Below are 144,179 nucleotides of genomic sequence, written 5' to 3'. Positions count from 1 at the left end.
GAGTCTTCAGAGAAGGCCGGCTTCCTCTTACTATCAGGATGCACCTAGCTACTCTTGGAGAGGAAAAGCAAGAAGGAGAGCATGAAAGAAAATCTACCTAATCTAATCTAAAGAGGTGATGCACCAAAATAGAGTGTTCAGATCAATCTCTACCCATATATGCACTATTGAACCATAATGAAACTAAGGATAGACACATTCAGACTTGCTTTTAATCTAATAACTACATGCAGATTAGAAAATCTAGGATGAATGACACAAGGAAAGGGATATTCAATTATATTTTCATTCATAGATCCAAGGAGATACAGTTATGTAGATCATAGATCTCTACAAAATATCAGTGAGAGGCAAAGAGTTCTTGCACTTTCACACCAATGGCTGAAGGAGATAAGGTAGAATATCATCTAGTTCAAAGGCAAAGGGAATTTTTTACACTGAAATTGTAGAGCAACAGTGGAGAAAAGTTAGAGAAGGATCAACCTTAACAAAATCTAAAAAATTTGCCTTTATAGTTTAGGCATAACTAAGATTTTCCCTCCAAAACTATCCTTCAACCACCACCATCAAGTCCTACAGGGAACAATCATGAAAAAACCTAATATGGATGTGGATCTAGATGCAATGATTTTTTATCTTGGTTGGAATAGGGGCTTGACAAGATAGAACTATGCCATTAAGCCACTTTGACCAAGTAGATAGATTGGATTGGGGTGGTAGAGTGTTCTCTTAGGTTTAACATTCATTTCCTTGTGGTTGGAGACGATCATGAAGATCAGATTTGTGTAAAATCTTGGCTTTCCCCTATTCCTGGCTTGTGAATCAGCATGATTAGTAGGTCAACATAACCTTGGCATCGGGATGAGCCACGTGGACCAATCAATTTACCTCATTTTTCCACCTTGTAGGTCTCCCCACGGTTGACCATGCCTTTCCTCACTAATCGCGTTGGCTCCTCAAACTCTAAATGCAATGTTATACTTACTGCTAGCCTTAACCATGCTGCCTCTATGTTAATAACCTGGTCGGGCCCACTGAGACACATGGCCCCCACCTACTTTCCCATATTTTTTAACTTCCTTGCATCTCCATAATGTGGGAAAGCCTCAACCCTTGATCTGGGGAGATCTGATGGTGCTCATAACATGTAAATTATGAACCCCTGCAACCATTTGTCATGACATCACCTAGGACACGCGTCACCAAGGTTTTATGTCACTATGGGAAAATAGTGTGCAACTTTCCATAATGACATAATGCCAACCATTGATATTCCTAAAATTTGAAGATCGTGAAGACTTGTCATATTAATACACTTTTCCCTTAAAACTTCTTGGCCCACGAACCACTTGGCATCTGACTCAGCAACCATACCAAACTAGACAACACCTAGCAACAAACTAGTGACCCATAGAGAAACTGGTCCTACAAAGACACGTGGTAGCAAAGCGTATTCCTACATTATTTAAAGTCTTTGCATCTTGATAATGCAAGGAAGCCTCCGCCATGGATCAGATCACATTAGATGGTGAGGGCTCATCAAGTACCTAGCTATGAGGAGGGTAGGCAAATCACATCATCTGGAAAACATGCCCTCCACCTGCCTTCCTACATTATTTAAAGATCGTGCATTTGGAAAATGTGAGGAAGCAAGGAACAATAGATTAGCCTACATCAGATGGTGCTCAGAGATCTGTAGAACTATATATCTGGTAAGCTAGATGGACCAATGAGATGCCTTCATCATACTCTAACTCATCTAACAACTTCCATGGAAGACCAGCTATCGATACCTTTTGAGAAAGTGGGCCCATTACGTCAACTGAGATAGGTATCGTCAAACTGCTTCCCCGCATTTTTTAATTTCCTTGCATCTTGATAATTCACGAAAGTGCTAGCCCTTGATCTAGGGAGATTTGACATTTCTCGTAACATGTACTTTCTAGACCTACATGACTACACTCTATGACATCACCTAGACATGTGTCAACAACCTACTTTTTCGCATTATCAGAAGGTCTAACAAAGCTTAGAATGTGGGGAAGTAGGCACCAACCAATTTGCCAGCTCAGCCACCACCTATTCAACCTTTGGCCCATAAAAGGAAACACAGACCCACCTACCACGCATCATAAAAATGCTTCATCACATTCTTTAAAGATCGTGCATTTGGATAATGCAGGGAAGTAGGGAATCATAGATCATGGAAGATCTAATGGCGTGGAAAGCAGTAGGCTAGCGGAAGGAAAAAGTGAAATACACTAAGGTTTAAAATTTAATTTTAATATTTTTGGGCCATTAAAATAATATAAAAGTTGGGAACTAGCCATTGGCGAGTAGGTATTCAAAATTCAAATATTTGTCAGGGAGGCACAAAATGCAACAATACTCATCATCATAAAAATATGAATCCACATTATGCATGTCATCACACTACTAATTAATATCCTCTAATTCGTAATATTGAGACTCCTCATATTCAATATCACTTTCAAAGGAATCATTGCATTCACTATCATTTTCAGCATATTCACTTCTAGTATCATTAAATTCATTAGCACTCAAAGTGCTTTCAATTTCTATGATAAAATCTTGGAATTCAATAATCTTTTCTGACCTTGATTTGGCTAACCAATAAACTGAATGTGGCATAAAAACTTCTAAGAGTACCATTGGCCATGAAGACTTCTCAGGTCTAAAGGACTCATCATGATTCATAACTACTGATTTAAACTTCATGTAAGTTTGAAATAATATTACCAATTGTATTTCTTATGCCAATGATAGTCTTATTATGAATTTCTCTTTTTAGCCAAGCAATATTTGCATGAACACTTTCAAGAGTTGGCACATCATTTTTAGGCCTAGATTCTAAATCCATCTCTTGAAATTTTTAAAAACTCCTACCTCTATTTTCTTAGTGCTGAAACATTGATGGAGACAACTATTTTTACCATTCAACTTTCATGAATGACAAAGACATGAAAATTGAAAATACATTTACGTGTTGTTGTCTAAAACCTTAGATTTCCTGATTGGCATAGATGAAAATATGAAATCCTTCATACCATAGATAGAATCCTTTGTAGAGCCACCACCTCCTTGAAGAGGAAAATGAAATCACAGCAGTGATTCACCCTTTGAAAAAAATTACTTCAGCAAATACAAACAACCACATAAACCATTAATCAAGAAACCTATACTTCCTCTTTCCCAACAAACTAGATCTTCCCACAAATACTAAAAATCTTTGATATTTAAAATAAAACATCCATTGGTACAAAGATTTAAATTAGATCACCACTCACACTTAGTGAGAAAAGATTTGAAACAATTCACCACTTGTACATTCTAAACTAGACTTTCAATATGGAAAAACTTGTAGATCACTACCACCTTAGAAAGAAGATACACTTCATTTTTAGATTATTGACTCTAATTTTTTACAACAACAACCCACAAAAATTGAACTGATTGAAGGTATACTCTTTTCTTAGCACAAATTACATCCAATTCAAGAACTACTACTATAAGAGAATAAAGCATACTAGGGAACATGAAAATATAGTAAGGACATTGATTGAACACATCAACTTACTACTATATAAAAGATTTTTCCACTTTGTTCCTTCTATTGTGTTGAATCCCTTTAAATTCTCAAGGTTTGTCTATCATGAATCTCAACACAACTCCCCTATAGAGTCACCATTTTGTTGGTGTTTTAAAATGTTGGAGGTCTAGCTAAATCCCATTTTCAACATGTCATTTCAGGCACTGGGCCAACTATAAGGCATAAATCCTTCTTCACTTTGGGCTTTGTGAAACCTAGGAAAGTTAACCTTTAGGTTATGATGTATGGTACAATCCAATTGAAACATAAATCTAAACCTATTTACTACAGATGAAAACCCCTTTTATCTTCTAATACTTATGTGATGACATAGCAATGAAATAGCTATAGATTGTAACCTATGAACCCATAAGCTAAGTGAGGGTTAATTCTTTTCAGCCCACTACAAAACATGAAGAATTGAATTTATTTGATTAAAATTATTTGTGCAAATAACATTCATATCATCTTGCATCTGATTTAGTGATCAGTGCCTTATCCATTGAAACATAGAGTCATTACCATTAGGATGACCTAACTTGATTACATTATAATCAAGTTTATCAATTGAAATCCCCAAATCTTGTTCTTATGAAATATCCCCTTTATACACCTAGAAACCCTATCAGAATATTGAAGCATTTACTCAACTCCTTGAAACAAAAGAAACAACAAATTTGATACACAACTAATCCAAGATGTCTTAAACCAAATGAACCTTATTCATTTAATCTCAAAGTCAATAGCATATGAAGAATTAGGAGACATAATAAGAAAACCCATATAATTCATTGTAAATCCCCTTTTATATTCTTCCTTGGAAAGACTAAATACATAAACTTGTAATACTAAATGTAACTCAAGATACTTCACATAATCTAGCATCAATTTTCGATGTCTCGGAATAACAACTCATGAAAATGAAAATGAAAATCTGCACAAATTCAGGTGTGTGGCCTTCACTGCTAGAGCTCAACTCAATAGACAGGAAGTAAAACTATTAAAAATCATGGTCTCATAGTAGAATACTAGAACCCTACTAGTATCAAAGAGAAAACTACCCTCAACTACAAAATAGAAGACGAAAGAATAAATAGAAAGGGACCGATTCCCAGATTGATTATGCAACTGATATGTCTCCACTTGAAATTACCTCCTAGTAATGAAAAGACTCTCTTTAATCTCTCTCCCCTTTGATCTAATTTTTGTTTTCATCACTTTCCTATAATTGACTTGAAATATCTCCTACTAAATGATGAAAAATTTTCTGTCACAAAAAATCTGAAAGCCTACTGAAATGCTAGTAAAATTTTGAGTTTTAACTAATTAAATATGATCAAAATCAGCCCCAACTACATTTTTACCATAGTTTATTGATCTTGTAACTGCATTTTCAATTTTAGTTTATTCCACTAAGAAGGCCCCAAATTTCATATTTCTCACTATAACTTGAACCACTGAATTCTTGTGCAAAAATGAACTCCATAATCAAAAAGTTCATCTTCTCCTGATTTTGATGATATATAATATCGCTATATTAGCCTATAGGAAACCTCCATAATCTTGATTTCAAAAATACCACTTGTTACAACTATCTAGTTTGCACTTCTTATTTTTTCAAAAATTTAAAATATCTAAAGTTTAAACTTTAAAACAAATGCCCTTTTGATTTTAAAATTATTTCTTGCATGTACATTTTGAAGAAATAATAAAAAATAATATTTTTTATCATTTTCCAAATTTCTTGTTACCCCTTTTGAAAAAACATTTTAAAATGACAATTTTAAAATTATTTTATTTTTCCCTTATGTCTCCACCTGGGTCAATAGGCTTTGACTAACTACCACATGTTGCTTCATTGTTGGTTGACCCCTACCACTAGGTACCATGTGTCACTTTTTTGCATTCCCACATTCCTCAACTTTTGAGCACTTGCATCATGTAGGGATGTGCTAACCATTGATCTATCCATGTGTCAACATCTAGTGCCTCTATCTTGATTTTCTCTTATGGTGCTACCTCACTACTAGCCGAGACCCATTGCCACTTGTCATCTTCCTGCATACCCACATTCCTTAACGGTCAAGCACTTCTATTTTGTGGGCATGCACTAGCCCTTTGATGTAGACATGTGTCATGATCTAAGAATTTGGTCTTTGATCTACCACATCAGCATTCTTGTTGGTTCATTTAAAATTGTACATTTATTTCCTTCAGCTAGCATCCACCTGATGCACAGGACCCACCTTATAACATGCAGCCTTGCCTTTCAAAAAGGCCCTATCTTTGAGACACTATACTCTATGCATGGAGTTGTATTTAAAAAGAAAAATTTCTCCTACACAAGCTATGTGGGACTAAAGCTTTAGAAGTATTCATCTCTGCTATGTGTGCCCTGCTCTTGCTATGGTGTTTGGAGCATAGCCAGAAGAATATACCCCACCCATTCTAGCACCCAAAAGTGAACTCCAAGCATATCCAACATCTCTGTCATTGTCTAATCAATATAAGACCTCTTTAGTTATAGGATTGGACATCCCTTACTACCAAAGTACTATGCTGATCTTCATTAAATGTCAATCTAGGAGTGTGAACTTGAGATGATGTCTGCAAAGAAATGCTCTAGTTTTCACTAAAAGTCACTACTACATTGAATACAATAACCATTAACGAAATCTAGTTTATCCAAAGAAAATATAACTATCAAATACTTGGAAGGGAATTTTAATTATTTAACCATACATCTATGCACCTACTACTACAGGAACAATGACTAGTTCTATTTCCAGTAGCTGCAGGAACAAAATTTCTAATCTTAACTTAGAAAATTGAGTCTAACTCCTACTTACTAAAGTAAAATCCACCTTTCATGTGGGCCCCCACAAAAGAATGAAGGAAAAGATCAACTCAGAAAAAAGTATAGAAACTTAGCAAAGTCATGTATTCATTCAAATATGCAGTATTACAATAACTTGGGAAAATAACAAGATGTCTATCAACTCTATCTGTTTGCTCACTACTTAACCTCATAGATACAGACGATGTCTTATTAAAAGGAAGGAAAATAAAAAACTCCTATAATTACAACTTACTTATGAAGAAAAGTTAGTTACAACTTCATATGGCAAGCATGCAATTGTGAAGACATTAATTATCCCTTGAATTTTCCACAAATATAGATCATAGAAAATGCCCGATTTTCTCTTTTATCTGACTTTAAATAGCTGCTAGGAATCCAGGTATTGTGCTTTGCATGTAACCAATCACTTTGATGCTTTCTTCCTTGCTCAACCTCTTTATCAGGTCCCTCTTTGTTATTCATTAAAATAGGTCCCTTATGACTTTGTCGCCAAGTCTCTAGCTGCAATGGTGTCATAATGCTTCTCATTAATACGATCAATGCCTTAGCACTATTCCTTTGCAGTTTTTTTTTATTAACTCCAGCTCAGCTTGTATTCTTGTGATCAACATTTAATGCACACAAAACTTCCTGCAAACATTTATTTGCATTTATTAGTTTACAAAGAAAAGACATTAATTATTCAACTAATAGTTTTTGCAATCTCTTCGACTGCTGGAAGATCTACCCATATCAAACATTCATGAAGAAAGATTTTTACAAAATGAACCCCTTTTTAGATATAATTTTGATTATCATTTTATGCCCTATGTCCATACTTTATACATCAAAAGTTCAAAACACTTATACTAAAAGATGAAAAAGTTCAATATGTTATAGACAAATGTTCACAAAAAGGGCCAAAAAAACTTCTATTTCTTCATGTCATCATTTTTCCCCCCAATCATCCTGAGGATGGTCCCTTTAGTATCTATAGGTTTTTGATCCTCATCTGCAACCTGAGATCATTGGCAATTTTCTACCCTAATTCATGAGCTCTGTAATTAAAATATCCATGATTTTGTTTCAACGTTTCCCATTTCTGTTCTTCAAAAATCATGTTATATTTAGCAAATGAATCATACTTACCAAGAATAAGATGCAAGAGTATTGGCAGTTGGAAATGAAGAGGTACCCAATAATTTTTGTGACTTCTACCTAACATCATATACCTAGGCATCCTGCTGATGGCCAACTCTAGATTTTGAGGAGAGTGCAACTCCCTTGTTTTCAAATTCTTTGGTAATTGGATCCATCTTTGAAGGGAGACTTGTATAGCATGAAGGGAATTTGTAGAACAAAGCTGCTCCCAATCCAAAAATGCCTGTTCACAGACAGGGTTAATTTTGGTAGCAACACTTTGATTATTGCTAACAGAAAGCCAATCAAAGAATACTCTTTGAGTGTGTTGCACCTCTAGCCAAATGTACAATGGTTCAAACATTTCTTTTTCCCTATAAGGAGTAGCCTAGTTCTCTCGACTAATCTCATTCTACATCCATGACATAACTGCCCTAAACTGTACATCTCCCACATATAACAATGAATTCCAATCTTTATCATTTGGAACAACAAGATTATGAACATATAACTCACAGAGGAGATTTTCCAGAGCCATTAGAACTGATTTGAATAATGCATAGAATTCTTGGGGAGTGTTCAAGGAAGGGTTCAACCCCTGAGTAATTTGCAATTGAAAATTAATCATTTTCTCCTTTAGGAATAGTGTGTAAACTAGAGATGGTGACTTGCAATTTATGAGCTCTCGAATGAGCTTTGTAATCTTTGTGACATTTTATTGTCGGACTATAATTTCACTATCCTTCTTTTCAATTTGTTGTGCTTGTTCCCTGATAGTTCTGAGAAATTGCTTCCTTTCTAGTTCCCAATTTTTTTTTCCCATTGAAACTATTGGTATAAACTAAAGCTAGCTATTAATGGAGTAGAAATGTTTGGTGGTGTATGACAAAAAAACACATGTCTATAATCTTCAAGGTGGTGCTCAGGATGATGGTGGTTAGTAGTGTTGTTGTCTTGAGAATGTTGACATTCAACAAAGCTACTATTTTGACTAGCAATAGTGTTATCAACTTTTTTTGAAGGTGCAATGACTCTAGGATAGGGTGCAATAGGCATTTTAACTCAAAATGTTTCAACGATTTCCTAAACCATTTCTTGTGCAATAGATGGATATTCCTCTAGTGGTAGATTATCAGTTTCCTCCATTGGTTGTTCAAACCTAGACACTATTTTCTTTGAGGACTTCATGTCACTATCAATATTAATAGGTCTATTTGGCTTTGTGGAAATTTCCTCAAGATCATTTTCATGTTTAGGAGTAGGAGTTGTGTGCTTTGGTTACTATGTAGGTGTAGGTACTAGAGTTTCAACATTAATAGGTGGAATAGGAGGCTCAATAGGTGGCACAAGAGGTTCAGATCTCAAATTTACTCTAGACATTCTGGTGACTCTTCATGGAGTAGAAATTGGTTTCTTGCCCTTATCGACAGATTTCCCTTTATTAAGGTTGAGTGTAAGTTCTTGTGATACTAGGGATACTTCTTCTAAACCTTCCTCTGTAGAAATTGTGTGTGATTTTCTCTTTCTAGGAGTTGAGAGGCTTCTACAGGCAAATTTTTCCTTTTCACAGTTTTAGGTATAGATGAAAAAGCCAAAGCTTCTTGAGCCATTCTATATATTACTTTCTTGACTCCTACAATGATTTTCTCTCTTGTCACCATTCCTTTCTCTTTAGGTCCTTGTGTCTTGAGTTTGACAAAATCCTCCCATGTTCGCAAGTGTTGCCTAGTCAACTCCCTTTCAATTATAGCCCTAATCAAGCAATGGTGGGATACCAACTTGGTTTTTCCTTACTATACATAGGTATATTTTCTTTTGATAATATTATAAAGGAAACTTGGGAGATTTACAAGACAATCACCATGCCACAAACCACTCAAAATTTTGAAATGAATAGTATGCAAATAGGAATACCTTCCTTCACAAGTAAAATACCTTATGATAAATTCAGTAGGGTGGATGAATTGCAGAGGGAGAGATAATCGTAATGTACCTTGCTTTTTGTTTTCCTCCAGTTGAGGATCTCTAGGTACTGAGAATTTCTCTTTTTCTTGTCATGCATCCATGTCCTTTATCCATCATTCTCCATTTGTGGGCAAACCAAAAAATTCTGCCACCACCTCCTCTGTAAACCCTATCTAAATGCTCTTAACAGTTGCATATCCATCCCTTAATGTATTATGAAATTGGAGCACAATTTTCCCATCAAATTGCTTCAAATTGAGATAGTAAGCCAGCCAACCTTGTTGTTGAAACAAACTACATGTTGTTGGGTCTGCCAGTAAGACTTTGTGGTCTGCAGGTTCATGCCGCTGAGGTTCTCCACCGATATTTTTTAGAAAAAAAAATTCTATTACTAGCAAATTCACTGCAAGTGATTTGAAAGTATGGATGGAGAAGGCTACAAGGGTTTCAACAAAGGGAAATTTTTTATAGAAAAGAAATACTTCAATATTTTTTAAACATCACATCTTTCAATACTTCATGATGGCATTTTAATCACCAAACCATAATGAGGATAAAGATCATGCTCATAACATATGCCATATTAATGAGGGGTTATCTGAAATCATGATTTAATGGTTAGCCTTCTTTATATTATGTCACACATTTTAAAAGTACAAAGGAGTTCCAACTCATTACTAAAATGACCCTTCCCCATACATCCTACATGCCAACTTAAGATTTCCTTGATTTGCATTCATGATTTCAATTTCCCCTCCCCCCAACCTAGTAGAGACTAGGTCCCACTAGACCATAAAGATTGGAAATTCTAAAAATTGAAATAACATGCTTTTCTAAATAAATAATAAATTAAATAAATGCAAAGAGGTCAAGTGTGACTAACCTAAGGTGTGATAGGAAGGGTGGTTTGAGTAGTACCGTATGGGAGAAAGAAAGTGAGATGGCATGATGATGGAAAGACAAGAAGGTGGGATGGAATGAGGTGGAAAAGAAATGAATTTTGCATGAATGCAAAATTTTTATTATGGAGGCCTTGAAAATAAATTCAAGGGGTTGTAGCTATCTGAGTGGGAGACTCAGATGAAATGGTTGCAGGAAGAGATGTTTCTGCTATATTGAAATGTTGAAGAAATTCTTCCGAGGTTGCTGGTTTATGATATAACTTCAGGCAATGCCCATTAACTAGGAGTTTGAATTTGACCAGATCAATTATTGATAGCTGAATTTCTCCATTGTTAAAAATTTCAATGATTTCATAGGGACCAAGCCATCAAGTCTAAAATTTTCCTTGGTGATGCTAATATCGTGAATCATACAGGAGCCCCCAATCACCAGTAGAGAATTCTCTATCTTTAATGAATTTGTCATGCCATTGCTTTCTTTGACTCTGAATTAATTTTGTGTAATGAAGAGCTGACTTCTTCCATTCATCCAACTCATTGAGATGCAAAATGCAATCCTATTGTGCTGCAAGAAGGGTAATATCATGTTCCAAAGCTGTTTGCAGAGTTTTATGTTCAAATTCAATGGGCATAACAACTGTCTTCCCATATAGGAGCTAAAAAGGTGTAAACCTAGGAGTGGATTTCCATGCTATTCTATATGACCATAAGGCTTCAAGAAGTCTAGCTGCCTAATCTTTCCAATGCAAAGAAACTATTTTAGTGAGTATATGTTCCAACTCTCTATTTGTCACTTCTACCTGTCCATTGGCCTATGGATGATACAGAGAAGATTTGCCATGCTAAATTTTATACTCTTCCATGAGTGCATCTATCAGATTAGATGTAAACTGAGGCCCTTGATCTAATTTTAATTGTCTTGGAACACCAAATCTAGTAAAGATACATTCGTACAAAAACTTTGCAACATTATTGTCACAAGGATGCTTCATGGGTTTTGCTTCTACCCACTTAGTAACATAATTAGTGCAAACCAATATGTAAATTTTCCCTTCTGATGGTGGTTCAATAGGGCCAACAAAATCAATTCCCCATTTATCAAATGGTTCTACTACTATCTATTATTGCAGGGGCCATTCTTTGACATTTACCACATTTTTTTGTATATTAGGTTGCATCCTTGTGAAGTGTGGGCCAATAATAACTTGTATTTAAATTTTTTAATGCATTCCTTTTGTTAGCAAAGTGGCCACCACAGGGTTCATTATGAAAAGTGTGAAGGACATCATAGGTTTCATCCTCTCTAAGACATCTTTGTGTTACCTAATCTAGTCCAATATAAAACATGAACCCAGAGATCCATGAAAAGTTAAAACTCTTCTCTGCCAGCAATCATTTTTCTTTTGCAGAGAAATGTGGGGGAGTTTTTCCAGTAGTTAGGTAGTTAGTAATGACAGCATACCAAGGGTTTTGTGCTAACAAAAGAAAGAGATGTTCATTGGGAAACCTATCTTCTATGGCTGCAGGATTATCAGGTGTTTGAAGATGAGACAAGAAATCAGCTACAATATTTTCTTTACCTAGCTTGTCAATAATGGTGATGTCAAATTCTTGCATTAGTAACAACCATCGAGCCAATCGTCCAGAGATTGTTGGTTTGTTCATCAGATATTTGATAGTAGAGTGATCTATATGTACAAATATTTGGTATCCTATAATGTAATGTCTAAATTTATTTAGAGCATAAATTATAGCAAGCAGTTCTTTCTCTATCACAATGTAGTTATACTCGGCTCCTTGAAGATTTTTGTTGATATAGTAAATTGCATGTTCTACTAAATCTATCTTTTGGCCAAGTACTGCTCCAATGGCATGATTTGAAGCATCTGTGTATATGTGAAAAGGTAAATCCCAATTTGGTCCTCGAAGCACTAGTGCTATTGAGAGGACTTTCTTAAGCTGCAAGAAAGCTTTACAATTTGAATGCCATACAAACTCCGCATCTTTTCAAAGCAATTTATATAAAGGGGTTGTAATTTGACTAAAATCTTTGATAAAATGCTGATAATACCTTGCATGTCTTAAATTTTTTTTGACTTATTTCAATTTAGCTAGTACAACTAATGTGCATATGACTTCTATTTTAGTTGGATCTACTTCAATTCTTTTAGGGGAAATAAAGTGTCCCAACACCACTCCTTCTTGCATCATCATAAAACACATTTCACTGTTTAAAGACAAATTGTAGTCTTTGCATCTTTGTAAAACTTTTTCCAAATTCTCCTTGGCTTCTTCAAATGTTTGTCCATATGTGGTGAAGTCATCCATTTACACTTCCAAACAATGTGCAGATATGTTAGAAAAAATGCTAATAATAGCTCTTTGGGAAGTTGCAAGTGCATTGCACAAATGAAATGGTAGGACAACACAAGAAAATGTTCCCCATGGACACGTGAATATGGTCTTGTACTAATCCTCTTGTGCTATCTAGATTTGATTCTAGCCACTAAACACATCCAAGAATGAAAAGTATTTTTTTCTTGCAAGATTGTCAAGAACTTGATTGACAAAAGGCAATGGAAAATGATCCTTCTTGGTAGTTGAGTTAAGTTCTCTATAATCTATGTAGACTCACCACTTTCCCCCTTTTTTGGGAATAATAACCAATGGTAACACCCATTGGCTATGTGAAATAGGATATATGAAGCCAGCATTGAGTAGTTTTTGCAATTCATTTTTGACAATATCCCTTAATGTTGGGTTTATCCTACGCTGAGGTTGTGTCATAGGTTTGCAATCTAGACTAATATAAATCCTATGGGTATAGAGTGTAGGATCCAAACCTTTCATATCTGTATACTCCCAAGCAAAAGAATCCTAGTGCTTTTGTAATAGTTGCAGGGTATTATGATGTTGTGCCTAAGATAAGGACTTACTTATATTTAATTCTCTCCCTAGAGCAATTGTTGTTTTGACTACTTTTTTAGCCATTGAAATTTGCACAATTGTTTGTGAATCTATCTCATGTGGCAATAGTGAATGCATAAGCTATGCAGACTCAGAATAATGAAGTTAAATAGGTAAAGGTAGAATGCCTTCTAAGACACACTTTTCTTTAGAAGATGTCTCAGGTTGTGTTCCATACTCATTCAATATGATAGAAGAAATGACATCATCTTCTTCTTTAATGTTTACAAATGAGTCCCATGAGATCATCATCAATTCTTGAATAGAGTCTATGTCCATATCAAAGTCACCCATAGTTGGCTAGAGAACTTGATCATCCTATAGCAAAGGTAGAGTAGGAGAATACAAGGTTAAATTTTTAGTGTTCGTTCTATCTAAAATAGTCATTTTCCCTAATCAACGTGCAATATAAGAATCTATTGTTGCTAACCATGGTCATCCTAGAATTATAGGATATCCCCTAGTACTTTTTTTTGGAGAGAGTACTACAAAATCAATTGGATATTGCCATGAATGTAATGTGATAGTGGCATCTTCTAGCATACATCAAGAATGATGTTAGAACTATCTGCTAGCTACAAGATTGTTGGTGTTTACCTAAGACCAATGATGCTTAATTTGAACACTACTTCCTTGGTTATTACATTAATGGATGCTCCTAGGTCTATTAAGACATTCTGCACTTGCACTCCTTGAATGGTGAGGGTCACTACTGGGCTTCTAGGGTCTGCATACTTAGGCATTTTGTAGTTATCAAGCATAAGATCAGAAAGTTGCCCAAGGACATGGATAGTCTTTGGGTCTTTCTTTTTCCTTCCTACATTTTTCACATATGCTTCTTTGATTGCTTTTGAATATATAGGTACTTCCTTTATTGTATCAAGCAAGGGAGTTTTTATGGTCATTTGCTTGAGTTTCTCAAGAAAATCTAGTACAACTTGATTTTCAATTGGCAGAACTTTCTCTATTAACCTACTAGGAAATGGTGATTTATTGGTTGTAGGAGAGATAGTGGTGGTAGGTTTTTGAACTGACTTAGCATTTGTATCATCTATTTCTGTTATAATGGGTTGCTGAGGTGAGGCAAGCGTTGTTCCAGATCATAGATGGATATCATTTAGGGCGATGGAATAAATTTGTTGCTGGGACGAAGGTTTTGCATTATTAGGATTAGGCATAGGTTGTGTAGGTAACTATGGCTATTTTGGAGGGGTTGTATTGGCTGCAGGAGGCATTAAAGCTTGCTATTGAGGAGGTTGAGTCAAGGCTGGTTGATGCTATTGCTGCTGCCAGTTCTAGGTTTTCTGCCAACCCTACTAAGGTTGTTTCCAATCCTACTAAGGTTGGTGCCACCCTTGGTTAGGCTGCTTCCAAACTTGGTTAGGCTACTTCCATCCTTGGTTAGGGTACTACCAACCTTCGTTAGGTTGTTTCCAACCTTGGTTAGGCTACTGAAAATTATTATAATTACCATGCTATTGTTGCCATTGGCTATTACCACTATAATTATGGAGTGGGTCTTGAGGAATACCTAATCTTGGAGCCCATCTCCTTCATTGAGAAACATAGAGAACTTCCCCATCTTCATCAATTGCCTTGAACTCAGTAGGCACATGATGTGATTCCAAGCTAGCAATATGCTTGCATCGGTAGTTGTGTTTCTTTCCTCTACAATGGGGGCAATATTTCACAAACATAATATTAGCATCTTCCTTCTTCCTTCATGCTTGCATGGTGTCCAATTGTGTAGCAACATCAATAATGATGTCTTTCTTGAAATCTAACAAGAGGTTTGATAATTCTGTCTTAGATACTCCTGCCCCAAGAGTTTTTTAGAGCAAGTCCCTCAAACCTCATCATTTTTTTATTGTTGTTCTAGAATAGTTCAAACAAATATTATGGATTTTAGACCATATTTTCTATGTAATGTCACCTCCAACCATTAATTCTAAAGCTTCCATACTCTTGTCATGCACTCCTTTCAGAAAGAGATGCTTTTGGGACTCCTCATTCAGCTGATGTTGCGTGTTACACTGTAAGTTAAAAATGAACCAGAAAACATAGTCCTCCAAAGTCTTATCCTCCTTTTGTGACATTTTAAAAAGTAATCTCCTTTCAAATCATGGCCTCTACAATATTTGTTATATTTATTAAGGAACAAGCTACTCATAGTTGGCCAATCTGTCATAGCATTGGTACCTAGACTCATGAACCATCTTAAAGAGACTTCTTTGAGAGTTGATGGAAACAATTTCAGCTTATGGGCATCAGTTGTGTAGTCATAACTTTGACAAAGGATGTTGAACTCAAAGAGAAAAGTTTTTGGATCTTCAGTAATAAGGCCATAGAATTTAGGCACGGAAACTGAGGGTATATTTTTCAAATTTTGGTTACCCTACTGAGGAGGAATTGGAAAGGTAAAGGTAGGCTAAGCTGCTGCCATTTGTGGATGTCCTAGTGGTGGCTGATAAATGACTAAAGCTAATGGATTATCTTGATATTCTGGCTTAGCAAAAAGATTATTCAAATGGAAGGATTCTTTAGATGTGGTTGGTGATTGTACTTGTTCCAGTACTTCTACAAATACATTCTCAAATGGTTCTTGTTCTTCTTCTATTTCTTCTCTCTCTTCTCTTTCTTTAGGGTCAGGGTAAAAATGATCTTCTTGATTGAAGTTGGGAAGAAATCTTCCAAGGTGGTCTCTTCTCCTATGCATGCAAAAATGTTAAAAATGAAACTAAATGACTCAATAGTGAATACTAGACTGACACCATCCCCGGCAAAGGCACAAAAAATTTCTAATCAATATAACACCTTTTAAGTTATAGGATTGGACATCCCTTACTACCAAAGTACTATGTTGATCATCATTAAATGTCAATTTGAGAGCATGAAATTGAGATGATGTCTGCAAAGTATATGCTCTAGTTTTCACTAAAAATCACTACTACCTTGAATGCAATAACCATTAAAGAAATCTAGTTTATCCAAAGGAAAGACAACTATCAAACACTTGGAAGGGAATTATAATTATTTAACCATAAATATATGCACCTACTATTGTAGGAACAGTGACTGGTTCTATTTCCAGTAGCTGCAGGAATAGTAGTTCTAATCTTAACTTAGAAAATTGAGTCTAACTCCTACTTACTAAAGTAAACTTGACCTTTTGCTTGGGCCCCCATGGAATAATGAAGGAAAATATTTACTTAGAAAAAAGTATAGAAACTCAGCAAAGCCATGTATTCATTCAAATATGCAGTATTACAATAACTTGGGAAAATAACAAGATGTCTATCAACTCTATTTGTCTGCTCACTACTTAACCTCATAGATATAGATGAGGTCTTATTAAAAGGAAGGAAAAAAACAAATTCCTATAATTATTACTTCCTCATGAAGGAAAGTTAGTTACAACTTAAGACTGCAAGCATGCAATTGTAAAGACATTAATTATCCCTTAAATTCCCCACAAATATAGATCATAGAAAATGCTAGATCTTCTCTTTTATCTAACTATAAATAGCTTCTAGAAATCTAGGTATCATGCTTTGCATGTTTAATCAATCACTTTGATGCTTTATTCCTTGCTTAGCAACTTTATCAGGTCCCTCTTTGTTATTCATTAAAATAGGTCCCTTCTGACTTTGTTGCCAAGTCTCCAGCTGCAATGGTGTCATAATGCTTCTCATTAATACGATAAATGCCTTAGTGCTATTCCTTCACAGTTTGTTTTTGATTAACTCTAGCTCAGCTTGTATTCATGTGATCAACATTTAATGCACACAAAACTTCCCACAAACATTTATTTGCATTTATTAGTTTACAAAGAAAAGGCATTAATTATTCAACTAATAGTTTTTGCAATCTCTTTGGCTGCAGGAAGATCTACCCATATCAATAATTCATGAAGAAAGATGTTTACAAAATGAACCCCTTTTTAGATATAATTTTGATTATCATTTTTATGCCCTATGTTCATACTTTATACATCAAAAGTTCAAGAAACTTATACTAAGAGATGATAAAGTTCAGTATGTTATAGACAAATGTTCACAAAAAGGGCCAAAAAGACTTCTATTTCTTCATGTCATTAATCATAACCATAAGAACTGCTTGACTGAACACTATAGCTTTCTTCAAGTGTTCGACCAAGCCTCACTGATTGACCATATGCAATTCTAGCATAGAGAGAAGCACCCCCAACATCATAATCCAATCAAACTCTTAAATGCCTCAAACTAGGTTTTGCATACCTTGGAACATCATCCATAGAAGAATATGGACATTTTAATCCAGATATTTCCCCATAACGCCGATTGGCCTCATATCTGTTCTTCTAGACCCTTTTAAATCTATTGTTGCTCCCTTAAAAACTCTATCAATTTTCTTTTAAAACATGCTTCATTTCTGATCTTTATGCAAAGCTCCCTTCTTTCATCAAGATTCTACTTTGTTATCAATTTGGAGCTTTTTCTTTTAAATGTTGCATGCTCCTTGCCTAGTCTGCATGGATTGCCTCTCCATGGTTCTATGTGTTTGATGGTGTTCTACCCTATTCTCACACAGGCCTCTTCTTTCCATCGTGCGAGTCCCTCTATAATCCTGTAGATTTTCTTTAAAGAGCTAGAGCTCCTCTACTATCACATAGATTGTTCCTTGCATGTGGGCCTTCTTTTATTATGTAATGCTCCCCTTTTGCATTGCTCTTCTACCTTGGATGTGGGTGGCTTTTTGTTTTACTTTGGCATCTTTCATCATAGATCTTCCTTGTAGCTTGGGTGTCCTATTCATGCTTCCACATGGGGCTTCTTTTTTATATTGCCACTTGCCTCTTGGAGCTCCCTTTGCTGCTTCTTGCTGTAGGCAATCTTGTTGTGTGAGCAACTTCCCTTCAAACATCTGAACTTCCTTTTAATTGCATGGGTTGCCTTTGTGCAATTATGTTCTATTTGGAGAAGCTCTGCAGGTGGAACAACATGGCTTACTAAACCCCATTCTTCTGCAAATTGGGCATTTAAAGGCATAGTAGTGAGGGAAACTTCCTTGACATGGCTAACTCCAATGAGATTGAATAGGGAAGGACAACTTTGGAATGTAATGCTCCATTCCTACAATATCATGCTTAACTCCTCCCCAATAACCAGTAATTGCATGCCAAACATAAACACACTTCAAATTGTGATTCTCATTTTCTTTTGAAATAATGTGTTGAAGGCCTAAAGTAGGATCTTCTTGTCTTTCATTTATTGTGCCTCATCAATAATGATATATTTCTAGTCCACCCTTGAAATATTTTCTCAATCTCTCATAATAAACTCATACATTGTGACAAGCACATTAAACTTCATTGCACAAACCTCCTCTGAATAGAGTTCCACTCATTGATCTTTGCTGCCCACATAATAAATATAGGACAATGTAGGAAGCCAATTGTGTAGTTCACTCTTCTAGTTGAACATGACTACATTGGGAAGAATTATGAGATGCAGATCATAATTCCCTTTGTACTCCATAAGATAAGCTATTTGTATCTTTGTCTTCTTCAAAATGGGCCATTGCTCTTCCTACAAGATCTTTAGGAACCTTGGGAGAATCAAAGACATTGAAGAAACTTGAACATTCCTCAATTTTGGTCACTAGTTTTGCATTCTTGGCCCCATTCATAGACTGCTACTTCATTACCTTTTAGGTCAAATTCTTACCATGTAACCCCTCAATTTATGTTCCTATTGCACATTCTAGAATATACTCATTTTCATCTTCCATGTAGTATATCATTGTTAGCACACTATTCTTAAAATATGGGTTCTCATTAAAAATAATTCTAACTTGAAACCCTTCTCATCCTTGGCACTATCCAGGCAATAACATTGTATGTCTTTCAAAAACTTCAAGGCACCTTCATCAAATTTTGTTCTGCATTGTCACAACATCATTATTCTTCATGGAAGTTAGGAAAAATTTAGGGATTCCCTTTTTGTAACTTATCCCCTTTTAAAAACCTTTAAGAATCACTATTCCATACATATTTACATTAATATGATAAAATCAATTGGGGCCCAAATGGGTCCAACTAAAAAAAATTATTTCCAAACACCTGAAGTGCTAATTGATCCATTAATCATCTGGAATTAATTGACATCAAATTTGACCAATGGATCAACATTTGAAACTCATTTTATCATTGATCTACAACTTGTAATTTTTGTGTCAAGAGGTCCTTTGACTGGCCTTAAAAATTGACCCAAACAATTGATTGGGATTTGAAATCTGAGACATTGATTATCTGTCTACACACTTGTACCATGTTGAATCTCATCTCATGATGAATTTGGGGTCAAAAGATATTGACCATCAAAGTTGACATCTTGGAATTGCCTACAAGAAAACATGTCAAAAATCAATAAACTGTATTAGGATTTGACTTTGAAAATTAGGCAAATTGACATTTGGGAAAACAAAAACAAGGGTGTTGGTTCACTGTCATGAGTAGAATATGGATCTATGATTTGGGCTCATCATGAATAAATAGGCATAAATGGAAAATTGTCAAATTGAGCTACTCAGAATTTGCAGATTGAAAATAATAGTAGAAAAGCAATTTTTGCAAATGGAATTGACCTGGGAAAGTGTGCAAATGGATTTTTGAAGATGTAAAAATTGGCACACTTAAAATATTTTCAAATTATAACATAGTGGTATAATCCATTCGATCTCACCCATCATAGATTTTAGGTTATAACATCTCGAACAGGGGTACTAACAAATCTGCAGTTGCTAACACGAGTAAAAAGTTAAAAAATTGCATTTGGAATCACATTTGAAAATTGATCAAATGGATTCATCATAAGCTCAAAAATGAAACATAACATATATATGACCTCTTAAATGCAATACAATAATAATTTCATCATTTTGGTCAATTAGTCCTATTGGCTCCTGATTTAACTGTGTTTTAATAACCACGTATACAGGGTAAGATTGTATCTATGGGCAGCTATCTCAAATAATGGACACAATTCAACAAGAACCTCAGCCAACTATAAGGCTACACTCCTTCTTCACTTAAGGCTCTACAAAACCTACATGGGTGAACCTCTTAAGATCTGACTATATGACCAGTGCAATAAGCATAATCAGGATCTAGAATAGCAGATGAAACCCCTAAATCTTCTATTCTTAATCGAGAAATCACAAGCATGAAACAACTAATAACATGACTCATGAAACTGGCAAGTTAAGTGTGGGTTAAACTTTGAATAAAGATGATGTAATATGTTGATATCAGCAAGATCCACATATGAGAAAAAAAACCTAATGATCCTTTCTCTTATCAACACCTTATCTATTGGAAAATTGAATGAATTACAACTGTACATCTCATTTAAATCTTTGACATAATTCCTACATCAAGATTCTTGATCTATCTTTCACCTTGTGAATAGATATCTACTTTAAATTTTAATCTCATACAAAAATTATCCCATCATGACATTTGCAAACCCTATGATAAACACCATGAAATTATATGGCTCTTTGTTCCACCAGCAAGACATTTTAACCACATACTTTCCAAAACAAAATGTAACCTAATTCATACTCTTGGTTCAAAAATTAGAAAAGATTACATATCCATGAATAGGAGACAAGATTCAAACTAAATTTGAAACCCTTTGCTACACTTTATTTGTTTTCCTTGAAACCAAATACATGAAAGATGTGCAGAAACAATTCAATAATCACCTAACAAATCAAAACTATCTGCATAAAACTCAAATTTCTATTCAATACAAGAGAGAACTACTGGGTGTGTGGCTTTCACAACCTGAGCAGAGGTCTTAGAACTGGAAAATAATGAAAACCAACTGACAACCTTTTTTAGAGAAGAAGAAAGAATATGTATGAAGAGGGTAATTCAAGGATTGAATTTACAATTGACATGTGTCCTAGGAGAATTCTCCCTCAAGAAGCTAAAGAGAATCTCTCTACCTTCTCTCCTCAACTACCAAAATTAAATCCCTACATTTTACCTCTCAAAGGCATCAAAAACCTCAGAAACTTGATGATGAAAGAATGTGACTGATTTTGGTGTTAAAATGAATTCATAGTAAAAGTGAAAAACTAGTTACAATATGACCTCCAGAATGTAAGAAAATAGTTCAAAGATTATTTTCTCCATATTTAGATCTTTACAAGCCTTTAAATCTGCCCTCTAACCAACTATGATGCTCAATAATGAAAAATACCCATTCTACTCAGAATGCCCTGGAATTTACAAATTGGCATAAAGCATGAACTGGTGAGCACTTGTGCAAAAATTGACCTAAGTAATGAAAAATCTAGGTCGTTCCAATTCTGGTGGTATATTGCAATGCCCATTTTTTATTAAAATTGCCCCAATTATGGCCTTTTAAAAATCAGGTCTTTGTTCATAGCTTTCATAGCATTAATGTGCAAAAATTTAAACTTTTCCAAACTTTTAGCTATATGAATAGTTCAAACTTTATTTAAATGAGCTACATGTTCAGAAAATAATAAAATGTTAAAATTTATGTTTTCTCAAAATTTTCCACCATTCTCCATCTAGGTCAAACTTAGTTTGACCATCTCGCTACATGTCATCACATGATTGGCTCAGGCTTGTATAGCTATTGAACCCTCCAACTAGGTGCCATGTGTCAGCATGAGATTTTTCCACCTTACAAGCATGTTAGTGCCACATGTCATCTTTCTATTGTGATTGACTATGTCACCATGTTATCTTCCCTACAAATTTCATTTAGCAATATAGTGAGAACCCTCAGATCTACCATGTGGTACGATCTGGCACATCACAAAATCTGCTCACCATGTCATCTTGCCTCAAAATCTATGCCACATGGCACCTTGTGATTGGTCTGGAATTCCACTTCATCATCTCATCACTGCCTTCACTATCCAGTTGCCACTTGTCACTCCTTGGTTCATTGCTCTGTATCTAAACAAGATCCACATTGCTTATTTGACCTTGGTTGGATTTTAGAGGTTTTTTGGTGACTCGTTATGTCACTAGCCATAAAACCTTATATTTTTTGACTAGCGAGGTAGCGAGTTGCCAAATTTTCTAACTTTTTCAGTCTCTTTATTATTGCTTTATTTATGTTGACGTTGTTTTGCATTCCACATTAAAATTTAGTGTCTGTTGCCAGCTAGCCAGCCAAGGAGTGGGGTCCACCACATCCTTCAAGCCTTTCAAAAGCTCATGCCTTAAAGATACCATGCTTATTGCATGCTTCTATATTTAAACACATAAAATGTCCCCTGTGCAACCAATGTGGGATTATAGTGAACTCATTAATCCTTGCACCTTTCCTCAAAAACTATGACTCCTTCACTTTTTTTTTGCCATGGAGTCTTTCCTTGCTTTGGCATTGGCAGCTCCCTTTTGTGTATGGATGTCTTCTTTATCTCTTTGTGGCTTTTTTGTTTTTTATGTGTGTTCCTTAGCCCCATATGTGGTTCTCCCTACTTTATGCATGGATTTTTCTTCCTTTAGATTTGCATGGGCTTGGCCCCTATTTGGTTGGCATGTTCCTTTGCTTTGGCTCATGCAAGCTTTCTTTTGTTCAACTAGTGGCTTTTACCTATAGATGATGTTGATTTTTTATATATGTGTATGCTCTACCTTTTCTCTACTAACCGGCTTTATCTCACTTGCTTGGTGTTTTCTTTGTACGCATGAGTGTCTTTTTAGATTGTGGATTTCCCCTCTTTTCACATGCATCTACTCCTATGCAAATAGTGTGAGCTCCCTTTCTTCAAGCATGGAGACATTGAGCCATAACTACTCCTCTCACTTGTTATTTTTCCTAGAACATTTAATTATATTTTAGGACCAAATCATTCAACATGGAAATTGTTTTACAATCAAACAATTTCAATGGTCACATCTATATATCAATTTGCACAAAAAATATATCTCCCTGTAACTATTTAGCAAAAGCAACTCCTCTAATTTCCTGTAAACATCACCTTTTAGAATTATCTAAGTAACCAATAGAACTTTTTAGGACAATCGATACAACTTTTTGGCCACCACCATTTTCCCACACACTACCACCCAATGAATTTTTACTATTCTCACTTGGAGAAAAATCCACTAAATTAACTCTTTGTGACTTTGATGTCTTTTTTTTTGTTTTTCTTTTCCTCCACAATTAGGTTCCTTAATTTTTTCATCTGGCCTTTCTAACCCATAGACAACACAAAGCATACAATGTTGACTATTCAATAGAGTGCATACATTGCATGTCCACCTTTCACCAATGGATGAATTCAACTTATCAAATATAGGAGGTGGTCTTTGATGTTGATCAGCTTGTTTATCAGAGGTAGAGCCACTAGCACCAGATACTCTAATCGAAGCATTATTTTCCCATGGCTTAGACTTTCCTTTTGTAGTTTGGTAGCCATCCTTGGATAGTACCTCTAATTGATCAGATGTGTTTCCCACTCAACTTTTACCTTCACAATGTTTCTATCAATCTAAGGGAATCAGTCGGACCCCAAGTGGGTCCAACTAAAAAAAAATTTATTTTCAAACAACTGAGTCCTAGAATTGATCCACTAAGATCTTCAAACTATGTAGCATAAAACTTGATCACAAATTGATCATTTAAAATTCTTTTTATCAGTTTCTGCTAACTATCAAATTTGTGCCAGGAGGTCCATTGACTGGCCTTAAAAACTAACCAAAACACTTGATTGAGCTCTAAAAATTGGCACACTAAATCTTTGTTCTTCATTCTTGCACCTTGTCAGATCTTGTCTCATAAAAAATTTGGGGTCAAAAGATATTCGTTGTCAAAAGTCACCTCTCAAAATTACCTGCAAGTAAACAAGTCAGAGAACAATAAATTGGGTTTGGATTTGGCTTTGAAAATTGGGTAGATAGATACTTGGGGGAAAAAAAATTGGAGCATTGTCTCATTGTCATGAGGAGAGTATGAATTTGGGATTTGGGTTCATGATGAATAATAGGACAAAAATAGAAAGCAATCAAAGTGGGCTATTCAAAATTGCAGATTGGAAACAATGTTAGAAAAACATTTTTTGCAAATCAAATTGACCTAGAAAAGTGCACAAATGGATTCCTCAAGACTTGAAAATTGGCACACTTAAAGTATTTTTGGAGGAAAACACAATGATACAATCTATTTGATCTCACCTATCATAGATTTGAAGTTATAACATCCCAAATAGGGGTACCAAACAATCTACATTTCTTGACACCAGTAAAAGTTAGAAATTTTATTTGGAATTGCGTTTGAAAATTGATCAAACAGACTCATCATGAGCTCAAATTTGAAACATAATAAGTGTCTAATCCATGGAACATAATGGAAAAATAATTTCTTCATTTGGTTCAACTAGGTCAAAGCTATTACATGTCAAACAAGGCTTCCCAAAATTATGTGCAATGTGCTAAAGCATAAAAATAGTAACTGACCAACTTTGATGGATTCAAAACCTAGTCAAATAGATTTGAAATGACTTGAAATTTGAAACATAGGCTCTTAGGTATCGACACTAAACATTTCAAAGAAGTGAGTCACAAAACATTTCTGGGTGCAATATATTCAGTTGCAAACACAACCTCCTGTCACTGTTAGACACTTAACAAAAAATGCAAATTTGGAATTTACTCAAAACGGGACTTCAAAAACTAGCTAAGAATGGCAATTTGACTTCATGAAACACATAGACACACTAAATGAAAGGTTTTAGAAACATTAAACACCTCATGGGGCTCAAAAGTATAGCCAGGTACTTGTGCGCTTGAAAGCATTTATAGGGCTCAATTTCTTCTATGGTGCTCAATATTTGGGCTATAATTTTGAGCACCAACAATGGCTTTGTCTGGGGATACATGTCACTTGTAGGCATGGCAAGGATTCAAATCTCTAGAAGAAGTAGACCACTCACAAACTTCTCTCGAAGAACTTTATTGAAAGAAAGAACAACTATAACTACTATGGACACACGATGACCCTGGGCCATCGAACTTCAACAAAATCTTTTACCTTTTTCATATACCTAATTTTCACTTCAATTTTCATGAGGTAAACTAGAAAAAATACTTCTATCAATTTCACCAATCAAATCAACATTCTGAATCAACTCACTTGGCAAAACAAAATCTACATCCTTACTTCCATAAGACATATAAAAACTTGCTTCATTTTCTGCAACTTGCTCATTATGAAAGTTCTACTCAACATGCTTAAATATATCAGACTAAAACTGAAAATCCTCTTCATTTAATGACTCATGCATGCTATCAACTTTGAATATGAAGGCTTCATACTCATCTTGAGGAAAAGGATCATACATACCTTCAAATTGTATATCCTTTTGCATAACTAGATGGTACTCAGAGGAGCAATTTGACTTATACTCACACATGTCATTAATGTTTGAATCTAATCCAAAATCTTCAAATGGTTCTTCACAATCAGTAAACAGATTAGCCTTCACATTAGAGAGTTCATCATAAAAATATTTACAAGGTGCATGCTGATTTTCAATAATATCTTCATCAAACACCTTATTATCTATCTCACAAGGTGCAACATCATAATCATTTTCATTGTCATACTTGAAAAAAGAACCATTCGATGTCTTACACCAGTAAGACAAGATATCATCATTAAGATCATTCTCAACCAATTCTAAACCATCCATGTGCTCTTCAAAAAGAGGATTGATAACTCCATATGGTGATCCCTTTTGAACATGACAAAAAGGGGCTGACCATCATCAATATCATCATCATATAAAGCATTAGTATACACTTTAAAACAATTACCCATTTCATCTTCATTGAGACTTTTAGCACATGAAGAAAAATCATAACCATATGAAGACTCAACATCTATTTTGTCAATGAAGCATGTAGAATATAAATCAAAGTTACTTTCATTGTCTTCATGAAGGTGATTCATATGTCTTGTAGACCTATCATTATTTATCTTACTAATAGGTGTTGATGCATTGATCTAAGGATCACTTATATGCTGATTATCACTACTTGCATCCTCAAGACATTCTTCTAAACAATTAGGAAATCCATTCTTATAAACAACCTCTTTATCCTCGTATTGTGTATACTACCTTTCTTCACAATTTTCAAACTCAAGCTGACTTGTACAATTCTGAAACAAAATTTCACTTTTAGATTTAGAGAAAGAACTTATACCTTTACTTTTATGAGAAAATATGCTCTCATCATTGCTCTCTTCTTCCCATCTTACATCTGATTCACATGAAGATGCAAATATGCTATCATTATCTTCTTCTTGACTCGAGCAAAAAATTCTCATCATTAGCTTCATATGACACTTCTTGATTATACATCAGATTAGCAACTTCAACTTTGTCACTTGACACATTAGTTTCAGCTTCTTTGTCCTAATACTGAGATGTATATCTTTCCTCTTCATGATCAGTTATGTTTTCAACATAAAGCAATTCAACATTAGGAGAAGAGACCACTAAATTTATATTTTGCATGTATAACTTGTCAAATGAATCAATTCTATCTTTAGATGATGTAATACTGGAAACATGTGCATTCAATTCAACAAGAATGGAATCATCTTTTCTTTGCAACAAAGAAACCTCCTCTATACATGTTTCTAATTCTGAAGATTCAACAAGATTTTCTACAACAGTAGGGGTACTTATTTGCTGATCTGAATTTGAACATTCTACACGACATTGATTTCTTCTTTGAACCTCATCTTGCTAGCAAACATTCTAAGAAAAGTGACTCTTAGTTAAACCATATTTTATATTGTTTTCAATCTCCATTACTGTCATGAATGCCTGATGCAAAGTCTTTGGTTCTTTATCTCTCAATAGATAGCTCATCTTCTTATCAAATGCACCGAGATAAACCACTAAACACTTTTGATCATCCAACTTATAACTTTCAAGAATTTCGTTCAAAACTCTTGCAAATTTGATATTAAATTTAGGAACTAACTCACCATTCTTGATCTGAATATTCAAAAACTTATCAAAATAATCAAATATGCTTATTCTTTTCCTGAACTACTTCATGAAGGCTGAAATTAACTCATCCCAAGATAAAATTGAACACTTTGGTAAAAATGAAAACCAATCCCTAGCATCATCTTCTAAAGTCTAAACAAACAACTTCATCTGAATGTCTTCATGAGCAATTTCAAAATCACCATCTAGGTCATTGAATAATTGAACATGATGGTTAGCTAACTTTTCATAGTTCCCACTAAACTTAGGTAGATACTTTCTAAGATTATAAAGCATAGTATTTGGGAAACCATGAATGCCATCAAAACATAATGGCATATATCTCTTGGTATAAATAGATCTACAATTCTCACTAATTGGCTGCATACTTGATGAAAATAAACTTGACATTCTTCAAATTTAAAACTCATTCATCATTAATACTTAGATTCAGAACTTGCAGTAGATCTAAAAATACCTTCTATCAATTTCAACTTCAACATACTTCAAAATATGACAATAATTCTGTTGAAATGTACCAAACCAATCTCCTATTTAGTGCTAGAATTACCACTTGATGGAGAAACTTTGTAAAACTTACTTTCATGGAAAAAAATCACGTGAAAATGTAAAATACCTTTAGTTTTGCTAAATGAAACCTTTGATCTATTGATTTGGCACTGACACTAATCTCAATTCCTCACACCACTAATCAAATCCTTATAGAGTTGCCATCTCCTTGAGGAGAACTAAATGAAAACATTGTTGTGATTCACTTTAACAATTCAAATTTCTTATGATAGAAAATCAATCAACACTTTAAAACTTATTGGTCAGAAATTCATATATCTCTCTTCTTGTCTAAAACTTAACTTTCAAATCTGCATTACCAAGCTAAAAACTCTTTGAAAACATTTATATATAACCGATCTACACTGCTACAAAGATCCTTTAAAGAGTCGCTACTCACAATTGTGAGAAATATTTTTAAAATATGACTTAGAACATGATAGATCTGAACTGGATTTTTACTTTGTAGAATTTACAAAATTTCAAGAACTTAGAAGAGAGAAACTAGTTTAAAACAATCATGATTCTAAATTTACAGCAATATTTTGAAAGTCGAATTGATTGAAGTGATTGAATCATAAAACTTAGTAGCAACACAATCTATATTCAATCCTTCAAATATACTATTGTCCTAAACAAAGCATCATTGGGGTGCATGAGATTTAAGTAAGAAAACTGGAAAAAAAATCAAAAAACTTACTCCTACAACCTTTTCACGTGCTTCTCTTGCTATATTGAATCTCCTTTTAAATCCTCAAGGTTTTTCTATCACTCAAATTAAATACAGTCCCCAGCGGAGTCACCATTTTGTTGGCTCCTGATTTATAAATGTTTTAATAACCAAGCATATAAGGTAAGATTGCATCTATGGGTAGCTATCTCCAATAATGGACACAATTCACCAAGAACCCGGGAAAACTATAAGGCTACATTGCTTCTTCGCTTCAAGCTTTGCAAAACCTAGGTGAGTGAACCTCTTAAGATCTGACTATGTGACTAGTACAATAAGCATAATCAGGATCTAAACTAGTAAATGAAACCCCTAAATCTTATATTCTTAACTGAGAAATCACAAGCATGAAACAACTAATAACATGACTTAGGAAATTGGAAAGTTAAGTGTGGGTTAAACTTTGAATAACTTTCAACATAAAAGGGAAAAGATGATTTAATATGTTGATATCAACAAGATCCATGTATGAGCAACAAAACCTAATGATCCTATCTTTGATCAGTGCTTTATCTATTGGGAAATTAAATGAATTACAACCATACATCTCATTGACATCTTTGACATAATTCCTACATCAAGATTCTTGATCTATCTTTCACCTTGTGAATAGACATCTACTTCAGATTTGAATCTCATACTCAAATTATCCCATCATGAAATTCGCAAACCCTGTGATAAACACAAAGTAGTTACATGGCTCCTTGTTCCACTAGCAAGACATTTTAACCACATACATTACAAAATGAAATGCAACCTAATTTATGCTCTTGGTTCACAAATTAGAAAAGATTACATATCCATGAGTAGGAGACAAGATTTAGATTGAATTTGAAACCCTTTGCTGCACTTTATTTTTTTCCTTGAAACCAAATACATGAAAGACGTGTAGAAACAATTCAATAATCACCTAACAAATCAAAACTATCTACATAAAACTAAAATTGTTTTTCAATACAAGAGAGAACTGCTGGGTGTGTGGTTTTCATAGCCTAAGCAAAGCTCCTAGAATTGGAAAGTAATGAAAACCAACCAACAACCTTTTTTAGAGAAGAAGAAAAAATATGTATGAAGAGGGCAATTCCTAGATTGAATTTTCAATTGACATGTGTCCCTTTATAATTCTCTGTCAAGAAGCTGAAAAGAATCTCTCTACCTTCTCTCCTTAACTGCCAAAATCAAATCCCTGCATTTTACCTCTCAAAGTCATCAAAAATCTTAGAAACTTGATGTTGAAGGAAGGAGACTAATTTTGGTGTTAAAATGAATTCACAGTTAAAGTGAAAAACTAGTTGCAATATGACCTCTAGAATGTAAGAAAATAGTTCAAAGATGATTTTCTCCACATTTAGATCCTAACAAGCCTTTAAATCTACCCTCTAACCAACTCTGATGCTCAATGATAAAAAATACCCATTCTGCTGAGATTGCCCCAAAATTTACTAATTGGCCCATAGCATGAACTAGTGAACACTTGTGCTAAAATTGACCTCAGAAATGAAAAATTCATCTTGTTCCAGTTCTAGTGGTATATTGGAACACCCATTTTTGATAAAAATTGCCCCAGTTATGGCCTTTTGAAAATTAGGTCTTTGTTCATAGCTTTCATAGCATTATTGTGCAAAAATTTAAACTTTTCCAAAGTTTTAACTATATGAATAGTTCAGACTTTATTTAAATGACCTACAGATTTAGAAAATAATACAATATTAAAATTTATGTTTTCTCAAAATTTTCCACCATTCTCCATCTGGGTCAAACTTAGTTTGACCATCCCATCATGTGTCATCATGTGATTGGCTTAGGCCTATATAGTTGTCAAACCCCTCACCAGCATGTTAGTGCCATCTGTGATCTTCCTATTGTGATTTTCTATGTTGCCATGTTATCTTCCCTACAACTTTCCTTTAGCGATATACTGAGAACCCTCAAATCTACCACATGGCATGATCTGGTGCATCACAAGATCTGCTCACCACATCATCTTGCCTTGAAATTTGTGCCACATGGCACCCTATGATTGGTCTATAATTCCACTTCATCATCTCATCATTGCCTTCTCTGTCTGGTTGCCACTTGTCACTCCTTCATTTGCTACTTCATATCTAGGCAAGACCCACATTGCTTATTTTACCTTGGCTAGATTTTGGAGGTTTTCTGGTGATTCATTATGTCGCTAGCCAAAAAACCTTGGATTTTCTAGCTAGTGAGGTAGTGAGCTGTTGGATTTTCTAACTTTTTGGTCTCTTTATTTATGCTTTATTTATTTTAATGTTGTTTTGCATTCCATGTTAAAATTTAATGCCTATCGCCAGTTGGCCAACCAAGGACTGGGGTGCACCACATCCTTCATGCCTTTCAAAAGGCTGTGCCTTAAAGACACCAAGCTTATTGCATGCTTCTATATTTAAACACATAAAATGTCCCTGTGCAACCAATGTGTGATTATAGTGAACTCATTAATCCCTACACCTTTCCTAAAAAAGTGTAACTCATTCATATTTTTGTTGCCATGGACTCTTTCCTTGCTTTGGCACTGGCGGCTCCCTTTTGTTCGTGGACGTCTTCTTTATCTCTTAGCAACTTTTTTGTTTTTTTATGTGAGTTCCTTAGCCCCACGTGTGGTTCTCCCTACTTTATGTGTGTATTTTGCTTCATTTGGATTTGCATGGGCTTAGCCCTTGTTTGGTTGGCATGTTCCTTTGCTCTGGCTCATGCAAGCTTTCTTTTGTTCAACTAGTGACTTTTACCTGCAAAAGGCATTGACTATTTTTATATGTGTATGCTCTGCCTTTTCTCTACTAACCAGCTTTATCTCACTTGCTTGGTGTTTTCTTTGTAGGCGTGAGTGTCTTTTTAGCCTGTAGATTGCCCCTCTTTTCACATGTGTTTGTTCCTATGCAAATAGAATCAGCTCCCTTTCTTCAGGTGTGGAGACTTTGAGCTACAACTGCTCCTCTCACTTGTTATTTTTCCTAGAATGTTTAATTATATTTTAGGACCCAATCATTTAACATGGCAATTTCTTTACAATCAAAAAATTGCAATGGTCACATCTACATATCAATTTGCACAAAAATTATATCTCCTCATAACTATTTAGCAAAAGCAACTCCTCCAATTTCCTGTAAACATCACCTTTTAGAATTATCTGAGTAACCAACCGAACTTTTTAGGACTACCACCTAATGAATTTTTACTATTCCCACTTGGAGAAAAATCCACTAAATTAACTCTGTGACTTCGATGTCTTTTTTTTTTGTTTTTCTTTTCGTCCATGATTAGGTTCCTTAATTTTGTCATTTGGCATTTCTAACCCATAGAAAACACAAAGCATACTATGTTGATTATTCAATAGAGTGCATACATTGCACGTTCACCTTTCACCAATGGATGAATTCAGCTTGTCAGGTACAGCAGGTGGTCTTTGATGCTGATCAGCTTGTTGATCAGAGGTAAAGCCACTAGCACCAGGCACTCTAATGGAAGCATATTTTCCCATGGCTTAGACTTTCCTTTTGTAGTCCAATAACCATCCTTAGATAGTACCTCTAATTTATTAGATGTGTTTCCCACTCAACTTTTACCTTCACAGTGTTTCTATCAATCTGAGGGAATTAGTCGGGCCCCAAGTGGGTTTGACTAAAAACTTTTCATTTTCAAACAACTAATTCTTGGAATTGATCCATTGAGATCTTCAAACTATCTAGAATGAAACTTGATCACAAATTGATCATTTAAAATTCATTTTCACTTTCTACCAACTATCAAATTTGCACCATGAGGTCTGTTGACTAGCCTTAAAAATTGACCAAAACACCTGATCAAGCTCTGAAAATTGGTAGACTGACTCTTTGTTTTGTATTCTTGCACCCTGTCAGATCTCATCAATTGAAAAATTTAGGGTCAAAAGATATTCATTGTCAAAGTTGACCTCTAAGAATTACCTGCAAGTAAACAAGTCAGAAAATAATAAATTGGGTTCGAATTTGGCTTTGAAAATTGCATAGATAGATACTTGGGGGCATGAAAATGGGAGCGTTGGTTCATTTTCATGAGGAGAGTATGAATCTAGGCTTTTGGCTCATGATGAATAATAAGACACAAATGGAAAGCAGTCAAATTGGGCTACTTAGAATTGTAGACTAGAAACAATGTCAGAAAAGCATTTTTTGCAAATGGAATTGACTTGGAAAAGTGCACAAATGGATTCATCAAGACTTGAAAATTGGCACACTTAAAGTATTTTTGGAGGTAATCAAAATGTTACAATCCATTTGATCTCACCTATCATGGATTTCAAGTTATAACAACCCAAACAAGGGTACCAAACAATATGCATTTCTTGACACCAGTAAAAGTTAGAAATTTCATTTGGAATCGCATTTGAAAATTGATCAAATGGATTCATCATGAGCTCAAATTTGAAACACAACAAGTATCTGACCCTTGGAACATAATGCAAAAAGAATTTCTTCATTTGGGTCAACTGGGTCAAAGTTATTATAGGTCAAATAGGGTTTCCTAGAATTATGTGCAATGTGCAGAAGCATGAAAACAGTAACTGACCAAAATTGAGGGATTCAAAACCTAGTCAAATGGATTTGAAATAACTCAAAATATGAAACATAGGCTGTAAAATATTGATGCTAAACATTCTAAAGTGGCAAGTCACAAAATATTTCTGGGTGCAAGATATTCAGTTGCAAACACAACCTTCTGTCACTATTAGACACTCAAGCAAAAATGGAGATTTTGAATTTACTCAAAACAGGACTTCATGAACTAGCTTAGAATGGAAATTTGACTTCATGAAACAAATAAACACACTACACGAAAGGTGTTGGAAACATTAAACACCTCATTAGGCTTGAAAGTACAACTGAGTACTTGTTTGCTTGAAAGCATTTATATGGCTCAATTTCTTCTATGGTGCTCAAAATTCGGGCTATAATTTTGAGTGCCAATAGGTCCAAAGTTATAACTCATCAAATAGGGCTTCCTAAAATTTTGAACATTTTTAGTAGCATGACAACATTAAAAGACCAACTTCGAGGGATTCAAAACCTAGTTAAACATACTCAAGACAACTCAAAATCTGAAACATAGGCTGTTAGGTGGACACTAGATACTCCCAAAGTGGTGAGTCATGAAACATTTTTGGGTACAAGATATTAACATGAAAACAAGGCCTCATATCATTATTTGAAACTTAGGTCAAAATGCAGATTTGACAAATGCTCAAAATGAAACTTCATGAAACATCTCAAAATGATGATTTAACTTGATGGAACAAGTATACAAAGTGAATGAAAGGTGTTAGAAACATTAAAGAACTCTTAGGCTTGAAAAGTATAGCTAGGTACATATGCATTAAAATGCATTCATGGGACTTGATTTCTAAATGGTACTCAAAATTCAGGCTACAATTTTGAGCACCAACACTTTCATTTTCAAATCTTAGGCTCATGATTTCCTCATTTTCATTGGAGAGCTGATCAATAAGGTTTTCTTCCTGAAGGGATTGGTTCTGGATTTCATATTTCCTTCCATCCATCTCTTCTTTTATCTTGTTTCTCTATTTCAAGACTTCACATAACCTTACTGACTAAATTTCTTGTTCTCTTTTTAGCTTTCTTACTTCTTCTTATAGGGAACCATTCTTCTCTTGGAGTTATTTGATTGCATCAATTGCATCATCTGAGCTGCTTAAAAAGTTAAAGTCATCAATTTTTTCTTCAATGTAAAGATGATTATTCATTTGATTTGCAAGTTCCTTTCTTCTTTCCAAGGATTGGAAAAGTTGCTTCTTAGATTTCTTGTGTTGCGACATGGCCATTTCTAGATCCAACTTTTAATTGTCAATAGCTTTGTTAAGTATGAATATCTCCATATCCTTGATCTTTGCTCAAGCTAATAAACTTTCTCCTAAGAACTAAAAATCTCTAATACTAATTGTTGGAAATATTCAAGACTATGGTAAGTTACTGAGAGGGGAGGGGTGAATTAGTAACTTCTAAAACTTTAACAATTTCAATTCTTAATCCAATGAATCAATTAGCACTTAATTCATTACACATGATCTAATTGCATGCATGAGAAATTGAAAACATTAAAACATCCATAACACTTGAACACAAAGATTTGGTGACCTAGAAACCTTCCAAATAGAAAGTAAAATTGGAGTGGGGATGATACCCATAAACTTTAGTAATATAACATAAAGTTGGCTTGTTAAGGCTTACATTAATCAATATTGATGATCTACCCTATTAGGAGCAATTAGGACTACTAGGTCCACCTTGTGAAGGGATTTACAAACATACAATGAAGTATGCACTCAGTAAAGAGATTTATTAAAAACTATTAGGTCTACCTTGTTAAAAGATTTTGACTAGTTCACCTATTAGGATGAAGTAGTAGTTCTTTGATTTGCAACTGAGTTTGTTGATAGAGATTCCTTAGTATACTAGTCACCTTTCTATGATAGATATGTCTCTGCTACTCCTTATACTATTATGGCCTTTGAAATTCACTCTTTATCTACTACATTCATAACTTTATTTTTTTGTATCCATATTCACATTACAATACATACACTCACACAATGATATGGTACAATATATTACATATATATACCAATCCAAATTACATAATATCAAAGTTGTCCATGATACAGGTTAACACAAATATTACAAACTTGGCTCACATGAAGATACTTGGGGTTTGAAGACTAACTCAGTGAGGTTCTAATACTCAGCAGCCACTGTCAATACTTGACATCATCATGCACTTGGTAGACATAGAAGTTTGATCCATACTGATCACCTTCAACTAGTCTTGGACTTATTCTACACTAGTGACTTGGTAGATATTGTCACCCTCGACAAATATGAAATCACTTTGTTAGCATAAAGTAGATCAGTTAACACTAGCTTCGCATAACATGAACTACAAACTCAATAGACACTACAATGCTTAGAAACCACTGATAAACTCAATGGATAGTAAAATGTATAGTTTGAACTACTAGACTTCACACTGACTGAATCTACTCGATAACCACTAGGATTAGTCCAAAAGACTTGGTAACTACTGTAGAACTTGGTGGGTACTAAATTGCATGGAAAACACTGTAAACTATTCAATGAGCTTGGTAGCTATATTAAATCTCAATAAGTGTGTGTCACTAACAAAAAACTTGATTGATATGTCAACATTAATTAGATTCAATTGAATAATCTTTGCTCATACAACTTCAAAATGACTAGGTAAATAAAAATGGATACAAATTTTAGCAAGAATAGATATGGGGACAATTCGTTTTTGTATTAATTTCCTTTGAAAATTGTATACAATTAAAATGAAAACTTAGAATGAATCAAGATAAAATATCAAAATCCTACCAGATTAATGTATTCTCAGATACTTGCAAAGAAAAACATCCTAACATTTATACCAAGAAATTGGATTGTACAAACTTAGTAAAGACTAAAATTATACAACATTTTGGACCCTTCCTCTAGCCCTAGAATCTCACTTATATAGTGTGAGATGCAACAAGCTTTAGTCATAGATAACTAAGAGTTGACCTTTAGATAGAAGATATTTACAATTGTTACCATCGTAAAAGAAAAAAATTTGTGCAACAAAAAAACTTTATATCATAATATTCTTTGTGGTGGGCCAATATTCTATTACACTTTCAAATTCTACAAATTTTATGATTGGCTCTTTCACTACTATGAATCTTCATAGTATGTAGCCATCAGGTTTTCCAATGATATATCTAGCTCTGATCTCTACAAGGTCACTTCAACTTGAGGCTTTGTAGTTTCATCATCAAAAACTATTAAAAAAATAGTTATTTCTGAATCCTTAGTTTCTAGATCAATAGTTAAGACCAATGTGCTTTCCATTTCGGTAAGTTGTTCTTCCTTATCTTCTTGTGCATGCATTGATGTGTCATCTATTTGGTCTTCATTAGGGTCCATATCTCCTCCTTCTATTTCCATTTGTTTTGAATGGATAAAATCATCCGTCCATCTAATGAAGATTGTATCATCAGGCCAATCAATGTTCAAGATTTCTCATTTCTTTTTAACCACCCAATCCCCTAATTTATTTATTTCAAAAAATTCCTTCCTAAGGGAATTGTAAAAAATTTCCACTTTAACAAATTAGTCATTTGTCGTCACCCATAGTACTTATCCTTCTTCATTTCTGACTTCATTTATTCTTTTGCACAATAAATCATTTAATTTTTTTCCCCACTCCTCTTTCTCTTTTATTATGTCAATCTCTTTTAGTGCCTATGGAAAGAGATCAAATTTCTCACCTAAATATTTTGAGAAAAAAATTATTATTCCTTTTTGTACTACCTCCTTATTTTCAAATTGAATAGATTACTAGTTATGTCAAAAGTCTTTTTCATCCTATTCATAGGATAAGTTAATAACTGAAATGCATAAATAGGTGATATCCTTATCTCTTCCATCCCATTTAATTACTATAGGTTTCAAAACCTCCTCAACATCTTTAATTTCTCTCCACATATCCAATATACTCACCAATTGTTCATAAAATGTTGGCCAATCAATCTTATCCACCAGATATAAGATTGCTTTTCTAAGTTTCTCTCTATATTGATAAGTCAATTCATCTTGCAAGGCCCTTAGCCTATCTTTTTCCTCCTCCAACTCCTTGGTAGTATAAAATTCTAGCCTTTGTGGAGTATTAGGGATCTCAATGAAGGGAGTATATTTAGAAGATTCTATTGATGGGTGAGGATAAGTGATTTGTGTCCCAGTGGGTTGTCCTATCACTTTATTCTCAAGTTTAATTCTTCTTTGAAATTCTTTAATGTATGCAGATATCCATCCTACAGTTCTAACTTTTATTTTTGGTCTCTTTTAGTAGTGGCTAAAGTAAAATGGGTTGTTCCAACACCCACATGTGTAGCTTCTACATTTCTAGTTTCTTCTACTCTCTTCACAATCAGGTTGCCTACTAATCCAGTATCATCAAGCTATGAAAGGCCAACCCTAGATCCTTTCCTCAATGACCAAATAACTAATGTGGCCTAGTCCTCATTGAATTTGTTACCTTTTATTTCTTTCTTCCCTTGATCCTCTAAACTCATCTTGTCTACAAAAAAATTAAAAACTAAAGCATCTACTATATCCTAATTGGATAGCAATAAAACACCAAATGCTTTAACCACTTGTCTCCCCTCTTCAAGGATCATGCTTTGAAATTGTCTCATCATTTCTTCCTTTACTTGATTTTGTACATTTGCATCCTCTATTCCAAGATGCTCTACTTTCTTCTTATTACATCTTTCTTCAAATTTTCCAATGTTTTCTCTCTAGGTAAACTAGAAGAAGGCTCTAGTCTTAACAAAATTGTCATCAGATATGAACTCATAACTAGCCTGTTCAATTAAAAGATCTAGCTCCTTTCCTCTATAATCTACCACTATCAACTCTAAGCTTGGAAATTAAGGCTACTATAGATTTCCTTCTTCTATTTTAGCCTATGTAATGAATATTCCCCCTTGGTAAGTTGTTCATCTCCTATCTATAATGGGGACTATGTGGGTGAATATTCCTCAATGGGAGGTGTCTATTCCCTTATTATTTTTTACCCCTTGGTAGAGGGCTCATTAGGTCTTTCTTCTAGGACAATGTTGGTTGACCCTACTATCTATTTTCCTTTATCCATAATGGCCCTTTCATTTTAAATCACATGATAGCTAGGTCTCTTCTCGACAACCAACTACCCTATTCCTACTATAGGAGTAAATGTCAATCTCCTCATGGAATCTCTAGATTTTTCAAGAAAATAATTAATAAAAAAATGTTTCTTTTCATTCGTGGTCTCCATGATTTTAGGAAAATTAATCATGAGTTTATTTATTCTACTTGCCTCTATTTTTGCATCATCTAGAGGCTTGTAATCTTTATCAAAACAATGAATAAATTCTAGAATTCTAGAAAAAACTCTCCATTTTTCTTTCTTAATATCTTGCTCTTGCAAAGAGAACTCATTCCTTATTATATCCTCAAGAAAATAAGGTTCATGTTTTTTGTGACCAACTTTAGCCCTTAATTTGAATATATTAAAAAATCCCCTAGAATCACAAAAATGGGGATGAGACATAGCCATCTTGTACTGATGCAAAAATTTATACACAAACAACCATCCACCTTTCGTGATTATGAAATGGTGGGCTAAAGTACAAGTGGGGTAGATTGAGCCTCTATTTCTTGTAACTAGATTTGTTTCCTCCAATCCTCCTAGCTACCACAATATCTCAGCTATTCCTACTTTCAGAGGCACATGGTAGGGTAGTACATGGGGAGTCCCTTGGAAACCATAAACCTTAAAAACCATTGAAATAGGATATGGTTTGATATTAGCCCAATTATGTGCTAGCTTTAAATTAGATGGATTATACATTGGTCCGATAAAATTCATTAATGCCCTAGGGATTCTAGGATTGTCCCTTAATAAGAGACTTCTCAATTTAGAGGCAAAATGTCAATCAAACCTAATAAAACTAGCCTTTTCTGCATCCCCAGTGATATCTAAACTCTATAACTGGACTACCAAAGCCTCTCCTTCATGTTTTCTATTCAAAATTATCTCCTTTCAAAAATATGTGAAACCTTTAAACAATAACATATGCATCAACAATGAATAATTGCCAAAAGTATTTTCTACCTTACCTTTGGCAATTCCAATTAGCCCTATATGGATTTCTTTTACTATATAAGATGAAAAATCAAAAATAATATCCACACCAAAAGAAGAAATCTAAGCCATCATATACGTAAATGTAACTGGCATAAAATTCTACTCATCTTCACCAAAAACTCTATGTAAAGTCATATACATTTGTAGGGCTCTACAATTAAAAAATTCCTTCTTAAAAGGCTCCTTTGTAGATGATGGGGACACAACCCAAGAACAAAATGGACACAACAGAAAGGGAAAATTATATTAACTGAGAAAATAAGCTATTACAAATAGTATAGAGAAAATAAACTTCAGAACATGCCCTAAGGGCTTACAATAGCATAAATCTGGAGATAATTTCTCCTTTCAGTACCTCCTCTCAAACTCCACTCCGAATTGCCTTTTACAATGCCAGAAATCTCCTTAAATAGACCCCGGAGGGTTAAGGACTAGGAGTACATTCTAGAAAGTGCTAGTAGGCACCCACCAACAAAATTGAAGGTTCCAGAAGCCGCGTTAGAAGTTGGTGCAAATCTAGAAGAATCCAGAAATGGTAACCAAACTTTCGGGAGGCATAACTTTTGAACCGTAGCTTCGATTGACAAACTGTTTACATTTTTGGAAAGCTCTCGAAGCACTCTATAGCCCTATGGACAAGCTTTTCTTGTCCCCCATTTTTCAACCCTTTTCGAGGTCATTTAATGCCCCAAACCTGACTTTGAAGCATTCTTAGGAGGTCTCCAAAACCCAAAAAACTATAATAACTTTCAAACCATGGGGCCTATTGACCTGATTCTTTTTTTGGAATGCTCTAAATCATGATTACATTCATTTGGCCAATTCACACCTTCTAGTTTACCAAAATGATGGCCCAAATACATGCTCCTATTTTTTTTGAGATTTTCAAACGCACTGATAGTGGAACTGTGAGAGTTGGAACCTTTATTTGACCCAAATGGGTGTCCAAAAATGAAAACACATCAAACAGAAACTAAGTCTAAGTACATTTTTTTTTTGGGTGACACAAGATTGCCCTTATACCTCTGGATGCTCCTGCATCAGTAGATATTGTGACCAATGGAAAATTTCCAATTGAGGCCAAATGTACCCTCACTGCACCTTGCCTAACCTTATCCTTCTTTGATGAGTATCCCTTTTCTAATCCTGACAATTCATTGTGTATATGGTAATCTGAAAAGGGTTCCAAACCTTTGACCTTTTGAATTTCTTCAACACTTATACTCATTAGGCATTCCCTATCCAATCTTCTTACTACTCTAGCTATAGGGTCATAATTTTGGGTGATGGCCATGACTAGGTCAACATCCATGAATAAAACAGGGACCACTAGCTTTGTTAAATCAAAATTCCAAATGTTTCCATGGGGAGAAAAAAAAATTCTCTCCAAAAACCACTTCCTAAAAAGAAAAATCCCTGACTTGGTAGTAGTAGCATCCCTAATCCAATTTTCTCTATCATATAAATCATCTATAATCTTTAGTATAGGGTTTACAAAAATTAACTTCTTCATCTCAAAAGACTCATTTGTAGACTCAGACAATAATTCAATCAGGTTTTCATGTATGTTTCTACTAGCATAATCTACTTGTCCCTAGAATACATTCTTTAAATTCGTAATGGATAAATTTGTAGAAAACTAGAAAAATTTGATTTATATGGTGAATTAAGAAACTTACTTGGATCTTTGCTACTTTTTCTCTGCATTCTATGACACACTATGAATACTAGAAATTCTTTTGCACTATAATTAGATAAGACACAATTCTTCAATGACTATGAGCTCTCTAAAAGCTCCCTAAAAGTCTGAAATTTGTTTGTGTAGAAAAGAAATGGTGAAATCTTTGCAATATACTCTATTTCTAGTTTGCATGGGGAGCCTTCAATCTTCATAAATTAATAGTGAGGAAAAAATAGTGTGGCATCACCTTCTATTTTTAAATCACACCGTTGATTCCAAAAAATTCTATAATTTGGGAACAAAATTGTGAATTACTCATTTTCCACTTGTCAAGTTGGTAGTCAATCCAATAAAGTCTTTTTGTTTCAGCCTTTCCCTTCACTATTATAAACTTGATCTAGACCCATTGGCACCTATGAACACATGTCACACTCTCACTATGTTGCTATGCATAAACATTGAACTACTTTTGCATGCAACATAGTGACCATTGTTGATTTTTCCCTGATATGATGATGTGTATTTCACAAGTGCTTTAATGCAACTATGGTTGGTCCTTTTTTTCCCCTTTGGTCACCATGTTGCTACCACTAAACCTTGAGTAATTTCTTATAGTGACTTGGCATCCACCATTAATGTATCTTTGATCTGACAACTCCAACTAATCATGTGTCTTTCCTTTGACTGCGAATCTACATAGCATGTGACACAAATCACTTTGACAAGCTAGCAAGACATCATAAACTTTTGGCACTACTTTTTAAACTTAGGTTCTATTGTGTTCTATTTTCATAGGAAGGCACTATGTCATTACTAACATGAATCAAGTGTTTTCCAATTGTAACATAGCAATCACCATATTCTTTGAAGGAATCCAACCATATGAAATGTACACTTTTCTTTGTTTGTACTATATTCAATGCTCCTAACATTTCACAATGATTATGTGGCTCATTGCTGATAAACAATTTTATATCATCTATCTTATGTGCTAATTACATTGTCTTGTCATTTTATGAGAAGGCACCTTGTCGTTACTAGCCAAAATGATGGATTTCCTAGTTGTGACATAGAAACCATCATGATTCTATAGAAAAATGTGTCCATGAAAATGAAAACAACATGTTCTTATGTTGGTCCCTTCTTTACTACAACTGACACATTTGACATCCCATCACACTAGTAGAGCTCATTTATGATAGGAAAGATTCCAACATCGTAACCACTTTTGGGCCTGTTGTGTTTTTCTTTTATGAGAGGTTTCCATGTTGCTACTGGCGAAACCCTCCCATTTTCTAGTCATGAATTAGTGACCATCCTTAATTTTAGAGGATCCAATAGCTCAGGTGAAACATATTAAAATCATATTAAAAACTAGTTGAGTCCCAAGTGTAATGATATATTTGGTCACTATGTCACATTAGATAAAGTGACCAAGATTCTTCATTGCGATATAGCAACCACCGTATATCTTAAAAAGATCTAAGGGTGTAGGATTTTTTGGGGAATTATGGAGTCAAAAGAAAAATACTTAAAAGGTTCTAGCAAATATAACATTTTCTAATGATTTTCTCCTACTCAATTAAGAGGTGTAAAATTTTGACCTAAAGGGTTCATTTAGGGCACAAATTTTACTTACAATAGGGTTTTTCCTTAGGGTTAACCAATATTTGATAAGACCAAACCCTAATTTGCAAAAAAAATAGCAACTCATGGTAGGATATGCTCATGAAGGCATAGGGCAAAAACATGACCAATTTTGGCTTTGTCTAGAGACAATGAATATGCAAAATTCATATCATGGCTCATAGTCCCTAGGAGAAGTAGACCACAAACTTATCCCAAAAACTTACTTGAAAACTACTAAGAGAGTGGCAACACAAGAGAAGTGATATACAATAACTATGCAAAGGCCACAAAGGATATACAAAATCTATAGAAACCCTAAAATAGATGTTCATGGAAGAAACAAGTATTTTAGCAAAAATACCTCTTTAAGAACTGTCCATGAACTAGCAGTTCAAGAGTGTTACCTAATAGATCTTCTATAATATAAGATTCCTCTCCCCATGTAGCTTCAATTAAATAGGGGCCTAACAATGTAGAATCAAATTTACCATGTTTTTCTTTATCCTCAATCCTGGCATTCCACATGAGGACCAAATCTTCAATTTCAAATTTCTTATTTACAATTTTTCTATCATAGAGTGCTTTGAATTGTAATTGCAACTTCTAATTTTTTGAGTAATGCTTCTTTCCTAGTCTTAGTTAGCCCTACCAACTCATCCAACCTTTCTTGCATACTCTTAATGATGTCTTCACACATTTGAATGTAATTATACAAACCCACTAGATTGTTCTGAGGCATCCTTCCCTAGATCCCATATACAATCTCAAAAGGTGCTACACCTATTTCTTTTTTCATAGTTACCCTATCAGCCCATATTGCTAACTAAAATCTAGAACCCCAGGCCTTCTTATTATAATCCAAGGTTCTTTTTATTACTTTCAACAAGCTTTTATTTGTGGATTCATTTTGTTCATTCCCTTGTGGATGATATAAAGAAGATGTTGATATTGTTATCCTATACGTATTCCACTTTGTGAAGTAATTAGTAGAAACCAAGATCCATGAAATACTAGAGCTAGACTTAGGAGAAATTTCACCTATAAAATCCATCCCCAATTGTTGGAATGATACTTGAACTTGCACTAGTTTTAATGGAGTGTTACCTAAATATTTTAATTTACCTATAAATCTTTCACATTCATCACACTTTCTAATCATTACCTTAGCATCATTGAAAAGGGAAGGCCACCAAAATCTAGCTCTCATTACTTTGTGTGTAGTGGTCTTGGCCATATAATGTCATCCACAAAATCCATCATGCATCCCCTTTAATATCTCCTTTGATTTCTCTTGATCAACACATTTTAGTAGCACTCCTTCAAAGTTTCTCCGCTAAATTTTTTTCTCAATAATGATATATCTAATGGCTTGTAACTTTGTACTTCTTTTCTCATTTTTAGTCAAATGGGAAGGAACTTCCATATGTTGTAAATAGTGTATAATATTAGCATATCATTCATAGTATTTCATATCACACAAATCTAATCTTAGGTCATCTATTACCAAATTTATTTGATTAGCATCCAAGTTGGACTGAGCCATAAGCTTAGCTATCCCTTCACCTCTAACCAATTTTGTGATGTGGATTTCAATGTTAAATTCTTGGATCCTATTGATCCATCTACATCATCTACCTAATACCTCTTGCTGATAAAATATGTCCTTAACAACTGGACTAGGTACAATTGCAATGACAATGGCACCTACCAAATAACATCTAAAAGCCTTAATAACTTTCACCAAGGCATAAGTGTGTTTCTCATTTATTTTGTATTTTAGTTCAGTAGGCTACAAGGATTTTTTAAAAAATGCAATTGGTTGCTCATACCCTTCCTTATTCTTTTGTAATAAGACTGCAACTACAATATGGAACGATGCAAAAGAAAATATGTGCATGTGCTTTGTGTAGTCTAGATTCCTAAGGACTAGAGAATTCTTTATTGTAGTCTTAATATCTTGGAAGGCCTATGAAGTTTCACCATCCCAATTTATAGTGGCTCCCTTCTTAAGCATTTGAGAAATAGGTCTACTAATTTCAGTAAAATTCATACCAAATCTCCTTAGAAAATTAACTTGTCCAAAAAAGGATTCTATTCCCTTCACATTCTTCGGTTTAGGCACCTTTTCAATAGCTACCATTCTCTCAAGCTCTATATTTATTCCATCCTTTGATACTATATGTCATAGTAATCTACCTTTGGTTACCCAAAATGTACACTTCTTTAGGTTTAAGGATACTCCATATACCAAGGTTATAATAAAATCTTTTCTAGGTGTCTACAATGGTCTTCAACCTTCTTGGAATAATTTGTAAGGCCATCTTGGTATACTATGATAAACTTATTGATGTAATCATTAAAAGCTACATCCATAGCCCTTTGAAAAGATGCACCAGCATTAATCAACCTAAATGACAATTCTAACATACACATACGTACCCCATGGAGTTTTAAAAGCTATTTCAAATTGTTCATTATCTTTCATAAGAACTTGATTGTATCCTAATAATCCATCCATCATAGACATCAAATCAGAACTAGTCACCTATTGCAACATAGCCTCCATGTTTGGCAACCCATAATTATCTTTTAGGGAAGTAATATTCAAGTTCCTAAAGTCTACACAAAGTCTTATATCTACATTCTTTTTTTGAATAGGAACTAAGTTTGAAACCTAAGAATAATACTTGATTGGTATGATTATCCCTCCATCCCTTAGCTTTATCAATTATTCTTGCATTTTAGGGGCTAAAGTGGGATTTATAGGTCTTTCCTTTTGTCTAAAATATTTAAAATTATCTTTGAGTGGAATAACATGTTGGAACATGTCTTCTCTATAGGCCTTAAGATCATCATGAGACCATGCAAAGATGTGTCTATATTTTCTCAACAAGTCAATCAAAGGTTTTCTAGTTTTAGCTAGCAAGATTTGACCAATATATACTTTCTTTGGAGCCATAGCAGTACCTAGGTTTATCTCTTCCAATTCTTGAGGTTTGTGATCTCTAATTCCAAGCTTCATCCTATGTTGGTTGTCAAACATATTTTCTAGAACAACCAACCCTTTAGGCACTTCATTAGTTTTTAACTTTATAATCTCTTGATAAAAAATTGTTTCCTTACCATCTATTATTTCAATTAGATCACTACAGTCTAACTCTTAACCATGATACTTGTCTTCACTTAACATGAAATTCAAAATATCTTTATCATCCTCAAAGACTTGCCAATGTTCAATATTATCTTATATTGAAGGCCTATTCTAAACCTCAATTTTTGAAATTCCTACAAATGACATATCCTTAGACTTGATTACTACATTTTCCAATAGGTTAGCCATTTTATTTTAGCTATATTCCACCAAGAGATACCAAATGCATCAAAAGTTTCAATCTGATCCCAAAGACCATTTCTATACCATTTCAACCTTTTGTTTTTTGAGGCATAAGTTTCCTTTATTTGTGAAATAACCAATTAAGAATCACCTATGACATGCAACTTTCAATTCTAATAAAAGAGCTTCATATTCTGCAATATTGTTGGTACAAGGAAAATTCAAGGTGAATAAATATTTAAAAATATTCTTTTCAAGGGAAATAAAAACTACTCCTACCCCTGAACCTTCTTTAGAGGTGGCCCCATAAAAATACATGGTCCACAAAATTGGTGAATCCATACAACATTCAACTTCATGCTAAATTACAACAGGTAATTTCTCAACATCTTGAATAATCAACTTTTCCCTAAATGCATTCACACCAACGTCTAAGAAACAAGTAGAATATTTGTCAATTTCTTCCCCAAAAATGTGATTGACCCTTGGCTCTCTATCTACTTTAACAGTCTTATCTCCTATGTGAAAAGTTGTATAAGCCATATCACATTGTAGTCTACCTCCCATAGCAACACTTCATTTTCTAGAGAGGAACATTCCATAATGTGGAGGAATATCAACTACAAGGACTGACAGTCAATTCTACCTTAGGGTATGTAGCTAGCTTAAATGGTAATGCATTGATAGTACCTATGACTGGCACTTCCCTAATATCCATACCTTTACCCCTACCTTTCTTTGTATCTACTTTCAAACCTAAAGCTTCCATTACTTTGAAGGGCATGATGATATTAGAGGCTCCCAAGTCTATCAGGCAATTTTTCAATGTTTTCCCTTTTATATTAGGCTCAGAAAGAAAGGGTCAATATCTTCTATATAGGCTACTGATGAATCATCTAAAAACATTTGAGCAATTTGAGATATAATACCAATATCTGCTACTATGACCAGTGTTTGTTGAATGACATTTTTCTCAATAATATTTCCATTATTTGCTATCCCACCCACCATGAGAAGGCTTTACTCTTATGCTCATCAATTCTAAATAATTCAAAAAATGGTACTTTAACAGTTATCTGTGACAACATAGAAAAAATATCAATAGGCTTAGACAGAATGGGCTTTACAAGAATACCTATAATAGAAGTCTTTTGGATAGCAAGGACTATCACTCGCTTGATAGTATCAAATCCTAATGTCTTCTCTTGCACAATTTCTTTTATTGTCTCATTTGTTTCGAATTGAACTTTCTTCTTAGGTTCCCACTTCTTGGTCTTTTTGTCTTTAACCTTAGTTGTCTCTACATTAGTCTTCTTATTGTCATCCTTAATTTTGTGTGCAATGTCCTTTATGAATATACCAAAAGGTTTCCCAACATCTTTATTAACTATTATATTTTTCAAATTGTAATTGCTATGAACTTGAGAAATCATCTCTGCAGTGATTCTATCAATCTCCTCTTTAGAAGACATTCTTAAATTTACATGGCCAAATTCAAATGATGTAACACATACATGGTCTTCATTTTAACCTTCATCATCTGAGAACACTTGCTAATGATGCAACTAGTATGTAATTCTCTAATTTACAATATCATTTTCAGGTTCTTCCAAATTAGAATCTACATAGTTGTCACACATGCTCACCATATTACAATGTACAAAATTATGGCTTTTTTCTTCTTCTTTCTTCTCATCTTGTGTATTTTGATATAAAGAAAATGATCGAGAAATTGCATAATAGTCTAAAGAATTAGGTGATTGACATATGATGGACTATCATATATCATCATTCATATTAATAGAACTCCTTTGCAAAGGATCTGGTGTACCCTTATCCTTTACATTTTGGTTCTAGTTAGGAAGTGGCTTACCATCTTTTCATTGAGTAGTATATGAGTAATTCTACATCTTGGGTTGCCTATTGAAATGGTTGTTATTCACTAGGGTCTTCTCACCAACATTAGGTTTATATGTATTGAAAGTTGTTGGGTTCATCTTTTTTAATAAGTCCAACACTTAACCTATTTTGGGTTCTTCAGGCTTCTTACCTATAGAAACTCTATCAACTTCCTTTTTATTGTTCTTTGGATTTAAAAGCATTGGGTCATCTCTACTCTTAAGCTTACTATGCCTTTCTAATATTTTCAATATGTACTACAATCTTGTAAGCATCCCTCAAAGTCTTAGGATCTTTATCCCTCAACTGATAGGCCATCTTTCTATCAAAAGCATTAAAATATGTTGTAAGGAAAACATCCTCATTCAATCTCATAACCTAGAATAATTTGTAATTCCCTTTTGGAACCTTACATTGAAATCAAATGTAGATTTATTTGGGTTCTTTTTTATGTTATTGAAATCATTCAACATAAATCCAACATTATTATTGTCTCCATATTGTTGTTTAAACAATTTTTCTAAATCCCTCCATGAACTAATGTTGTCATCAAGCAATCTTCTAAACCAATCCCTTGCATCCTTAGTTAATGAATGAATGAACAATTTCATTTCTAAATCCTCATGTTCATGAATGAACAATTTCATTACTAAATCCTCATGTTCAACTTCAAAATCATTTAGCATATCTATAAAAATTCTCAAGTGCTCTTCACCAATGACATCATTATTTCTAGAAAACTTAACAAATTTATCTCTTAGGTCAAATGATATAGGGTGTGGAGAACTAGGATTACCTAAGAATGAAATTTATCTATATTTCTCCATGTAGATGGGTTTCTTCTAAAATCCAACAACATTTGAGGTGTTTTCTATATTAGCCTAATTATGAACAACACTTTGAGACTGTTAAGCTTGAACACTAGGGATTTGAGGGTTAATAGTAGAGGATGAAGTAGGGGTAGATTGAGACACAACTTGACTTGAATTTACTGGTCCACAAGTAGGTGTAGAAGTTGTAGGTTGGGTGGAAAAATTAGGGTATGTAGCTAAGGTAGAATTGGACTTGATGAATTGAATTTTTCTTCTAGTTTATGCTGCTTGAGCTTCATTTTTAACCTTTTCAATCTCCTTGGCAAGATCCTCCTTCTCTTTCCTAGCCTTTTCTAAATCTAAATCCAACTTAGACATGGGAATATTTGAGGGCTTTTTTGGTATAGCTTGAGGTTCATTAATATGGATTCATACTATCTTACCTTTTCCTTTATCTATCTACTTAATAGTAGGTCCTACATGATCTATTCAGACAAGTTTGTAGGGTTGGATTTGAGATATTATAGGTTCTTGCCTTTGGCTTAGCATTTTTCCTTGTTCTTGAACCTTGGATCTCAAGCTATCTATGTATCCAAAGACATTAGTATGAAGGATATAAGTCCTCTCTTCTAACTTCTTATTTTTCTCATTTAAGGTAGCCATCCTTCCAAGAAACTTATCTCTCTCAACAATGGCATTTAGGGTGGCTTGCTCTCTTTCCTTTTCTAAATGAGGAAATTTAGTTTCCTCTTCTATAACCTATTTCTTTAAAACATTTTTTTTAAGTATACTTCTTTTGGATCTATATAAGTGGCCTCTAAATCAATAGGATCATCAAGATCTATAAGGTTTGTTTCCTCATATGGAATTGCTCTTGGATTAAAAAGATTCTCTATTGGACTATTATATCTTAACCTATGATTCATTTCATCTATCACATCTAGTCTATGGAATGAATCTTCCATTGGAGACATATTCCTATCCTAATAAGCCCTTTCTTCTTGCAATGGGGTATTGAATATTCCTCCTCATAATCTAGTGGTTTCCAATTCAAAGCTCAATGAAGAAAACTCTCTCCCTACCACTGGTTGATATTGAGAGTTTACTGAGGTACTGCCCCTTGGTTTCCAAGTGGGTTTCACATCTATTTTCTTTTTGTTCCAGTTCTTTCTACCACCTTAGGGTAGATTAGCACACAATGGTATATCAGGATTAGCTCTTGCATAGGCTCTTGTATTTTTCCTTTTATCTACCATTTTTGCTACTCATCAAATAAGCACTACCTTCAAAACCTTAACTAAGTTGCCACCCTATTCTAGGGACATATAAAAATAAAATAGTTTTTGACTTCATGAAAAGGACACAAGATAATATGAAAATATCTGACACATAGAAGAACCAATCACAAAGAACATAAGACTGTAACTCTTGCTTGACATATAAGATAGTTTATAGGGGCTATATACATTAGTGCACACTTGTGGTACGAGGGTTTTTCTTCTTTCTTTTTTAAATTCTCAAAGTTTGTCACTAAACAAGTCCACTATAACGACAAGTAGTATTGAAAAGATATGACAAAAATGTATAAACCAAGACCAAAGAAACTATAGTACTTCTTACACATAAGCATGCATAAAGAAACTCCCCAGCAGAGTCACCATTTTGTTGGTTTTTTTCAACTATTAAGCAAGAAAATACTTAATATCAAGATAATAAAGAATACAATAACCTAAGGGTCAGCTACCTAACATATATAGTTGCTCTTCAAATATGAACCCAACTTCAATAAAATCATAAAAGATTTTCTACTCTTTAGGCTCTACAAGGGATGAAAGATTTTAAAACTGATATTACATACATATTTGATTCATTCCATGACATTTCACAACTATATACATCCCTTATAGCAGGTTTCATCATAGTTCTTCTTAGATTTACAAATAATTCTAAGAAATAATAGTTAACTAAAACATAGGGATTACATATAAATAGTGTTGACCAGCATTGACATTCTTCAAATAGTAAAGAAAAATTGATTTTGAATCTAAGCTTGACACTTGTCCATGATCTTTCATCTGCAAACTAAATCAATAGATTAGTGCCTCATCCATTAGAATTTAGAGTGTATTCAATTTAAAGATCTGATTGGTTGTATTATGATCAATGTTATCAGCACTTCTCACTGAAAATCATTTTTACAGACATCCTTCCTATTACCATGGAAACCCTATCAACCTTCACTAAAGCATTTACTTAATTCATTGAATTAAAAGAAATAGTGAATTGACATAAAACTTGATTTAATTGCACTCAATTGAACATGCTTTGCTTATACAACTTCAAAGTGACCATGTAAATAAAGATGAAGACAAATTTCAGGAAGAATAGATATTGCGATAGTTCATTTTTGTATTAATTTCCTTTGAAAATTGTATACAATTGAAATGAAAATTCAAAATAACTCAAGATAAAACATCGAAATTCTACCAAATTAATGTATTCTCAAATACTTGCATAGAAAAAAATCCTAAATTTTACACAAAGAAATTGGACTGAACAAACTTCATAAAGACTAAAATTATACAACAATTCAGACCCTTCCTCTAGCCCTAGAATCTCACTTATATAGTGTGAGATGCAACAAGCTTCAAGCATAAAGAACTGATAGCTATCCTTCAAACAAGAGATATTTACAATTTTTACTATCATAAAAGAAAAAAAATTGTGCAACAAAAAAACTTTATTTCATAATATACTTTGTGGTGGGCCTATATTCTATTACACTTTCAAATGCTACAACTTCCATGATTGACTCTTTTGCTACTCTAAATCCTTAGAGTATGTAGACATCAAGTTTTCCAATGATGTATCTAGATTTGATTTCTACAAGGCCACTTCAACTCAAGGATCTACACTTTCATCATCATGAACTATCAAAACAATAGTTATTTCTAAATCCTCGGTTACCAGATCAGTAGTTGGGACCACTGTGCTTTCCACTTGGGCTAGTTGTTCTTCCTTGTCTTCTTGTGCATGCACTAATGTGTTATCTATTTGGTCTTCATTAGGGTCCACATCCCCTCCTTCTATCTCCATTTTTTTTGAATGGATAAAATCATCCATTCATCTATTAAGGACTGTATCATCAGGCCAATCAAAGTTCAAGATTTCTCATTTCTTTTTAACCACCCAATCCTTTAATTCATTTATTTCAACAAATTCCTTTATGAGAGAATTTTAAAATAGGTACACTTTAACAAATTCTTCATTTTTCCTCACCCATAGCACATGCCCTTCTTTATTACTGACTCATTTATTCTTTTCTACAATAAATTATTTAATTCTTTCCCCCACTCCTTTTTCTCTTTTATTATGTCAATCTTTTTTATTGTGTCAAGAAAGATATCAAATTTCTCACCTAAATATTTTGAGAAACAAATTATTATTCTTTTCTGTAATGCCTCCTCCTTATTTTTGAAATCAAATAGATTACTAGTTATGTCAAAAGTCCTTTTTATGTATTCATAGGATAAGTTAATAATTGAAATGCATAAATGGGTGATATCCTTATCTCTTCCATCCTATTTACTTATTATAGGTTTCAAAACCTCCTCAACATATTTGATTTCTCTCTACATATCCAATATACTCACTAGTTGTTCATAAAATGCTGGCTAATTAATCTTATCCACTAGATATAAGATAGCTTTTCTAAGTTTCTCTCTATACTGATAAGTCAATTCATCTTGCAAGGCCCTTAGCCTATCATTTTCTTCCTCCAACTATCAACAATATAAAATTCTAGCATTTGTGGAGTATCAAGGATCTCAAAGGAGTAGATCTAGAAAATTCCAGTAATGGGCGAGAATAAGTGATTTGTGGCCTAGTGGATTGTCCTATAAATTTATTCTCAAGTTCAATTCTTCTTTGAACTTCTTTATTGTATGTAGATAAAATATTCTCACATCTATCCTACAATTCTAACTTTTATTTTTGGTCTCTTTTAGTAGTGGCTAAAGTAAAATGGGTTGTTCCAACACCTAGATGTGTAGCTTCTACATATGCAGTTTCTTCTACAAAATTAGGTTACCTATTAATTCAATGTCATTAGGTTGTAAAGGGCTAGCCCTAGATCCTTTCCTTAATGAACAAATAACTAATGTGACCTAGTCCTCACTTATTTTGCCACCTTTTATTTCTTTCTTCCCTTGATCCTCTAAATTCATCTTGTCTGTAGTAGAATTAAAAACTAAAGCATCTGCTATATCCCAATTGGATAGAAATAAAACACTGGATGCTTTTACCATTTGTCTCCCCTATTTAGAGGTCATGCTTTGGAATTATATCATCATTTATTCCTTTAACTAATGTTGTACATTTCCATCCTCCATTCTTGTATGCTCTTCTTTCAACTTATTACATCTTTCTTAAAAAAATTTAATTTTTGCTCTCCAGGAAAATTGGTAGAAGGCTCTAGTCTTAAAAAAAATGTCATCACATATGAACATTGTTGGAAATATAGATGGAGCAACTAAGAGGGGGAGTGAATCAATTACCACAAAAAAAAATCCATAGATCCCTTAGATGTCTTATAAACTTAGTTGCTACTATAACTCCGTAGCCACACAGAAAAATGCTATAACTTGGTAGATGTTAACTTATTACTGATTCTTTAAGTATTCACAAAGATTTTAACATGCATGCATAAAAAAAAAAACATTAACACAATAGACACTAGATTTAACGTGGAAACCCGATATGGAAGAAACCACCAAGTAACTAGCTACAAATTTTCACTTTTCTAAAGTAAGCCATGTTACGAGCCAACCCTATTAAAGGTTACCAAACACACTATAAGGCGTGACCCTGTTAGAGGATTTAATTGCCCTACTAGGAGTAGCCTTGCTATAGGACTTAAGAAAAATTCAATAGAACTATCCACTTTGTCAAAGGATTTACAAAAACGGCTATTAAACCAACTTTATTAATAGATTTAGGAATTACTACTACAATGGTGAGAAAGTAACAATAAGTGACCTGAATGAGATGCATTTGAACTTTGATGTTATAGATCTTTGTTCTGCTTCACTAGATCCTCACTAATTAAATACATCTTTGCTATTCCTCAAGTATATTAGATCCTTCTTCAAACTTTTCTCACACCTTCCTCTTCACAATTAACTCACTTGCATGCTTGTTCATTACAATTTAGATTTCACAACTAGACCTTTTATATATACCTTACAAATTATCCAGTCAGCTCATTTACAATTTACAATTACCAATAACCATTACATCATTTGGGTAGAAACTTTACATGAAACAATTAAACTTTATTTCCCAAAATAATGAAATCCTTCATTGGCTGACCCTGCTCAGTAAACACTACTCCATAAGTGATTTCTAGTCTATTAACCAAGTGAAGCTTGGTAAACACTATGAACTCTGCAAAATCCTTTGGAGACTAAGTGAACCTGATAGACACTAACTTTCCTTCACTGACCTTGTGAGCTTGGTAGAAATTAAAAAATTTCACAGAAACCTTCAATGCTCGAGTGAGCTCGATAGAAACTATTTCCACGGTATAACTACAAGAAACACTTCGTAGACTTTGTAAATTGCTTTGCTGACCATCTGAGCTTGGTAGATTTTGTATTTTGATTTTCTGACCAACTAAGCTTGGTAGACTCTATCTGATAATTGATATGACATTTATATAACATCAAAGACAACACATAATTGAACAATTGTATCCAACAGTCTCCCTCTTTGGTGTTGATGGCAACACAACATGTCATAGCAGAATAAAATTTGAGAACAAGTCTTATTTTAATAGAATATTTCTCCCTCTTAGATATTATGACACAAACTTCTCAAATACAGTAATCTTCCTCTATGAAGGAATTACATAACTTCACAAACAAATTCAAATTTCAAAAGGATATGATAGTATACTCTCCCTCTTTGACAATAGATGCCAAAGACAACAAAAGCCAAATGAGTAACAATGTACCTTGAGTACTGATTTATATGCAATGTTCCCATGACTGTACTACATCAACTAATACATCTTCAACTTAGTACCTATTTATGCATCACTTAAACTTCATTTTAGTGTGCCTCAGATAGGGAAATGACCCCTAACTTACATCTTAGATACAAGAATACATCCCTAGGTAATGGTTTGGTGAATATGTCAATAATTTTTTCTTTTTATGGACATATTCCAATTTGCTCTCCTTATCCTTTACCAATTCTTTGACAAAATGATATTTTATTGCAATGTGCTTGGTCTTTGAATGCATCACTGGATTCTTAGATATGTTGATTGCACTTGTATTGTCACAAAATATAACATTAGGTTCTTTGATTTCCACCTTCATGCCTTCCAATAACTATTTTAACCAAACAATATTAGAATAGTTTTCTACTATTGTAACATACTCTACTTCTATTGTAGATTGAGATGTACAATTTTTCTTTTTACTTTTCCAAGAGACCAACCTCTTTCCAAGACAGAAAGCTCCTCCACTTGTACTCTTTCTATCATCAATGTTTCCTGCCCAATTTGCATCAGTAAAAGCTTTCAAATCTAGATTACCTCCAAATTTGTATCATAATCCATAATCTTTAGTGCCTTTCAAGTGATTCTCTCTTGATTCTCTCTTGGATTTGCTAAAAATCTTGCTACAATAGCAACTGCAAGAGCAATATTTGGCCTTATATGAACTACATACTATGATTTTCCAATCATTGATCTATATAATGTCTGATCTACCTCCTTTGATTCATCATCCTTGGTAAGCTTTAGTCTAGTACACATAGGAGTTCCAACTGGTTTGCAATCTTTCGTCTCAAAATTTTTGAGTATCTCCTTAATGTATTTAGATTGAGTGATGTAGATACCATTCTTACTCTGCTAATTCGAAGACCAACAAAGAATTTAATTTCACCAAACATTGACATCTCAAATTTCTTGTTCATTTTCTCTAAAAATTCTTTGCATAGATCATCATTTCCTATAAAAAAAGTATCATCCACAAATATTTATGCCAAAACAATCTTATTATCTAGTCCTTCCTTGATATACAAGCTACTGTTACCATTAGTTCTCTAAAAACCAATCTAAATAAGATAGTTATTGAATCATTCATACCATGCTCTAGGGGCTTGTTTACAACCATACAATGCTTTGTGTAATTTGTAGACCATGTCCTTCTTATCTGGGTCAACAAAACCTTTAGGCTGCTCAATGTAGACTTCTTCATCCGATATACCATTGAGAAAAGAAGATTTGACATCCATCTAATAAACCTTAAATCCTTTGTATGCAGCATATGCAAGTAGGGTCCCAACACCTTCCAATCTTGCAACAAGAGAAAAAGTCTCTCCATAATCCATTCCTTCTTCTTGAGAGTATCCTTTACATACCATTCTAGAATTGTTCCTTGATACTTTACCATTTTCATTCAACTTATTTTTGAATACCCACTTAGTTCCAATAACATTCCTATCTTTAGGCCTAGGTACAAGAGTCCATGTTTTGTTCTTCTCTATTTTCTCTATCTCTTCATTCATAGCCTCAATCCAACTTTCATTTTCTAATGCATCTTTGACGCTTCTAGGTTCAAAATTAGTAAGTAAACGTGTATGTTTAAGCTTACTTCTTGTCATAGTACCTTCAATTTATCTCCAATGATCTGATCTGGTGCATGATTTCTCCTAACATACTTGGCTAATAGAGGTTCTTTGCCTTTTGAACAAATTGCATTGTCGTCCTCTTGCACTTCAACTTTAGGTTCTAGATGTTGTAGCTAATTTGATTGTTGCTTAGGTCCTCCAAAATCAGTAGGCATTGGCTCAGTAGCATTCAAATGTGACATGGGTTCAGTTTGAACGTCTTGCAACTTGGTTACTAAAGACTTGGGAGTAGAAGATTCCTAATTGATAGATATATCTAGCACCATATTTGGCTCAATGAAAACAAATCTCCTGTAATCTTCTAGTTCATTTTTTCTTTCTTCTTTAGTCCTTTCTACAAACTCATCAAATTTCACATGTGCACTTTCTATGACTTTGTGAGTAGATAAATTCAAAAATCTATATGCTTTACTCTTGCAAGAATATCCCAAAAATATTCCTTCATCACCCTTCACATCAAATTTACCCTTTTCTAGATTCTTTTAGAATATAACATTTACTTCCAAATACTTTTAGGTAACTTACATTAGGTTTATAACCATACCATAACTCATAGGGGGTTTTGAATGAATCCTTCTTCAACTATACTTGGTTCAAGGTATGAACTGCAGTGTTGATAGCTTCCTTCTAGTATTTGATAGCAATGTTCTTTTGAATCATTAAAGTTCTTACACAGTCCATGATAGATTTGTTCCTTCTTTCTGCTATTCCATTTTTCTCTAGAGTTCTAGGTGTTGATACCTATCTTTTGATTCCCCTTTCAATGAAAAATTTGTTGAACTCATGGGAGATGAATTCACCACCTCTATCTAACCTCAAGCATTTCAGTATTTTCCCTATTTCCTTCTCTACTCTAGATAAATATCATTTGAACTTCTCAAATGCTTCTGATTTCTCTCTCAAATACATGAAAATCATCATTCTAGAGCAATCATCAACAAAAATAATGAAGAAATTTTCTCTAGTATAGCTTTCAATTGAAATAGGTCCACACAAATCATTATGCACAATTTCCAAAACTTTTTTAGACTAATAGTTCTTACTTTTAAAGCTAGTCTTTCCCATCTCACCAATCTGACAATTCTTGCATAAATCAACATCAGGTTTCTTTATACTAGGAATGCCTCTAACTTTCTCGAGTTTTCTTATTTTCACTAGATTATCAAAATTCAAATAAAATAATCTTTTATGCCATAACAAACTTTCTCCAACTTAAGCAATAAAGCATGAACATTCACCAAGTTCATGATAGAACAAGTTACCTTTTGTTTGTATGCCTGATCCATTTAGCTTTCCTTTGTCATCTAGCAGTCTTGCTTTTGCATACATGAATTCCACTTTGAATCCAATATTGATTAGCTATGCCACACTTAACAAATTGTGTTTTAGTCCTTCAACCCAATAGGCATTATCACATACGAGTTCTTTTCTTAGTGAGATTCTTCCTCTTCCTTTTATACAACAAGGTTCATTATTATTGAATCTCACACTACCACCATCATAGTCTTCAAATTTTTCAAGCTTAGTTTTGTCACCAATCATATGATGAGAGTAACCATTGTCTATGATCCATGTATCATTTTTCTCACATGATAGATAAGTGCCATTTTATCTTCCTCATCATTATCAGATTCATCTTTCATAGTAATGTAAATAATTTCATCTTCTTCATCATCCGAATCATTAGAATCCTTAGCCATGAAACATGTTTTCTTACCTTTGTCCTTGAATGATTTGAAGTCTTTCTTGCCATTGCACCTATGACCTTTCTTCTCATCCTTGTTTTCCTTGTTTGGGCACCTAGCAACAATATGTCCAATTTCCTCATGTGAAAAATAGATCAAAGTAACCTTACCTTTGTATTTCCCTCTACCTCTAGAATATTTCCTTGCTAGTAGAGATTCAACCACCTCAAGATCATTGTTAGAATTATGATTTGATTCTTCTTCACTTTTTGATTGGGATTCTTTAATCTTCTTGCCCTTCTCTTTGAGTGAAATCTTGGATTCAAATGCTGATTTAATGTTTTCTGGAAGCTGGAACATAATTTTCATGGTTATCTAACTCAGATGCAGTCAATCTTCCTACTATTGCTTCTAAACTTATCTTATGATTTGCTTCACATCTTCTTTCTTGAATTGCAAAAACTCTAATTGCATAAATAGGAAGTAATGTTCTAAGAACTTTACTTACAATTGTTTCCTCCTCAATGTCTCCTCTAGAAGCCTTGATTGCACTGATAACTACTTTGACTCTTTCAACATATTTGGCAATGTTTTCATCCTCTCTCATCCTCATTTGATCAAATTTTCCTCTTAGACTTTCTTCTTTGGCTCTCCTCACATTATCATCACCTCCATAGATATCTTTTAGCTTGTTCCACATCTCAAAGGTAGTTTTGTAGTTGTTGACTTCATCAAATTCTTCATAACTTAGGGCAGATGCAATGTTTATCATCATGGTGTTATGAGTCTTCTTCTCAACAATGTCATTAGCAGATAATGTGCCAGAAGAAGTTACATATTCCTGATCAAGATATTTCTATTCTATATCTTCAATGGAAGCCAGATGGATTCTCATGAGACCTTGCGATGCTGAAGAGTTATCCCTGTTAAGCCTTGGAATTTCCCTCTTGTAAGACATCTTGATCTTTAGCTTAGATCCTTGAAATCCTTCTTGCAAGCACCAAAAGCTCTGATACCAATTGTTTGAAATAAGATGGAGTAACTAATGGGGGTTGAATTAGTTACTACAAAAACAAATCCATAGATCACTTAGATGTCTTATAAACTTAGTTATTGCTATCACTTGGTAGCCATGTAGAAAAATGTTGTAACTTGGTAGATGTTAACTTATTACTGATTCTTTAAGCATTCAAAAATATTTTAACATGCATGCATAAAAGAAATAACATCAACACAAGAGACACCAGATTTAACGTCGAAATCCAATATGGGAAAACCCACCAAGTAACTAGCTACCAATTTTAACTTTTCTAAAGTGAGCCCTATTAGAACTTCAAATTTTTCTCACACCTTCCTCTTCATAATTAACTCACTTGTATGCTCATTAATTACAATTTAGATTTCACAACTAGACCTTTTATTTATACCTTACAAATTGTTTAATCGACTCATCTACAAGTTATAATTACCAATAATCATTACATTAGTTACCTAGAAACTTTACATGAAACAATTATACTTTATTTCCCAAAAGAATGAAATCTTTCATTGGACAACTCTATTTGATGAACACTACTCTAGAAATGATTTCCAACATTAACCAAGTGAAGCTTGGTAAACATTGCGAACTCTACAAATTTCTTTGGAGACAGAGTGAACTTGGTAGACACTAACTTTCCTTCACTGACCTTGTGAGCTCGGTAGAAATTGACTTCTATTACAAAAACCTTCAATGCTCGAATGAGCCCAATAGAAACTGTTTCCATAGTGTAACTACTAGAAATGCTCGATAGACTCTATAAATCACTTTGCTGACAATCTAAGCTTGGTAGAATCTATCTTTTTCTTTGCTAACCAATTGAGCTCAGTAGACTCTATATGATAACTAATACGACATTTGTGTAACATCAAAGACAACACATAATTGAACAATTGTATCCAATAGAACACATCACTAGCCTATTCAATTATAGGATCAAACTCATTTCCTCTATAATCTACCACTATTAACTCTAAGCTTGGCATTGGAGGCTCCTATAGATTTCCTTCTTCTAATCCAGCCTTTGTAATGAATATTCCCCCTTGGAACCCTAATTGATATATCTACTACTTAGTGAGTTGTTCATCTCCTATTTATAATAGGGACTATGTGGGTGAATATTTCTCAATGGGAGGTGTCTTTTCCCTTATTATTTTCTACCTCTTGGATGAGGGATCATTAGTTCTTTCTTCTAGGACAACACTGATTGTCCCTTCTATCTATTTTCCTTTATCCATAGTGGCCCTTTTATTTTGAAACACATTATAACTAGGTCCCTTCTAGACAACCAAGTACCTTGTTCTTACTCTAGGAGTAAATGCCAATCTCCTCATGACCTCTCTAGATTTTTTAGGAAAAAAATTAATTAAAAAAATTGTTTCTTTTCACTCATTTTCTACATGATTTTAGGAAAAGTAATCATGAGTTTATTTATTCTATCTACCTCTTTTTTTGCATCATCTAGAGGCTTTTAATCTTTACCAAAATAATGAATTAATTCCAAAACTCTAGAAAAAAAACTCTCCATTTTTCTTTCTTAATATCCTATCCTTGCAAAGAGAGCTCATTCCTTATTATATCCTTAGGGAAATAATTTTCATGTTTTTTGTGACCAACTTTAGTCCTTAATTTGAATATATTAAAATATCCCTCAGAATCACAAAAATGGGGATGAGAGACAACCATATTGTACTAATATGAAAATTTATACAAAAACAACCATCCACCTTGTTTGATTATGAAATGGTGGGCTCCAGTACAAGTGGGGAAGATTGAGCCTCTATTTATTCCAATCAAAATGTTTCCTCCAATCCTCCTAGCTACCACAATATATCAACTATCACTACTTTCAGAGGCACGTGGTAGGGTAGTACATGGGGAGTCCCTTAGAAATCATAAATCCTAAAAATTGTTGAAACTGGGTATGGTATGATATTAGCCCAATTATGTGAAACCTTTAAATTAGATGGATTATCCATTGGTCTAATAAAATTCATTAATTCCTTAGGGATTTTGGGATTGTCCCTTAATAAGAGGTTTCTCAATTTAGAGGCAAAATGTCAATTAAACCTAACAAAACTAGCCTTTTCTGCATCCCTAGTCATATATGCACTCCATAACTAGATTGACAAAGCCTCTCCTTCATGTTCTTTTTTCAAAACCATCTCCATCCCAAAATATTTCACTCCTTTAAAGAAGAACATATGCATCAACAATGAAAATGGCCAAAAGTCTTTTCTACCTTGCTTTGGAAATTCCAATTAGCCCTATATGGATTTCTTCTTCTATATAAGTTTCAAAATGAAAAATAATATCCACACCAAAAGAAAAAATATGAGCCATGATATACATAAATTTAACTAGCATAAAATTCTACTTATCTTTGCCAAAAACTCTACATAAAGTCATAAATATGTCTAGGGCTCTAGAAGTGAAGAATTCCTTCTTAAAAGGTTCTTTTGTAGATGTTGTGACCAATGTCAAATTCCCAATTGAGGCCAAATGTGCCTCAATGCACCTTGCTTGACCTTATCCTTTTTTGATGAGTATTCCTTTTTTAGTCCTGGCAAGTCAATGGGTATATGGTAATCTTAAAAGGGTTTCGAACCAAAGACCTTTCAAATTTCTTTAGCACTAATACTCATTAGGCATTCCTCATCCAATCTTGTTACTACTCTGGCTATTGGGTCCTAATTTGGGGCAATGGCCATGAGTAGTTTAATATCCTCAAATACACCAAGGACCACTAGCTTTCCTAAATCAAAATTTCAAATGTTTCCATGGGGAGAAAATAAATTTCTCTCTAAAACCCACTTCCTAAAAAGAAAAGGCCCTGACTTGGTAGTAGCAACATCCCTAATCCAATTTCCTCTATCATATAAACCATCTACAATCTTAAGCCTAGGGTTTAAAAAAATTAACTTCTTCATCTAGGCAGACTCATTTGTAGACTTAGGCAATAATTCAATCAGATCATCATGTATGTTTTTGGTAGTATAATCTACTTGTCCTAAGAATACTTTCTTTGGAGGCATGATGGATAAATTTGTAGAAAACTATAAAACTTTGATATATATGGTAAATCGAGAAACTTACTTGGCTCTTTGCTACTCTTTCTCTACAATTCTATGACACAATATGCATACTAGAAATTCTTTTGTGCTCTAATTAGATAAGGCACAACTTTTCAATGGCTATGAGCTCTTTAAAAGTCTAAAATTTGTCTTTCTAGAGAATAAATGGTGAAATCTTTATAATATACTCTATTTCTAGTTTGCACGGGGAGCTTTCAATCTTCATAAATGAATCATAAGTTAAAAATAGGGTGGCATCACCTTCTATTTTTAAAGCACACTATTGATTCCAAAAAAATTGATGATCTAGGAACAAAATTATGGATGACTCATTTTTCTCTTGCTAGGTTATCATTCAATCCAATAAAGACTTTCCATGTCAGCATTTCCATTCACTACTAGCAACTTTATCTGGACCCACTAGCACTCACAAACACATGTCACACTCTTGCTATGTCACTATGCATAAACATTAAGCAACTTTTGCATTTGACATAGTGACCATCGTTGATTTTTCACTAATCTAATGATGCGTACTTCACAAGTGCTTTAATTCAACTATGATGGGTCCTCTTGTTTTCCCTTTGATTGCCACATCACTACCACTAAAGCTTGAGCAACTCCTTATAGCAACTTGGTGCCCACCATCAAAGTATCTTTGATCTGATGGCTCCAACTAATCATGTGTCTTTCCTTTGAGTGAAAATCCACATAGCATGTGACACATAATCACTTTGACATTTTGGCAAGACATCTTAAACTTTTGATGCTACTTTCTAAACTTAGGTTCCACCATGTTTTGTTTTCATAGGAAGGCACTATGTCATTACCAGGATGAACCAAGTGGGTTTTGGTCATGACATAGCGAACACCATATTCTTTGAATGAATCTGGCCATATGAACTGTGCATGGTTATTTTATTAGTACTATATTTAATGCTCTTGACATTCCACAATGATTATGTGGCTCATTGCTAATAAACAATTTTATGGTGCCCCTCTTATTTGTTAACTGCACCATCTTTTCGTTTTATAGGAAGGCACTATGTCATTACTAGCCAAAATGATGAATTTCCTAGTTACAACATAGTGACCACCATGATTCCATAGAAAATCATCGCCATGTAAATGAAAACAATATGTTCTTATTTGGGTCACTTCTTTACTACACCTAACACATTTGACAACCCATTACACCATCAAAGCTCAGTTATAACAGGTAAGATCCCAACACCATATCCACTTTTGGGCTCGCCATGTTTCACTTTTATAGGAGGTCACCATATCATTACTAGAAAAACCCTCCCATTTTTTGTTTGTGACATAGTGACCACCATTGATTTCAGAGGATCCAATAGCTTGGGTTAAACATATTACAAAATCATATTGAACACTAGCTGGGTCCTTGGTTTAACACCATATTTAGTTGCTATGTCACATTTGATAAAGTGACTAAAATTTTTCATTGCAATATAGAAACCACCATAGATCTTAAAAAGATCTAATGGTGTAGGATTTTTTGGGGAATTATGGAATCAAAAGTGTAAGAATTTGGCTTAGGCCAAAATTCACCCAAGAACTAAAGAACTCAACACAAGCACACAATAGACCAAAATAGATAGAGTATGATCAAAATGATGATATTCATTCAATATAATAGCTTAGCTAACTTCAGAGTACACTAGGAGTGCCTATATATAAAGGCCTCTCAGGAAGCACCTAGAATGTCTCTAGAAACAACTAGGAGATAAGACAACTAAGCACCTTATCCAACATTCTAGATGAATGAATAAGAATGACAAAGTGTCATATGTGTGTAGAAGATTCCTGTGTTGTAGAAAATGTGCTTAAAGGTGTAGACCCCTATGATGTCATCATGACAACTCACAAGAGTGCACATACTCCTAGGTGACTAATAAATAAATATTAATATAATGCATTAACCTAAGTAAACTTAAGTAAGTGTAAAAAGTAAATACTTATTTACACCAACACACCCCCTTAAGTGCAACTTAGGAGAATGCCTTTAAGCTTACAAAATCTAGGATGCAATGCAAAATGGGTCCCGGCTACCAGGCCATGCTAGGTACCCATGTACATAATGCAAAAGAAAATCTCTCATAAAGTGGGGAAAGAGGGAAAACCTAATTGGAAAAACCCTCCCCCAAAAAGAGAGATGAATAAGGATGCATGGACGGATGGAGTAATCAAGATCCCCCCATTACGACATACATCTAGTATATACATAAGAGAATTATGTGAAGAGGAAGAGAGATAGGATAGACCCCCCCCCCACCCCAAAAGAAGAATGGTAAATAGTGATTGCTCTAATGAAGAAGTTTATCCAAGACTGCAGAATGGTGTTCCTCCCCTTAGGAAAAAACAATGCCAAGGGTATAAATGAGATGCTTTCACTGTGTGTGGAAAGAATCCAGTGGATAAGTGATGTCTCTAAAACCTTCTCAACTGGCTAAAGAACCTATCCCAAAGAGATATTTGTCTCTGCAACTGATGTAGAACCTTGCTACAACTGCTAATCATAAGTATCCACAATCACTTCAACCTGTGAGGATTGATCATGTAGAGAATGAACAAGAGAGTCAGATGGAAACCTTGTGATAACTAAAGAAGGTAATTATGCATCAAGAAGAAGAGGCAGATTATCAATATTGTCCCCCAAAACTATCAATGAACCTGTGTCTGGAAGATTGGATGTATCCTACTATTCTGGACCTATCACTCTAGCAATGTATGCATGTGGAATGAATTGATGAAGTGACCTCTCATTAAAATTGTCAATAGAACCCCATGTGTCAAAATCTATTGAAGCATTATTGCTGAAATCACTATCAGTTTCCATACTATATGATGTGCAGAGAGGAGTAGAGGACAAGCTTGGTGAACTTTCCTCAAAGTAAACATCCTTCTCCACAAATATCTGATGTGTCTTAGGATCTAGAAGTCTATATGCCTTCACACTATCTTCATAACCAATTAAGATACTATTGTCACTTAGGTTTGCACCCTTTTTCAAAGCCTATGCATGAGGACAACCTAGTGAAACATGGAAACAACCTCCAAGCTATGGGACTTGAACTATGAGGTTGAGTCTCCAGAGAAGGCTAGCTTCCTCGTAGTATCAGGATGCACCTAACTACTCTTGGAGAGGAAAAGGGAGGAGAGCATGAAATAAAATCTACCTAATCTAATCTAAAGAGGTGATGCACCAAAATAGAGTGTTCAAACCAATCTCTGCCCATAAATACACTATTGAACCAGAATGAAACTAAGGATATACACATTCAGCCTTGCTTTAATCTAATAATCACATGCAGATCAGAAGACCAAGAGAGATGACACAAGGAAAGAGAGATTCACTTATATTATAATTCATAGGCCTGGGAGATACAGTCATGCAGATCATATATTTTTGCAAAACACTAGTAAGAGGCAAAGAATTCTTGCACTTCACACCGATGCCTAAAAGAGATAAGGCAAAAATCATGCAGTTCAGAGGCAAGGGGAATTTTACACTAGAATTACAGAGAAATAGAAGAGAAAAATAGAGAAAGGTTGACTCTTACAAATTTCATAAAACTTTGCCTTTATAGTTTAGGCATAACTGAGATGTCCTCCAACTGTAATTACTTTGCAACAACCTACCATTAAGTCTTGCAGAGAACAATCATGCAGATCCAGAAGAAAATCTAATCTAAGTATAGCTTTTGGTACCATGAGATCTGACTATTAACTAAAATAGGGCTTTGAGAAGATAGAGGTGGCACCATTGATTGTCCTGATCAGGTAGATGGATTGGATCGAAGGTGGAGTGTTCTTCCTTGTCTCACATATATTCTAGGTTGGTTGGGATTGATCATTAATATCAAATCATGTAGGAAACCCGATCTCTTATCATTCTTTGGTGCATGAATCAGTAGAGTCAGTGAGTCAGCTGAATCTCACAATGAAAATGCACCACGTGGACAAAAAACCTTTTTTATCTTGCCATCTCGCAGGATACCTACATAGTTGACCATCTCTTGCAACCTTGACCATGACAGTCACATTAACTACCAGCACATCTTAACTGTTAATTCCTTAACTGGACCCATTGGGACATGTGGAAAAAGGGTGCTATGTCGCTATGCATAAAATCCTCACATTTTTTCATAGTGAGATAGTGCCTGCTATGGATTTTCTTTAGATCTATGGTGATCAACAAAATGTACAACTATGCATCGAGCTGGCTGAATGGACCAATGAAAAACCACCATTGTACTGTGACCCACCTAACAACATGCCATCAAGGAGGAGCCATAATATCACTTGGAGAAGGATGGGCCCATTACTTCATCTATGCCATGCATCTCCAAGGTGCTATGTTTCTATGGATAACATCCTCACAGATTCCCATAGTGAGATAGTGCCTACCATTGATTTAGGCTGATCTGACAGTGAGCAAGATGGATCTGACCTATTAGTGTACCAACAAATGAGAAATAGGCACATGCTAACCTGTCTAACAAGTCCTCATAGGGCCCACATTCCACACAGTCATGCCTTTGCCAATGAAAAGATTGATCAACTGTCGACGTGTCTAACAAATTCATCACTGGTATCCAATGGAGCATACTTGGGACCCACAATCTTCTTGATGTTGTCGTAATATTATTTTCCATCTGGGCACTATGTCACTAACGGCAAGGAGCACAGACTTTTTGATAGTGCCATAGTGCCCACCGGATGGAACAAAACTTGGTGTCAGAGAAGTAATGAGGAAAAGGGAGGGCCCACCTAACACATAGCTGAAAGGTGCTATGTTGTTGTGAGAAAGGATCATGCAACTTCCCATAGTGAGATAGTGCCAATCGTTGATATCTTTCGATTTGACGATGGGGGACTTGCGAACTTGCATAAATATACTAAGGAACATCATAAGGTTCAATCATTTAATTTTTTTGATATTCCTGGTGGTGTTTAAAATAATATTAAACTGGGAAGTGACTGTTGGGCAAGTAGTATTTAAAATTCAAATATTTGGTGGGGGCACAAAATGCAATAGGTACAAGGTCAAGATGACTATGCTTTGCATCCCTTGGAAGATTTCTTTCCCCATGTAGGAAAATTGAAGACTCTAAGTGTGTCATAATAGGTTTTCTACCACACCATGCCTCAAAAGGAGTTTTTCCATCTAAGGCTGGATGAGGAGAATGATTAAGATTTTGAGTGGCACTAGAGATTGCTTCGACTTCTAATGATGGATCTAGAGACTTAGCATGAATCATGCAACTTTCCATATACTTAAGAGTTTAGATCCTCAAAGTTGCAACATCTATCTTATGTGGACTGAATGCTGGCTGAGTCTAAAGATAAATACCCTCATGTTTGCAAAAGTCCATAAGTCTTCTATTCACATACATGCTACTATTGTCCATTTGGAGCACTTTGATGGCTTTCCTAGATTTCCATTCTACATGAGTCTTGAAGTCTAGAAACTTGTCCAACACTTCATTCTTGTTATGCAAAAAGTGTTGTTTAGTGTGGAGCCTAATCAGTCTCCAAGTGGGAGATTGTTAGATTGTGGTGACTGATCAGGAAAGTACTATACATACTTCATAATTAGTGGGGTTCAGGGAACCGCCAATCATTTTGGTACTATTCACCATTCGTAGATTCGCCACTAAAGTTATGGCTAATTATGGTCGACATGTTATAACCCTAAAGCAGTTTAATACTTGTATAAAAGGGTTTAGGGTTGGGTATTTTTCATTATGGTGTGATGCAAAATTGGTTCTTGCGACGGTATTGAGCTGTAAGGGATTATAGATTGTAATCAGGTTGTAATCATTGGATTGTAATAAGATCAGACTTGCTATTTGGTGGATGTAGCCTAGGGATTGGGTGAACCATGTTAAATCTTGGTGCCTTGTGTTAATTTTTGTATGATCTATTATTTTTTGTTATTGGTTATATTTGCATGTAGTTTTTAGTTCTGTCCGTGGTTTATCCTAACAAGTGGTATCAGAGCGAGGTTGTCTTTTAGTTATCCTCTATAGGAAAGTCTCACGGTTAAGTGGGAGTCTCACAGTTGAGTGGGAGCAATGGTAGATGACGTTAGCTGAGGGTTGATAGTTTTAATGGGAAGAACTTCAAGTTATGGAAGATGCAAATGGAAGACTATCTATATTAGAAGGATTTATGGAAGTCGTTAGAAGGCAAAGCCAAGAATCAAGGAACTATGTCAGAGGCTGAATGGGATCTTTTGGATAGAAAGGCACTCAAAAGCATTCGGTTATGCTTGGCACCATCGATGGCATTTAATATTACAAAAGCAAAGATGAAAGAAGATTTGATGAAAACCCTAGTGACATTGTATGAAAAGCCCTCTGCTTCAAACAAGGTATTTCTCATGAAGCACTTATTTAATATGAAAATGGAAGAAGGTGGATCTGTTGCAGATCATTTAAATGAGTTTAATACTATTACTAGTCAGTTAGCTTCTATGGGTATCAATTTTGATGAAGAAATTAGGGCTCTCTTGATTTTGTGTTCTTTTCCTGAAAGTTGGAATGGCTTGGTAATGGTGGTGAGTAATTCTATTCTTAGATCTAGTACCCTAAAATATGATGATGTGATCGGTGTTGTTTTGAGTGAGGAAACTCATAGGAAATCCTTAGGTGGATCTACATCAAGAAGTGCTTTGAATGCACAAAGCAAGGGCAGAATGACTGAAAGAGGAAGTAACTCTGGAAATCATGGGAAATCAAGAGGAAAGTCAAAGGGGAGGAGGTCTCAATTGAGAGGACCAAATGATTTTTGGTACTATGGAAAACCAGGGCACAATAAGAAAGACTGTTGGAATTGAAAGAAAATTGAAGGAGATAAATCAGATGGAGACAAGGAGGCAAATGTGGTAAGTAACAAATTTGAAGAGGATTCTTTGCTTCTATCTTTAGAGAGTGTTGATGATTCATGGGTTTTAGATTCTGGTGCTTCATTTCATGCTACACCTCATAGAGGTTATTTCATTGATTATGTCCAAGGGGATTTTGGGCTTGTTTATTTGGGGGATAATGAACCCTGTCAAATTGTTGGAAAGGGAAAAATTAAGAGTAAGTTGAAAAATGGGAATCATTGGCTACTACATGAGGTAAGACATGTTCCAAGGCTGAGTAGAAATTTAATTTCAGCTGGGCAACTCGGTGATGAGGGTTGTGTAGTTACTTTTAATGATAAAAAATGGAAGGTTTCAACAGGTTCCCTTGTAGTAGAAAAATTTGTGAAAGTAGGCACCTTATATCTTTGTACAGGTCATATTGTTCCTACTACCTTGATTGTTTCAGAGAAAAATGAATGTTCAGGAACAATTACTGCAATTGAGCAGGGAGAATAAATAGTTATTGTAGATTTTGATACAGCACTGTGGCACAACAGACTTGGGCACATGAGTGAGAAAGGTATGAAAGTACTTCATTCAAAGAAAGTTTTACCAAGTCTGAAATGTGTTAATATGGATTTCTATGAAAGTTGTGTGTATGGAAAACAAAAGAGAGTGAGTTTTGTAAAGACTGGGAAGGAAAACAAAAATGAGAAATTAGAGCTTGTGCATACAGATGTATGAGGACCAGCTCAGGTATCTTCCCTTGGTGGCTCTCATTATTATGTTACATTTATTGATGATGCAACTAGAAAAGTATGGGTTTATTTCCTTAGACAAAAATCTGATGTATTTTAAAATTTTAAGAAATGGAAATGCTTGGTTAAAAATGAGACTAGTAAGATATTAAAATGTCTCAGATCTGATAATGGTGGTGAGTATTGTAGTCATGAATTTGAAGATTATTGCTCCACTAATGGTATTTGTAGACATAAAACTATTCCAAAGACACCACAGGAAAATGGAGTGGCTAAACACATGAATAGGACTATAATGGAGCGCGCAAGGAGCATGAGGTTGCATGTTGGGTTGCCCTTACACATGTGGGAAGAGGCTATCAATATTGTAGTATATTTGATTAATAGAATTCCCTCTACTCCTTTGGGCTATGGTATTCTAGAGGAAGCATGGGCTGGTAAGAAGGTGAGTTATTCTTTTCTCAAGACCTTTGGTTGTGAAGGTTTTTCTCATATAGACTCTGAAAATAGAACCAAGCTAGAAGCTAAATCAAAGAAATGTGTCTTTGTTGGATATGGCATTAATGAATTTGGTTATAGGGTTTGGGATTTTGGTACTATTCACCAATTTTTTTGGTACTATTTTCCATTCGTAGATTCGTCACTAAAGTTATGGCTAATTATGGCTGACATGTTATAACCCTAAAGTGGTTTAATACTTGTATAAAAGGGTTTAGAGTTGGGTATTTTTCATTATGTTGTGATGCAAAATTGGTTCTTGCGGCAATATTGAGCTATAAGGGATTACGAATTGTAATCAGGTTGTAATCACTGGATTGTAATAAGAATATCAAACTTGTTGTTTGGTGGACGTAGCCCAAGGATTGGGTGAACCACATTAAATCTTGGTGCCTTGTGTTCATTTATGTGTGATCTATTATTTTTTGTTATTGGTTATATTTTCATGTAGTTTTTATTTCTATCTGTAGTTTATCCTAATAGAAAGTAGACCCAAGTGAACCTTGAAAAGTCATAAAAAAATGTAAGTATGTAGCAACCCTGGCTGAATGCAAAAGGACCTACTAATACCATGTGAACCATCTATAGAACACCTACTACTCTAGAAGACTTCCCTCTCTATAACTTCCCCTCTAGATGCATATCCATTGAGTCTATTGAACATTCACCCTTAGAAAAGTTGATTTGAGGTAGACCTTTGACCATTTTATATGTGAAAAGTTGTTGAAGATAGCAACAGTCAAGATGACCATACCACTCATGCCATAATTGCATGTTTGAATTTTATTGTAATAACAAGGCCTTCAAAGGAGTCTTGGGCACAAAATGAGAGAAAGAGTACAACCTTTTGTTATGATTCATCTTTAAGATTCTGCACTTTTACTAAGTCTGGAAGGAACTCAACTCTATCTCCATCTCCAAGGTGAGTGATTTGGTAGATTGAGAGAAGATTTGAACTTAGGTTTGGAACATATAGAACCTCTTGAAACTCTCCATTTTCCATCTCCAAGTTTCCTTTCCCTTCAACTGCCATTTTTCTATCATTCCCCATGAAGATGTGTGGTACCTTGGACTGTTTCATTAGATAAAAAAATTCCTTTAAAGAACCCATGTGATATGAGGCACCTGAGTCAAATATCCATTCCATTTGAAGAGTTTGAATTAGCTATGAGTGCTTGTCCTTTTCCCTTGGAATTAGAATAAGACCCTTTATCCTTGTAAGCATTAGGAAATGGAACATTATGTCTCTTCATGATGTTGGTCAACTCATCAATCTTTTTAAGATAACACTCATGCTCTTCATGACCTAATTTCTTGCAATAAGTGCTCTTCTTCTTCTCCTTATTGTTGTCCCCCTTCTTGTTGGAATTCAAGGACTTTCCTTGTTGATTAGATTGTGGTGTTATCTTTTCTACATCCTTAGATTTTCTCTTCCATTTCTTCCTACCCTTTCCTTTATTTGAAGACTGTCCAACTAAATTTTGAGAACCCTCATTGTTGACCACCAATGATTTGGTCTAAGATGATTTGAAAATCCCCATTGATTTCAACTTCTTTTCTTCATCATCTAACAGTTTAGCACATTCATCAAAAGTTCCTTTCTTGTAGGAAGACCCCTAAGGTAGTCTTTGAGGTGTTAAAAGAAGATACAAATGTGGAATACTCTAATGACATCTTGTTATGGATGAGATAGATCAGTTTATCATCTTTGATAGAACTCCCACAATTAGTAAGCTTTGTCCTTAGTTCATTCACCTTGATAATGAAATTCTGTATAGAGTCATATGACTTAGAATCTAAGGAGAAAAGCTCATCTTCAATTTTGAACACATCCTCTAATGACACTTTACCATAAAGGCTTTCGAGGGTATCCCAAGCTTCCTTGGATGTAGCACACTTCTTGATTTGATACATGATCTTATCATCTACCCCCAAACATATATCACCTAAGGCTTTCCTATCCATGGCTACCCAATCTAAAATATCACTTGTTGATAGATTATCACCTGCTAGTTTAGGAAGAGTACCATCTACATATTGTGAAACTCCATTATGCATTAAGTGATACCACATTTTGATTGACCATGAAGCATAGTTATGAGGAGCTAATTTAGGAAACTTAAAGTTACCCATGATACAAAAAATGAAAGAAAAGTGCAGAAAAGAGAGAACACAACACCAAGAACACCCCCCCCCCCCCCCCCCCCAAAAAAAAAAAAATAGATGGTTTGGGAACTTTGTCAGTAGTGCAATTACAATGGGCCACTTGCCAATTTTGGCCTTCATGGACTCCTAATTTTTCTTGTTACAACCTCTTAATGGATTACAAATTTGAAACTTTACAATGTACTACAATTCTGAAACATCACAAAGCAAAGAAAGGCTCTATTGCTGAATGTGACACTTTTTTCCACACAACACTACAATCTGATACCAAATCTAGAAAGTAAACAAAAAATAATGCACTTTCAAAAAAATAGAACCTATTTTTGACTCTAGATGTGCTTGCACAAAGCATTTGAATTAGAAAAATGCAAGATTATCCAAGTACAGTCACCCAAAAATGCAATTTTTGAACAATCTATGCACAAAAACTAGAAAAGAGCTACACCACTAAAAAAATTAAGAAATTCTACCCAATTTCAAAAAATATTGCACCTGATTTGGAGTCTGAATGTCCAAGTTATGGCCTCTCGAAGTCAGACTGTAAAAGCCAAAATCAATTTGGAGAGGGGTTGCATCAGCAAATGATGGGGTTAGATTTGATGATTATATGGCTTTCATAGCAATTGTAATTTTCCTAGAAATGATGTTCAAATGGGCATCAAATTTAGACCAGTGATCAGATGACGTCAGCAAAAAATTTTGCCCACTGCTGATGTGGTAGATGATGTGTCTTGTCATATTATACAAAATTGTATGGAAGTCTACAATATGGCAATCCATGTGGGTGTAAAAATTATTGATTGGGCATAAGAGTAGGCTATTATGGAGCCTGCATGTCAATGTAGCTAGCTACTAATTGGGTGATAGCTCAACGCTGATTAAGATTGATGTGGCTTATGCTAGTTAATCATAAATCACCATGTCAAGGCACTGTGGATAGCAAATGAACCACTAATTTTTTTTTGGGTGTCACAGTGTGAATAAAAAAAAATCGACGTTGGGTTCTTATACTTTTTGTTAGAATTTACAATGCCTTGTCAGAATATAAGCAGTGATTACTGGATGTAGAAAATCAGTGCTAGAGATTGTAGTTTTCTGAGCTGGGGTCTACAACAATGATCCCACATTCATGGGTGAATCATGCATGTTGCTAAATTTAAATGTAACACTCCATGCCACTTAAACAAAAGTGCTTCCCGTCAAAGCTTGCGATGTCCTTCCTACCAGGCACAATGTTCTTGCTATTTATATGGAGTCCACTGGATTTGCAATATTAGCCAAACCAATTTAATTGTAAATGACCAAAAATATTGATATAATATCCTATAATTATAAGAACAAAATATTGAATATTGTAGAGCTAGGGGCTAATAGCCTGGGTCTGCAAAAAAAATTCTCTAACAGGGAAAATTTTTTAAAAATAATTCTGAAAAATACCCTAAACTAGAAAATAAATGCAAAGATGAAAGTAAATATTTAGATCTGAAGAAATAATAATCAGATCAATAAAATGACCAATCAGGGCCTCTAGGTTCTGATTTGCAAAAAAAATTTGCCTCATGATCAAGTTTCACCCAATATAAGAAAATTTATAGTCAATCTTCATCAAATCGATGCTTTGGACACAACGGTGAGGTCAAATCTAGCTCAAATAGATGCTCTCAATTTCAGTGAATCCTCTAGATTTGTGTTGTGGTGCTAAAGCATGAACAGTCTCAAATGAGTATGTGCTGAGATTCTCCTCCAGCTCTAATACCATGTAGGAATTTGGCTTATGCTAGAATTCACCCAAGAACTAAAGAACTCAACACAAGCACACAATAGACCAAAATAGATAGAGTATGATCAAAATGATGATATTCATTCAATATAATAGCTTAGCCAACTTCAAAGTGCACTAGGAGTGCCTGCATATAAAGGCCTCTCAAGAAGCACCTAGAATGTCTCTAGAAACAACTAGGAGATAAGACAACTAAGTACCTTATCCAACATTCTAGATGAATGGATAAGAATGAAAAAGTGTCATATGTGTGTAGAAGATTCTTGTGTTGTAGACAACATGTGCTTAAAAGAGGTGCAAACCCCTGTGATGTCATCATGACAACTCACAATAGTGCACATACTCCTAGGTGACTAATAAATAAATATAAATATAATGTATTAACCTAAGTAAACTTATGTAAGCATAATAAGTAAATACTTATTTAGACCAACAAAAAGAAAAAAAACTTAAATGGTTCCCACAAATTATAACCTTTTCAAATGATTTTCTCCCACTCAATTAAGAGGTGTAAAATTTGGATCTAAAGGGCTCGTTTAGGGTACAAATTTTACTTAGAATATGGTTCTTCCTTAGGATTAACCAATATTTAATAAGACCAATCCTTAATTTACAAAAGAAATCAGTAACTCATGGAAGGATATGTTCATGAAGGCATAGGGAAAAGGAATGAACAAAAAGATGTATGGTGAATTTTTTATGGTTAAAGTTTTATAGTGTAGATTCACCCCCCCTCTTAGAGTTTACTTTCCCATTGTTATTTCCAACAACAATTAGCAAGGAAAAATATAACAAAACAAAAGATTGAGTATTATGTATTAATGAATTATTTTGGTAAAACAAATTACTTAAATATGATGGGATGGAATCCTATATGTTAACCTTGTGTTAGAAGATTCTAATGTTATAATTATCCAAGTTTGTGAAAGCATCAAGGACAATAGGATAGAGTTTTGCTAAAATAAAAAGGTATAAGTAAAGATAAAGTTATGTGTTGGTTGTGGATGATATGAAAACTGATGATTGTATTTTTCATATGTGAACCTTGTATGATGCAAAGTCTAATGTATGATCAAAGGAGCTATGAAATAAAACATTGAGATAGTACCGTGTGCATCTCTATTTTTGTAAATAAGCTTAATTTTATATTGCATATTCAGGTAGTGGGTTCATCCTCCATACATTGTATTTGTATCACCAACCCCTAATAGGGTTGAAGCAACTCCTAATAGGGTCGAGGTTTCTAATAGGGCCTAGTCCTCTAACAAGGATTGAGACGCTACATTTACTTAATAGACTCCTAACATGGTCAATATCCTAAACTAGATATTTTTTTTTTAGTGGACCATTTTGTGGGTACCATCACCACCATGGTTTTCCCTTGGCTAGCATTTCTCTAGTTAACAAAATATAGTGTTATGAGTTCTCATTGTGTATGTTTATCTTTACTATTTATGATTATTGATTTACTTTCTTATGCATGGTTTAAAGTAAGTAACAATATTCCATTGTGGGAATTTTTTTTAGAATACCAATTCACCCCCCTTTTAGTATTCTCTATTTCTAACAAAGTAATTTTCAACATTCATCTGAATCTCTAGTTCTTGAATTCCTATATTTTTTGTGGTCTTCTTCAATGATAAAACCCTTCAAAGAGACTCATAGGGAAGGTATCTCAACCTTAAGTGGTAGAACAACCTTAGTCCCATATACCAGTGTAAAAGGTGTCACACTAATAGTTGTGCAAATTCTAGTCCTATAATCCCATAATGCAAGATTTATCTATAAGTGTCAGTACCATCTTGATTTGTGAATAGTCATATGCAAGATTTTAAGGAGTATTTATTTTAGATGCTCCATCTTGGTCATTCCCTTAAAGATAGTAGATTGAGGACCAATGTTTCGTAATCTTATACTTCTTGCATAATTGCCTAAGATATTTGTTATTAAACTATCCTCCATTATCAGTGAGTATAGATAATGAGATGCAATAGGGGAAGATTATGTGATTTAGTATAAAGAGGGATACATGTTTTCCTATAGAAGTAGAAAGAGGGAAAATTTTAAAACACTTCATAAAGTACTTAGTTTTTGTGGTAATGAATTTATGTCTATGAGAAGAGTTAGGATTGATGTTTTCTAATATGTCAAAAATCCCATTATTGGAAAAGCCAATGTCTTATGGAAGATACAAACTCATGTCCAGGTGCATGAATCAAGTTACCATGGAGCTGAAATTTCTTATAGGACTTACCATATCACACAACATCAATTTTCATGATAGACCACTAGTAACCAATCCTAAGTAGTTTTTGAGCTAGTGCAAGGCCATTAGAGAAAAACCACATACTCTATTAAGGACTTCAACTAACACTTTCTTAGACTTATCCTTCTCTAATAAATAGGTCCCTAGAGATGAGGCTATAATGAGAGGTGTTGCAAACAAGTTTGCATTTCTTATTGTGCATTAAGCTTTTAGGAATTATTTGGTCACATAAAAAGAAGTAGATAGTAGTATAGTAGGAAGATTCATGACCAACAATGACATAGATAAATTGGTTATTAGGTGACTCATAGATAGGGTGATGTATCTCTTCCACTAGGATTTGAAATCTAGATTCATTTTCTTGTAGTTGTAGAATAGATGCCAAGGTAGCCATAAAATTCATCTCTAGAAATATGTTAGAATATCACAAAAGTGAAGTAATTCCTCAAGGAATCAATTAGTTTCTTTTAAGGGATCAAATTGTCATCTTTGAGTTGGTAGTTATTGATTTTATTGATGACAAGATGGTAATTCCAAATATGTGCAATTCTTTTATCCTCCTTTCAATGGTTGGCTTATTCACATTTGCAAGAGCCTCATATTCAAGTATGTTTTAGGTTCAAGGAAATAAAAACTTGTAAGATTTGGGAATATTTTATCTATGAGGGGTAACAAACAAGATACCAAAACCAACACCATTCTAAGTATGAGATCCATCAACAAAAATTTTCCAAATCCTCTTAGTTACATACATACTATACTAGATAGGAAAATTAATCTACATAGGAGCATAATCCTATAGTGGAAAAGTAGCTAGTTGTTCAGCAATAGCCTATCCTTTGATAGCCTTATGATCAACATACTAACTGAAAAAATCTAAAAGAATCATCATCCATTTAGCTAGTTGACCAAAAATAATTATTACATAGTTATTGATGTCAAACATATTGGTGAGATAGTTTTATATCTAACCTATGTGTCATATATATTTGATTGATGAAGGGGATTTGAAAAGATACTCATAAAAAAAACACCTAGGGGAAAGGTTGAGTTATGAAAAGGAAACTTCAAAGAGACACTTGATTAGCTGGACTTTGATAAGATGCATTGATTTTGTAAATCATATTGTCAAAAGAGAAGATAGTAATGTATGAGACTTGAAAGCATGAATAAAGATAGGTCAAATGTATATTCTTGACCAAGTAATAGAGTATAAGACTAAAGATTTTTTTTCACATGTTGAGTGATGCTAGTATCAATTAAGTCATAGTAAGTGATGAGAAAAGATAGTGTTGACTGAGTGTTAGGGTTGACCAAGTGATAGTATATGTGTTGAGAAAGTAATTTAACAATAATTGAGTATTTTAATGATGATCAAGTATTAGGATATAGTGTTGGTCAAGGAACATCATTTTAACTAACTAAGTTGATTTATTTAAATATGGACAGAATAATGAAGATAAGGATTTATGAGTTGGATGATTTAAATCAAGGAGAGGATTAGGTAAGTGACCTAAGAGATGGATTCCAAGAGAAATTTCTAGTAAAGAAGAGATAAACATAATGGTGATAAGATTCATTTTATTTGATGGATCAAATCATAAAACCTAACATCTATGGTGTTTTTTAAGTTTAAAAAGATCATAATTACCTATTTAAAGATGTACATAGGACAACTTTCTATAGAGTACATAAGGTTCAAAGAGGCTATGTATGAGTGAAAAAGTTCTAGAGAGTTGGAGTTGTTATTGATGTAATTGACTGGTGAATCCAAGAAAAAGGCTTAATTGAGTTAAAAAGAAATGAAAGGTGATTGCTTGAAGATTTTCCAAGTGAATCAAAGATTGAAATGACAAAGGAGGTGAGATAGTGAATCACTACATGAGAGCTAAATATATATCTCTATATATAAAGTGAGATGTACTTAACAAATCAAACCCTACTATTACTTTCTAACCACTATGAATAATATTTGAAATCCTATAATCAAGGTTGACATAATAGTCATAAGGACCTAACAGTCTATGCAAATCCTTTAACCAGGTGACATTCTAAGGTAATATTCTAAAGTACTCTGAGAAGGACACTCCTAAAATGGTGATTAAATCCTTTAACAAGGCCACATTTAATAGTAAGTATTGTAACCTTCAACAACATTAGCTCCTAATAAAGCACACAATAGAAGAGTGAAAATTAGTGGCATGTTGCTGGTGGTTTTTCCCAAATTAAGTTTCCATGTTATATCCTAGTGTCAAACTTGTTTGAATGTTATTATGATGTTTCACTAATTAATATTTACATTTGGAAACTCTGTTATTCTAGAATAGTGAACAACTAGCTAATATTACTAAAATTTTATAGTAGAAGTTGAGCCATGAAATGGTAAGATCTAAAACTATTTTAGTGACATAGTAAAAGGTAGGAGAATCCCTAGAGGAGATGTCCTAGTTCCTATATTTATAAAATAATTATTTACATGCAATGTGTGGGACTATAAGGACTTATGGGTTATGGCTAAATACAATAGAAATTACACAACAATTTTGTAAGATCTCTTAAGATCCAACCCAAAATCCTTAGCTAGTCCAAAACCTCACTCTGGTATAAACCTTCAAGGAAGATCTAAACTTGTTCTTGCAAGCCCACCAAGCAATCTCCTTGTTCCCAAGCCAAACTACTATCTTCTTCAAACTTTTCTCCTCTATCACATCCTCTTCTCCAAACTAGATGATGTATGACTTAAGAATCCAAAAGACCCCCCTACTTATACCCAACTAAGCTATATGTTAGCCTAGTAAGTTGAAAATTAAATAAGATCTTTCATTAAATTCACATTTAAGCCATTAGATAGATCATAATAGAAATTAAATACATACAACCAAATTAAATACCAAGGTCAAATTAAACTAGAAATTGATCAAAGACAACTCACTTAAAATAAGACCAAGACATGAATGAGAATCAAAAGAACCACTTTCAAGTATCAAAATATCCCCCAAGCTTAATTGATCTCACATAAGCATAGTTGAGCCCTAGTATGTGCTGATTCCACCAAAAATTGAGCCCCTTCATTAATTAAGCTACTCAATTAACACAACCAAGCATCACCAAGCTCCTAGTATATGCCAAGTTCCCATAAGCATCTCTAAGTACCTTCAACGATTGAGATCTTTCAAATCCAAATTGAAAATCTCTCCAACATGTAGGATTGTTAACAACCCTAGGCTACTCCTACATTAGACACCCTAGGTGTGAAAATATATTCTCATTAGTTGGAAGAAAATCTTTTGGGTTTCAACATATAAATCCCAAATTGGTTCTTCATATACATATCCTCCAAGTATTCAACTTTATACTCTTTCCTTTGTTCTACTTTTTATTCTTTGAATCTTTCTTTGATATGTCATTAGTTTTGTTTTCATGCCAATCTTTAACCCTCACAAAATCCTTCAACTCAACTTGGCTACCAATACTCAAGTTCCTTCTACCAAGTTTTTCATTCTACAAAGGGATCAAAGAATGCTTCCTACCACCTTTCTCAATAGTAATAACATTTTTAGCACAATCATGCATAGCCTTGTAATCATACCACCAAGGTCTACTAGGTAATATGTGACAACTACTCATGTCTATAGTATCTCACAACATTTGATGACTTATCCTACCCAATCTAAAAATCAAAAAGACATTGCAACCTCACTTCCAAAGCATGTTCATCTTATAACTGACCAATCCTATAAGGAAAAGGATGTCTTACTCTCTTAAATCCAAGTTTCTAAATCATATCCTTAGCAAATAGGCTATCAATACTACCACCATCCATAATCACATTATAGATTTTATCTCCAGATCTATAATGAGTCTTGAACAAATTCCTCCTTTGATAAGGTTCCAATTTCCTCTTACCAAGAAACACTCTTTGTATCTACAAGTTATCCCCATCCTACTCAAATTTATTTTCCAAGTCTTTAACATCTTGCACCACAATGCTTCTTCTATCACCAACTTTCTATGAATATTCATAAGCTATGTTATCTTCTTCAACATATTTGTACCAAGTACCCTTAAATGCTCCTTTGTGTATCCTCTCCCTCTATTCAATAGGTTTTGATTCATCTTTAGCAATCTTGGTTTTATTCTCCAAGTGATCCCTCTTCTCCTTCCCTCAAGGATTACCTTGATGTATCCTCTTTAGCTTCTCTTCTTCTCTCAAATAATATTGATAAGTATCCTCAATCAAAGCAATATTCAACATACAAAACTAATATTGAATATTGAATCTCAAAACCTTAATATATCTAGCCACCTTCTCCTTAGATAGTTCTATGTGCCTAGATTGAATAGTCAACTTGTAAATCTCCCCTTATAATTTTTTAAAGTTATATATCTCTACTTAATATTTTTCAAATTCCTAAAAAATCAAGTTCATAATCACTAGGAATGAACTTATCCTGCAATTTAGTCACCATCTATTTACATCTAGTGATCATCATTTAACCTTCCTCTTCTCCACCTCCCTATAATTATTTCCACCATAAAACAACATGTCCCTTGTGTTTAGTTTGTGCCAAAATCATGCTAAGTGGATCTCCAATATTTTTTGACTAAAAGTAGTCTTCCAATTCAAAAATACAATCAATCTTCTAGATTCAAAGTACCTAAGAAATTAGAGACCTACATCTTATGCTTCAACTTCAATAAAGATCTAGATCTATCAAAATGACCAGCCTTATTTCCCATAGGTCTCTCTACATGATTAGTTCTACCCTCACCACTCAATCCAAAAATCTCAAATTCTTTAATAAATTCCTCATAACCATCTTTAGTACCCACATGTTGAGGTACACCACTTATAGAACTTATGATTTCAATGATCATATCAATTTTCATCAACTCCATCTCAAATCTAAATTCTTCTTTACTCTTCTCTAAGATTCTTTCTTCCACAACATCAAAGAGATATTAATTTCCCTTGGGTCTAATTATCTTGGAAGCATCTTCCAAGATCTTTACAAACCCTCTAGAAAAGAAATCAACTAGATCCAACCTTTGATTAGATAATCTTTACCCTAGGTCTTGGTATAAACTACCTCAATTTTGATAATCTATCTATATTCTCAAGAACAAAAATGATCTGATACCACCTGACATAGTACAAGGTAGGAGAGTCCCTAGAGGAGATATCCTAGTTCCCAATAAATAACCATGCAATGAAAATACAATAGAAATGCAAAATATTATACCAATTCACAACACTTTATTCATAAAATAACTATTTACATGCAATATGCCCAGTTGTAAGGCCTTTTGGGTTACAACCAAATACAATAGAAATTACAATAAGAGTTCTACAAGATCCATCAAGATCCAACCCCAAACCCCTTAGCTTGTCAAAAACAAAACTCTGGTAGAAACCTTTAAGGAAGATCTAAACTTGTGCTTGCAAGCCCACTACAGAATCTCCTTGTTCTTAAGCCACAACTACTAGCTTCTTCAAATTTTACTCCTTTGTCACATCCTCTTCCCAAAAATAGATAATGTATGACTTAAGACTCCACAAGACCCCTGTACTATACCCAATGAAGCCACAAGTTGGCCTAGTAAGTTACAAATTAAATAAATTCTTGCATGAAATGCACATTTAAGACATAAATCAGCTCACAACATTTATTAAATACATAAAACCAAATTAAACATGAAGGTTAGATCAAACTAGAAATTGATCACATACAATTTAGTTAAATTTAGGACCAAGACATGACCAAGCATCAGAAGAACTAGTTCTAAGTATCAACAAACCTGCCAAGAATAACTAAGCTAACACAAGCATAGCTAAGCCCCAATATGTATCAAGTCCACCATCAACCAAGCCCCTTCATTGAATAAGCTACTCAGTCAACACTATGACCAAGAATCATTGAGCTCCTAGTGTATGCTGATTTCCCATAAGAATCAACCAATACCTTTAGTGACTAAGATCCTTCAACTCCAATCCAAGATACCTCTAACATTCATGATTTATAACAACCATAGGATGCTTTTGCATCATTAACTATTTAATTATTCAGTTTTTACATCTAGAACTTGGATAACTTAATCAACCCCCTCTCTATTATTCTAAATATTCTAACAATTGGTATTAGAGCATTGGTGCTTGTAGAGAGAAGTTTAAAGGAACTCAAAGATAAAGATCATGGCATAAAAAAGAGAGGTACCAAATTTGAACAAGGAAATTTTTCTTGCATGGTAAATTTTTATTAGGCTACACATGGCTAGTATTAATGAAGGTGCATTAGATTTCCTAGATGGTGTATTGGATTATGTGGACATAACTAAAGTTCCTCTAATAGCTCAATAACTACAAGAAAAAAAAAGAATATATTTAGTCAATGTTGGATATTGAATAATCCCTAACCCATGCTGAGTTTCATTACCTAAAAGAGTGTAAAAGTTCAAAGGAAATGTAGGATAAATTGAAGACCATCTATGGATGAGATGATAATGTCTTAAGAGCCAAATTAGAAAGCTTGAGAGGAAAGTTTGATGAAATAAGAATGAAATAATGTGAGAACATAGTATACTATTTCACATGAATCAAAGAAGTTTTCAATTATATTATAGGAGCTAAAAGAAAAATTGAAGATGAAACAATAATCAACAAGGTATTGAGAACTATGCTTCCTATTGATGTAGTCTAGGTAATGACTTAACTCTAGAAGGTGTAACTGGTAGGAAAACTACTTTTGAGATGTCTAATTTTGATAATTACACTCCTACTACTATTGAATCTACTTTTAAATTACTACTAATTCTTAGCAAGAAAGGAAAAAGACAAGCATGTGAAAAGTAGCAGTGATACTTTTGATGATGAACTTGATAAATTTTAAGCACTAATTTCTAGGAGATTTAGAAGAGGAAAACGAAAAGGAAAATAAAAAGGTAAACTTCGCATAATCTATTTTTACATGCATCAAGGTTGGTCTTATTGCTGCAAGATGTCCTCACAGAGAAGACAACGATGAAAGGAAGGAAAGCAAGTACAAAGTAAGAAGAGATGACCAAGACTTCAAGAAGAATGAAGAATACAAGGAGAAAGGTAAGAAATTTTGTTATATTGTTGAAGAAGAAATTGATATTGAATCTAAAAGTAATGATGAAGAGGTAGTCTATGTTACTATGAAAAAACTTTTTGGCGGAGATGAGAAAACTACTTTAATCTCCTATGTGAACAAAAGTGATAGATACATAATTGATAGTAGTTGTTACAATCACATGATTAGTGAAAGAATTAAATTTAAGGATATTGGGTCATACAAGGGTAGCTTTGTTAAATTTGGTAATGATGTTCTATTTCTTATGAAAGGTAAAGGGTCAATTCAACTAATTGATAAGATCAAATGTTCCAATATTTATTAGGTTGATGGACTTAACTATAATCTATTGAGTGTTTTACAGCTAAAGAAATTAGGGTACAATGTTGAATTACATCACAAAAAAGCCCAAAATATTTGATGTTGATGATAAATTTATTGGACATGGTGATCACACAAGAGGTAACTTACTTTATCTAGATTGATATGATGAGACATGTCTATTTGCACAATGTCAAGATATTTGGTTATGACACAAAAGGTTATATCATGTAAATTTGACAATTTGTTTATCATTAGAGAAATTAAAAGAGTAGAAGGTTTTGCAAAATTGAAGAAACTTGACAATGTTATGTGTAAACAATGTCAATAAAATAAAATGAGAAAGTCTATTTTAAAGAAAAAATTATATTCATTTGATGATATTTTGGAATTGGTTCATTATGACTTATATGGACCCATTGGTGTTCAAAGATCATATGGAGACAAATATTTCACCTTTTTTATTGATGACTATACTAGAATGGTGAATGTGATATTTCTTAAAGAAAAATATGATTATTTTCAGCTATTTAAGTGGTATTTGGCTAGAGTTGAAAATGAGATAGGGGAGAGTTTGAAGTGTTTGAGATCTTGTAGAGGTGGTGAATTCATTTCCAATGAATTCAACATAATTTGCAATGATAGAGGAGTCAAAAGATAGATGTCTACACCTAGAAACCCTCCTTAGAATGGTATAGCTAAAAGAAGGAATAGATGAATTACAGATTGTGCGAGAAAATTGATGATGGAGAAGAATGTGTCACATAAATATTGGAGAGAAGTTATAAGTATAGGATTTTATACTCTAAATAGAGTATAAGTTAAGAAAGGTACAAATGCTACACCTTTTGAATTGTAGTATGGATATGCACCTAATGTAAAATATTTCAAAGTTTTGGAAGAAAATGTTACATGCTTAAATAAAATTGGAATGGAAAACTTGATACTAAAATTGATGAAGGTATATTTCTAGGATATTCCACTAAGAGAAAAACTTATAAGTTCTTGAACTCTAATACTAACAAAGTTGTGGAAAGTGCATATGTGAAAGTTGATGAATATATAGAGAAAAATGAAGTTTAATGTAAGACAAAACTTGAAGAATAAAATTTATTCATATATATGAATGATATTTCTCCATGAACTCCACTTGAATAAGAAACCAAAGCCATAGATCCTTAATAGACTAAGAATGCTAAGTTACAATAGCCAGCTATCGAGAAATAGACTCTAGATGTTGAGCAATAGTTAAATGATGTTGAGTCATAGACACATGAACATATTGGTGAGATAGTTTTATATATAATATAATTATCATATCTATATGATTGATGAAGAGGATTTGAGAATATGCTCATAAAAAAGTCACCAAGAAGAAAGGTTGATTTATGAAAAGGAAACTACAAATGGACACTTGATTAGCTAGACTTTGACAAGATGCGTTCATTTTTAAAATAATGTTGTAAGAGGAGAAGATAGTAATGTATGAGACTTGAAAGTGTGAACAAAGATAGATCAAGTCTACATGCTTGAGTGAATAATAGAGTAGAAGATTAAATTATTGTGTTCCACATGCTAAGTGATGCTAGTATCAACTAAGTCATAGTAAGTGCCAAGAAAAGATAGTATTGACTAAGAATTATTATTAATCAAGTGATGGTATATGTGCCTAGAAAGAAGTTCAACAATGACCAAGTATTTCAGTGATGATTGAGTGTCAGGGCACAATGTTGGCCAAGGAACAACATTTTAACTATTTGTGAGGAATTATAATTTCCAACTAACTAAGTTGATTTCATGGAATATGAGAAGCATGTTGAATATAAGGATTGATGAGTTGGATCCTTTAATTTGAGGAGAGGATTAGGTAAATAACCTAAGAGATGGATTCCAAGAGAGTTTCTAGTAAAGAAGAGATAAATAGAAAGGTAACCAAATTCATTGTATTTGATGGATTTAATCATACACCCTAAGATCCATGGTGTTTTTTAAGTGGTAAAAGATTAGAATTACCTATTTAACGAGGTACAGAGGAAAATTTTCTATAGAGTGTGTAAACTGAAAATAGGCTATGCACGAGTGAAGAAGTTCTAGATAGTTGGATTTGTTACTGATGTTGTTTATTGGTGAATCTAAGAAGAAGTCTTAAATAAGTCGTAAAGAAGTGAAGAGTAATTACTTGAAGAGTTTCCAAGTGAATCCTAGATTGAAATGAAAAAGAAGGCTAGATAGTGAATCAATACATGAGAGATGAATAGATATGTGTACATGCAAAGCGAGTTATACTTAACAAACCAAACCCTACTATTACTTTCTAACCATTGTGAAATATTTGAAATCCTTTGATCAAGGTTGACCTAACAGTCATAAGGATCTAACAGTCTATGTAAATCCTTTAACTAGGTGATATTCTAATGGAATGATCTAAATTCCTCTAATAAGACCAATCCTAATAGGGTGATTAAATCCTTTAACAAGGTGACATTTAACAATTTGTATTGTAACCTTTAATAGGATTGATGCCTAATAGGGCTCACTTCATAAGGGTGAAAATTGGCGACATGTTGCTGGTGGTTTTTCCCAAACTAAGTTTCCACATTAAATCTTAGCATCAAACTTGTGTGGATGTTATTATGATATTTTTCTAATTAATGTTTAAATTTTACAAGTCTGTTACTTTAAAATAGTGGACAACTAGCTAATGTTACTTAAAAGTTTATAGTAGAAGTTGAGCCATGAAATGATAAGATATGGAATTGTTTAAGTGTTTGATTGTTCAATTAGTAAATTTGGATCTTGGATAATTTATTCACCCTCCTCTCTCAATTATTCTAAATGTTATAACACTTTACCTAAGAGGTACTTGAGAGGTTAAATAATATCAACTAATTGAGTAGTATGCACAAGCATGTAGTGTCAATGTTTTTGATATGGAAACACAACAACAAGGAAAGCCTTCTCAATGTGATTATAGTTAACCTCATAAGCTACTAGTGTTATACTAGTGTAATAGATAGCTCTTTCTTTTCCATTTTTATCTATTGTGCCACTAATGCCTCCAAGAAAGTAGTTATCGCTGAGATGCATAAAGTCAAAAGTTTTACTAGGATAGGAGGCATTAGAATAAGAGGTTTAGCCGAGAATTCTATGATTTGATTGAATTTTTCCTCACATTCTGCATTCCATATACATGTGGATACCTTGTGCAAGTTCTTATTAAAAGGATGTGACCTTTCAACTAGCTGAGATATAATTCTCCTTATTGACTGAAGGTATCCCTGAAGACTCCTTGGTTGACTAATTTTGTGAGGAGGTGGCATTTCCATGATGTCTTGGATCTTCTTGGGGTCAACCTCAATTACTTTAGAAGATATTATGTATCTCAATAGTTCACCCAAAGTACCACAAAAGAATATTTCTTAAGATAGTGTCTACGATGAAACTTTTTCATGCAACCCAAAATTAATGTCAAGTCTTCTAGATGAGTGCTACTTTTCCTTAGATTTTTTCCTGAGTGTCACCCACATAGTCTTTCATATTCTTGTGAATCATGTCATGGAAAATAGTGGTCATAGCTCTTTGATAGGTAGCACTAGTGTTATTCAATCCAAATAGCATGATGTTCCAATAGAAAATATCCCATGCACATGTGAGAGTAGTTTTCTCTTGGTCTCATAGAGCTATCTTAATCTAGATCTAACCCAAGAACCCATCCATTAAAGATCATGCATCTCATAGTGTACAATCATATCCACTATCATGTCAATGTTAGGAAGTGAGAATCACCCTATAGGAAAGCTTTATTTAGGTCTAAAAAATATGTGCATACTTGAATGGATTTAGCATGCTTGGAAATAGGTACAATATTGAAAATCCATTGAATATACTCTATATCTTGTATGAATTTTTCAGTTACAATCTTTTCTAGTTCAAATTTTACCAAAAGGGTGACACATGGGTACATTTTTCTCAATTTTTGTTTGACTGTCTTAACACTAGGAGCTATAGATAAATGATATATAATGAGTTTAATGTCAAGTCATAGCATATCTGTATAGGGCTAAGAAAAGTTGATTTTTTCCTTGTAGAAGAATTTAGTAAACTACTCTTTCTCTTTAGTTGACAAAGACTATGCTAGATGTATGATCTTAGGATCCTCTTCTATTCCAAGTTTTATAGGTTATATAGAATAAATAAATATTAAAAATCTCTCATGAAAGTGAATGGGAAAACTACCAAGTAATTCATCCTTAGGAAATTTTGGCATGAAATTTGATGATATTACATTAGAGGAGTATCCTAACCATTGGATAATATTGATATGTTCTGCATTCTTGACTTTATTTGTCATTGATGTCAACATAATAGTAATTTTGTAAAGACTAAAATAATAGTAGTTAGAGATCTTATGATGCGTAGAAGCTAAGGAAGGTTTAGATGATGCATAGTGAAGGACATGTTCTTGAGGATTTCTTAATGATGTGGACAAGAGGACTAGGTTTGAGTCGACTGTGTATAGAAGTTACACTTGATTTACTAGAAGAAATATAGAAATAGAGTACTAGAAAATAATGTTTTGATGATCTATAACTATCTTTCATCTAAGATGTAATGAAGAGATGTGTAGACATACAGTGATAGAGGACACTCATGTGGTGACATTAGCATGTGCCTAAGACTTGGTATCATACATGTAAAGTTTTGTATAGACTGTGAGCAGATAGTGTTCTTGTAATTGTAATTAATCTTATACCTTATTTTAATTAATTAGGAAAGCCTTAAGGCTAAATCAAGGAATTATTATGAAGATAAGATATAAAGGAAAGTTTTTATCCTTATTTGTAATGTATTTGGGACAAGAAGATGTGCAATGCGAGAAGGAGCAGAATGCTTACTGAATGCATATAAGCTATCCAAGGGAACATAGGATGTGCAATATGAGAACTGGTTACAAGATCTAAAGGATTAGAAGTCTAGTTGATAGGAAAAAGATAGAGGAAGGAAGTACATTTCAATTCTATTATTCTACAAGGAATAATATAGAGATCATTTGGATAGTGGGTTCATTGATCTTAACCTTGAATCTATTTGGGCAGTAGGTCCAACTATCTTCCATAAGTCCTAAAAAGGTTGGAATAACACCTAATAGGGTTGGAATCTCCTAACAAACATTCAAAGTCTTTTAATAGGGACTCATATGTACTAAATATTGTAACAAACTCCTACTAGGGTCTATCCTCTAAAAAGGAATATTTATATTAGTATCATCTTGTGGGTACCATTACCACTAGGAGTTTCCCTCTAATCAAGGGTTTTCCTAGTTAACATATCTAGTGTTGATTTCACATGAGTATCTTTTTGGGATTTTAGTTTATATTACTCACACAGTTAATTTTATTTAAAGTTAATGATTATGATAATAATTGGATAATCGATTCTGTTGAAATATTTAAAATGGGAAGAGTACTTCTAAGAGGGGAGGTGAATCAGAAGTACTACATAATCATAAGTACTACACTTTTGACTTTTTAAACTCCTTTAAAGAAAATAACTGAAAGTAAATTGCATGCATCTAAACATATTAAATAAACATAAAGTAAACACATGCATCAACACACATAACACTAGATTTGGTAACCCTAAAACCCTTCAGGAATAAGAAGGTAAAACTCGGGTGGGGATGATACACACAAGAATCACTGTAACAATAATTGTTTGACCACTTTTGATGGTCTACCTTGTGAAAGGCCTACCCTATTAAAGGCTTTACATTGTGTCAATAGTGACCTAGTTAAAGGATTTACAAACACTTTACATGAAGTGTCACCATGTTAAATGATTTAGTAACCTCTTAAAAAGGATCTACAAAATAGTTATTAAGCTAACCTATCATCATAGGGTCTTCACTATCTAATACAATGACTAAAGAGTATTAGAAACCTTTTGACCTAATTGCTTACAATCTTCAATTTCTTATTTCACGCACTTGACTACTCAATCTGATGTGATCCTTGCTTGGTCTAATATATGTTTGTAGCCCTTGTTCTATTATGATCAACTAGATGTGTAATTAGTGCTTAAGTCACTAATTCTATGATCCCCCTATTGTTTTCCCTATTTTGCAATTTTTCTTATCTACTTAACAACTTCCTTTTTACTTCTCTTCAGCAACATAAAATAGTGGGTTCTAAGCCTTCTTATAAAGACTTCATAGGCTTAGGGTTAGGTATGGATCTACGATCCATACTGAATCTTGAATTCCTACTCATTCCTTGCATTTTTTTCATTGGTTGCATGCCTTCTCCATTTTTACGATTGGTTGCATGTTGATTGTATAGGAAATATAAAAGATTCATTCTTATCCTTATCATCCTTCAAAATTCTTTTATGTTAGCTCCAAAAATGGTTTACATCTAAGTTTGTGAGGTCACACACTCATATCCTGATTCTGTGTTACTCATCACATACTGGACTACTGGTGCTCAACACATATACTATCCTTCTTTGATCGGGACCTATTACATTCTATCTTGTTTGACACATGTATGACTCTGGTTCACTTGGCATATGAAGCATTTTGACTTGCTCAGCATCAAATGTGACTAAACATCTATATATCACTTGGCACCTACATAATGCTCGACACCTAAAGTCACTTGGAACCTATTAGAATCCTAACTTGGCACATATTGTAGCTTGGCATACATAGTGTACTTGGCTTCAATATAAAAAGTGGTTAAGTGTATGGAAACTCAAATGTCAAAAACATTCTAAGACGAACAATCTCCCCCTTTGACATGAGTGTCAAAAAAAATTAACTAAACATTATTCATCTATACTTATGAGTACCTTGCCCAAAAAATTTCAAAATTTGTTCAAAATACCTTATAACTCCCCCCTGAGCTAATTGTGCTTGAAGCTCCTTGACTTTACCCTGTACCTATGTGTTGAGTTATTTTTTCTACTCTATCTGTACTGGTTGATTTTGTTCATATCTCCCCCAAAACATTATATCTCCCCCCATACACATTATAACTTGTCTTCCCCTTTTTTTCTATCTATAATTAATTCTTTTATTGTCCAAAAGAATAAATAAAATGTAATAAAAAGTTAGTGTTCTATAACTCCCCCTATCTCCTTTTATTATTTCTCCCCCTTTTTGACACTTATGTCAAATGGTTCTAAGGAGTAATACCATATTTCACCAAAAATGTTTTGTTTACCTCCATTATCATTTTTAGAGCTGCATCCCAATTCTCCAAAGCAATGTCTAGTGACTTGTGCTAGATGGTAGTCTCTGCAGCAAGATGTACAAGTCCATCTAATGTAGAAAGATTTGGATCTTTCTTTATGACAAGTTCAGCATAGACTTTCTCTTTGTGGAGGACCTCCAAATATGGGTTTATGGAGGATTTTATTTGCATTAGTTTGGCCTTTATATTTGCCTCTTCACTAGCTAATGCAGCGAACTATCTTTGAGTGTGAAGTGATTGGGAAAAATGCTTCTCACTTTGAGCTGGATCTCTTGGTAGTTGCATGCTAGAAATCTTCAAATTTCTCTCCAGGCTCAATATCCTTTGACTTATTTCTTGTGTGAAGTTGGAAAAATTGCACAACCTTTTTGTACAATGAAAAAATATTCTCAAGTATAGGTTTGACCTTGTCAATTTTCTTGGCCAACTCTACATGTTCGAGTGCTATACCACTTGATATTTTCTCATTCACCTTCCCTTGAAATTTCCTTTCAAACCATGCCATAAGTTTAACATTTGTTTCCTGGTCTTCACTAGTTGCCTAGACAACTATATTAGATACTTATTCTATTATGGGCTTTTCTTCATCTAGCAACTACAAGCTGAAGGCATCCATAAAGATGCCCTTAATTTCATGTAGTGCTTGCTTGTGTTTATACTCTTTTTTGAGTATTTCCTATCTCTTCCTTCTATTTAAAGCATCTTGCATTTCAATGATTTTCTCCATTGTCATAGTTTTGGATTCATAAGAAGGTATTACAATGTATTCATTTAGCTTAGGGTCTCCATAGTGAAGTACCCTAGCCACTCTAGTTGAGCTTGAGCCTAGTTAGGAGATCTACAAAGGAATGGCTTTAGTGCTCATCTTCTAAAGGGTTTTTGTAGGAGTGCTTGTCTTTGGTAGTTCTACCAATGTTTGAATAGTGGCTTGCTCCTTTTCTTTGGATGGATCCTCCTTCTCATCAGATTTTATTTCTTTTGTACTTGGCTTCTATGAAGTATCACTTGCTACTGTAGGTGGTGGAAGCATCAAAATTTTAGTGCTAGTAGCTATATAGGTCAAAGGTGGTTCCTTTGGTTTCACCTTTTCCCTTTGTGGTGCAGCTACTAACTTTGTAGCCCATCTACACTCACCAATACAAGATTTGTGCATAATTATGCCTGTAAAGTGGATTGGTGAAGGATCTCGGAGAGATCCTCTGTAGTTAGGGGTTTGATGTTCTGAGCTGAATTGTCAGGAAAATCCTTGATAGTTATTGTGTCTATAGTTGTAATGGTTACATGAGGAGGGGTAGGAGGTGGCATTTGTGTGTCTTGCACACTTTATTCCTCTTCTTGTTACTATTTAGCTATTTCCATATCTTTTTCCTTTTGTTTTTCTTCATCCTCATCTTTTTCTTTGTCCTCCTTAACTTTCTTATCTTCCTCCTCTTTCTTATTTTCTTCATCTTCTTTTGTTGTTGCTTCCTCTTGCTTCTCTTACTCTCCTTTCTTCTCTTCTATTTTCTTTTCCTCTATCTTCTCCTTGGTACTAGCCTATGCCTTATTTTCTTCCTCTTCCTTGTCATCAATTATCTTATAAATTGTTTTCCACAATTGTGTAGATTTATTTACTACATCCTCAATCTTATTTTGTAGGATGTTGAAAGCTCTATACTTAGGTGCAAATTTTTCACCATATTTCGTATTGGCCTTTTTTATTTGACCTCTTGTCAAGTTAGGCTTTACTTGAGCTAAGGTAGATTCTCTAATCTCCTTTTCCATTTACAAACAATAATTTCATTTATTCTCAATTATCTCATATAGCTCTCTAGGCATGGTATTGCTAGCTCTAGAGGTGTATTCTTAAATTCACCCATCATGGCATTTACTGATTCCTCTATTCTATTTTTCTCTTCTCTATTTAGCTTATTGAAATCAATGTTTTTCAAGTCATTCAAATCTGCATTCCTAACACTTTCACAAATTTTTTCTATAGAAAATTTGGGAGGATGACTTACCACTCTGAATTGGCTGATATCCTCTGATTCTATTCTTTTCTCATCATCTATATCTGGTTGCACCACATACTTTCTTCTCTTCTTTGGTACTTCATTAGGCTATTCAGTGGCCTTCTTTTTCTCTTCTTTTTCCTCTTTTTCCTTTTGTGTGGATGCCCTTGTGTTAGCTCTTGTTGCTAGTGCTAGCTTGGCTTATGCAGGCTTAGTCACCTTCTTGGGTTTGGGCTGAGCTGGAGGCTAAATTTTAGCTTTTCTTTTCTTTTTCTTGGCTAGTGTAGGTTCCTCCTTGGCTTCTTCTTCCTTGGCACCTTCCTCCTTGTCTTCTCCTAAGCCTTAGGTCAACTCTATTGGGCCTTGCCTTTTCTCTTCTTCTTCTTCACCTTGTCCTTCTACTACTTCTTCTTCACCACCTACTTCTCCTTCAATATTTGCTTCAAATTTCTTCTTTATTTTCTTTACTAATTTATCTTTCCTCTTAATAATAGAGGATATCTTCAATTTAGTTTCAACCTTTAATTTGAAAACATCATATGTACCAAAGTGAGGAGCTATCTTATCTATTTCTTTTGTAAGAAATATTGTGATTGTTGTTGAGGCTTTACCTATATCAAGTACATATCCTAATGGCCTTAGCCATCTTACTCTTGGAATAGTTTCCTAGACGTAGGTATAATCAATGTCAACCAAAAAATATATGTCCTTGATGTGTTTTTCCACTAGAGAGACTAGTATTATCACCCTTTGCTTCATGGATTTCTTAAAATCCTCAAAAAAGCTTATCATTTGGGCCTCAAAGTTGTCACTCATCTAATCAATGAACTCATTGATTTGTGTAATTACTATTTTTTTGAGGTTCTAATTCACCTTTCCAATACAAGAAAATTCTTCCATAACATAAAAGAATATACTCATAATAACTGAACCAAATTTTCATCGAGCACCTTTTGATCTCCTTATTGCTCCTAGGTTTTCATTTCTTTGCTGGAACACTAGTTCTGACAGATCATATGTGTGATCTTCCTTTACCAATTTATAAGCTATGTCAATAGCTATACATGGCACACTATTCAATTTGCTAGATTGATAGAATTTATGAGAAATCACTCTCATAGCAAAATCTAGAAGAGGATTAGTTATAGTGTCAATAGTCATACCCCTCTTATTCCATTTAGCTCCCGTATTCCTTTAAGTGATCTCTTTGGAGGCTGTTCTAGAGTTGGGAAACCTATAACCATATGCACTATCCTTCTAGTCATCTTTACTGGTCCTATTTCCAATCAAAAACATCCATTGTGAATTTTTCTTAAAACAATCTATATCCATTTAGTTTTGAAACTTGTAGGGTAAACTAGGGCATTAGTCAAACCCTTTTTCTCGAATATTTGGAATTCATCCTTTAGAATTTTATTTTCACATAGCTTTTTATAGGCTTGGAATATTTCAACATCACCTACTACACCTATCTTTTAGTTATAACACTTCCTCACATCTTGTACCATGACAACTTTTGGTGGGATAATGGATAATGCACCAACTAGATCATTTCTACAGGTGACTTCAGGGATTGGCCTAAATTCAAGCTATTTTAGCTCATTACTACCTAACTAGACCTCAAGACCTTCCTTTCCTTTGGGGTTTCTTGAACTAGAAGCCATTATACTAAACTAGGGTTTCAAATATATTAAAATCTTCAACACTGCATAGCTAGACACTTGTTAAATACCTTAGATTGTCAAAATGTATGTTGAATCATTATCAAGATCGATGCAAATGGATTCAAATTTTTTGTATGAGTGCTCCTGCTCTTTTGTCATCTTTTCTCTACTTTTGAATGGAATGAAAATGATTAAAATTTGACCTTATACCTGTCAAATCCTAGCATTAAATGCTTAGTGCATACAATTGTAAACTTGGCACTTAGGTATCACCATGACTCAGCTCCCATTGTATTTTTTTTACTCGAATTCAACTATCAACTCGGTTGCTATTAGAAACTTGGCATCCACTTAAGCTGCACTTGGCATCTAAGGATAGTTTGGCAAAAACTTCAATATTTGACTTGGCATCTTTTCTCATGCTAATTTTTCTTTTATAGTACTTCTTTCTCTTGGAACTGATGTATGATATAACTTTGTATATTAGTCCCATACACCTATTCTTGCTTAGTTGGATGAGATGTGATCACTTGACCTCTTGGGTGAGGTGATCCCTCCACTTGATGTGATGCACTCATCTTTCTTCTTCCAAGTCTTGTTCATTTTCCCTCTTATTTGTTCAACATCAACCTTCTCTTTTCTTTTGTTGACTTTTGTCTTGGGTTCTTTTGACTTTATTTGGCAATTCTTGCTAATATGACCAGTCTTCAAGCAACTAAAACATGTAGTTTGACTTAACCATCTATTGTAATTCTGCCTAAAATGCATCCTTATGCAATTTTTAGGAATGTTTCCATACTCTTGACAATAGTGATAGCTATACCTAGTGTTGTAATCCTAGTTGTAGTGATGACCATGTTTGTTTCCCTTTGTAGCCTGATTGGGTGCCTACATAGGCTTTGATCTACATTCAAATGCTCTATGTCCATGCTTTTTGTAGTTGTAGTAGTGTCCTTAAAATCTTGGTGTCCTTAGGGTCTTGGTTCTACATTCATGTGCCTAATGTCCTTGATTTTTGTACTTGTGACAAAAGCTTGCATTTGTGGGCTTAACATGCTAATGAATATTCTTGATCCTATATACATTAGAGGTATGTCCCTTTTTACCAAAAAAAATGACAAGTAGGTTTAGTGTTTTTATCTTTGTTACTCCTTTCTTCTATATTCTTGGATGATTCTCCTTTCTCAATGTTGGTGTAACCAATTGCTGAAGTATCATTGCTAGCCCTTGGTGATTTTAGTAATTTCTAAAGTACTTTATAGCCTTATTAGGTTTTTTGAAGCTTTCTACTATCTCCTTCTCTCTTTTCAATTCATTCTACAATTGCTCATTTTGCATTCTCAAGGTGGAAATCTCAATGTCTTTCATATTCAACTCATGATGTGCATTCATCATTTGACTTAAAGTATCCAACTGCATGTTTGAGATTCTTTCAAACTCAACTTCTTGTCCATTCTATTGGTAAGATTTCTCTTATTATCTTCTATTATGACCTTGTCTTCAATCGCTTTCTTCTTTTGTTTAGTTACTTCACAAAGAATTATGGCTTGTGACTCTTATTCAAGCTTGAGTAATTTGATTTCTTCAGCTTGTGCTCTATTTTTCTCTATCAATTCAGCTATTGCTACATAAAATTATTTGGAATCTTCATTGGAAAACACTTGTGTGGTATCAACCTCCTTGTAATGTATGTCATTTTCAGCTATGGCTATATCCTTCCTTCTTTTTAAAGACTTTCTCAATTCCTCTCTTGCTTCCTCCAATTTGCATAGAGCGAAGTGCACATCAATCATTTGATTGTCTATGATCTTCCCATGTTTGAAAACTTCCATCTTCAAATATTTTCTCTAAGTTGTTAGGCTTCTCCTTGTGAGAACCTTGTGCTCTCATACCAATTTTTGAAATATTCAAAATGGGAAGAGTACTTCTAAGAGTGGGCCTAAATTAGAAGTACTACACTTTTGAACTTTTAACTCCTTTAAAAAAAAACTAAAAATAAACTACATGCATGTAAACATATTAAACAAACATAAAGTAAACACATGCATGAACACACATAACATCATATTTGGTAACCTAGAAACCCTCCAGGAAAGAGAAGGTAAAACTAGAGTGGAGATGACACCCACAAGAATCACTGTAGTAATAATTGTTTGACCACTTCTGATGGTCTACCCTATGAAAGGCCTACCTTGTTAAAGGCTTTACACTATGTCAATAGTGACTTAGTTAAAGGATTTACAAACACTTTACATGAAGTATCACCCTATTAAAGGATTTAGTCACCTCTTCAAAGGATCTACAAAATAGTTCTTAAACTAATCTATCATCATAGGGTTTTCACTATCTAATACAATGACAAAAGAGTATTAGAAACCTTTTGACCTAATTGCTTACAATCTTTAATTGCTGATTTAAGGCACTTGACTACTCATTCTGATGTGATCCTTGCTTGATCTAATAGTTTTTCATAGCCCTTGTTCTCTTCTGATCAACTAGATGTGTAATTGCTGCTCAATTCACTAAGTCTATGATTCCCCTATTGTTTTTCCTATTCTAGAATTTTACTTATCTACTTAACAACTTCCTTTCTACTTCTCTTCAGCAACATAAAATCATGGTATCTAAGCCTTCTTATAAAGACTTCGTAGACTTAGGGTTAGGTATGGATCTATGATCAATATTGAATATTGAATTCCTTCTCATTCCTTGCATTTTTTTTCATTGGTTGCATGCCTTCTCCATTTTTCTAATTGGTTACATGTTGATTGCATTGGAAATATAAAAGATTCATTCTTATCCTTATCTCCCTTCAAAATTTTTTTATGTCAGCTCCAAAAATGGTTTACATCTAAGTTTATGAGGGCACAAACTCATATGTTGATTCTATTTTACTCAGCACATACTGGACTACTGGTGATATTCACATATACTATCCTACTTTTCTTGACACCTATTGCATTCTATCTTGCTCGACACATATATGACTTTGGTTCACTTGACATATGAAGCTTTCTGAATTGCTTGGCATCAACTATGAATCAACACCTATATATCACTTGGAACTTATATAATTCTTGGCACCTAAAGTCACTCAACAACTATTGGAATCCTTACTCAGCACATACTATAGCTCGGCATACATAGCATTGTTGGCCTCAATATAAAAAATGGTTAATTGTATTGACACTCAAATGTCAAAACCATTCTAAGATCAACATATTCACCCCACCTCTTAGTTATATCAGTGGACTATATATTATAACAATTGGTATTAGAGCATCAAGTCCTTCGAGATAAGGCTTAATAACTTTGGGAGATTGACAGTGAATATGTTCAAGAAGGATAGTCCAAGATTCAATGGGGTCAACTATGGTAGTTGGAAGGAAAAGATCAAGATTCATTTTCTATCCACGAGTCTAGGATATTGGCTTTTGATGAAAGCTAAGAAGAAGATTGTTGAAGAATCAAAGCTATAGGAATGTAGTAAGGGAGAAAGAGATATATTCATGAGTAACATGAGAGCCAAAGAAGTCCTATTGTCAACTCTTCTAGAGAATGAATACAATTAGGTAAATACATTTCAAACTTCTCATGAAATTTGGAAAGCATTAGAAGTTACTTTTTAAGGTGATGATCATGCAAAAAGAATGAGATTGCAAAATTAGATTTGTGCATTTCAAGATGCTAAGATGATGGAAGATGAATCTATAAGAAGTTATTTTGCTAGAATATCAAGAATTGTTGTACATATTTAATTTCTTGGTGGAACTAAATAAGATGATAAGGTTATATGGAAGATCTTGAAAAGTTTGACACCACCATTCAAGAAAAAAATTAGATGATTCAGTTGGTAATGTCTTGCACCAAAAATTTCACAAAAGATTTTTTTTTTGGAAGGTTAGAGTCTATAGAAGTATAATTGAAATAGTCTAGAGAACTAGCTAGAGTTGAGACAACTTTTAATGCTCACAACATTCAAGCTAATTTTTCAAGAAGTGCAAGTGCATGAGGAGACTTTTCCAGTAGTAGCTGATTTGAAGAAGATAAGAAGATTGAAGAAGGAATAGCTCTTCTAGTAAGAAGAGAGAACCATGGTAAGAAAATATTTAAGTGTTGGACTTGTGATGAATATGGTCATTATGCATTTAAATATCCTAAAAGAGAGAGAAAAATTAAAGAAAAATTTAAGCCTAGAAGAGATAAGGATAGAATTCTTTTATATGCTAATGAGGATGAAGAATTTAATGAAAGAAATTAGAGTGAAAGTGATGATGAATTAGGATTTGTGGCTATTAAGGAAGATGACCTTGATAAAGAAATTAGGGAAGAAAGAGCTCTAGTTACCCAAGTTGAGAAGAAATCAGATTGGATAATTGATAGTGGATGTTCACACCACATGACTAGTGATATGAAAAAGTTTGCTAAGTTCATAAATCATGATGGTGGTATTTTTAGAGTTGGTAAAAATGCATCTTATCATATTACAAGAATTGGATCTATTATTGTTGATGGTAACACTAACACTAATGATGTTTACTTTGTTGATGCTTTGAAACATAATTTGTTAAGTGTTGGTTACTTGGTAGATAAGGCATATCTATTGTATTTTACATAGAAAACTTACATTATCAAAGAAAAAGATCGTAAGCTAATTGGTACTAGAACCAGATCTAGAGGTAATGTAATTCAGTTCAATCTTGCTAAAATAACATGTTTGGTTGCAAAAGTTGATAATAGTTGGTTATGTCATAGGAGATTCTGTCATTAAAAAATTGATAATATTGTGAAGGTTAGCAATAATTTTGTAGCGAGAGATCTACCTAAAATTATTAAGCCTACTAATGTTGTCTGCAAGGAATATATTTTAGTTAAGCAGAAGAAAGTGTCTTTTCCTAGCAAGAATTTCTCTGCTATAGAGAAATTGGAGATTGTTCACATAGGTCTGAGTGGTCCTACAAGAACCAAAGGATTCTATGGTGAAAGGTACTTTATGATTTTTTTTTTTTATTTCACAAGAATGATGTGGGTAGGATTTCTTAAAGATAAGTATGAAGCTATTAATAAATTCAAAATATTTAAGAATAGAGTTGAAAATGAATCTAGTGTTAAGATTAAATGTTTGAGATCATATAGAGGAGGAGAGTTGACCTCTAGAGAGTTCAACATGTTTTGCAATGAGAATGGAATCAGAAGATAATTATCATCACCAAGAACACCTAAATAGAATGGGATTGTTAAAAGAAGGAATAAGTCAACAATAGAAGCAACAAGAGCGATGTTATTTGAGAATGAAGTCTCAAAGACATTTTGGAGAGAAGCAGTTAACACTATAGTATATACTCTGAATAGAGTATAGATTAGAAAAGGTATGAGCAAGACACCCTATGAGTTATGATTTTGTCATTCACCATTGGTCAAGTATTTTAGAATATTTGGAAGTAAGTGTTACATAAAGAGAGATGATGATATTGGTAAGTTTGATCCTAGATGTAATGAATGTATGTTTCTTGGTTACTCATTGAAAAGTAAAGAATATAGATATTTTAAGTATAGAACTAAGACAATAATTTGTTTGCACAAATGTAAGGATTGATGAAAAGTTTGGTACATCTATGAAGATGAGGATAATTCAAGAATTATTAGATAGAATGCTAAAATTTGATGTATCTATTGAGAATACAAAAGAACAAATATCTAAACCTAGAGAAGAGATAAGAGTTGAGATGTCAACTCCTACTTCTAACAAAAACATGATAAAGAAACGTGTTAATACATCCACGATAACTAGTTAGAAGTTATATAGTAAAGATGAGACACCTATAGTTGAGTATGAGAAGTATAGATATATGATTGGAGGATTCCAATATCTAACTCACACTAGACCAGATATAGAAAAAGTAGTTGGGACTATAGCAAGATTTCAAGCTGATCCTAAAGAGAGTATTCAGATATTTGGAGGGTACATCTTATTATGGAATCGGGTATGACACATCAAATAATTTTACATTGTTGTCATATATTGATGCAGATTGAGTAGGTAGTACAGATGATAGAAAGAGCACCAATGGTGGAGCATTCTTTCTTGGAGGAAGATTGGCTTCTTGGTTGAGCAAGAAATATGATTATATATCTTAGAGTACAATTAAGGCTTAGTATGTTGCAACAACAAATAACTATAATCAAGTTATTTAGATGAAGAAAATGGTAAAGGATATTGGGATTGAGTTTATAGATCCTACTATCATTTACTGTGATAACACAAGTACAATGAGTATGCCTAAGAATCCAATATTGCATTCTAAAAAAAAACACATATCCATCAAGTATCATGTTTTGAAAGAAAAGGAATCTTAAGAGGAAATAAGTTTAGAGAATGTAAGTACTAAAGATCAAATTGTAGATATCTGTATGAAGCTTTTTCCTAAGGATACTTTTGATTACCTAAGAGGTATGCTAGGGGTTATGCCCCTATCTACTTAAGAATAGATGATGTAGAGAGTGCATCAATCCAATGGTATAGAGCACTATGGTTAGACTAGACTGAATGTTGATACTTCCTATATGGGGGAGTATATGGTATGTACTGATTCACTAAGGACTCTTGGAATTTTTTATTTTGTATTAACTAGTGTCTTTAGACACTTGAGCTTATTGAAGAGTTGGATAAAGTATATTATAACAATTGGTATTTAGAAATTGGTATTTCATACATGTATTGATGCCTTTGACATTGATGTTAATGGGGGAGAGAATATGTACATGAAAAATATCTCCTAGGCAATGGGGAGAGAAAATGTTTAAGAAGCACCTGTTGAAATGTCAATGGTGGAATATTATCTCTTTATAGAGATTTAGGAAGCATATGTTAGTGGATAGAAGAATATCTCTTTGGGAAAGATATATAGCCAGAAACATGTTGTAAGTTGTTCACTATGAACAACTAATGCCAATTCTACTAGTGAGAAGATTTCGTATTGATGAAGAGGATTTGAGAAGATGTCAACAACATCAGTAAAGTATAGCTTGGTATTCTTAGAATGTCATGCCCAAAAGTAAGGGCAAAATCACACACACAATTTTTTTTTTTTTTTTTTGTAATTAAATTAATTGAAACAACTTCATTAATGAAAATCTCTAACACTAATCATTTTAAGGTACTCTAAAAAGATCACATTATTAAAATCTTAGTACAAACCTTAATTATCATTTAATTTAAATGCTATAATATTAGTCATCAACTTCGATTAAGACAAGATTATTATTTAGAGGAGGGTCAAGTTACGTGACCACTTATATGATCTAAAACAATTTTATACAATATTCTAAAACAAGACACCCTCTAAATAATTATCCTACATTCAATTAGTTATACCTCAATCCAAGGGTGTTGTGATCAATACATATACCTTACAATAATGTTACAACATATAACTTTAATCAACGATAAAAGTAAAACAATGAACAACTAACCAATTGATTTGGTGCCCCATTATTATAAAATTAATTAATCCTGATTAAGATGACATGTTAACTAAAGTAACATTTTCTTACAATCAAGTACACTCTACTTTAATGACCATCTCACCTTACTCTATAGTCTATAAAACAAAATAGATTCCTTAATCTATTAATTTGATATCTTCTACAACTATCCATTTTTATTAAATTCTATGATTATAGTAGAAATAAAAATATTTCCAAGGATAGCATCAACATAATTAAGCTAAATATACTAACCAATAACCCAAATATCATTATCCACGAATCTACAACCATCATTATACTTATTTTAATCCATAAGAACAAAAATCTATAACAATCTAAATAAATGTAACAATAAAAAAATGAGTAAACTAATCTTAGAAATAAATAAATTAAATTATTAATATCTTTAACTAACTACTAAACCACTCTACTTACCAATCTAACTAAATACTAATTTTACTATTAAAAGGAATACATTTCAAAATAAAATAATAACATTCGTAGGTCTAATTTAAACAATCACATACAAACTTAGGTGATTAAAATACTGACTTAACCTATACAAATTAAACTATCAACAAGTTAAGATCACCTATTAACTAACAATTTACATCATGAGTACTTAAATTTACTAAAGTCTAATCCTAATATACAAAATCAATATATGTAAAAAGAGAGCTTAAGCTATAACACAGTTATACATTAAACTATTCTAAAAATTATCTCACCAACGTTCGAACTAAACGAAATGCCTATTTAAAATTGACCTAAATTTAAACACATCTCTATCTTAACTAAATGCTGAGGTACTATCAATTTAAATTATTTAGAACTCAAACCTAGCTACTAACAAAATACTAAATAACTTCTAAACTACCCATCATCGACATCTCACAAACCTGTCCCACCCAACGTCATATCAGAAAGACTCTACGCAGGAAGCGAGGGTCCGCTACCCAGTCTGCTTTGCGCAGACCCTGTCCCTCTCAACATATAGCATAGGTCATAGAATGCAAGTACAGAGCAGGGATGTAAAAAAAAATGGATACACTTTCTTGTGAAGCTTGGTGATAGCAAAGTACAGCGTAGGCATTGTACGCTCGATGGCAGGAGGGGAAGGGGAGTTAATCCCAATGTGCAAAGTTGACGTGCAATAGGCTCCATCATAATGCGGGCACTCAATTGGAGCTGACCGCGAGTTGATTTTTTTCTCTAAAAACAAATGTTGTGATTCGCATGGGATAGAACCCCCCCCAGCACAACTTCTAACTACCACGCCTGCCAATCATAATGTCATGATCGACATGTTATTGGCGCACCTAACTAGCTGGAGTTTCGAATACTCAAGGCTTTAATAGCATTAATTTTTTTGATCTCATTCTACCAGGATTGATGTCGTGCGTCTACATGAGAGTTATGACCAAAAGATAATTAGGTGGTTTGTTTCTTTAAAGGTTTAAATGAAACTCTTTCTTTTATTATTATTTAAAGCTCTCCCATCTTTTATCAAAAAGAGAATCTAATAAAGAATATACTCTGTAATCTTATGAAATTAAGTTCTGTCCCCATACAATTTCCAGAGAACTATTTTGCTCCTGGGAGTATTTTTTTTTTCCCCAAAAATTTCTAAGTGTTGGTCTTTTCTTTGAAAACATTGTTCCTCTATAAATATATATATATATATATATATATATATATATATATTTTTTTTTTTTTCTTTAGTTTATGTTTTACAATGCATCATATAACAAGGATATAATTACATTTCTTGAATACAATGAAATGTGTATTGTTTTGTCAAATGGATTACCACTAACATAGCTTAACAAGGAAGGTGGTGCATTTGAACTCCAAAAAAAATAGAATTGTATGTTTACTCCAATTACATATTACATTGAATTGAAGAACTTCAACATCCCAATTTCTTTTCTTTACATAATTGAAACTTGGAAATTCAGAATTCAAGGGCATTATCTATTATTCTATTTTCTCTCCTACATATGCAAATTTTTGAAATCACATGAGATTAATGCAAGTAGATTCCCATAATCTTTTCTTTTCTCTATTATTCATCCTGGTTCAAGGCTCCATCGAGAAAGAACCAGTAAGAAAACCTGATACCTTTGCCACTGCATCAAATTTAATTACAATTTACATGATATTACAATTGATTTAATTTTCTTCAAGACTTTCACAATAGAACTTTTATCAATGGTCTACATTGCATCAAGGGGAAGCATGAAAGAGACGATAAAACAACATGGAGATAACAACACAAAGAGGTAAGTAAAATGAACATACATTTCCACCCAGTTGCACAATAGGTCCAACAATGAACCAATATAGGGGAAAGGTGGATTTTCTCAATAGGAGAAGTCTATCACCACACCTTCACTTAGCCCTTTCAGGGCTAAAACTTCAAGAATTTCCATTCTTTCACAAGGCCCTTTCGAGGCTATATCCACAAGGATTTTCATTCTTTACCACATTCAAGAATTCTCAATAACAACAAGGTATGGGATGAAAAGTAGGGGCCCATACACCCTACCCTTTCTCCCTCCTCTCTCCATGAGAGGAGACTCTACACTATTGAGGTCCAACTGATGCCCTTTCCCCAAGCATGGCCACTTCTTCCCTATCTAAGGGTGAGTGTTGCCAAATACATCCCCATGGACATCTTTCAAAAAAAATCAACACACCAAAAAAAAAGGCATATGAATATCATCCAAAAGGAAACAAGATAAAATCCCTCCCAATACCACCCTCAACACACAAGCAAGGAATGCATATCTACACAATGTCTCCAACATGATTCAACAAGATTCAAAACATGAACACACACAAAGAACCCTTCATGGAGTGAAGAACTCCTACCTTCATAAAAGAGTTATGGCAATGGTGGTTTGAGAAGAGCTCCCCTTTTTCTTTCTTCAATCTTCAAGGCTTCCTCCAAAACTAGAGGATTGGGTGACAAAAAAAAAACTCCAGTTTTCTCCAAAAGGCCTCTAAGTATGGTCTCTAACCCCACTAAGCTTCAAGTAACTCCAGATGGAGTTTTGGTTTCACTAACCCAAGTAAAGAGCAACCCCATTTTCGAAATCAGCCTATAATAGGGTTTTTAAGAGACCCTAAGAGTCAACCTAGGAGGCTAATGGGTTGGAAAGTACCCCCACCCATACCCTTACCCATAGGGGTACTTAAATTTAATGCTTCTAAGATTTTAAAGGCTTATTAGGAATACTTAAAAGTTAGTAGAATAGTAAGATCAAATTACAACCTTTATAGAATTACAATATAAGATTAGCACAAAATTAACAAGAAATTTAACTCCGTTTCTTCCATTGGGTTATCTTGGCTGATTTTCCTACACACTCATTGCACACATCAGTAGGTCCAAAAATCACATGCATAATGTGAATAACATGCTAAAGGAAATTATATATAATTTAAAGCATCCACTTCTTACTAAATAGTTGTTTATCTAGTTCTACTCATATTTCTAGCCTTTCGACTTGCATAACCAAATGTGTTAGCTTGCATACATTTTCTTTCATCATTATACATATTTATAAGCATTAAATGGCAAAAATCAAATAACTGAAGTAAGCATTACACATCACAAAATAGCATAACAATGTTCAGTGTATCCAATAATGTTCTGACATGTCAGCATGAGTATCAAAATAGCAATGTATCATCGGTGCTAGGATGGGTCGGGGTGAGGCCTCACATAGAACCTAGATGTTTCTCATCTATGTTGCCATAAATTCCAAAGGGGGCAATCATTATCATGAATTCTAATGATACTACATTGAGGGAGTATCCTAAGCATTGGAGAGTATTGATATGTTGCATTCATGATTGTATTTGTCATTGATGTCAACATAGCCATAATTTTGTAAAGATTGGAAGAATATTGGTTAGAGATCTTATGATTCCCAAAAACAATGGAAGGTTTAGATGATGTATAGTGAAGGACATGTTCCTAAGGTTGTATTGATGATGTGGCTAAGAGGACTAAGTTTGATTCGATGGTGTACAAAAGTTACACTTTATTTATTGGAAGTAGTGCAAAAATATAGCAATAGACAATAGTGTTTTGATGATCTATCACTATCTTTCACTTGAGATGTAATTAAGAGATGTGTAGTTAGATAGTGATAAAGGATAGTCATGTGGTTATGTTGGTGTGTGTGCATGACTTGGTATCACACATGTAAATTTTTGTAAAGACTCTGTGCTGATAGTGCTATTGTAATTGTAATTTATTTATATATTATTTTAATTAATTGGGAAGGCCTTAAGGCTGACTAAAGGAATTATTATGAAGATACAATATAAAGGATTTTTTTTTTCCTTATTTGTAATGTATCTAGAAGAAGAAGATCAAGTGGAATGTAAAGTATTAGTGTATAGTGCAAGAAGAAGCATAATGCTTACTGAATGTGTGTAAGTGATCCAAGGGATTGTTGGATGTGCAATATGAGATCTGGTTACAAGATATGAAGGATCATAATTCCAGTTGATAGAATAGAAATAGAGGAAGGAAGTACATTTAAATTTTATTATTCTAGAAGGAATAATACAAAGATCATTTGGATAGTGGGTTCATTGATCTTAACCTAGAAACTATTTGGGTAGTGGGTCTAGCTATCTTCTAGAACTCCTAACAAGGTTGGAATCTCCTAATAGGGACTCATATGTATTGAACATTGTAGCAAACTCCTAATAGGGTCTATCCTCTAACATAGAATATTTATATTAGTACATCATCTTGTGGGTATTGTTTCCACTGGGGTTTTTCCTCTGATCAAGGGTTTCTCTAGTTAACATATTGTTGTGGTGTTCACAACACATGCCCCATTCCTTACTAGGAATGGGGACCCCTTACTTTTTTCAATTCCTGGACTCATAGTTCGGGAGTCGAGAGAATAAAATTTGGCTAGAAATTAGAATTTTAGAGTCAAAAAAACAAAAACAAAAAATTTAAAAAATTTTTTAAAAAAATTTTAAATTTTTTTTTTTTGCATCGCACATGGAGGCACACGGTGCACACACTCTCCATGGAGGCACCATGCACTACCAATGGACGCATGCCATGCACATCCCCCTCATGGAGGCACGCTGGGTGTTGTGCTCTCCATGGAGGTGTCACATGCGTGCTCCTCATGAAAGGCACCGTGCGTGCCTCCCAGTGTGTGCACCTAAATAAATAAAATAAAAGGTCTAAAATTTGTCTTTCAGAGGTGTTTGTCCTTATTTAAGCATTTTCAACTCTACAGACTGATATTTGCTTATTTGTATAGGTAAAAAAGGTATTCTTAGCTTGCCAGGGTCATAACTTTTGACTCGGGCCTCGAAATTCAGAACCACTTACACCATTAGAAAGAAAAATTGAAGATCTAATTTTAATCCCTAAAACAGTGAGCTTTTGAATACCTTGTTTTAGGGACTAATGAAAGTTTCAACTTGAAATTTTGAGAAAAAGATCTTTGAAAAAGCCATTTAAAAATGCCTAGAAAAATTTGCGAAAACATATGAAAAAGTTTCAAACATTTGATCATTTGGATCACTTGGTTTCTCACTAGGAAGGATAAGGTGGTTGTAGAGAAGATAGAGGTGGAAGATATAGATTTTGGACACATGAAGTAGAATAGGTTCCTCATCTTATGCAACTATTAATTGAAAGCTTCAACACAAGTGCCTTGGGATTTTAGATTGAAGAAGCAGAAGTAGTTCAAGTTTATGAAAGTGATTGGCTATAAAGAGGGTATAAATAATAAAAAATGGGCAAAGAATATATGCGAAAAGTGATCTAAAACCCCATTGGAGAAAAACCCAGAAAGCATTTTCAAAATTGAGAACTTTGATTTTTTGGTGAATTGAGCTTTCGAGGTCCGTAGGTCCGCAGCTCTATAGGTCTACACCTCCACATTTTTGAGGTTTGCAGCTCCATAATTTAGAGGTGCACTGATAGTTGACTACCAGCTCCAAAAATAGTACTTTCCATGCATCAGAGCACATTCTGATGGCAAGTTAACTCCGACACATGCCTAGTGAAGGGCTAGTTTCCATTTTTTATGCCTCCATGCACTTCCACTTCGACTGATGGCCTCCTCCTACTTTCTCTCTCACTTCTTCTTTGTTTTTGACATGTAGAGGGCTCATGCATCCAAATAATGAGTAAAATATGGATGGAGTCCCTCTAAGCGCCAGTTAGATTGTCAGTTTGTATATATTTAGTTTGTTTAAATGTTTTAAAAGCATTTTATTGCATCAAGATATCTCTCACTCTCAACACAAATTGAGGAGACAATTTCTTATAAATACCCCATAGTAAAATGTAAGAATGGTTGCCATTATTATGCAATAAAGTTATGCTTTTGGTGCTAGCATTTGGAGTGTAGTTATTCTTGCCTAAATGTGTCATTATTTTGTGAATTTTTTTCATGAGATTGTGATTGAGCCAAAGGTTTATCACATTGTTTCTAGATGTGTGATCTTTTAGTTCTGGTGTTTTCTATAGATATATGAATTCCACTGACATAATGAGCTTGAGAAGAGATCACCGAATTGTGTCTACATAGCTTTTTGTCTGGCATGAGCACACTTGTTGTGGCCTTTCAATTTGATGAAGAGTGAAACATCATTTGATTTGTTAAAGATTCTCACCAATGATTGCATCAGTGGAGTCTAGGAAGTGTTGCTCCTATTTTCATTGGTTTCTTGCCAATTTCTTCAAAGTTTTAACTCGCAGCGTGTTGTGTTCTGTAGCTTATGTCTATTTAGGAATTTCAATTTCAAGTCTTTTGATTTCATGTTTTTTTCTCTTTCAGTTTTATTATTTTCTTTCCTAACCCCCTGTTAAAATAGGACCTCATATTAGCTGCATTGTTAAAATTGCATTCATTGAAAAATAGAAAATATAAAAATATTCTTCTTTTGGTGTGATATTTTGAGATAGCGAACAGATTTTACCTCAATTCCAAGATAAAAGGATTTTTAGAACCAGCAAAGGTCTCCTTGTGAACACTCACATTTATCTTCTAATGAGTAGATTTTGGTACATCGCAAGACAAATACTAAACCTTGGAGTGGATCCTAAAAAATATTTTCTTTTCAAGAGAGTAATTACACTATGGATTCATATCGTTGACCTCGTGCAAAATGAATGCCCAACACATATATGGTGTTAATTGCCCATAAGTGTCTTTTTTTGGTTTTATTTTATATTACTCACATGGTTAAGTTTGTTCAAGGTTAATGATTATGATAATAATTGGATAATTGATCTACTCCCCCTCTCTTAGTTATACTAGTAGACCATATATTCTAATAGCAACCTCATATAGGTTTTCACCTTTGGATACCACTTTATGTTTTACTATTTTTGAGTTTGACACAACCAAAAAGTGGATTTTTATCATTAGAGAGCCTATTATTTTTGAATTTTTTTTTAATTTCATGACTATGGTAATTGATATATGAATCTATCATGTTGGTAACTAGTTCACTAGTGGAAGAAACTATGAGTTCAATGGCATTGTAATAGCAACCAATTTTGTAGTTATTTGGAAAGAAGGTATTTCATGTCATTGATTTTGTAAGGACCAATCAATGAGATTAGGATGCATGAGTGGAAGTGAAGTGGAAGATTCCAAAGAATTTGATGTAGAGAAAATCATTTCTAGTGACAAGAAATTTCAAGTCTATAAGGTAGTCTTCGAAGACACTCAAATTAGATTAATTCTTAGCAAGGTCAATGTGGTCCACTATGTCAACATGTGTGTTTAACTCATCATGCCATATGAGTGTCTCATCTATTGCATCAATTTGGTATCCCATTTGTATTCATTAGAATTAGTACTATGATCACATTCTATGAGGTGAGCACTTTTTCTCCTGATTCTATCTTTATTAGAATCTTCTAAATTTGATTCATTAAATTTTATAGAAGTAAATTCTTCAACACTATGATAATTTGGTTATTCATTTTCTTCCTAAGGGATTGAGGTAAAGGGAAAAAAATTCCTCTTCTTGACCAAAAGTATTAATAGGTTTGGCTTCTTCATTTGAATCACTTGTACTAGGATGTTCTTGATCATAAATGGGTAAGGCATCATTTAAAAAAAATATAGACCAGTACTATGTTTGATCTTCTATCCATTAGTGTAGTTAAAATGTTTAGTGAGAGAATGTTTATTATTATTCAAAGGATCATGTCTTGGATATCCCATATTCTTTGGGGGAATATCCTAAGCATTGTTGAGAATGTAGCATGATTGATGCATTACATTCATGACTATGTTTTTCATTGATTACAATATAATATGGTTTCTATATAGATTGGAAAAGTAACACACAGAGATTGAGGTCATACAAATAGAAGTTTGATGTTTAAGTGAAGCACAATTAATGGCATGTTCTACACTATGTCTTGATGATGAGGTTAAGTGCATGTGATGTAAATTGAAGACATGTCTAAGATATGGTTGATTTATAGAGATTAGTGTAGAGAAAAAGTACACAATAAGAAATTTTTGATGATTAGATTATATCTCCTAACATAGATAGAATAACGATGGGTGAATTTATATAGTGATAGGAAAGTCTGATGATGATGTCAATGAGTGTGCAAGTTTTGGAGTTTTACATGTGAGAAGTTATAAAGACTTGGAGCTAACAATATTGTGTGATTGTAAAATAATTAATTATCTAAATGAGGTCCTATTATAATTAATTGGGAAAGCCTCAAGGATGACTCAAGGAATTGTTTTGAGGATAAGGTATAAAGGAAGGAAATTTTCCTTTTGATAAAGTGTATGTCGGATGCAAATTGTGATTAAGAAGTGTGAATAAGACTACAGTATTTGGTAAATACAAGTAAGAAATTCAAGGGATTATTGGATGAAAATATGGTGATTAAGAAGCAGAGAAATTTGATTGACAAGATAGAGGAAGAGGAAGTAAAAGTACAATTCATTTCTATTATTCTACAAGGAATAATATAGAGATCATTTGGATAGTGGGTTCATTGGTCTTTCCCCTGAAGTTGTTTATACGATGGGTCTATCTACCTTCTTCAACTCCTAACAAGGTTAGAATCTTCTAAAAATGATTGATATGTACTGAAAAAAATTATTGACACTTAACAATACACATACACATACATAAAGAGAAGCTTCTCTAATCACCTTCTTAGGGGAATATAAAGAGATAAATTTGTATAAAAATTCTCTTATTCCAAGTATAATATCATCAAAAAATATTTTAGATAATAATACTCCATTGTTCTTACCATTCTTCAAAAATAGGTAATTGTTATCATTTGTCCTTTCAAAACCAATTTTCACCAAATAGTTATGTAATCTTTCATACCATGCTCTTGGGGCTTGCTTCAATCCATAGACAACTTTGTTCAATTTATATTACATGTTCTTCTTGTTTGGATCTACAAATCCTTTAGGTTTTTCAATGTATAATTATTCCTCTAGCATACCATTTTTAAAAATGCAGATTTGACATCCATTTAATATACGTTGAAGTTTTTGTAGGCTGAGTATGCAAGTAGAGTGCTGACTCCTTCAAGTCTTGACACTATAGAAAATATTTCTCCATAATCAACTCCTTGAGAATAACCCTTTTGAACCAGTCCTACCTTGTTTCTTGTTACTTCTCCATTCACATTGAGCTTGTTCCTAAAAACCCCCTTTGTTCCAATGACATTTTTTTCTTTAGGTCTTTGCACTAAGGTCTAAGTAATGCTCTTGTCAATCTAGTCAATTTCTTCATTCATTGCTTGGATCCAATATTCATTATATAAGGTATCCTTTATTGACTTGGGCTTAAACTCATAAATTAAGCATGTATTATCTTTGAGTCTTCTTCTTTTCATCACACTTGATTCAATATCACCAATGATTTGTTCAGGTTTATAATGTCTTTCTCACATATTTTTCTAGCACACGTAGTTTCCTTCTCTAATATTCTATAGGTTCATCTTAAAAGTTAATCTCAAATCTATTTTCTCTTCCTTGGTTTGGTTCTCATTTAGATTCTTCATCCTTGAAATTTTCTATCTGATGGTTGGCATTGCCTATATGTTTTTGATTAGATAAACAAGTTTTATAGGGATCCTGAAACCCAATAGTTAGAACATAACAGGCTGAAAATAAGTGTTAGAAGCCTAGCCACAAAAGTTACAAAGTCTAAAGGCTGAAAATAAGCACTAGGCCCAACCAAATAAACAAAGGCCAAAGAAAAGGCCAAATCAAAAAAATAAGACAAATGAAATAGAAGAAAGCCAAAACAAAAAGCCAACCAAAAAGGAAAAGGATAGGAACTAATCCTCGATTTTTCTTTCCATGTCCTGCAAGACCTAGGCAGCCTCCTGGGCCATCTGGTTCTCCTTGGCCTCATGATGGTGAGTCCCGTGTTCTTCCTGGTCCAACATAGAAAAAGTGATACAAGTGGTATTTTCATCATTAGATCTAGCTTTACCCCTATCTTTTCCATCCACATGCCCCTACATGCCTCTATCTTTAAGCCAAATAGTTAAAGATAGAATGTTGTTAATGATCGAGTTGAGCAATGAGATTATTTGGATCGATGGATTGTGATTGTAATTTTCCAAGTTGTGGATCTTCCTTTCTACTAGGCTATGCCTATCATCATAATCTATCCCTTTCTCTAGGCCCTTTAGATTCTTGGCTCCTTCCATTTGACCCACCTTCTCCTTAACCTACTCTAGCTCATGAAAAAGCCACTTGATTGACTTGTAATTGTCTATCATGCTATTGCAAGCATTTTACAAGAGGTTCATCCCAGATTCCTTGGCATTATCAAAGAATACCACAATTCTAGGGTTAATAAGATCTTCAATACACGGCTCCTCGTGGCTATCCACTAGGATCTGGGGGTTCATCACTTCTCTAAAAATACCCATTTTCAAAGTCCTCAAATTAAAATTTCTCCAAGATTTCCTCCTATCTTTGGCCAGCACCTCCCTCCCCCCCAAGCTCTAGAACTATCCTTTATTTGCTCCTCTAGGTGGGCTTGGGTATGCATAGGGGAGAGAGGAGCAAAGAAGAGTCTGGTTCCAGCTATAACCTCTCATCCTCCATGCCCACCCTCTTACATTTCTTCCCACCCTGTGTTTCTTTATTTTTCCTCCTGCCTCTCCTTTTCCTCATCTTTAGACCCCATAGCCTCCTCTTCATCATAGTTGTCCTACTCCTCATTCCCAAGATTCTTCTATCCATGATCTCTAGGGATTTTTCTTCTAGGGGTAATGGGGGAGGACAACTTCTTTACATTAGGAATTGTTTTTTAACTAGAGAAAGTAAGCCCCCCTTCCTCAAAACTAATGCTTTGAATATCATCTGAGTTATAGGAGTAGTTAGAGCTTTCAATTTCCTCATTCCAATCCTATGAAGGGATGTTACTTATTGTTTGAGCCTTGAAGTGCTCATAAATGAGCAATAATAGCCACTTATGCAAAGTAGGGTTAGCAGAGGGTTTCTTTTTGAAGCTTGACACTGTCTTGCTCATAGAGTTCAACAAATAGAAAGGGAAAGAAACTTTTCTATCATGCCAAAAATGATTCAAAAGAATGAAATGGTGGGTGTGCACACAATCAAGCCTAGGGTCAAGAGTAATGTACTCAATGATAGCACATAGAACATACTTCCAAATCTTCATTATAGAATCTAGATCATAAAACATATCACTCTATTTTAGGGCATTCAGCTCCTTAGAGATGTTGACAAAGTCCTTCACTACACTGGTTGAAAGATTTTGTCCCTAAAGAACTTAAATCCCACCATCAAAATCTCAATAATAGTCAAAATCACCTCCTTCATAATTAGAAAAACTATCCCATTCACCTTGACTCTACCATCCTTCCATGAATTGACCATGTTGTTAGTCACATTTTGGTCATAACCATGCAACTTCATGATATACCTTGAAATCTCGCCCTGAACCAACTTCTCTGACACTTTCTCCCTACTTCTCCATTTCTCCATTTTTCCCACTAGTTCTTTTCTACACCTTTCACCCACCATATTGGCACTTTTCTGTCCCACAATTCTCATAAGCATAGCCCTCTAACACTTCATGACCTAATAGGGTTCTTTGTGTTTAGACAAAGACTGAAGAAATAAACCTTGTCATTGCTCAGGTTACAAATGCAAAAAATGACCCATAAAGCATGTCAAATAAACTATAATAATTCCCACTTCTTGCATTTACCAATATAGCCTTTAAGAGATGTACCCTTTCCCCATAAACCTTTCCAATTCATAATTGTAGATTGATCTCCTTCATACTCCCTTAGATCTTATCCAGCTCAATCAAGCTCTTAACATCCACCAATTTTTTTTTCTCAGTTGCCAGGTCATTTTTTGATCAAATTGGACACCTTTATTTGAAAACCAATTTGCCACTGGGTTTGCTTCCTAGAAAATGTGAGTGACATGGACTCTATTAAATTTAGCAATAGTCTCACATGTCTCATCAATAAGATTTGCAATCAACCATGAATAATGAGATTTCCATTTAAACATTTAATAATGTTATTCAAGTCCCCTTCAAGCCAAAGATTAGTAACTCTAACTTCAAAAGCCAGTTTCACCACATGGTAGGCTGCACTTCCTTCCACAAAGTGATTAGTTTGGAATTCTAGTGGGAGAGAAAAGGCCACTACTCCATCCCCAAATTCATTCCTAATTATGCCTCCATGTCTCAAGGAGCTAGGGTTTCCCTTAAAGGCCCTATAAAAATTGGCTTTATGCCATCCTTCTGGAGGGAGAAGCCACTTGGCTTCCTGTCTATTTAACATTCATTCTTTTTCCTTCTCCATTTTCCTACCACCCACTTTGATATCTCCCTCCTTCCTTACTAGGTAGTTTTCCTTTATATGTTTGTGAATCTTCTTCCCAAGAACAATGGTTGGCTCCTCTCTATCTTTGAAGATTATATTGTTTCTCTCCTTCCATATGCTCTAGCAGTAGTTGGGTAAGATCCAAGTTTGTAAAACCTGAAAAATAGGGGATTTGAACAAGGATTTCCATTAGTAGAAAAAATCTAGGAGATTATCTAGCATGCACCAGCTAATCCCTATGTCTTGGGTCAGGAAGTCCCAGACCTCCCTAGAGAAGGAACAATGAATGAACAAGTGGTTGCCTATTTCTAGCTGGTTCTTACATAAACTACATCTATTTGGAAAAATCTGTCCTCTTTTTATAAGGTTATCCCGAGTGAGAATTTTGTTCTGTAAGGCCAGCCAATAAAATATATTAATTTTAGGAGTGAGGCCTAGGATCCAAGCTTTTGACCAAGGAGGCTTCTCTTTTAAGCTCCAAAGAGCCATATACCCAGAAGCAACTTTGGAATTCTAGTGGGAGAGAATAGGCCACTACTCCATCCCCAAATTCATTCCTAATTATGCCTCCATGTCTCGAGGAGCCAGGGTTTCCCTTAAAGGCCCTATCAAAATTGGCTTTATGCCATCCTTTCGGGGGGAGAAGCCACTTGGCTTCCTGTCTATTTAACATTCATTCATTGTCCTTCTCCATTTTCCTACCACCCACTTTGATATCTCCCCCCTTCCTTACTAGGTAGTTTTCCTTTATATTTTTGTGAATCTTCTTCCCAAGAACAATGGTTGGCTCTTCTCTATCTCTGAAGATTCTATTGTTTCTCTCCTTCCATATGCTCTAGTAGTAGTTGGGTAAGATCCAAGTTCGTAAAACTTGAAAAATAGGGGATGTGAACAAGGATTTCCATTGGTAGAAAAATTCTAGGAGATTATCTAGCATGCACCAACTAATCCCTATGTCTTGGGTCAGGAAGTTCCAGACCTCCCTAGAGAAGGAACAATGAATGAACAAGTGGTTGCCTATTTCTAGTTGGTTCTTACATAAACTACATCTATTTGGCAAAATCTGTCCTCTTTTTATAGGGTTATCCTGAGTGAGAATTTTGTTCTGTAAGGCCAGCCAATAAAATATATTAATTTTAGGAGTGAGGCCTAAGATCCAAGCTTTTGACCAAGGAGGCTTCTCTTTTAAGCTCCAAAGAGCCATATACCCAGAAGCAACAAAGTAGCTTCCACTAGAGTTGTCCCCCCAAATCATTTCATCCCTCTTGCTGCTAAGAACCATTGAATTTAACATTAACATGATTGGATTTAGATCATAAGAGATAATAGATAGATCTATCCAACCCCAGTTGTTCCTATAGTTGTAGACTTTCAACCCAAAAAGTTGAATACAATGGTTTGCCCAAACATCATAGACATGATTATTCATTCGGGGGCCCTAAATAAGCCAAATATTAGACTAGAACTAGATATCCTCCCCATTTCCCAATTTCCAAGATGCTTTTACCTTTGCTAGGTCCCTGGCTTTCAGAAAACCATTCCAGATAGCTGATCCTCTAAGAATGTCCTCCCTAAAAAGGGTGAACTAAGTAGAAGTCCTCTTAATGTACTTGTTGACCAAGATGTCTCTCCATTCCCTAGTGCTATGAAGATATACCATAATTGCTTTGCCAAAAGAGCCTTATTAAGATGAGTAAGTTTCCTTATGCCAAGACCTCCATAATTCTTAGGGAGACAAACTTTGTCCTAGGAAACTAGTGAGTATCTTTTTTTCCCTTCAACTCCTATCCATAAGAAATCCCTCTGAATCTTCTCCATCCTCTCCATGAATTTAATTGGAATCACAAAGAGGCTTAAAGCATATAGTGGAAAATTCTGAAGGGTGGATTTAACTAGCTGGCATTTTCTAGCTTGATTGAGAATAGCTCCTTTCCAGCCAACAAGCTTTTTGTTGAACCTATCCATAATACCATTCTAGAAGGAGTCAAGAAGAATTGGACCCATAGGAAGCCCAAGGTAGGTAGAAGGAAGCTTTCCCACATTACAACCCAAAATTCTAGAGATTTTCCTTTGTTTTTCCTCTGGGGTATTAGTAAAATATAAAGAGCTCTTTTCCCAGTTAATTAGTTGATCCAATCCTCTAGAGTAGATATCTAGGACATCCTTCATGGCTTTATCCTCCTTCATAGAAGCCTCCCCCCCATGATAGTATCATCAATGAAATGCTGATGTGAGAAAGGATCACTTTTAGGGGAAGTTTTTATCCCTTTGATTCTACCTTCTTTCTTCTTACTCTTAATAAGACTTCCCATACATTCAACCAGGATAATGAAGAGTATTGGTGAGAGAGGATCCCCCTACCACAATCCTCTTAAGGGTTTGAAAAAATCAAAAGGACCTCCATTAACCAACATAGCAAGAGAGGAAGTAGAGACAAACTGAGATATCAGTTCACAAACTTTTAAATCAAACCCAAAAGCCTTGAGCACCATATCAAGAAAAGTCCAGTCAACTCAATCATAGGCTTTAGATAGGTCTAGTTTAAGAAGCATCCCTTCTCATTTGCTAGCTTCCATATAGTGGATCACTTTGTACACCAACATGACCGAGTCTAAAACCTATCCGCCCAGGACAAAACTTGATTGTTGTTATGAGATAATCAAAGGGAGGAGCTTGAGCAACCTAGAGGTAAGAACCTTAGAGATAATCTTGTAAAAGAAATTGCACAAGCTAATAGGTCTAAACTTATCCAAAGAGTTAGCCCTGGAAACCTTAGGGATGAGGACCAGAAAAGTGGAGTTAATCTCCTTAAGAATGCTCCTAGCTCCAAATAATTCCTAAGCTACCTTCACCACATCATCCATCACCATCTGCCAATACATCTAAAAAAAGAAGGTAGGGAACCCATTAGGGCTAGGAGATTTATCTACAAGTAAGGAAAAGAGAGCTTCATGAACTTCAATAGTAGAAGGAATGGCTTGAAGCATTAAATTATGATGAGGTTGGATTATCTAAGGAATAAAAAAAACCAAATCTTCCTGGTCCACCTTTAACAAAAGAGGATCCCAAGACAAGAGAGAAGAGAAGAAGGAGATAGCTTTAGCTGATATTTCCTTCTCCTTAGTTAGCAGATCCTACCCTTTCATGATGCCAACAATTATGTTATTAGCTCTATGCTTGAGGGAGGTAAGATGAAAGAACTTTGAATTCTGATCACCATCTTTAAGCCAGTTGACCCTAGATCTTTGCCTCCAAAACTTCTCCTCTTTTTTGATGATATTATGTAAGTCTATAAGAATAGACAACTCAACCTCCCTATTAAGCTCATCATACCCGTCCTGCTAAATAGAGGCTTGAATAGAAATAAATTTTTTAGAAACGACATCTTTCTCATGAAAGATATGGCCAAAATAAGACTTATTCCAAACTTTAACCATTCTCTTAACATTACTCAGTTTCCTGGCAACTCTAAACATAGCAGTGCCTTCCACTTCTAAACCCCACCAAAATTTGACTTTATCCAAAAGATCAGGATGAGAAGTCCACATTTTTTCAAATCTGAAGGGGGGGTTCCTTCTAGGTTCTATAGGAGCAACTGAGAGGGAGATAGGAGAATGATCAAATCCCACTCTAGGTAGGAGAGCTAACCTACAAGAGAAATACTTCAACTAATTAGGGAAGATTAAAGTTTTGTGTAGTCTGACCTAGATGCAGTCCTACCCCAAGCATTTGTTTGACCAAGTAAAGGGACCACCCATAGGATCCAGATCTAGAAAAGCCAAACCATTGATGAAGCTAGAGAGGTCTTGTTTACTTTCCTATTCTGGGATCAGACCACCCATCTTCTCCCCATCCATAAGAGGAGTGTTGAAATCTCCCATAATGATGCCTTTCTTTGAGTTACTACTTTGCACCAGGTTTCCTACTTTACTCTAGTAATTTTTTCTATCTCTTTTATTTTTACGAGCATATAAATTCAGAAAAAACCAATTTTCATTGGATTGAATATGATAAACATGATAGAGAAGAATATTACCCTCATTAAACACTAGTTTAACTCTGAAATACTTGGTATTAAATAGGGTTAGTAGACCACCAAAGGCACCCTCTACATCCAAAGCCTCCCCACTCATCATGCTACTAAACTTAACTTTCCTTAGAGATTCCTTTTTCATCTTAGTTTCTTGGATCATCAAAATATCAGGTCTTTGATCTCTGATCAAATTCCTTATAATTTCCTATTTGTGGGCTCCATTTAAGCCCCTTATATTCCATGATATGATCTTCATTTTCCATTCTTGGAACTCTCCTGAATAGCTCTCTGGTACCCATTTTCCAAGCTTCTTCTGGTCTCCTCCTCTGTGGTTTGCTTCTCTATTCTTTTACCTTTTCTAGCCGCTATTCCCACATCCAGTTTGCATCTTCTTCTAGTCTCCACCAGAGAGGCCAAAGAGGGTTCTCTAAAAAATTTCTTCCTAGGCTTAGGGGAAAGAAAATCTTCTATTTTCAAAATAGAGTCCAAAGACCTAGGTACTATTTGAGCTTTATTTGGAGGTCTAGGAGGATCCTTCTAATCATCGAGCACCCTCACTAGAACTTATTTCTCATTCTCCACAACACTTTCAACTCCTACTCTAGAGGAAACAAAATTATCGTCTAGGCCTTGATAGATAATTATATCCTTATTAACTCTATCCTTTTATTTGTCTTTGGAAACCAAAACACTTCTCCCTTAAGACTCAAGGATCCCTTCTAGATCTGCTTCCTTCATAATCTACTATGGAGCTCCCTTGCAATCTTTAACCTCAAGCTTTACCTATTGCAAATTTTCTGCCCATTCCACTATTTGAGACTCTTCTGACTCAAGAAAGTCAACTTGGTTTCCTTCTAAGGCATTTTCCTCTAGCTTTTCCTTTAGATCAGCAGATACTTCACCGTTAGAAGTTTTTGGGGCATGCTCTTCAGAATGGGGAAAATCCTTCTTATCTTTGGTCCAAGCTATTGCAGCAGAAGGTGCTAGCTTATGTCTAATGTCCTTCTTAACTTCTCTAGCCTTCTGACCAACCATAATAGAATTAGCATTGTGGCCTATGCTGGTGGTCTTCCTCTTCCAAATTTTCTTGTCCCTATTGAGATAAGAGGAAGGGAGAGACATCTTCTTCCTATCCATCTTCACTTTTGGACATTGAAAATCCTTATGTCCAATCTTAAAACAATGATAGTAACCCAAAGGTATGCTCTCATAGTCCAACTACTATATGTGGTTGTTGAACTTAGACTCAAAGCACACCACTTCTGGCATATCATCCCCTTCCCTTTCTCCTATGCATATCCTCACATAGGTAAGTCTACTCTTACAAGCAGTAATAGGATCAATTGATAATAGTTCTCCAAAGGAACTAGCCACACCCATAAAAACATCCTCATTCCAAAATTCCAAGGGCAGCTTAGGGAGTCTAACCCATATTAGAGCTTGCTAAAAAAAAGATTCATTTAAGTCTAATTTTGAAGACCATTTTTGCAACACCATAGTTTCCCATCCTATACTCCAGGGCCCTTCACATAGAATATTAGCTATGTCCTCATTATAGGTAAAGCCAAAAGAGAGTGATGCAGAACCCTCTGTATTTATCTTCAAGGAATCTTAGTTCAACTCAAGGGATTCACAATAGGCTAGTACACCCTCAAAGAACCAAGAACATCTCAAAGATTACAACAAAGAACCTTGACATTATACACCAATAAAGACAACATCTTCACTCACACAATCGGATTGCTATGTCTGATTGCATTGTTCATAACTTTAGTTCTAAATAACTTCTTGAAAAAACCTTTAGAGGAATTGTTAAAAACTAGGTATAGTCAGACATATTCAAAGATGGTACCCATCCAATAAACCAATTACAAGTTATGGTCTTTTTATCAAGACCCATTTTCTCTATCATAAACCAGAACCAAAACTGGTAACCCTGCCCAGGGCATCAAATATCTTTCACAAAAAAAATTTAAATAATCTCAAACCAATTACACATTATCCATCTATGATTCTAGTTTTCAAATCTGTAAGCCATTTATTTTTCCCATTCATATATAATTTTTGAAGAACAAATCCCTGCCTTCATCTTGAATGGATATCTTTACAAACCAGTTTCCACTCAAATCTTCATAACTTTCCCAAATCTAAATGAAAATGATCCAAACAAATTGGAAATGAAATTTAGTTCACATATCTTTCCAATGAATATTATTAGAGGTCCTGAGTCTCCAAAATTTGTCTGTAACACATGCTGCAACATGACTGTATTCAGAAAATCTTAAATCTGCAAATACCCATTATCACCAAAATGCCCATAACTTATTCATTTCTTCATAAAATAATTTCAAACCAAAGCAAAAAGAAATTTTATTCATTTCTATACCCAAATATACAAATTTTACATGGTTTCCAGGCTGTACATGTCTGTACAAGACCTGGAACCAACACTAAAACTGAAAATCAATCAAAATAACAACTTAGAATATTACCAAATTTGTTTCAAAATGTATCTATTCCTTTCATTCATGCTTTGGTTAGACCTTACATATAGTTTTATAGATTTTTTGGTTGGTTATAACTTCCAAACCACCTTTTAAACAAACCCATTACATTCTTTTGACCCTTTTGCATTCTTGGCAACCTTTTATGCACTTTATGCATTTTTACATTACAACTTTCATACAAATCCAACCTAGACCAACATTATGACTCAAATGACTTTAGATGGATGTCAATAGATCCAATAAATATTTTTACATTATTTATCATATTAAGACCTCATTTGACAACTTATTACAAATGGCTTCTCTAGCTTTTATATCTTTGTCTTCTTCAAATTTAGGTGCCTCTGCACCATACTCCCAAACTTGAAAAGTTTCCAAGTCCCTTGGAAACATGGAATCAATAACCTGAAAGAAAAAATATTAGATCAAAATCCTCATCTTTTCCTTTGACTCTTGACCATCATCACTAGATCGATGCCTCCTCCACTTTCTTATCTCTTTCACTAATGACTCCCATCAATGGAGTTATGCTGGTTGCCTCTATGGTGCTTCTCATTCCTCAGTCCACTCCTCCATGTTGCATCACAACCTCTTGTCCCTCACCTGGGAGTCCCATCATGCCTCTCTCCCCAGTCTATTGGCAACATACAAAGGACCATCCTCTCTGGCCCTAGATCATCTCCTATGATCCTTTGGTAGACCTCTCCTATCCACCCATTGCAGCTGAGTGAACCGGCACCATTCTGCAACCACAAACCTCAAAACAAGAATCCAAAATAACCCAACACTACCTGGTGTAGATCATCTTCCATCTACACGCTCAGAATCTTCTGAGCTCTGATACCAATCTGATGCAGAGCCCTCTGTATTTATCTTCAAGGAATCTTATTTCAACTCAAGGGATTCACAATAGGCTGGTACACCCTCAAGGAACCAAGAACATCTCAAAGATTACAACAAAGAACCCTGACATTATACACCAATAAAGACAACATCTTCACTCACACAATCGGATTGCTATGTCTGATTGCATTGTTCATAACTTTAGTTCTAAATACCTTCTTGAAAAAACCTTTAGAGGAATTTTTAAAAACTAGGTATAGTAAAACATATTCAAAGATGGTACCCATCCAATAAACCAATTACAAGTTATGGTCTTTTTATCAAGACCCATTTTCTCTGTCATAAACCAGAACCAAAACTGGTAACCCTGCCTAGGGCATCAAATATCTTTCACAAAAGAAATTTAAATAATCTCAAACCAATTCCAAATTATCCATCCATGATTCTAGTTTCCAAATCTGTAAGCCATTTATTTTCCCCATTCATATATAATTTTTCAAGAACAAATCCCTGCCTTCATCTTGAATGGATATCTTTACAAACAAGTTTCCACTCAAATCTTCATAACTTTCCCAAATATAAATGAAAATGATCCAAACAAATTGGAAATGAAATTTAGTTCACATATATTTCCAATGAATATTATTAGAGGTCCCGAGTCTCCAAAATTTGTCTGTAACACATGCTGCAACATGACTGTATTCAGGAAATCTTAAATCTGCAAATACCCATTATCACCAAAATGCCCATAACTTATTCATTTATTCATAAAATAATTTCAAACCAAAGCAAAAATAAATTTTATTCATTTCTCTACCCAAATATACAAATTTTACATGGTTTCCAGGCTGTACATGTACGTACAATACCTGGAACCAACACTAAAACTGAAAATCAATCAAAATAACAACTTAGAATATTACCAAATTTGTTTCAAAATGTATCTATTCCTTTCATTCATGCTTTAGTTCGACCTTACATACAGTTTTATAGATTTTTTGGTTGGTTATAACTTCCAAACCACCTTTTAAACCAACCCATTACATTCTTTTGACCCTTTTGCATTCTTGGCAACCTTTTATGCACTTTATGCATTTTTACATTACAACTTTCATACAAATCCAACCTAGACCAACATTATGACTCAAATGACTTTAGATGGATGTCAATAGATCCAATAAACATTTTTACATTATTTATCATATTAAGACCTCCTTTGACAACTTATTACAAATGGCTTCTCTAGCTTTTATATCTTTGTCTTCTTCAAATTTAGGTGCCTCTGCACCAGAGAGAAACCCCTTTGCAATCATAGTAACACTAACCTAATGTTTAAGGTGCCATTTCTTCAAGGTGAAGGACCTCACCACATCAATGTTTGGTCTCTAATTGATAAAACTTCCAACTAGCATGGATACCATTGAAGCTATACTATGATCAACTAATTTGTCTAGAATAGAAATCATACACAATCCCTTTTCCAAACTTGATACAATCTTAACCGGAGGTAAAGATGACTTATCGGATGGTTTGACATTGAAGAGTGAGGGCCATCTTGCTGGAAGGTTCCCTGGCCTAACCACATTGGGTTGCATATTTGGCTTGATCTAGATTTCACCATTAGCATGTGGGTCCCCATCCCCATTTTTTGCCTCTCCACACTCTGCCTAAAAAACCTCCTTCATACTTGGTTTCTGAGATCCTCCTCCCTAAGGACTCCTACACAAAATTAGGTTTGAATTTTGAATAGATGCTTCTCATCTACTCCCCTAACCTCTCCCTCTCCCTCTCTCCATGTTATCAAAGAGGGAGAAAGTACTAGCATTTCCTATATGTGACTTGACATCTTTAATCTATTTCTCAACACCTACTCTCTACTACTTGACAACATACATTTACATTCCATCATTTCCTATCTCATGGGAACTTGTAGCTTGACTTTTCTCTTCACTTTGAGTTTTGGGAGCATCAGCATCCACATAGATGAATGTGTTAGAAATTCTTTAGAATAACTAAGAGGAGGGGGGGTGTGAATTAGTTATTGAAGGTCCAAATGTCCTATTCAAACTTTTTCACTAAGTATAGTGATCCCATTAAATCATTCATTCATCCAAGCTTTTAATTTTCTAATTAGTAAGTAACTATAAATCAACATGCAAGCATACCACATAAGAAATCAACACATAACATAGTGATTTACATGGAAACCCAATTTGGGAAAAACCACCAATAACATGCTACTCCATTCTCACTCTTCTAAAGTTATGCCCTGTGAAAAGCTTGCCCTATTAAAGGCTTACAACACACTATTAGATGTGGCCTTGTTAGAGGATTCAACCACCCTATTAGAAGTGGGCCTGGTTAGAGGACTTTAGAACATTTACTTGGAATGCCGCCATCATCAAGGTTCTAGCATAGTTAATCACTGACCTATTCCTCCTTTTAGAAATACCATTATGTGGTGGAGTTCTTGGTGTTGATGTTTGTCTTTTGATACCTTTGCCATTGCAGAATATTTCAAACTCTTTTAATGTGAACTCACCTCCTCTATCTAACCTTAGGCATTTTAGCTTCTTTCCTATTTCCTTTTCAACTCTAGCCAAATAGCACCTAAACATTTGAAATACATCATATTTTTTCTTTAAAAACATAGCAGTCATCATCGTAGAATAATCATCTACAAATAGCATTATGTATGTGTCTCCTAGGTAGCTTTGCACTTCTATTGGTGCACATAAGTCTGTATGGACTAACTTTAGTATTTCTTTGGAAGTCTATGTTTTTCTTTTGAAACTAGACTTAGTCATCTTCCCTGGTTGACATTGTTTCCACATTGTGTTTTTAGGTTTCTTCAATTTGGGCAACCCTCTAACTCTATTCTTTTTGCTAATGTTGATCAGATTATCAAAATTTACATGACACAATCTTTTATGCCACAACCACACATTGTCAAGTCTAACAACAAGACATGTTTCATCTTCCATATCTAGGTAAAATAGATTGCTCCTAGTTTTGTCACCTTTTCCTATCAAATTTCCATCAATGTCATAGATCTTGGCAGTTTTGTTTCCAAATTCAATTTTGTAACCTACATTACCTAACTGTGATACACTCGATAAGTTGTAGTTAATTCCTTCAACATAGTATGCATTATCACATGAAATTTTCTCTATGATTTTAATAGATCCTTTTCCTTTGATTTGACATGGAGCATCATTACCAAATCTAACACTATTTCCATCATATTGAGTAAAGGAAATGAACTTACTTTTATCTCCTATTATGTGATGTGAGCATCCACTATCTATAATCCATTTGTCATTCTTGTTCACATAGGTAACCAATGTTGTTGCTTCATCTTCATCTTCATCTGATTCATTCTTCATGACCAGATACACTACTTCATCATCATTCTCATCAGAATTATCTTCAACAATGTAGCATCTTTTACCTTTCTCCTTGTAGTCTTTTCTATCATCTTCTCTTTTGTTCTTATACTTGTTTCCTTCTTTTTAGTTCTTCTTCTATGTACATCTTGTAGCCATATGACCTATTTCATTGCAATTGAAACATATGATAGGGAGCTTACCTTTGAATTTACCTTTACTTCTATGGAATCTCCTAGCTAGTAGTGCTTCTAACTGTTCCACATCTTCCTCATCTACACTACTATCATTGGATGCATGTTTTCCTTTTCTTCTCTTTTTTCTTGATGTCTCTTCCTTACTATCTTTTGTTGTCATTTTGGTCTTGAAAGTAGATTCAAGGTTCTCTAGTTTGTAGTTATCAAAGTTGGACAATTCAAATGTAGTAAGTCTTCCCACTATTCCTTCAAAGGTTAGTGTGTTTCCTTGTACACACCTTAGCTCTTGGATGGCTAAAAATCTAATAACATAGATAGGGAGTAGAGTTCTTAAATATTTTATGATGACAATTTCTTCTTCCAATTGACCATCTAGACTTCTTATTGCACTTACCACTTCTTTCATTCTTGTAGCATATTGAGTAGTATTTTCACCTTCCTCCATTTTCATGTCATCAACCTTTCCTATTAGGCTTTCTCTCTTTTCTCTCTGGACATTATGATCTCCTCCATAGATATCTAATAAGGCTTTCCACATCTTGAATGTAGTGTTACAATCTTTGATGTCATGATATTCTGCATAATTAAGTGCAGAGGCAATCTCTAGCACTTCTTGATTGTGCTCCTTATTTTTGTTCAAATCATTTGTAGTGATAGGTCTTGTTGGGTTTACATGTTCTATTCCAATTGAGGTTTGTGCATAGTCACCTATTGGTCCAAGGTGCAATTTAATCAGACTCTACCATGCAGCAAAGTTATCTTTATTGAGCTTAGGAACTTCTCTCTTGGACATCTTGATCTTCCTACTTCTAGTACCTTGAAACTAAATCAGTAGATGGCTCTGATACCAATTGTTAGAAATTCTTTAGAATAACTGAGAAGGGGGGGGGTGAATTAGTTATTCAGGTTCCAAATGTCCTACTCAAACTTTTTTACTAAGTATAGTGATCCCATTAAATCATTCATTCATCCAACCTTTAACTTTTCTAATCAGCAAGTTACTATAAATCAACATGCAAGCATACCACATAAGAAATCAACACATAACATAGTGATTTACATGGAAACCAAATTTGAGAAAAACCATCAGTAACATGCTACTCCATTCTCACTCTTCTAAAGTGATGCCCTATGAAAGGCCTACCCTATTAAAGGCTTACAACACACTGTTAAATGTGACCTTGTTAGAGGAGTTAACCACCCTATTAGAAGTGGGACTAGTTAGAGGAATTTAGAACATTCACTTGGAATGCCACCCTATTAAAAGATTTACAAATGGCTATTAGACCAACCTAAGTCCATAGGATTTTCATATCTAATACAATTAGTAGAGAGTATTGGAAAATCTTTACTTGACTATAAAATACAACTTAACTTGCAGATCTCAGATCACTTCACAGCTCATACCATTGCCTAGCCTTCAATCACTGCAACTCTGATAACTTCCCCTCCTTTCAAGCTTAGTCTCCTTGAGTCTCCATGCTCAATGTACTAGTGCAATCATCTCTTCATGACCCCTTGTAGAAGTAGAGCCTCTATTCTCTTCCTTCTCCTAGATGTCTCCTCCTTGATAGGCTTCAAATCACTTCATAGATTTGGCTCTTTAGCAAAAATAGTATCAACAAAAATTTCTTCTTGGTTTATGACTCCTTAAATAGAAGTCTTGGAGTTCTTTTTCCTACTCAATTCTTCCATTCTTTCATTTAAATTATTATGGATTAGGTAGGATTCATTGCATCTAACCCATATCTTGTTTCCTCTAGAAACTTCTTGAATGATCTTTTAGAATTTGCCTAAAAATAGTTTGCATAGAATTATGTGTCACCAGCTCATCATCCTTATCTTCCAACTCATTCAAAAAATTCAAGGTAACCACTTTGTCAGCTTAGATTTGACAAATCTTTGTCATTAAAAATAATGCAACAACTCAACACTATTGAAATACTAGTGCTTGGCACATACTGTGTTACTCAGCATCAACTATGTTTTTCTTGGTGCTTGACACCTAAAAATTACTTTGCACCAACTAAGATTTTCTAATGCTTGGCACCTAATCTTCACTCAACACCTAAAGATCACTTGGCACACACTAGAATTTTCTGTTACTTAGCTTCAACTAAGAATTTTCTCGGTTTCAACTAACTTGCTCGGTACCCACTAAAGATCTTAGTTTAAGCTTTGCATTCATCCTTGTTACAACTTATTTCTCCAATGTTTCTAAGTGTGACCAACCTCTGTATCTTTGAGTATGTTATTAGTACATCATTTAACCATTGACTTAACTGATCTTTGCACTTCATTACAACATCATAACTTAACCTTTCTCTTAGGTGCTCTTGTTACCTCTTATTGATCAAATCCTCTTCATAAATCAACTAAATGATAGTACTTGGACCTTATAAGAAAATTTCATTCCTACAAATAGTAGGTTTGACATCAATGAGAAAACAATGATTGAAAACAACAATCTTCTTTCTTTGCAACAATCTCCCTATTTGATCTTTAATAATGAGATTTTCAATCAAATTTCAAAAAAAATGTTCTATAATCTTTAGGTTCTTCATTGCATGAAGTGTCACCTATTTCTAGAAACACATCAAATCTCACATTTTCACTTTCCACAACTTTTTTAGTGTTAGAATTTAAACACTTATAATCTTTGATTTTAGTGGAATAACCGAAGAATATGCCTTCATAACTTTTTGCATCAAGCTTTTCATTCCTATTATCTTTAATTATATAATATCTATTACCAAATATTTTGAAATATTTAAAAAAAGTAGTCTAACCATACCATAGTTCAAAAGATGTAGCATTTGTACCTTTCTTAACTTGTACTCTATTCAAGTTATAAACAACAAAACTCATTGTTATTCTCCAATATTTCTTCAATACATTCTTCTCCATCATTAATGTTCTTGCACAATCCATTATTTGATCTATTTCTCCTTTCAACTATTCCATTTTGAGGAGGTGTTCTTGGTGCTGGCATCTGTCTTTTGATTCCTCTATTATTGCAAAATGTATTGAACACATGTGAAATGAATTCACCACTTCTGTTAGATCTCAAAAACTTCATACTCTTCCCCATTTATTTTACAACTCTAGCTAAATACCACTTAAATAACTAAAAAGTATCATATTTATCTTTAAGAGACATTAGAGTAATAATTCTAGAGTAGTCATACAAAAATAGAATGAAAAATTAATCTCCACAGTAACTTTGAACACCAATGGGTCCACATAGGTTAATATGAACCATTTCCACAATATTATTAGCAGTATATGTCTTGTAGTCATCTTTCCAAATTAACACTATTTACACATAGCATTGTTAGGCTTCTTTAGTTTAGGAAACCCTCTTACTTTCATCTTATTGATATTCACCAAATTATCAAAGTCAACATGACATAAAATTTGGTGCCCTAACCAAACATCTTCTTGTTGTGTAAACAAACATGTCTCATTTGATATGTCTAGATAGAATAAGTTACCTCTTGTCTACTCACTAGTTCCAATTATCTTACCATAACCATCATGTATCTTGGTCTTTCTATTGTGAAATTCAACTATATAACCTGATTTTTTCAGCTATGAAACACTCAACAAATTATAGTTGAGTCCATCAAACTAGTAAACATTGTCACATGTTATCTTGTTAGTCAGTTGAATATTACCTTTACCTTTGATAACACAGGGGATATCATTACCAAATTTAACATGTCCACCATTGTATGGACCAATATCTCCATATTTATCTTTAGTACTAGTCATACCAATAAAGACAACTTCATCGTCATTACTCTCAGATTCATTATCTGCCTTTTCTTTAGTAATATAATAAGATTTTATTATATTTTTCATCCTTTCTTCTCTTTTAGCCTTTTTCATCTCTTCTTGCTTTGTACTTTCTTTCCTTCCTTTCATCCTTATAATCTTTATCAATACATCTAGAAGCAATATGACCAACTTTTTTGCATGAAAAAATGATAGGTAATTTACCTCTTCCTCTTCCAAACCTTTTTACAAAAAGGGATTCAAGTTCATCAGTCTCATCATCATAACTATCACTTTCACTCTTCACATGTTTTCCTTTCTTCTTGCTAAGAACTAGTTGTGACATGAAAGAAGATTTAATAGTAGCAAGTGTATAGTTATCAAAGTTAGACATCTCAAAAGTAATAACTCTACCAATTATACCTTCTAAGATCAAATTATTACCTAGTGTACATCTCAATTATTGAATTGGAGAGACTCTAATGACATAGATAAGAATTAGAGTCCTCAATACCTTGCTTAGCACTACTTCATCTTTAATTTCTCCATTTATACCTTGAATCATTAACAACCTCTTTAACTCTTGTGCAATATTGTACTATTTTCTCACCTTCCATCATTCTTATTTCATCAAATATACCTCTCAAGCTTTCTAATTTTTCTATTATATAATTGTCATCACCTCCATATATGGTCTTCAATCTATGCCACGTGTTCTTAGTAATATCATAGTCTTTAAGGTTATCAAACTCAACATAGCTTAGGGCTGAGGCGATCTCCAACATTGCTTGGCTATGTTCTCGCTTCTATTTTAGTTGTTCAATAATTAGAGGAATATTTGTTACCCTTTCATGTTCATTGTCCACAGAATTGACAACAACATCATTGATATTGGATATGTGCAACTTCATCAAGGTCTACCATGTAGGAAAGTTCTCCTTGTTTAGCTTGTGTATATCTCTATTAGCCATGGTCTTTAGCTTTAAGTACCTTTAAAAAAATTCTTCTATAAGCATTGTGCTCTAAAACTAATTTTTAGAAATTGTTAGAATAATTTTGGGGGGGGGGGTGTTGTGTGGGGGTGAATCAATTACTCAAGATTAATATGTACCCCTTGAACATTAAAAAAATAAACACATCGCTATTTTTCTTGTCTTGTTCTTGGTCAGTCTATATTGAAACATTGTCATAAAAATGATAATTTACATTCAATAATGAAAATATTATCAAATGTAAACACATAAAGAATTCATCAAAATTTTAATACTAGGATTTTACATTAAAACCCAATTTGGGAAAACCACTAGCAACATATCACTCTTTTTTGCTCTTTCAAAGTGAGCTCTATTAGGATCCAACCTTGTTAAATGTTACAAAACATACTATTAAATGTGACCTAGTTAGAGGATTTAATGACCCTATTAGGAGTGGCCTTATAAGAGGACTTTGATCATTCCATTTAGAGTGGGACCTAGTTAAAGGATTTACACAAACTATTAAGTTTTCAAATTATTGTTAGGTCAACCACCATTAAAAGGATTTCACTACAAACTATTTATAATGACTAGAAAGAAAACAATAGGTTTTGATCTATGTAATTAAAACTTACTTTTGTAGGTTAAAATCTATGTTTGGCCCTGATGCTAGTTTACCAATAAGCCCTCCATTGAAAAATCTGATCTTGATTTACTTAGACAACCAAAAAATAATTAGTTCACTCTTCTCATAAAAACTTAAGCCTTTTTCTCTAATGTACTTATAAATAGAAACATCATATCTACAATCTTTCTTTTCTAGCTTTGCATTCACTCGCAATCATGTGTTTTTGATCAACCTTACTTTGTATGTTTCTCTTCACATACAAGCTTGACATTTACACTGTTAGAATTCTTTAGAATAACTAAGAGGGGGGAGGGGGGTAAATCAGTTATCCAAGGTCCAAATGCCCTAATAATAATTTTTCACTACTTTTAATGAATCCATACACTTTTCATCCATCCAAACTTAGTTCAACCATATTAGCAAGTTACAGTAAATCAACATGCAGCAATAAAACATGCAAGATTAACACATGACACAATGATTTATGTGGAAACCCAATTTGGGAAAAACCACTAGTAACATGCTACTTGATTCTCACTCTTCTAATGTGATGCCATGTTAAAATCCTACCCTATTAAAGGCTTACAACACACTATTAAATGTGACCTTGTTAGAGGATTTCACCAAACTTTAGCAATAGGCCTGATCAAAGGACTTTAGAACATTCACTTGGAATGTCACCTTGTTAAAGGATTTACCTCATGGATATTAAACCAACCTAAGTCCATAGGATTTAAACTAACTGTTACAATTGCTAAAGAGTAACAATAATGGAATTTTGATCTAATACAACTTACAACATACTTTGCAGATTTTAGATCACTCTTTAGTTCTATCCTTTTGCTTGGCTTTAATCACTTCAGCTCTAACAGCTTGTCTTCCTCTCAAGCTTCGTCTCCTTGAGTCTTCTTACTCATCATGCCAATGTAATCATATCTAGGGTCTTGTTATCGAAACAGAGTAACTGTGCTCTCTTTCTCCTTAGCACCTCCTTCAACACTTCACACTTTTATGCTCGACCACCTTCTCCTCTATTTCCTTCATGACCTTATGACTTGTTAAATAGAAATATGTTTTTCCTTTTCCACTCAATTCTCCCTTTCCAACTTTAGGGTTTCAAATGGATTAGGTAAGATACAATGTATCTACCCTATATCTTGCTCTTATCTAGAAACTTTGTCTAGACTCCAGTTGTAATCTCCAAAAATGTTCTACATGGTGTTCTATGCCACCAGCTCATCATTCTTATCTTCCATTTAATTCATAAATTTCTAGATAACAACCTTGTCAGCTTGGATCTGGTGAATCTTTGATTTTCAAAATAATGTAGCAACTCAACATTATTGATTTACTGATGCTTCACATCTCTTTGTTACTCGCCACTATTGGTTTTCTAATGGTCAGCATTTGTTTCTACTCGACACTTGTATCTGCTCGACACTTGAAGTTCACTCGATCAGCTTTAACTAGGAATCTATTTGGCACCTACTAGCTTGCTCGACTCCCTCTCTCTAATGAACTTTAGTTAGGCTTTACAGATGTCTTAGCTAAAACCTTACATCTTTGATATGTTTCAATGTGCCTATTCTCTGTGTCTATCATCAATACAATTTTTCATCAATGGCTTAGATGATCCTTCTACTTCATTTCAACTTCATAACTTCAACCTTTCTCTAGGTGTTCTAGGTACAACTTATTAATTGCCTCCTCCTTGTCAATTAACCACTTGATAGTATTTGGATCACTAGAGCAATTGTCATTCCTACAAGTAGCAAGTTTGACATTAATGACCAAACAATGATTGAGAAAATTCTTTACCAGATCCATATGATCATTCCAACAATTTTCCTCATGATCTTTTCAATCATTTCCAACAATCTCCTACTTTTGCATTGATGGAAAAACCAAACTGGTGAATTGATCAACTTAGTTATCACCAAGATTCTATACATTGTTTGCTATTGTCTGCTACTTTATCTGGCTACTGCATCTTCACTATTGATCTCATATATATCTTTCAGTTTCTTCATTAATCTCCTTCTTTCATATATATCTCCCTCTTACTTTGTATTGATAAGGTTTCTACATATTCCTCCCTCTTTGACATAAATGCCAAAGCTGTAGCATCTTTATCATGCAAAATATAAGCTTTGCATCTCATGTTTTCTCCCTCTGTCACCATGCTTGTGATTGATTTGGAGTTTTTGCTCCTCCTATAATCTTCTGCATCATTCTTCTAATATTTCAATGATTTGTTCCTGTTGATGAAGGACATCATCCTTGTTGCTTTAAACTACTTGAGTTAGGGGTATTACCCCCAACTTGCCTCTAAGATATTCATAAGTATCCTTGGGCATTGGTTTAGTGAAGATATATGTAGTTTGTTCCTTTGTGTGAATGTATTCCAACTTCACTTGTTTGTCTTCTACCAATTCTCTTACATAATGATACTTGATTGCAATATTCTTAGTTTTTGCATGCATTACTAGATTTTTTGATATGTTTATAGAACTTATATTATCACAATACAATATCATAGGTTTTGTTACCTCTTCTTTCATTCCTCTTAATAGATGTGTGAGCCACACAATGTTTGTGCAATTGACTGCAGTTGCTACATATTCTGATTCTGCAGTGGACTGGGATGTGCATGTTTGTTTCTTGCTAGTCCAAGTAACTAGCCCTTTACCTAAAAATAATGTACCTCCACTTGTGCTTTTTCTATCATCAATGTTGCCTCCCCAATCTGCATCTATATATGCATTGAGTTCAAACTTTTCATTCTTTTTGTAGTATAGACCAAAGTTATTAGTTCCTTTAAGATATCTCATTATTCTTTTTACTGCTATGAGATGATTTTCTTTGACATTAGCAGAGAATCTAGCCACTATTCCAATTGCTAATGCTATGTCTAGTTTGCTATGTACAACATATTGTAGTTTTCAAATCATGGATCTGTACATTGTTTGTTTGACTTCAACTGATTCATCATTTTTGGATAGCTTATTTCCTATCGCCATTGGTGTGCTGACTGGTTTGGACTCCTCCAATCCAAATGTTTTGAGTATTTCTTTGATATACTTTGATTGTGTCACAAATATACCATGTTTTAGTTTATGTACTTCAATCCAAAAAAAAAAATTGATCTCTCCAAACATAGACATTTCAAACTCATGTTTCATTTTGTCAGCAAAGCCTTTGTAAAGCACTTCTTTTCCTCCAAACACTATGTCATCCACAAATATTTCAAATACAATAATATCCTTACCTTCTTCTACTTTGATGTACATGTTACTATTATCATCTATTCTTTCAAATCCTATTTGCACTAGATACTTTTGAAGTCTCTCGTACCATGCTCTAGGTGCTTGTTTCAGACCATAGAGTGCTTTATTTAATTTATAGACCATATCCCTGTTGTCCTTCCCATAGTCTAGTCCTTCTTCTTGAGCATAACCCTTGCATACTAGTCTAGCTTTGTTTCTAGTAATCTCACCATTCTCATCTAGATTTTTCTTGAATACCCACTTGGTGCCAATCACATTTTTGTCAACTGGTCTGGGAACTAAACTCCAGGCTTTGTTCTTCTTTATTTGATCAATCTCTTCTTCCATAGATTTATACCAGTCATCATCTTGTAATGCACCATGTACTATTTTAGGTTCAGATTTGCTAATTAGACATGATTCATGTCTTAGTTTGTTCCTTGTCATTGGTCTTGCATCTTTGTCACCAATTATCTGTTCAGTAGGGTGATGTCTTCCTACATATTTGGATAATCTTGGTTCTATCCTTGTTTCCATGTTTTATCTTTCTAATTCAGGGTCACTATGTACTGAGTTGTCAGGTTTTTCTTCATCTATTACATGTGTACTGACTTCTAAATCAGATTGTGCATTTCCCTCATTCTATAACTTAGCTTCTGAATGCAACTCGACATTCACTGGTTGTGACTCAGCTGAAACTAAATTTTTTTGTTGAGTTTCAATTTGATTGACAGCATCCTCATCAATAGGCATTCCTTCATAAGAATACATAGAGGTTATGTATTCATTCATTCTCTTTGGTTCTTCAACTTGGACATTTTTATGCTCATCAAAGTTTACATTTGCACTTTCCACAATTTTTTTAGTGTTAGTGTTCAAACACTTGTATGCCTTACTTCTAGTGGAGTAACCAAGAAATATGCCTTCATCACTTTTTGCATCAAATTTTCCATTTCTAGCATCTTTAAGGATAAACCACTTGCAACCAAATTCTTTGAGATGTTTTACATTGGGTGAGTGACCATACCATAATTCAAAAGGTGTTGTATTTGTACCTTTCTTGACTTGTACTTAGTTTAGTGTATGAATAGCTACACTTACAGCTTCTCTCTAGTATTTTAGAGCAACAGTCTTTTCCCTCATTAATGTTCTAGCACAGTCAATCACAGATCTATTTCTTCTTTTAGTAATTCCATTCTATGGGAGAGTTTTGGGAGCTGATGTTTGTCTTTTGATTCCTTTATCATTACAAAATATCTCAAATTCTTTTGATGTGAATTCACCACCTCTGTCTGATCTCAGGCATTTCAAGCTCTTTCTTGTTTCCTTTTCAACTCTACCCACATACCACTTAAACATTTGAAAGGCATCAAATTTTTGTCTTAAGAATATAATAGTCATCATTCTAGAATAGTCATCAATAAACAACATTATGTATTTATCTCCTCTATAGCTTTGTACTTCCATTGGACCACATAAGTCAGTATGAACTAACTCAAGTACTTCTTTAGATGTATAGTTTTTGCTTTTGAAACTTGACTTTGTCATGTTTCCTAGCTGACATTGTTTGCACATCGTATTATCAGGCTTCTTCAATTTTTGTAAACCTCTAACTTTCTTCATTTTACTAATATTGACCAGATTGTCAAAGTTGACATGACATAGCCTTTTGTGCCATAACCATTCATCATCAAATTTTACAAAAAAACAAGAGACATCATCCATATCAAGGTAAAATAGATTACTTCTTGTTTGATCTCCTTTTCCTATCAGTTTACCATCACTATCATAGATTTTTGCAGTTTTGTTTCCAAACTCTACTTTGCATCCTATATTGCCTAACTGTGAGACACTTAGCAAATTGTAGTTTAATCCTTCAAAATGGTATTCATTATCACATGAAATTTGTTTTTCAAGCTTGATGAAACCTTTTCCTTTTATTTGACATGGAGCATCATTACCAAATCTAACACTATTTCCATCATATTGAGTAAAGTTAACAAACTTACTTTTGTCTCTTGTTATGTGATGTGAGCATCCACTGTCTATGATCCATCTATCATTCTTGTTCATACATGTTACCAGTGTTGTAGGCTCTTCTTCATCAGATATGTCCTTCATGGCTACATAAACAACTTCATCATCATTATCATCAGAATTCTCTTCAACAATATAACACTTCTTTCCTTTCTCTTTTTAATCTCTCTTATTGTCTTCTCTTCCATATTTGTATTTGTTGCCTTCCTTGTAATATTTTTTTTGTATACATTTGGCAGCAATATGACCTACTTCATTGCAATTAAAAAAAATGATAGGCATCTTACCTTTGAATTTTCCTTTACCTTTGTGAAATCTTCTAGTAAGTAGTGCTTCCAATTGTTCCACATCTTCCTCATTAGTGCTACTGTCACTGGATACATATTTCATCTTTCTTCCCTTTTTTGATTTTACCTATTGAGCATCTTTCAGTGATAGCTTGGCCTTGACAGTAGATTCAACATTCTTAGGTTTTTAGTTTTCAAAGTTAGATAACTCAAATGCAGTGAGTCTGCCCACTATACCTTCAAAACTTAGATTGTTTCCTGGTACACATCTTAGTTCTTGTATTGCAGATACTCTAATAGCATAGATAGGGAGCAAGGTTCTTAAGAGCTTACTATTAATAGTATCTTTATCCAACTGACCATTCAAACATCTTATTACACTTACTACTTCCTTTATTCTTGCGCCATAATGAGCAACATTCTCATTTTCCTCCATTTCCATATCATCAAACTTTCCTTTGAGGTTTTCTCTTTTTGCTTTTTGGACATTTTGATCTCCTCCATAGATGTCTAATAGGGTTTTCCACATTTTGAATGCAGTGTCACATCCTTTGATATCATCAAATTCAGCATAGTTTAGTGCAGAGGCAATTTCAAGCATTGTCTAATTGTGTTCCTGTTTATTTTTCATATCTTCTATAGTAAGAGTACCAGTTGGATCAACATGTTTAGTAATAATTGAATTTTGGGCATAATATCCTATGGATCCAAGATGTAGCTTCATCAAACTTTTCTATGCAACAAAGTTGTCTTTGTTGAGCTTGGGGACTTCTCTCTTAGACATTTTGATCTTTCTTGCTTATAGTCCCTTTAAACTGAAACAACAGTTTGGCTCTGATACCAATTGTTAGAATTCTTTAGAATAACTGAAAGGGGGGGGGAGGTGAATCAGTTATCCAAGGTCCAAATGCCCTAATAATAATTTTTCACTACTTTTAATGAATCCATACACTTTTCATCCATCCAAACTTAGTTCAACCATATTAGCAAGTTACAGTAAATCAACATGCAGTAATAAAAAATGCAAGATTAACACATGACACAATGATTTACGTGGAAACCCAATTTGGGAAAAACTACCAGTAACATGCTACTTGATTCTCACTCTTCTAAAGTGATGCCCTATTAAAAGCCTGCCCTGTTAAAGGCTTACAACACACTATTAAATGTGACCTTGTTAGAGGATTTCACCAAACTGTTAGGAATGGGCCTGACCAAAGGACTTTAGAACATTCACTTGGAATGTCACCTTCTTAAAGGATTTACCTCATGGATATTAAACCAACCTAAGTCCATAGGATTTAAAACTAACTATTACAATTGCTAGAGAGTAACAATAATGGAATGTTGATCTAATACAACTTATAACATACTTTGTAGATTTTGGATCACTCTTTAGTTCTATCCTTTTGCTTGGCTTTAATCACTTCAGCTCTGACAGCTTGTCTTCCTCTCAATCTTTGTTTCCTTGAGTCTTCTTACTCATCATGCCAATGTAATCATATCTGGGGTCTTCTTATCAAAATAGAGTAACTGTGCTCTGTTTCTCCTTAGGACCTCCTTCAGCACTTCATGCTTTTATGCTCGACCACCTTCTCCTCTCTTTGCTTCATGACCTTATGACTTCTTAAATAGAAATTTGGTTTGCCTTTGTCACTCGATTCTCCCTTTCCAACTTTAGGGTTTCAAATGGATTAGGTAGGATACAATGTATCTATCCTATATCTTGCTCTTATCTAGAAACTTCATCTAGACTCTAGTTGTAATCTCCAAAAATGTTCTACATGGTGTTCTGTGCCACCAACTCATCATTCTTATCTTCCATTTAATTAACAAATTTCTAGATAACAACCTTGTCGGCTTGGATTTGGTGAATCTTTGATTTTCAAAATAATGCAACAACTCAGCATTATTGATTTACTAATGCTTGGCATCTCTGTGTTACTTAACACTATTAGTTTTTTGATGCTCGACATCTATTTTTTCTCGACACTTGTATCTACTAGGCACTTGATTTTACTCAGTACTTGAAGTTCACTTGGCATCTAAAGTTCACTTGGCATCTGAAGTTTACTCAGCACTTGAAGTTCACTTGCTTAGCTTTAACTAGGAATCTGTTCGACACCTACTAGCTTGCTCAGCTCCCTTTCTCTAATAAACTTTAGTTAGGCTTTATAGATGTCTTAGCTAAAACCCTACATCTTTGATATGTTTCAATGTGCCTATTCTCTATGTCTGTCATCAATACACTTTTTCATCAATGGCTTAGCTGATCCTTCTACTTCATTTCAACATCATAACTTCAACCTTTCTCTAGGTGTTCTAGCTACAACTTATTGATTGCCTCCTCCTTATCAATCAACCACTTGATAGTATTTGGATCACTAAAGCAATTGTCATTCCTACAAGTAGCAAGTTTGACATCAATGACAAAACAATGATTGAGAACATTCTTTACCAGTTCCATATGATCATTCCAACAATTTTCCTGATGATCTTTTCAATCATTTCCAACACACACATGCACACTTTCTCTCTATTTTTTCATCTTTGTATCTCTTTAAATAGAAAACTTTCTCTTTACTATTTTCTACATCCATCATAGATATTAAGTTTTATGATTGGATTCAACTCAATTCACTATATCTATCCATCTTCTTGATCTTATTCTAGAAACTTCTCTAGAATTTGGATATTAGGCCTTTACCTAATCCTTTCCTTGAATTCAATGATACAAGTAACCAATCTTATCTTCAACACATTTTACATATCCCAAGAAATTAACTCAGTTGGCTTGATCTCACAATTTCTTTGAATTCATTCTTATACTACCACTTTGCAACCTCTAAATTCTTGTACTTAGTCATTGTAAAGCTTTCTAGCTCAACATCAATTTTCTTTCTCAGTTGATGCTAATGCTTAGTCAACACTATATTTTCTCAACATTAGTTATAGCTCAGTTGACACTAGCATTACTTGGCACTAAATATATTCTATACTTCTACTCAACTTTTCTTTTTTGACATAAACAATCACTTTGCTTTATCAAAGTATGTCTAATCAAATGTCCATTGTAACTTCATTTTCATAACTAAATCTTTCCTCTAGGTACTACTTTATGAGAAAATTTTCAAATCCTCTACATCAATCAAATATATATGAAATTTAGATTAGGTAAGAATATTTCTCATCAATAGATTTGCAATCAATGACAAAACAATAATTGTTTCAATTGTAAGTTTCCAAGAGTGTGCACGTTGAAATTTATGAGGAGATATTAAAATTCATCCTTAAAATGCTTTTTTTTGCATTTTATCCTCTCCATCTATGTACCACATGTCATCATTTGATTGGTCACTAGATCCCTCTCATTTTCCAGATTACTATAAGTGGGACCCACATTGCCACATGTCAAATTTTTGTGACCTTAGTAGTGGGATCCACTTAGAAGCGTTGCGACCAAGTTGAAATCTCACCATCTCCATTTTTTAAATTAACCATTTGTAAACTATGAAGATGTCATGACTAACTACTAGCAATGAGTTGTGACATTAGGGCCATTTCTTACTAACCATTGTACTAACTAGAGATGTTGTGATAATTGTCAAACTGACTATTATGAAATATTGGGACAGCTTTCCTTAATCACATGTTGAGTTTGGAAAAGTCATGATCTTCTACCATGTGGAACTTTTATAGTCATTGTAAGATTTCTTTCCTTGTTAAATGCATGTCATTGTCCTTGTTCAAAATGTGCTTCCTAGTCATTGCTCCAAACTGGCTTGGGCCCATGCCTGAACTCTAGTTTGTCCATAAGTTGGGTGCTTATAAAATTACACTATTATACACCTCACTATAAAATAAAATAAAATTTCTCCCTTGTAGTGCATAGGGGACAAGATTTTTTGATATTCTTCCCTATTGAGAACATGGACTCTCCATCATTGGTGGCTTACACTGAAATTGTTTTTATTAAATCTTGGCTTTCATGTAAGATATTATTTATGTTGCAAGTGGTCAAGGTACTCACAATGTAGGTTGGGAGAGAAAAAAACCACAAGAAGACCTTAACATGGTTTGAAAGGCCCAACAAGACCCAAGACCCCACACTTGCACCTTAACAACAATAATGGCTTAACACATGAAACCTTCTCTAGACATGGGATCATGAATCTAGACTTAATGAATGTTGTTTTTACATCAGCATGAACATGCAGACTAAATATTAAGACCCCAAATTGAGAAAATGGCATAGTTCCTTCGTTAAGTCCTTGGATTCCTAGTAGCCCAAGGAATGATGTTTTGGCCTACAACTTGTAAAAGTTGAATGGAAGCAAGAAACTAATCATCAAGATACTTCCTACTTCTGATGTACTATCAAACTCCAAAGTGCTAATATCACAAGAACAAAAATGCTGACATAACTTGTGGGGATAGTAATTAGGCCTAAAGGGCTAATTAGGCCACATTTAAAAAGGAAGTCCTCTTTTAGCATGTGAAAAAAAACATGAAACCAATTAGGTTAGCTAAGAAATGCCAAAAAATGCTATGTGAAAAGTTACAGACCATGACATGAAGTTTTGAGGTCTCAAATGTTGTTACAACAGAATTGTGCAGAGGTGTATATATAGGATATACACCTAGGGCATCGAATTTCTCCCCCATACCTACATATCCTCAATTGAAACCACAAATATTTCAAAGAGCATTAAGAATACAAGGATCCCACCAAGGGCCATAAAATTCCTATGGTGGAATCTCAAGTTATAATGCGATTTCAATCAAAACCCTTGAAACCCTCAAATTTCAGACTATCAGCACTAAAATGAGTATAACTTGAGTTCTAGGATGATTCAAGACGTCAAACTAGTTGCATTAGAAATATAACTCAAATATTCATCCAATAATACTATGACTATTCTTTTATTCATTTGTATAGATCTATACCATGTAGAAAATTCCCCCAAAATGCAGAAAAATAGGTTATTCTTTATTGATTTCAAGGAAAAATAATACATCATGCCTTCCACCCACTTGAAAGGGCTATATGAAGGTCTTCCCCAACTGATCGAAAAAAATTTCAAAGGTTTTGACCATTGGAGGACTAACTACAACTTGTTTTTCTTAATTATGCAAGATGTTGCAAAGTTGCATAACAACTTTTGCAACTTCTATTGCATTTTTACATTTTTGAGGGTAAAAGGCATTTTAACTATTCAAATGAGTCCCAATTTACTCAAAAAATCTAATATACACTATATTACAAGTATATATATTCAAATTACATAAATTGTGACCTTGTGGCCTCATTAAGCAATGGGCTTATAAAACACCCAAATTGCTAATGGACCACACAAAAGGGTTAATGATAAACCTAGGAGTCTAAAATCATTATGTTATTGAAAACATGGAAAGAAAACTAGAAGGAAGTCATAAATGACCAAAAAAACATGATTTCATGGTTTCATGAGGGGGGTGCTCTTGCACCATGCTACCATGGGGAAAAGAAACTCAAGTTCCCACTTAAGGTGAGTTGATCAATAGTGTAGCCATGTTGTTGAATCTAATCTTTAGTCATCTAGGTGGCATCAATGGTAGGTAGTCCCTTCCATTTGACTAAGTATTGAAAATAGGTTTGATTCCTTGTCTTTTTGACAATTTTGGAGTCCAAGATTGCTTCCAACTCTAAGGGTTGAGAAGGTGGTAGATCGTTCAACCAATCTACATGTGAATCTGCTATAGATGTACCTACAACATTATAAGAATCCTTGAAAATAGTGAGGTCAACCACATTGAAAATTGGTGAGATGGAAATCGTAGGTGGTAATGAAATTTCATAAGCATTAGGACCAAATGTATGCAAGATTGTACAAGGTCCTATCTTCTTCATTTGGAGTTTTGTAGTGTGACCTTTATGGATTCTTTCCTTTCTCAAATATGCCCATACTTTGTCACCTATTTGGAATTGAACATCATTCCTCTTCTTATTTTCTTGTGCTTTGTATTTTTATGAAGTATGTTCCAATGTATCTTTCAAATTTTCTTGTACTTGTTTGATAAGGTTAGCCAATCCTTCTCATTGTGCACTAACCTTGATGTCATTAGGTAACTCTCTAAGTTCTAGAGGTCCATTTGGGTGATATCCATAGACTATTTGGAATGGTGTCTTCCCTATAGATCTATTGAATGAATCATTGAAAGAAAACTTAGCTTGTCGAAGGATTTGATCCCAATTCTATGCATATTTCTTGGTGAGGCATCTAAGGTGGTTTCCAAGAGATCTATTTACAACTTTAGTTTGACCATCCTTTTGGGGATGGTAGGTTAAATTGCAAGTTAGTGCCTAATTTCTTGTGCAAGGTTCTCCAAAAGTGTCCTTGGAATTTAGTGTCTCTATTTGAAACAATAGAGTTAGGTAGACCATGAATTCTTAAAATCTCTCTAAAGAAGAGATGGGAAATATGAGAGGCATCATGAGTGCTTTTACAAGGGATAAAATGTGACATCTTGTTGAAATGGTCTACAACCACAAATATGTTATCATATCCTAGTTTTGTCCTTGGTAATCCCATTACAAAGTCCATAGACATTGCTTCCCAAGGTCTAGAAGTAATTGGTAGAGGTTGGTATAACCCTTGGTAAGTTGTAGTACCCATTGCTTGCTGGCATATGGCACATGAATCTACATATTTCTTAACATCATGCTACATTTTTGGCCAATGATAATGTCTCTTGACAACCTCTAATGTTTTGTCAATACCAAAGTGACCACTCGTGCCTCCACAATGTTTTTCCTTTACTATATTGTCTCTCATAGAACATTTTGGAATACACAA

Source organism: Cupressus sempervirens, chromosome 10 (assembly GCF_028749045.1).
Source record: "Cupressus sempervirens isolate cs-2001-9-10 chromosome 10, ASM2874904v1, whole genome shotgun sequence".
NCBI lineage: Eukaryota > Viridiplantae > Streptophyta > Pinopsida > Cupressales > Cupressaceae > Cupressus > Cupressus sempervirens.
This window is presented reverse-complemented; position numbering follows the sequence as displayed.